Genomic DNA, 121,896 nt, shown 5'->3' with positions numbered 1-121,896 from the left:
TGTAACTTTAACCACCAGTTAATCTTTGATCACTAGAGTGGGAAAGTTCCATAAGTTGCTTTTAAGGAAGCAAGATCCCAACCCATTTAATCGTAAGGAAATTTTTACAAAAAAATGAGAAGATTAATACAAAAAAAATCAGCCAACTTTGCATATAGTAACGTGTTCCATACTGTGTCAGCTCAGGACAACTGCAACTGTATTTCCCCTCAGTGGTTTAGCAAGGGCACCCACTTTTGGCTTCCAGCTACCCAGTTGTTGCCTCTCTTGGGTGGAGTCACATGTCCTCCTTTTCTGACAAGAGTATTTCCAGGCTGCACAGTTTACTGCCTTTACAGTGTATTTCCTAGCACAGACAGATTGCCAAAGACCACCTGCTTGCATTCTCTTCAGAGACTGATAGAGTGATTGTCAACCGTTGTTTAAGTTACCATGCAGCACTTCTTATACAAGCCTACTTTATTCTTAAGGTAAAAGAGCATTACAGAGAAAACATAAAAACAAAACAATAAAAACCTACACACATGCTAATAAGCTCACCAGAATTAACCCCAACCTTAAAATGCATTCTGGCAGCCTCCATCCTTCCAACCCTACCCTCAGGATTGGGGCCCTCCATGGAGCAGGGTTTCTGCTGGATCAAGTAGAAGGCAATGAGCCAGTTTAAAGCTGGGCTTTTTATCCAAAAATCTTTTGTCTACTGATCCTTGGTGAATCAGTTTGAACTAGCATATGGATATCTTTCCAAGTGGGTGGCTTCTCTGGTGATGTTACAATCTGAGTGAATTTGCCTACTCAGCTCTTACTGTTCTCCTATTTACCCTTCTTACAGAAATATATACAATTCCACAACACATACACAAATTTGCATTTTTAATACAATGAGCTTTAAAGATGGTAAAATTAATTCAGTAAGGTTTAACTTAGTTCAATACATTTCATTTAGGTTTGTCAAGGTTCCTTCCCCACTCTGAACTCTAGGGTAGAGATGTGGGGACCTGCATGAAAACCCCCTAAGCTTATTTTTACCAGCCTAGGTTAAAACTTCCCCAAGGTACAAACTATGTTCCTTTTTCCCTTGGACTTTATTGTTGCCACCACCAAGCGTCTAACAGATATATAACAGGAAAAGAGCCCACTTGGAAACGTCTTTCCCCCCAAAATCCTCCCCAAACCCTACACCCCCTTTCCTGGGGAAGGCTTGATAAAAATCCTCACCAATTTGCATAGGTGAACAGACCCAAAACCTTGGATCTTAAGAACAATGAAAAGCAATCAGGTTCTTAAAAGAAGAATTTTAATAGAAGAAAAAGTAAAAGAATCGCCTCTGTAAAACCAGGATGGTAAATACCTTACAGGGTAATCAGATTCAAAACATAGAGAATCCCTCTAGGCAAAACCTTAAGTTACAAAAAGACAAAAACAGGAATACACATTCCATTCAGCACAACTTATTTTATCAGCCATTTAAACAAAACAGAATCTAACGCATATCTAGCTAGATTACTTACTAAGTTCTAAGACTCCATTCCTGTTCTGTTCCCGGCAAAAGCATCCCACAGACAGAGAGAACCTTTGTTTCCGCCCCCTCCAGCTCTGAAAGTATCTTGTCTCCTCATTGGTCATTTTGGACAGGTGCCAGCAAGGTTATCCTAGCTTCTTAACCCTTTACAGGTGAAAGGGTTTTTCCTCTGGCCAGGAGGGATTTTAAAGGTGTTTACCCTTCCCTTTATATTTATGACAAGGCTACTGCAGGAAATTATTTTAGAAATATGTGTGACAGACTGACAAAGTAATTGTTATGGTTTAGGGCAAGCTGTACCTTTGACCTCTCTCAGTCTCTCTATGGACACTCCTTTGAAGTGACAGGTCGCTCAGGTACTACTCTGGACTTCTACAATTGACCCCCAACTTTTAGTCTGTGTCAGCAGGTTACAGTACCCCCATTTACAAACCAGGCCCTCAGCAGGTGCCCTGCCAGAGAATTTCCTGTAGAAGCCTGAGACCAGTTTAAAAATGCAAGTGACAGAACAGCTTGTTCAAAACAAAGTTGAATTTATCTAAAGGAACATTAGAGAAGAGTTAAAACAAACAAAAGGCTTATTGTGTATTATTTTACCTAAACCTCATCCCTTTCTTGCAAGTGTAGATAGGCTCCCATTGTCCCAGCACACTTCACCAGTCCCAATACGGGGGAGCCAACACTCCTGTAGCCACTGACTCTCAGTCGTGTTTCCCTCTCCCCGTGTTTACTGTCTTAACCATTTCAAAGTCCTTTCTCCTGCGACACCAGAACATGGTAAATCTGCTTTTATTCATCTCTCCAGGAGGATCAGAGGTAGACTTTCAGTAGTGGATTCCCTGTATTGTCCATTTTATCACTGGCAAATGAATTGCCTGTTTCCATGGGTACATGTGGAGAGCTTCAGCTGGAACTAACCCTTAGTGTTTCACAGATCAAGCCAATTCACAATACTCAGATATGCACACAATATTAATAAAAATACAGATCTCCCAATTTTTTCATAGTAGAGAGAAAAAAGTGTTGAGGTAATATCTTTTATTGGACAATCTGTCATTTTTCATTGACCAATTTTTCACAGTAGCATTTGCAGTTGTATGTTCCAAATGGTGTGTCTTCTAACGCACCCCCATGACAAGGATTACCATGGGGGCTGGATAAAGCAGTACATGAAAGAAACATCAGAAGGATGTGGTAGTTATATAGAATGCTGTTTCTCAGATATAGCAAAGCAAACAATCCTCACTGGAGGACTACATGAAATTTTAAATTCACAGTTATCAGAGCTCAAAAGTTTCTGCACACTGTTTGCAACACTTTACTCAGATAGCTCAAACGAATAATTCTGATTAAATGGTCTTAAAATCAGTTGCTTCCTCTCAGACTCAATTAAGCATGAGAAAAATTAGTCTAGTAAGCTACTAAAAAGAGATTAAAGTTGAAACCTCAATCATAACTATATCTTGATTAGTTTCTACTTCTGCACAGTTTATTTTCTGTATTAGGTGATATCTGCAAAAAATAATATAAAAGCAATATCTGTATCTCAGTGTCTGTTTATTGTCTGAACTATATTTTCTGAATCAGGATAGTTACTTTTTCTTTACATTATAATACAGTACTGTTAGGAGAAGAAATATGGAATGAGAACGCAATGAAGTCTTAAGTTTATGTTGTCATGAAAGACATGCCTAGCTCCTTTGAAGGGTTTTACAGGAAAATGATCAATGACAGTTTATGACAAAATTAAAATATTGAGAGCTTAACAGCTCACTTGCTACTCAGCTTTAGAGCAGAAGCCTAGCCTCTAAGCATTATGTCTACACAGTAAATGGAAGTGGGATATGCTACCTTTAGTCTAGCTAGCACAAATAACAATTAGAGTGAAGATGTGGTGGCATAGATTTCAGCATGGGCTAACAACCTAAGTATGTACCCAGGGTCCCCAGTGGGCATGTACTTGGACAGATGGCAGCCTGAGCTTCAGCTCAGGCTAACTCTTCACTACTACTGTTACCCATGCTAGGTAGCTTGAAGCTAGCATGGGTATGCTTGCCGGTGCTACAATCACACCTTCACTTGCAGTATAGGCATATAGTATCTTTTGTTCTCATTGAATTGTTATATTAGAATTACATATTAGGTTAAGACTCATAAATAATTTGTTACTAACACTTAACTATGCAAATTGGAAAACTGACATCTACAAAAAGGCTAAAACATATTTAAACAGCAAAGCCTAATTTAATAATCTCCACATACCAAACAAACAGGTTACCTCAGCCAGTCCTCAGACATAAAAGACTGGCATACAAACATCCTTATTATAAATCTTTGTTTCTAACCTAAGAAAAATAGCAAATACCTCTCCTTGGCACTCACTCTGATATTCATTTGGCAACATTGTTCACTGTTATGAATCAAATATGGTAATTGGCTCTTGTTAAGAGTCAGTACCACCACTACTTATTCCAATATTCCTGCCTCTACAAAGAGAAGATTTATTAGAACAAGTTTGCTTAACACACTAAACCTTTTTTGAGAGTAAAATCTTACTAGTGCAACCATCTGATGCCTTAGGATGCCAATTTTCCATTAGATCTGTAATTCCTAGTATTGAGCACTCTAGAAATAATTACAGTACTTTAGCAGGTTATAGTTTGTAGTCTAGAAACCAGTTAATTTAAGACACCCATCAAGTTTTTGTCTTTGCTCTCTGTTCCAAGCACTCAAGCCTTTCCCCTGCCACAGATTTCCCCCCTTTACAGCTGCAAGAGGAACATGGCATAAATACAGTAATTAATGTACAGAAACAAACAAGTTCAGAATGTGGCCATCTGTCTGGATTTTGACAATTCTTAGCTAATTTTTAAATTAGCTTTTAATTAACTTTCTTTCGTAAGATATCCTAGTTAACAAAAGCAAAGAACAAGATGTGTATCAGGTAATTTGTATGCATTTTAGTCCCATACTCACATCTTTAATTTAAAAATTAATCTTACATGTATTTGCTTTTCAAGACTTGCATTTTCTAAATTATAAACATTCAGTATTTTAATATCACAAATGTTTTAGTCACTGGATGAAGCTTATCACTTTCTCACAATGTTAAACATTTTCTATCAAACACTGCATCAAGGAAACAAATTCCATTTTAAAAATTTCAATTAAAAGAAAAGTACTATGGCAAAGTTCCAGTACATTTGGATCTTGAAATAAATTTAATTATTAAAAATTTATGTGTTTCAGTTTTTCCTGGCCCTGTTATCCAGTTTACAGATAGACATATCTGGTCCCATTTACAATCCTCATTTGCAAGATTATTTTTTCAAGAGTGTGTTTGTACAAGCAAAATTTTATTTGCTCCATATCCTTTATATGTAAAGTAGACATTTCAGCATTTTAACTTAATGAAGTAAAATGCTCTACTTGAAAGGTGAAAGGCACATATCCAGTACTATTACACTGAACTGAAAAAACAAGATTTGTAATTCCCAGTCATCTGCTATATCAAAACAATGCTAAAAAAAAAATTGCTTCAACTGTAGCTTCCTCCTCCCCCAATCTATTACTTTGAAAGAGTACTGCCAAAAGTATTTAATGGGTAACTACTTTTAAACTACAGATGTGTTACTAGTTTACTAAATGAAGTTTCATGTCTTGTATGAGAATACAAATTCTATTAATTCTTTAAACATGCTCAGAATCCTAAATATTTTACTTTCATCCAATTAATAACTTTTATTGTTGTAAAATTAGGAGAGAGTGATCTAAACTGCCATCTTCTGTAATGTAGTCTGTATAACTTTAACAGTAAAAAGAAAGGTATGTTTGTAGCCATGTGCTGATTACACTTTAAAAAAAGGACTGTCCACGTATCTAAAACATCGGTGGTCTTAATTCTACAGCAGAATATAAGGTGCTTTAAACAATACATAGAAATCAACAGTCTTTGTGCTATCATATTCTGCATTAAGATTACTCCCAAGAAGCAATTTTCAGTTAAAGAAATTCTATTATAAAATGTTCATGGGACCAGACTTCTACATTGTCCAATTATACAATATGTAAAAATCAGTTACTGGGTGCTCTGTTTTCAGTTACTCTTTTTTCAGCTGTGAACATCTATGCAGTTACTGTGAATAATCTATGTGTTGTTTTTTTAATTAAAAAAACTACTTTCATAATAGAAAAAACTTTCAAACATGTCAATAAAATATGCCTTTATTTACTTTTTTCCTAGATAACGCTTTTTTGAGAGAGACTTTTCTATTCCCATTGCTGTCCATCTTTTCTTATTTATTCCTGCAGTTTTAAGTCACAACGGTGAATTTGGGACAATCACAAACAATGGCAATGAAACACATGACATTGGGCTTGCAGGAGGAGCCCTTTTTAAAAACAAATCTTTAGCAACAGCACACGAAAAAGCAGGCAAAACAGTGTGGGCAGGAAAAAAATTGGTAACAGGAAAAAATAGCAATGCATTAAATACAGAAGTATTAAAATCCTAAAGGATAGATTTGAACAGTTCTATTGGAATTATATTGGTCTCTTTACAGCTGATATGCAAACTAATCAGACCAGAATGTCATATGTGAAGTGATAAAATAATAGACAATATGAAGTACATAGAATCCCTCATACATTAACCAATGTTGCCAAAATTTTCATGGTTCAAATTAATGCAGATATGTCTTAGATGGGCATTTGGTTGAACTGAAACTACTATTATTAATGCTTTGCCAATATTGATAATTGCTGGGTATGACATTCAGTGTTGATGTCCATCCATTCAGGATTGGTGTAATAGGCTGGCTTTCCAAAGCATGCCAATATACAATTCCAGATACGGAAAGCTCACACAAGACCACATTGAGTAAATTAATAATGAAGACCATTAAGCAGCATATTTTTGGAGAAAGCGCTCAAATGCATCATAAATGGCTTGCCTAAAAGAGAGAATATGGAGAGAAAGAATTATAGGCTACTAGTATAATTTGGGAACGGGTAGATGCAGGCTGCTTATTTTTTTTCCTCTGTAAAAATAGGGCCTTAGAAGTGCTTGGTACACCTGAAGAGGGCCAGAGCTCTTAATTTTCCTGATCCATCACCATTATGCCAGTCCAACCCGAAGATCTAATCTGCACCAGCTGCCAAAAGTCCCAAGGACCCCCTACAACAACTGGGAATGAGCCTGGCATAGGGAGCCAAGCCAGACCCCCCATGGCAGGAGAATGTGGTGTGGTAGTTTCTAGGACATCTAAAGGATCCCCCCAATACACACAACAAGATTTTCCAAGAACTGGATTTAGGGCTTCTTTGCACCAGTACAAAGCACAGGTTCAGAGCCCTCAATCTTTTTATTTTTGGAAGGTTAACATTTACTTGTTAGGGGGCTAAATGACTCAAGGGGGATTAATAATGGCATAATGCACATTTCAAGGATACTGGTTCAAATGCTGCAAAGGTCAGTAAGCGTCAGAATCCTCACCAAGAGCTGTTCAGTTATCTATGTGAAATAAGCAAGTGGTCTAAAACCAAAATGCACAGGGTTCCACATTAGTAAAATTATTAACAAATGGCAATCTGATTAGCCAAGGATTAAATATGTAAATAGGCTTAACTCAAAAGTTTATGTCAGGCAAAAATAACAAGAGTTCCTAAAGCTTCCCAAATGTGAGGAATTTCACTTGGTCAGCTAGAAATACAAGATATTTGTGTAAAATCTGAATTCCTCAAAAGCAAAGGAGTTGGTAAACAAATATTAATGGGGCCCTACATTGCAATTGCTTCAAGTATGGGAACTGGAACATCTCAAAGAGAAATCAGGGAAGTGGTCCACAAGTCTGAGACAAACACTATGAGAGAGACATGGTGGGTGAGATAATCTCTTTTATTGGACCAACTTCTGTTGGTGAACGAGAAGCTTTTGAGCTTTTCTTAATGTCTGTGTAAGCTTGTCTCTTTCACCAACAGAAGTTGATCCAATGTCTTTCTACTATCCTGGGACCAACATGGCTACAACACTGTTAACAAACAAGATGACTTATTTAACACACTCAGTAAAGGAATAAATCACACATTGAACAAAAGGAAGCCAGAGAAAGGAGGAAACATTTTTCACAAGAGGGCTATCCACAAATATCCAATCAACCTTCCCAAAACTTAGAAAGATTTAATTGACAATGTAAGCACTGCAAAAAGGAGAGGGGGGCAGCAACATTGAAGGCTCTAATATTGAGGGAAATACCTTTAAATTCATATACAGAATGCCAGTCATTCTAAACAATTATATATGTACTGCAAGTCTAATGCTCTCCAGTGTCACATTTCAGAAATTATTTAGACTGATGGGAACAATGCTCCAGACCATCTGATCTCATGTGATTAAACCAAAGATGATATTAGGAGAGAATTGTGTCCACATGCCATGCTTTAAAAAGAAATAAACAGTGTTCTTCAGCTCTAATTTCGTTCTAGGAATTCTTCCCCCCCCCGCTTCCCCCAATCACTTCCCCAGCTCTCTTTGGACTCCAATCCAGCAAAACATTTATGTGAGCTGTCGATGCTTAAAGTTAAGCACATGCTTTGTTGAATCAGGGCCTTTTGTACTCAACTCTCTCTCAAGAAATTCTGATCACACAAAAGATCTCTCTCCTGTATTTTCTATTTATTGCGACATCTTTCAAAAACTGACAATTTTACACAGATATTGATCGTGAACCTTGGTATGTTGATCTTTTCCTTTTTTGTTTGAACTTTTTGTTCAAACGGGCTATCCAGTCCTCATTAATCCCTGCATCTCCAGGGAATTATTAGTATGTCAGGAGCGTTATATTATTGTAACTTATTAAGATTTAAGAATTGTAGTTATATAAATAACATTTCAGAAGGTTGAGATGCAATGTCAAGTCTGGAGTTACAGCAACATATTACTGGTCTGACAGGTAACCTAGTATTTTAAATTTGGACTTCACCTACTTTTCATTCTAACAGACAACACTTGCAAAAATAAATGTAGGGCAATTGTTGCCTACTGAACATACATTCACTGGCTACGAAATAAATTATAGTGTTCAATGAATGAGTGAACTTGTATTACTCATCATTCAGTCGTTTTTTGTTTTTTAAAAAGAAGAATGACATGCCAATGTAGAAAACTAATTCCCTCAAAAATGTGGTATTAGGGAAAGATCACCCATATTTTTGCTTCCCTGTTTATACTTAACTTCTCACCTGAAGAGTCCTTGTTTGAAGAGGTAGGCACTGATATGACCTCCACCCAGATACCTGATTTCACATCCTGGCCAGATATCTTGAAGGCTGCGCACTCCAGTTCGTGGAACATACGCATCCTCCTTGGCTTGAACAACTATGATTAGACTTGGGTCAACTGGAACTGAGCAGAAAAAAGAAAAAGCTGATTTTTTCCAGTAAACGCTCACTTTTGCTGGTTAAACTGTTTTCTACTCCCAAATCAGCATTCCTCAGTAACTTATGAGGCTACTGTAATGTGGCTAGTAGGAAAATCCCTCATGAGTTTGGGGGCATCTCTTGTTTTCATTGGCAAGTCTCCGTAATGATCAGGATGCACTTTGAGCTCTCTGCATGGAAAATGATGAAAAACTCTTGAAATGGAAGCTTAGGTCTCCAGTCCACTCCTTGGACATAGTGTATTAAGATCAATGGAGCAGATATTCCATAGTGTAGTTGCAAAATAAAAGATATATTACATAACTAGATTTTGATCCTTGGCACTAGATCTCTGCTGGGGGAGTCAGTGAACAAAATTTTATTTCTCGTCTACCTTCTGTGTTTGTTAAAAGATGGTAAAAAAGTTAGAAGATTTTTTTGAACTCTCATAAACCTCTCTTTTTGGGGTACTGCAAGCCAAGAATTCATTATCCAAGTAATATCAAATTTTGCAAAACAGCTTAATGTCAGACAGACATAGCCTACCAATATGAGCTCAATATCACATTGCGCGGGGGGGGGAGAGGAAGAGGGGGTCTTTGCTTTGAGATGAGAGGTGAGGGCAAAAATCAATTTTATAATGTAATTCAGCAGCAATTTCAATTATGGATAACTTCCATAGGCCCAGTGCTAATCAGGGGTGCGGGAATAATTTGTATAGTGGGGGTGCTAAGAGCTATTGAACCAAACTGTAAGCCCTGTATACAATAGAAACCACTTAAAGACAGGGGGTGCAACAGCACCCCCATAACCCCTAGTTCCAGCACCTATGGTTCTCATTATGGAGTAATCTGATGACAAACTGAGGGAATAAGGCAATATTCAGCACAGCCACCTCTTGACCTCTAAAGACAACCTGTGGTTTGTAACAGTGGTAAACAGTGATATGCTACAAATATTTGAAAATGGGCGCCTAGAAAAATCCAGACATCCCTTTAAATATGTAATAAATCACATATCATGGGTGTGCATGATTACATAGGGAAATAGAGGATTAGGAAATATGTTTTCCCCCTTTAAAAAGAGCCCCAGAAATACCTGAAGCAGACGAGCTCACGTTATGGGCACTTGCTAGATGTAATCACACTTTGTGTAATATACTAACATACTTAAAAGAAAAACAAACCAAATAAACACAAGTTGAAACCGGACTTAGAGATTTGGTGGCGCTCCTGAAGCATCCCTCTATGCATATCTCTAGACTGACATAGCTAAGCAAGTGTTTTGAACCACCAGGGTATTTGTCAAAAAAGAGGTTCCTCTGAAACTAGATGATCCGTGGCAGATATAAGTCTGATATACATATTTTTAAAAGACAACGGAGTTATATGTCCATTCTGTAAAGACAGCCATGACACACTTTCTAATTCAATATACAAGCTTTCTGAGAAAACAGTATGAATACAAAATTATTGCACAGATAATAGAAGTTTATTCTAGACAAATATCCCAATCTCCACATTAAAATAAATAAGTACCTGAGAAATTAGCTACATGGGTACATTCATCCATAACTCCTTTCATGAACCTTAGTGATTCTCTCTGTAAAGCGTCCCTTTTCCTTTCTTCACTTATCAGGTGCTTCTGTAGGCTGGTGAAGTTCTTATTGCTGCTGGTTGAAAATGTTTGATTTATACACTGCATTGTAGGAGCATCTTGCAGTAAGTGTTTTTCTGATGAGGCACTTAGAGTACTTTTACTAGTGCTAAGGCAGTGAATGGCTTCTGTAGACAGAATTTTGCTTGTGGTATCCAGATTCAACATTCTGGAAGTCAGAGCTAGGTTGTTCAGACTGTCCACACTGTTGGGGGAATTTTTAACAAAGTCTTGTCCCATCTTGAAAGAGTCTGTCTAAACAGAAATACAGGCCTTTTATTAAGGGTTTTTCACATTCTTCGGTCAACCTGATTAAAAAAGGGTGAGTGAATTCAGTGCTCATGACAGAGAGAGCAAAAGCTCTGGCATGAGCCAGATACAGTGCTAGGTGCACAGGCAAAGTCCAAACTTTGGCATACAGCTTGGTCAATGATCTACATCCTGACCCATATCACCACCTTATATCCTAGTTTTGGGCCTGTCCTAAGCAGACCATCATTGAGCAATAAGTACTCAAATATGGTGGTGGCTCCTCTGATGCAGATGTCTGTCCATTAGGAAATGGAACTAAAACACAGAGTACCATGTCAGATGCAAATTACTTTTGGTTATTACTGAACTGATCTAGAATCAAACAAGTAATTAAAAAAGGGAGTACCCTTATTCTGTTAAGAATCCTATGAACCATTCAATCCCATCACAAGTTGTGTTAACTGTCTTTTGACGAGTAAAGCAAGCATATATTAGGAAACATTATACATGAGGAAACTACCTGAAAATTTCTTTGTAACTTCTCTAATTTTTTCCAATTTTGTTTCTTCTATTAAGCTTTCCCTCATATTTATGAGCATATTACAATGTTGCAGATATTACTAGAGCAGAGCTATATCTGCACATCTGATTTATAATTCTGTATTATGCTTCCATGTTTATGTTATTTCTGTATAAAAACACTGTACTTCAGTTTCTGGGAAAAGAGCTCAAGTGGTCCGCTTTTCAGAAATGCTATTCTACAAAATAGCATTGAATTTGCTAGGAAGAAGAGACTGAAAAATTAATACTAATAGTTATTTATTCAAAGACTAGAAGAAAGTCAGATACCAGTAGACAACTTATTGACCATAACTGTTGAGGTTGGGGAGAAAGCAGACATCCAAATTTCCTTTGGGAAAAGGCTATAGTCAGAGCTTGAAAAATCCATTTGCCCGTGGATACTAGGAAGATATCCCCAAATCTGAGTTTAGTGTACATTGATAGTTTGTCAGCAAACAGCCAGCTGACAGTTCCTCTGCTGCTGTCAATACCTTAGCACTGCTGTGGTGTTGCCAGAAGAACAAGCAGAGGTCAAAGCAAGGCACCAAAGCAGTTGTGCCTCAGTTCTGAGGCAGGTACCAAAGCACTAAGAAAAGCAAACAAAGTGCAGAGCAAAGGTCTAAAACTAAGTGTCCTCACTATACCAGATATGGTTAGAAGACAAAGGGCACCCAACAATTTTTTGTTGGGATCTAGTGAAGAGCTGAAGTGATTGCCATTGAACAGTCTCCTACGCACAGCTCCGTTGTTGACAATGGGTCAGGAAAGAAATAAAACATACACAGGGCAGCATTTTGGTAAAGGGCAATGAGACAACCTAAAACTTCCTGGGTTATATTTTTACCCCACTGCCATTGTCATCAGGGTAGAAACCCTGCAAAACCAAAGGAGTTCTACCAATCCTACTCTAATCAGAACCAGAACGGAGAAACCTGCACAAATGGTATCTTTAGAGAATAAGGTTAGATTACTAAAACACTACAAAATTGCAATTGCAGCGCATTAAAAAGCAGTCCATAACAGTGTTCATATAGGAATAATTTTACCACACTACACCTTCACAAAAGATATTTTCTTCTTAGGGTAAAGAAGAATTATTTCCTAATAAATCATATACTCACACCTGGTTATGTCTTCTTTCATTGCTGAAGTATGTATAAAATTTTCAACAAAAGAATAAGCAAGGAAACTGATTCAACAGTAAGTCACTTCTTTATTTGGCACTTCAATACACTATTCCAAACTATATGGCTAATTTTCTGGGATTTGGGAATTTGGTTTTCAGTGCTTTGATTCCCCACCCCTACAAAAACCAACATTTCAAAGAACATTCTGAAAGTTCTTAATTTTTTAAACCTTCCGGCACTCAAGAATTTTTTTTTTGTTAGACATGGAGATACGATAAATTAATAGATGTACTTTATGTACCTTTATTTTGAGAACTAAAGTAAACTGGTGGTCTGTAATAGCTGGTCATGAACAGTAATCTGAAGAGAGTTCAACACTTATAAAAATGCATTATATGACAATAGGAGGTATTAATCTTTGCTTATTTAAAGGTTATTTCTGCATCAAATATTTGTTAAATTAAATAAAAAAATGTAAGAAACCATTAATGTTAATGAATGTCTGCTGAAAGTATCTAGACATGACATTATGTATTCGATCAGATTTTGTATGTAAACTATATTTTACATAAAGCTAATAGGGAAAACAAACTGTACTTACTCCACAATATTCAAGCATTTGAATGATTTCTTCTTCATAAACAGTTTGTGTATAGTACTGTTTCTCTAGCTCTCTCCAGTTCACTGCTTTGCTTAACACACCCTGAAATTACAGTGCAAATAAGAATTCCCAGAATTAAAAAAAAAAAAAAAAATCCAAAGAATGTATTCTGAAGTGATCATCGAAGTCCAAGGCAGTACAACTAAGGAAAGATGCAGAAAATAGCTAAATCTGTATAAGTTAAAGTTAAGATTCCCAAACTTTATTCTGGCCAGTGTTGACTTAGAAGCTGTAACAAATTCCACAGGACACATCAGACAAGAATATCCATAACCATATTTCTTGTCTGAAAACTACATTTTTCATTACAAAAACATACCTCCCCCCCAAGCTCCATCCCTCACCTGTACATTAATCAGACCACTCTACAATAAGCAGGTGTGTAAAAAAGAATTAAAGTCCTTGCCATAGAGCGCTTATAATCAAAAGAGACATGGGTGTAATACAGAACTCTGAGTGGTGTAGGGCTACTATACCAGGAAGAATCATATTTACCTAACAGTAACGGTGATTCTTTGAGATGTGTTGTCCATATTCATTCATATTGTTACATACATCTATACATTCAATTGTTGGTGCACATGTGCCCCAGGCATTTAAGTTCAGATTATTTTGGCCAGCAGAATCTGTTGGGACTGTGACTACACCCTCAATATCCTCGTCCTTCCGAGCTAAGGGTGTAAATGGCAGGGTGTCCCCACCATCTCTCAATTCCTTCACCACTACAGAAACCAGGTATTACAGAATTCCATAATAGTGGAGGAGGGAAGGATGTGTAACCCTCAAAGGTGAGTCTCTTATAGCACAACTTAATGCATGTGGAAATAAAATGAGAAAGCCCCTGCACGGATAGTAGTTTATAAAGAGAGGTCAGACTAATAACCTAGGCTTAGACCTATCAAGTTGGAAGCAAAGTACCCTAAGTATGTCTAAGATTTGAAGTTTAGCTTCCCCTTTGTTGGAATGTGACTTTGGAAAAAAGACAGGCAGAGGTATTACTTTGATAAGATGGAAGTCAGATACTATGCTCGTCAAGAACTTGGGGTGAGACCCCTTGCTTATTCATATAAACATTGCTGTGGTATTGTTCATCATGATCTGAATAAACTCTTAAGAATTTGGAGGAATACTGTGCACACTCGATAAATGGCGCTTAGCAGTAAGGGTACATCTGCACAGTAGCTGGGAGGTGAGATTCCCAACTCGAGTAGACATGCATGCACTAGCTCTGCTTGAGCTAGCGCCTAAAAATAGTAGTGTGACTGCAATAGCACAGGCAATGGCTTCAGCTAGCCACCTGAGTATGTATCCAGGAGGTTGGCTTGGATTGTAGTTGGGTGGTTATTTTTAGGAGCAGAGCTAGTGCAGATGTCTACCCAAGCTGGGAATTACATATCTCAGCTGCTGTGTAGATGTACCCACAAGCCTAATGTTTGAAGATTGTCTAAGTAGGCTTTTCACCCAATAAGCATCTGTCAAAGTTTCTAATGGCAATGGTGGAGAGAAGGACACTCCCTTACAAACTTGTACAAGGTTCTTCCACCAAATTCATGACAAGACTTCTGGGAGGACCTGTACCCTCACATATAGGTGATATCTGTTGGGTTGATATACAGACTTTAGCCACTCTTCACCAAATGTGAAGTCAGGCATGCTGAGTTATGTCTAAGCAGGTTGCCGTGTGTCCTAGAAGTCTGAGGTAAATTTCACAGATATCAGAGAATGAACTTGTAGATGGTTAACAAGATCTCCTATGGCTTGCAATTTTTCTGGGGCAGATGGGCCATTGCTTTAGTGGAATCCAGAACTGCCCCTATAAATTCTATTCTTCAAATAGGAACTAGCACTGATTTCTCTTCAATTACCTTGAGCCCTAGAGAGGTGAAAAGTTGTAGAATATGCAGCAGAGCTGACTGAAAAAACAAATTTTATTTCTGTGAAAATTTGAGTTTTCAGAAATATTTTTCATCCCAAAAATGAATGAAAACCAAAAGTGCAAATTATGAAAAATGGAAATCCTGCAATACTGTGTTTCAGAAGCAATAAAGTGTGGTACTTCCCAAAGTGTGCTCCCCTTGATCCCCAGTTGCCAACCTGGTAGGCTGCCACAGAGCCAAAGACCCTGGAAGACCTGACAGCCGCTGACTGAAACTAAAATGATGGTCAGTTTCACAGCTGCACAACACTGAATAGCAGCCATGAATCTGACAAGACTCTTATTAGCTTGACAACAAAAAAGTCTAGTAAATTTTACGACTGCTATTCAGTGATGGGCAGATCAATCTGACAAAAAAATGTCAATTCTAATCCCAGTCCAGTTTCCAAAGTTCCCAATTTCCTGGCAGCCAGCACTGCTGGGAATCCTGGGAGCCCAGGGCCCTTCTCAGCCATCTTAGAGGGATGAAAGGGAGCCAGGAAGCCCTGGAAGTGCTGGCCCTGTCTGTAGTCCGTGAGAAGGTCATTAAAATTGAAACTTTTGCTGGAATGGTTCAATTGACAAGTCTGCACATTCCAAAGAAAAACGTTTCATCAGAATTTTCCAGACCACTTCTTGTCTGCTTTGTGAAATTGGTCACCTATTGTAGAGCATTCACATGAATGAGCCAATCATCTAAGTATGGGTAACTCTGGACTCCTTGTCTTCTCAGGTAAACTGCCACTACTTCTACACATTTTATAAATACCCATGGTATTGTCAACAGATCAAATGGCAGGATTCTGCATTGCTAGTGGGAATAGTCCATCTGGAACCTTCAGTATTTCCTGTAGGCAGGATGGACTGCCTTATGAAAATAAGTGTCTGAGTTCAAGAGTTGAATGCCAATCCTTTGAATCTATGGTTGGAATTGCTGAGGCCAGAGTTACCAACCTGATCTTCAACCTGCACGTAAAGGTGTTCAGCTGCCTCAGAATTCCAGAATAGAGGGCCCGCTTGGTCCCTTTTTCTTAGAAATTATAAAATAATGGGAATAAACGCCCCTTGCATATATTCTTGAGGCACATCTTCCACTGCTCCAAGATTCAGAAGTGACTGAACTTCTTAAAGTAGCATACTCATAAGCAGGGTACCGGAGAAAATGCTAGGGAAATTGGATAGAGAGGGTTTGGGATTGGATGGAGTGTCTAATCTCTACAGTTTGTAGGGCCCAGAGGTCTGTGATAATGGTGTATCAGGCCCCACAAAAATAAAATTAACATTTCCCAAAAGGAGGATGGATGTGTGCGCGCGCGGGGGGGACGAGGGGAATGGAAGAGGGAAAGAAAGAGATCCACTATAGGTTACACTTTTCTCCTGACGGAGAAGTCATATTTGCTGCCTTGATGAAGACAGAGCCTGGTAAGAAAAATGTAGTAGAGGTAGAAGAGTCTCTCCTTCGGGACTGCTGGCATTTTGGGGGAAGTTCAGACTGTCTATAATGTGCATAATAGGATTGACTTTGTCAGGATTAATGCCTAAATTGCTTTCTTTTTCATGCAAGAGCACTAGAGATCTCAGCATCGCTCATGAGTCCTTTTGAGAATGAAAAGGCTCATTAGTATTTGCACTGAAGAGTTTGCACCTTTCAAACGGTACAGCCTCTACTGTTACACGCATCCCCTTTAGGGATTCTAGACAACTGAAGCCAAGAGGATCTTATCAGGGCAATCAAAGTAGCCATGGAACTGGATGTCATGTATGCAGCATCGACCAGCCACTTGAAGAGATGTGTGCTACAAGTTGTTCCTCTACAACCACAGATTTCCAGGCCTCTGTTCTTCTGTGGAATTTTGTCAGCAAATTTGAAAATGGATTCCCAATTCAAGTCATCATATTTTGCCAATAAGGCCTGATAACTGGAGATTCTCATATGTTGACTTGATGAATAATTTTTACGACCAAAAAAATAAAAATTTCTAGCATTCTTTGTCTCAGGGTGTAGATTTCTGTTGACCACAGTGTCTGATTCTCTCATCAGGCACCACTACACCAACAATCCATGTACAGAGTGCATATAAAATTGTTCAAAGCCTGATGAAAGCACCTAGTAGCAGCAATCTGCTCTTTGTCAGAGCTAGGGAAGTTGGGGGTCTACCAAAGTAACCTGTTGGACTCCAATGGTCTCTTCATTTATGGGCACTGCAGGAGTTCCAGGCATGAAGGTGTGTAAGCTGTCCAAGAACTTGTGCGACTTCTCCAGACAACTTCCAGTGGATCTGCCATCCTGTGCAACAAGCACTGGAAAGTTTTGAAATCATAGGGGTCTCAGGTAGATATTGCAGATACCACAGCTTCATCAGGAAATATTAAGAAGAGAGGTTCTCGGATGGATTGATCATCCATTTGCAAATTTTCATCAGAACCCTGATCATCTTGTTCAGTCAGCACAGCTAGAGATGATTAATGCTCCCTTGTGTTTTGTAGTGGAAGAAGATCTAGTTCTGGGCTGAGATGAAGAAACTAGTTTTCTGGCCAGTTGTAATCCCTATTATGCCCAATTAGTTCAGGGGGTGCTGATGCGTATATGAAGCAGAGGTCCATGAGGCAGTATCCTGCTGAGAGCTCCTATGCCTGGGCTAATAAAAGCGAGCCTTAGATATTCTTTCTTAGGCATATGGATCAGAATACTTAGACACCAGGAAATTTACTGGTGACTCCTTCCTGCCATTATCTGAGCTAGTGGAGAAGTGCTTCTCTTGGAAGGGTGCAGCAGTCTCAGCTGGAGTGCCAGGAGCACATTCATACTGCATCCTAATGAGTACTGTTGATGTACTCAGTACTGAAGTACGGGTGGCAGCCAGTACAGAGGAGATACTAGAGATGCAAGTCTAGTACCAAAGAAACCACAAGGTCCATTGACATAAGGATTCGTTACCAAGTAAGTGAACACTGTAGGCAAGCAAATGGAAGGCATTGGTACCAAAGATACGTGTACCATGGTGCACCACAGCCAAGGCATCGGTACCAGGTTATTTCTGACTAACTGAAGAAGCCAGTACTGGGGCATGGTGACCAATGTCCAAGTGGATGTCAGAGGATGCCTTTTCATGCCTAGAACTGCCCTTCCCAAAGGCAACCAGTGTGATTTCTGACTTCGAGGTAGGACCCAGTGAAAGAGAGACCCAGATCTCTTCTCCTGAAAACCCTTGCTGCTCCTGTCTCCCCAGAACCTCTGAGGTTTTACCAGCTGAGGAGGATTAGTGAAAAGTGCTAGTTTTACATATGCAAGCACAGGAGCCACCAAGTGCACTTTTTGAGGAGCACTGCTCAGGATTTTCAGTCCCAGCCACTCCACCATCTGAAAAGGTGCCCTGGCCTCTCCAGAAGAAAGTTTCAGGTGAGACTACCTTGCCCTTTGAGAACAATTAATAAATGGTATATCTGTCTGGTACATTGCTCTCACCTAGACACAATAAGCATCGTCTTTGTCCTTCATTAACGGGCATTACTGCCCAGCAGGAAGTGCAGTTTTTAAAGCCTGGAGATTTGTATTCAGTCCTAATGACTAGACCCAGTAGAGGGAAGTGTCAAGCGACAAAGAAGAGTTTCCTCTTCTGAAAAGAAACACTAACAAAATAACTAAACCTAATCCTAATGACTAACTGCTAAGTACTTATCTATTTACAAATCAATGGACAGACCACATGAAGAAAAAATCTGGACAGTGTAAGTTCTGATTCATAGCCACAGACAGCAAGAAGAAACTGAGGAACAGTTCAGGATGCAACACTCTTTATATCCTCAGGTGGAAGATATAAGGATTTTCAGGGCACAGGCATGGCCCCAAAGGACACTGATGCACAAAGAATCCAAACTTGAGTGCAGGGGATACAGACGCACCAGTGGAATATATATGGACAAGCACTCCAGGAAGACTGTTCCATGTGTGGTTTTCAGGAGGAGCAGGTACTTGGCAAATATTAATTAAAATATGAGTCTAGGGGCAATGGGCAGCGTACAAGAAAGTATAAATCAAAAGTTAATTACAGGAACAAAGGGAATAGTAAGGAGAGATGTTTAGACAGAGTTTAACGAGTGAGAAAGATAATAAGATCAGAAAGTAAAGTTTATGGAGTGCTGTGAAAGTGAGGAACTTTTAAATTTATGTGGAAGAAGGGAAGCTGTTGTAATTCAAGAAGGAGTGGTGAAGACATGTTCTCAATGGTGGTCACAGTTTGAGAACCTGTTTTAAGACACCAAGTAAGAATTTCCCTTACCAGTCAGGAACCTAGAGTTACCAGGAAGAGGAATAATTAAAAAACCACAACCCTTTCCCAGTGAAATTTCAGGGTTCTCATCAAAAGCAGCAAGTTTGTTAAGTCATATTCTACTGTGTTGCATATTACTAGGATATAAAAATATTGGGCATAAACATATTAGTTTTAAATATACTATAGAATTTGAAATATTTTCTGTAAATTTACTATTTTAAAAACTCTAAATAGTTTATAACCATTATTTCTTGCATGAGACAAAAGGCAGCTTCTAGAACTATCCAGAAGCATCATTATGGGGGAGATTTTTGAAGGCTCAGAGGACAGTTGGGCATCCAACTCCCATTTGTGCCTTTGAAAAAATCTCTCCCTTATGTTAATTTGCCCAACTCAAACCTTTCAGATTTCACATCTGTTCATATTCTATAATATTAACAAAACTAAAAATAATTTAGTTACCGTAGTAAAGACACCAGAAGCTGTGGACCAGGAAAGACAAGGAACCAATGGCAATGGTTTAGGCCAGTTTGTCACTGCTAATGAAGCCATCTGTTAAATAAAAAAATTAAAAAAACCAAAACTTAAATATCAGATGATCTACTGCATATTTTAATAAGACATTTCAATAACATTTCTCTTTAGTCATTTTTAGAATTCTCATCTTTAAAGAATTTCTTCACACAGCAACAGCTTGTCTCGTGTAGTATCAATGCTAAGCATCTCTGCAGTTATACACTTCTCCTCCACAAAATCCAGAAAGACTGATAAAGTCTATTCTCTCCAATAGTCTCTTTGATACGTGTTAGCTTTGAAATTGGTTCACAGCCAAAGTAACAGTATTTCTGCTTTAGGTAAAGGAGTTTTCTTTTAATAGAACACTCATCCTGATGCAAAATGAATCAGGATTCTTCCATGAGAACTTCATTTATCATCTCAACATGTCCCTCTCCTCAAGGCCTCTCAACAACCTTATAAACATATTTCAAAACAAACAAACAAACAACTCGAAGGTGACTCACAAATAGGACTATCAAAAATTCTGCAGCTTTTGAAATAGTGTTAGGGAATTTGCATGCCACAAACAGCAAGGGCAAGAAGAGAATTAAGCATGTAAATGGACTTCTATTTTCATCTCCCTTAGAGTCCAGATAATTCCCTCTCACCTCAGAATTATCAGAGTGCACAATGAGGTAAGTTCCATTCATCACTAAATGCTGGAGCATAGATACAGCATACAGGAGGATCAGAAAAATGCTTCCCCCACACCAATTGCATGGTTTTGCAAAGCTGTAGTTTAATATAATACTCTTGGGCATACTGCAGAACCATGAAGATAGCAAGAAAAAGTACTTATACACCCCACATATTTTTAATACAGAGAACTATTAAGTGCATCTTCATTAATAAAAGAAGCAACATAGCGAAGAGGTCAGGGCCACAGTCTGGGAGTCCGGAGAGTATGGATTCCATCCCTGTCCTCAGTTTCCCCAAACTTTAAAATAGAGATAACAACGCTTACTTTCCTTTTTAAAGCGCTTTCTAAGGATGAAGAACACTACATACGAACTTATTGCATCGTGATGGTGTCTGGGAGCCTTCAACATGAACTAGGACCCCACTGTACCAGGTGCTATACAGACACAGAATAAAAATAGGGTCCCTACCCTACAGAGTTTACAATCTCAGAGAGACAAGGTAGGTGAGGTAATATCTCTTACTGGACCAACTTCTATTGGTTAGAGAGACAAGCTTACAGAGCTCTTCTTCAGGTCTGGGAAAACTTTGGACTGGACTACACTATACAATTAGATCAATGTAAGCTGCCTTGCATCAACCTTGCTAGGGAAGTGTTTTCATGTAAATTTGGCTCCCACTGATGTAAGTGCCTCTCTATGCTGATTTAATAACACCACCTCCCCGAGTGGCACACAGTCACGGTCAATGTGATTAGGTCGACGCAATGTCAGTGTAGACACTCCATTGCTTACATAGACTGTTACTGGCCTCCAGGAGCCATCCCACGATGCCCCACATTGACAATACAATCAATACAAACTCTCCTGGTAAGGAAGTGCACTGTCAACACAAGGAAACAAGTGTACACACACACAAGTTATTTAATAATTGTGGTGGCTTTATGCTGACCTAAGTTAGATCAACATAATTTTGTAGTGTAGACATGGTCTTACTCAGTGTCACAGATAAATACAAGATGGAACAGATTGTTTAGCATAAGTAAAAAGAAAAGGAGCACTTGTGGCACCTTAGAGACTAACAAATTTATTTGAGCATAAGCTTTCGTGAGCTACAGCTCACTTCACTGGATGCTCACGAAAGCTTATGCTCAAATAAATTGGTACTCCTTTTCTTTTTGCGAATACAGGCTAACACGGCTGCTACTCTGAAATTTAGCATAAGTAGTTAACACACATTTCAAGGGACCATTCAAGGTGAAGTGGTCCATTAAATGTCCCTCCAGTCATAGGGAGGAAATGGGGGAGGGAGAAAGCAGCTGGGGAATTGTTAGTGGGTTATAGATTGTTGCAATAAGATATAAATCCAGTAACTGTATTCAGTCCATGATTTTTAGTGTCTAGCAGAATTACAAATTTAAGTTCCCAGGCTTGTCTTTTGAAAGGTTTGTACAGGTTTCCTTTGAGGATAAGGACTGTTCACCCACTGGGCCTGAGCCCTACGGTATGTCAACATTTAAATAGCTAAATTAACAGATTAAACTGCATGACAATAAAAGTTATTGAGAATTACACTACTAGATTAACCTGCAACAACCTGAACATTCATCTGTAAGGGAGTTTTATGGTATATATACACAGTGAGAATACATCTGCATATTCTCAATATGTGCATGTCATGCCTAAATATCAAGTTATGTTGCTAGTTATTCTAAACTTGTTCATTTTAAAATAATCGGCATATGAACACTGTAAACTGATAGGTTTCCCTAATTATTAACGTACATATATCATGCCAAGAAATAAAAAATAAAATAAAATAAATTGCTAACAGTAAATATAAAGGCTTACATGTCCTCCCATGGATATTCCAGTCATCCCTAGAGGTCCATAGCCCTCTCTCTCTAGCCAGTGCAAAAGAGCTGCTGATTCTAAAACAAGAGCTCCTCCCATCACAAACAGGTCAGAGACATTTTTTAAACTTGATCTTCTTTCCTCACCAGAAAAGAAAAAGAAATAGTTTATTTTCCAATATCAGATGTGCAGTGTCTTCATTTAATCAGTCTACTTTTACTCTTAAACAGAGCCTGGTCATACTCCCCATGAAGCCAATGGCTGAATTTCTATTGAAATCAATAGGAGAAGGAATGAGTCCAGAGTCTTCAGTAGCTTTTTACATTCAAGGCCCGCATGACTTGTGTTTGTTTCTTTTTTTTATAATTGTTTGTGATCTAGGCCTAAATGAAGACTAGAAGTAAGCACCGTCTAAATTACTAGTGTAGAATTACGGAACACTGTATCGTCAAATAACTGAGGTATTGCAAGCATTGGAAACTCATGAGCAGTAATCTTCTGTGCTATGAAGTAACAACGGTCCTTTTTCTTTTAAATCAAACAAAGCTAAGTGATACAGTGCTAGGTATACAAGATGTCACTGGCACAGACAACCCATTTTCCTTATTTACCTGTTGTACATCACTGAAAATTGCACACAACATGTGAAGAGCAATCAGTAAGTCAGCTTTGGAACAATCATCAGTGCCACTGTAAGACTGAAATTATAAAGTGGGAAGTTTGTCACTGCCGTGAGAAATCTGTGTAGTGTCTCCTACAATGCATTAAACACATTTAAAGAAAACAAAAAAGAAAAATGGAAAGCTATTCAATTTGAACTCTCACAGTGACCAGAAGTCTAATAGGTATTTGCATATTGGGCCTCAACGGTGCAATTACTCCATGTGCTGAACACTTTTAAGTGAATGGAGTATGGCTTACAGAACAACTACAGCACTGTGCTTGGACAAAGCAGTTTATTGTAAATATTATCGTGTTTTCAATATCATGTCTCTAAGTTACAGAAGGCTATAGCCCTCTTGTGCCAAAATATCATTATACTTGGGATACATTTTGAGACAGAAGGACAGACTATTAGAACTGTTCTGTAAGCTAGGGGAGAAGCAAGGATACCAATGGCTGTTGTGGACCAATATTTTTAGGATATTTTAAACACTCCTATTGCTTAGTACTTTGTTATTAAAGGTACTTCAGTTCTCTACTATGACTGTCATGCTAATTCAATGATTTACAAGTACATTCCTTAGAACGCTACTACTGCTTTGAAGCCTTCTACTGAAATGTGCACATTTTCAGTTTGGGACAACAGAGCATTTGCCCATTATCTGCAAAATGGAAGTATTATTCTATCAAGTTGGACAGCTGAGACTAGTGCACAGAATTTGCATAGTGGAGGGAAGATTTTTATACTTTTTTGTTTTTCTGAGGTGAATAGTATCCCAATAGCAGAAAACCCACTAACTATATTTCAGCATTGTACCTATTTGGTGTGTCTTACTGTGATTTTAAAAATGCCAAATGTTATCAAAACAATGATATCTTTTTAAAAAAAAACAAAACGTAGGTGTCAAAAAGAGCACTTTCCCCAAAAAATCTTTAATTAAAAAAATCCCAATACAGATAATGAATTAGGTTTACTAAATTATTCAGACCAATAAACTAATTATAATGCAACAACAACTACTTTGGAAGGTACTCAAGGCTATTTTTTTTTTAAAACTGCTTTAACTTTCACTTCTCTCAAAGGTAAATCCTTAATTAGCTTTTATACTTAGAAGAAAATTAAATGTTTAACTCATGGAAGATGCTGATGAAGCACTACTGAAAGCAACAAGCTCTAAGAATTGTAGTTTACAAACAAATTAGTTTCCTCTTCTTTTTGGAGGTAGCTAAGCAAGCAGAATAAAACTAGTCTTTTTAAACCAGTCAGCCCCATTTCATCTTTTGTAACTACTGGTCTGCAAGGAACATTTGGCAAACTAACACCTTTATTTTGCCTCAGATACAGGATCTATTGCCCTATTTATATTCTAGCACTTGCAAATACAAAGGCCAACATTTTCTTTTGTTTTGTTTTTTAAATTAGTCCCTAAGATTAGGCTTCTAAGTCCATATTTAGGCAACTGAATAAGTGACTTGATTTTCAAAGATGCTGGGTACTCTGCAACTCCCACTAGCATGAGCTTCAGGGTAACCAGCATCTCTGAAAATCAAGTCACTTATTCAGTTGCCTAACTTTAGACACTTAAATGGGGCCCAAAAACTATTTCTTCTAAGATACTCAATATTGCACAGAATTTGCACAAGTGCAATGTATAAACTGGTAAAATGCACTGTTTCTTGATTGCACCCCTGCTGATGTGGTTTTTAAAAAAAGTCCATCTACTTTGGGTGGAAAGTGCGAACCTATGCATTTAAGCATCAAAATCCACATAAAGCAGTCAAGCAAAGTGTCTACAACTTCACATAAACAAGGTATAGCTGAGCCAAGTTTGCCGCTATTTATAACAAGTTATCAAGGTTTCTATGTTTTAAGTTTCTGGTCTTCTTAAAAAACCCACTGTCTTGAGGGCAGAAAATAGCTGTGAGAAGTCATCTTAATACTTACATTTGGTCCTTAGGTTTTCTGCAGCCATGTAAAGACTCAAGTTAAAGAAAATAAACAAATGTAAATACATTCATTTTGTAGGCATCACTAGATAACTTTTTAACTCTTACATTTTAAAATTGAGACTAAAATTAAAAAACCACTTATGTCAGCTGTACAGTGAGGAATTAAATTCTGTAAATTAAGTTATTACCAAATTACATTGTTTTATTGGTACAAAATAAAACAAAAGTGTAGATTGTGATGAAGTCATTCATAATTTAGGACAGTGCTCTAATGAAGTAAGTAGTAAAGGAAAAAAACAAGTGTGATAGTTTGAGTCTTCTGAGTGAAACCTGGTGTAGGCATTTGGGGGCAGTTACCGAACATTGGAAAAGAGGATGGATACAGGATGGTAGCTTTTGTCAACAGATAGAAGAAAAATACCTAAAATGTTAGTGATAAGGCAGGTGAACACTATCAAACAGATTTGTGGTACCAACAGTTTGTATTCAACAAGTGAAGGCATGAGAAGCAAACACTTTTTTTTGGGGGGGGGGGTGTCGGGAGAGAGATCATTTTGTCAAAAAAAGACACCCCCTCCACCCCCCCCAAAAAGACATATTTGGCTAGTTCTCCTAGTTGGCCATGGCTAGGAGAAGTTTGTCAACTACGTTAATGATTGGGTTACAAAGAAATCAGTATCAAACTAGTACCCCAGTAACCAAGGAGAGTGGTTTGGAAGTTTTTTTGTTTGTTTGTTTGTTTTTTTAAGTCCAGAAGAGCAACACCTGATGAAATAGCCAGTCTAACACATCATCTGCGTTGTATTCCATGGTTATGCACTTAGAGACACCACTATGGTTGATGTAGTAAGATTACAGTAAGGAGTCACATCTCTATGACCAACATCCATATCCTGACTTTCATAGAATCATAGAATATCAGGGCTGGAAGGGACCTCAGGATGTCATCTAGTCCAACCCCCTGCTCAAAGCAGGACCAATCCCCAACTAAATCATCCCAGCCAGGCCTTTGTCAAGCCTGACCTTAAAAACTTCTAAGGAAGGAGATTCCACCAGCTCCCTAGGTAACGCATTCCAGTGTTTCAACACCCTCCTAGTGAAAAAGGTTTTCCTAATATCCAACCTAAACCTCCCCCACTGCAACTTGAGACCATTACTCCTTGTTCTGTCATCAGCTACCACTGAGAACAGTCTAGACCCATCCTCTTTGGAACCCCCTTTCAGGTAGTTGAAAGCAGCTATCAAAGCAGCTTTCAACTGACCTATGACAGTGGCTCTCAACCTTTCCAGACTACTGTGTCCCTTTCAGGAGTCCGATTTGTCTTGCGTACCCCAAGGTTCACCTCACTTAAAAGCTACTTGCTTACAAAATCAGATGTAAAATTACAAAAAAGAGTCACAACACACTATTATTGAAAAATTGCATACTTTCTCATTTTTACCATACAATTATAAAATAAATCAATTGGAATATAAATATTGTACTTGCATTTCAATGTATAGAGCAGTATAAACAAGTCATTGTCTGTATGAAATTTTAGTTTGTACTGATTTCACTTGTGCTTTTTATGTAGCCTGTTGTAAAACTAGGCTAATATCTAGATGAGTTGATGTACCCCTGGAAGACCTCTGTGTACCTCTGGTTGAAAACCACTCATCTATGTAATCTGTACCATTTTGATAAAATAATGTTATTCTGTCTTCCTCCCCTTGGTTAGCACTTTGAGACATGTTAAACCACTTTGTTTTCAACAAAAGGATATAGTAAGGGTTTTCTAACAATAGAGAAGCCATGCAAGCCTCTTTGATCATTGGACGGGCCATTAGTGTGCGTCTTCTCCAGTAGTACTGAAAAGGAAATGTTAAAACAAGAATACAGTTAAAAGATTACTGTTAAACTTTAAAATATTAATGAGAAATTAAACTTTTATACACTTACATGATCTCCAGTGCCTGCTAGATGAATGCACACAGGTTTGTATTTGCTGTTCCATCTCTTGGGTATTATGAACTGAAACCTATCAAAAGCACTATTTAATATAGAAGATAACATAGCAGGATACTCACACTCATGAAAGTTAAACCACCAAACTGCACCCTGAAAAAATAGTTTGGTTACATGCTCAGGCAAACTGCCGTTAGTCTAGCAATATAATTTTTTCATGAATGAAATTAAGAGCACATCCAAAAGTTTTCACCTTCAGAAAGTCACAAACACCAAGAAGAAAGGGAGTTATAAGCTCAAAGGTCACGCTCCAAATGAGATTACCACTTCATTATTGTATTCTAAACTTTACTGAATAGAGAAGTGAAACCTGAGATTAGGCAAGTGTGGCTAGATCCCCTAAGCCACACACACTTTTCTCCTTAAATGGGCGGGAACTAAAATTGAAAATTAAAAAGGAACAATACAGTTTTTTAAAAAAAAAAAAAAAATACAGCCAACAAGTGTTTCTATATATAAAAAACGCTTTTCTACACCCTCTTCCCCTCCTCCCCCCCCCAAAATCACTCAGTTTCTTCGGTTACTCCTTCCTTTACCCCCGCCAAGCTTTTCTCAGGCCAGCTGTAACCTACACAAATAAACCACTTCTGTTGAGCTATTGGTATTTCACCACAGGGGGGTGTCCTGGTGCAATAAAAATTGCTTCTTTATGGAAAAACGTTCACACACAACTAGTTAAACTAACCATATTTGAAAAGCACACAAAGTCCACTACAGTGCTGCCTTTCACACATGAAGACATTAAAACTCAAAATAACTTTTATTAATGGATTTAATTTGATGTTATGAGCTTGAAAGAAAATCAACTTGTCTTTATCTTACCTAGTGTATTTTGGATTTTTAATAGCACCTGTAACTTATCTAACCACTGCATGAGAGTATGTGGAAACTATTAGTAAATTGCATTTTCAGCTGTGGTATCAGTCAGGCCAGGAATTTGAAGAGTAACTCCCTTTATACTCAACAACAGGGAGTAAAAGAAGACACTATGGATGCCTATTGAGCATTTTTTAAATAATGTCTTCAGAGAAGGTAAGCTGTAACAAAGATGTATTGACTGGTCACAGCTGTTGATGTCATGACTTCAAGGCCTCCTAGATTGAGGTAAATTTTTATGCCCAAAGCAAAGCTTGAAAAACTTAAGACTTCTGCTAGCAAGAAGTCTAGCTCTGCTAGCTAGAAGCCAATACAAAATGATATTCCCTACCCTAACTCCAAAGCAAGGCTCAGTGAACCTTGAGAGATGGTGAGATTATTAGTATACCACCACCACCCAACTGCTTGAGTGTGTATGCATAACAAGACTTCCTCAAGGGAACTACTACTTTGTTTGGTTTCTCAAATAGAAAACACAAACGAAATTCAATGTATGAGCTACACTGAAGTTAACAGATTGTGTGCATACATACATGGTTAAATTCTGATAATAAAAGTGGAATAAGTTAATAAATATAGAGTGTTTCTTAGGAAAATAATCCATTTTTTCCTTCAGTTAAAGAAATGAGAAACTATTTTCTTGGATAAACTGCTAGTCTTTACAAAAATTCATATTTGCAAGGGAATTGCATTTCTCAATCTTGGACATGTGATGTGAGTTGTATATTTCACAAACAAAACAAGTATTTTAAAAATAAGGAAGAGATCAGTTTCAAAACATTACTTGATGTTGTGGCAGACTGACAAAGGCCAGTAAATCCAAGTCAAGGCTGTTTGTTAGTACTTTTGTTTATATATGAACCATTTCCCCCCCTTTACAAAGGAGCTAAGAACAGATCATAGTCATATTAGAATTCTCTGGCTTTCCTGCATCATAACTAGTTATCAATATGTAGTTATAGATGTTCCAGTAATTAAAACTTTACTAAGTGAACATGTAAAACTTTTCTAATGGGATTACATTTCCATATTCAGAATTAAACCACATCATAGCACGTCTTGTTTTGCTAGCACCACCCCAATTTAGAATAAGCTCATCTAGAAAATAAACCATTCATCCAAAGATGGAACCATCAAATGAACTACATGCGTTTTCATTCTAACTTAAAACATCTAAATATTTTTCAACACAGATCACAGTCTGAACCATTTTTAAACAAAACTGAGTATTCTGATTGTAGCTGTAATAAAGAATGTAGTATAAGTAATTTTTATAATATAGATTTCTTTGATTTCACCTACAGAGCTAGTTTCAGAACCAAATTGTTACTTCCTTTCCCTTACCTTGCTATGATGGATTCAGTTGGCAGGATATTGGGAATGTAGTGAATCAAAGGGGAAATGAAGTGCCCATTGAGTATTTTACAGTCGGACTGCTCCTCAACCTATGGAAAGAACTGAAAGTTAAAAGTGTGTATGATCAGCATACTTTATATGGACTGAAGGCTGAACATTAATGTATGGGTTCCTAGGCTGGAATCAAATTTTAGCACAAAAATCCACAAGCAGTTTTGAAAGTATAATTTCAATCATCATAATACATGAGCATTAAAAAAAGTCTACCACGAGCCATTTCCACCTCACTTAAATAAAAATCAGCTGTTATAACAAAATTCAGTTTTTAATGCACTAAAAGCCTAAATAGGGGTTGAGTTGTTGTTGTTGTTGTTTTGTTTGGACACACCTGTTTTTCTCCCATGCCACCCCAAAGGATGGGAAAAACTTCACAATAAAATCTGTACAGCTATTGCTCTATCCTAATAAATCCCTTCTTACAACTCACCTCTGCAATGATGTAAAAACCTGTCTGCTGATGATGGACAGACAGGTGACTAACTGTAACAACTTCTCACCTTCCCATTCCTTTCTTCCTTACTAACTCCAACAGTCCTGACAGTCTCCTCGTATTACCTCTACTCTCAATGAAAAATACCAAAATATCTGGTTTACCGAACTATGCCAGTCATCATTTTCATTTGCTTGTATGTTACTCCTCTCTCCCAGCCCTTTGTTTATACCTTTTGGATTTTATAATCTCAGGGACAGAATTGTCCCTTATATGTGTCTGTGTCACGCCCAGCACAATGGGTCCTTAAATCCTCACTGGAGCATTTGGGCGCTACTATAAGTGCTTCTTTAATAATACTGACTGCAGATATGCAATTTCTCATGACATTAATTACTACGTATCTAGTTACATGAAAAGTATGCTTTCTTCTTTTTCCCAGTGGAATCCTATAATCTCCAACCACCTCTACACCCTCCCCTATATATTTACTCCTTTCTTTAATATTTCAGTGGTCTTTTCACCGACGGACAGCTTGGTGCATCCCTCTGGAATCTTTCAATGCCACTTCTCAGTCAGACAGAGGAACTACTAGCGCAAACTACATACTCCCCCCACAAATGCTTACCACGTTTCTTCTGCCACTCTGATATCCCAAGATCATGCCCTGAATTCTGATCTCAAATCAGTAACACATGCTGTACTGACATTAGGCTGAGCCAAATCATCAATAAAACCTACAATTCACATTGCACCAAACTTAACTTCTTTCCTCTCCAGTACAGAGAGCTTACTAAAGACTTAATTTCACTTCACTCATATATAATATGTGGGAACATAATTTTAGGTACAGTTACATTTTTTGCTATTGAATACCTTGTCAATGAACACTGGATAATCTCTTGGAACCAGCTTCTGGCATTTTTCCCGGTTTCCAATAATCTTTCTGAATTCAAATATTCTGTTAAAAAGCAAGATACAGAACAGAGTCAAGCCTTTTTTAACTGAGTATTTCTTTACATCAAAATCGGAAGTCATGCTTTTATCTGAATTTGTACATCTTTCCTGTATGAAAGAGGCTAAACTAAAGGAGAGACAAAGGCCAGGAAGTTATTTAATTTGAAATCAACCTCTCATTTCTGAGTATACCAGCCTAGTGAGAGCTGTATCAGTTTGGCTTTTGCAGAAAAGGAATAGCTAGAATTGTTTTACTACATTGCTTGGTTTTGCCAATTTTTTAAAAACATTATTTTATACCTTTTTTTATGAAGATTTAACTTCCAAATTCAGCCTAGGTCAGATTAAGGCATAAACATTACAGGGCCAGGCCTAGAATACTAGCTCCTGGAGTCATGTGATTACACCAGACTCTCATTCATTTTAAGAAAAATTAAGTTTAGTCCTCATTGTTGCAAAGAAATACTTGAAAGTGTGGCCCGAGTAATTGATACAGCGACACCTACCTGAATCTGCAGATCACTTGAAACAATAGATCTGAGCAGAGTTAACTGCCACATCCATCTCAATAGGGTGTTAACTGCAAGCCCTATGGCTCTAGAGGACCCTGTCCAATACTGCCTCAGAAGAAAAGTGAAATGGTGGGTCCGCCCACCACAGCAAATTAGCCCAGGACCCAGGGTGTAACACTGGATGTGTCTGCTCAGCAACTAGACACCGGCAGCTGGCCAGTGTTAGCTGACACGGGTTCACAGGCTGCAAGGCCGTTTCATTGCCATGTAGACTTCCAGGCTCAGGCTAGAGCCTGGGATCTAGGACTCCGCAGGGTGGGAGAGTCCCAGAGGTTGGGCTCCAGCCCAAGCCTGGAAGTCTACACAGCAATGAAACAGCCCTGTAACCTGAGCCTGAGTCAGCTGGCACGGGCCAGCCACACGGTTTTCTATGCTGCGTAGACATACCCACTGAGGCCTCACTCCTGCCTCTTCAGAGTGAGGGAGAGGGGACTGCTGCTGCCAAGGAAGACAGGGGACAAACGTATAGGGGCCTATGCTGCTGCCTTTGTCTTGCTTGGAGAGGAGGCAGGCCATCTTCTTGCTGCTACTTGGTAGGGTACAGGGCCATAGCACAAGGCAAGGGTGTGGGGACAGAGCCTTAATTCAATCCCAAATATGGGGAAAATGGCACTTATGTGATCCCCTATAGGGAAGCCAACTACAGAACACAGTTAAAGTGACACCTGCAGCATGGAATAAAGCTTAGTAAAGTAAGTTAACATTAGCTAAGCCAACTACATAGGAACTAGATCTTGCACTGGCAGGGGGAAAGTGGGCTAACATTTTTTCCAGCAATAGCTTATGACCTTTGCTAGGACATAATATAGGAATAAGAGCTGGCAATAAATCAACTGGCATGCAAAGTACCAGTGTCTCTAAAAGAGAACACTGGCGAGTGGCTCTCTCTCAACCTCTTTGTATTTTCTGTAGTTTTTCCCGTATCTTTGCTCAGGAAGAAAATTCCAGTAGATGTCAGGGTCAGAACTACAGTCATAATTATAGGTACATTTGCACCTGCGATATATATCAAACGACACTTACTTTCCTAGTTTTACATAAGTTATTATACACATGGAATAAGCTGACTTCCCCCCAGTATATCCTGCAATCTAACCAATTTCTGCTCCACAACATAGTATTTTTATCTAGTTGGTATGTTTGGGTTTTTGGCTTTTTAAATCCCTATTATACAGAAATGTGAATTATAACAAATGCTACAGTTAGTTATAAAATGGTTTCCATTTTAACTCATTATTTCAGATACATGTAACAGTTTTCTGGAAAATATTCACGTGCCTTTGCCTGACTCTACTGATTTTCTGGGAGCATTAGTGGTTGAGAGATAATTCCCCCAAATGTTACAATATCTCTGGTGCAGCTCATCCAGATTACCCTTTGGAATTTTATTTTGAACATATTTAGAAAATACCATTCTGTTTTTCTATAGTCACAAAGAAAATAAATTAATCTTAATCAAATGCTTCCCCTTCCCATTCATCCAAATTAAAATGAGTCTGATCCTCAAAAGGATGACTTTTTCTAATAATAGAATGTTACATGTAACAAACAGCTCTGAAGTTTTCCCCTATTCTATTTTCAATGGACATAGACAGGGTTGAATGGAAGTTATGAAGTCAGTTGGTATTGGGCCAAAATTCTCAAGTGACTTGCCATACAACAGATCAACAGCCAAAATTAGCATTAACCATGAAACCCTGTCCCAGGGACTTCGTAGGATGAGAAAGGGGATTCCTCCCACTAGTTTAGTTTAGCAGCACAAATTATGAGCACTTTATACAACAAGGAACTAAAGGAGCATGGCTGAGGTTGGAAAATTCCCAGGATACCTTTAAATTACGTGCGGATGAGATTGTTTGTTAGATACCAATACTAATTAGTGCAGAATATGCCACACCAAATTCAGTCATTTAGTCCTATGGAGTTTTACCAGGGTTAATCTGGCCCATAATCTGTGAAAAAAGTGAGTCACTATAACTCCACCTCAATGCTCACAAAAAGGTCAAAAATGGACAATATTCATTTTATAGTCCTCAGAAAGTATAGTTCTAAAGTTTCAACCTCTGTTATAAAAATACCGTAAATTAACAACATTGGGGGAAAAATATCTGCAAAGTGGAATTTACTTTAAACCATTTATGCTATCTGTTCTTTGTGCTTCTGTGAACCTGAACAGACTAGTAAAGTTTCTGGTTTTCATATATTAGTATAATGCTACAAGATTTAGATAGCAAACATTGCATAAGAATGTTTAAGTCCAAACAAAATACTGTTTTCTCCAAATATATTTTTAATTAAAGATCACATCTGTTTTAAAGGTTTGGGGTTTTTTTTTAACCTTAAAAGAAGTAACTATTTACTTACTCTACAGTAACTTAATTCTTCGAGATGTATTCTCCACATGTACTCCACTTCTGGCAAGAATGGGCCCAAATACATTAAATAAGAATCTTTTTGACATCAGTGTCTTCTTAGGCTGCGCCTTGTGGAGGCAGAGGGCATAAAGGATGGGCCCTATAAAAGGGCTGCTGGGCCAGAGGGCTGCCAATCTCTCTCCAGCCTTGGAGAGGGAAAGACTGGCTGCCTGCAAGCAGAAAGGGGTACCTTGGACAGAGCAGTGGTGGGAAGAGCAGGAGGAGCTGAGGAGCTCCAGCCTGGCGAACTCCCCGGCTGAGGCTTTGCTTCCAAGGCCTGAGGAGGTACTGGGGCTGTGGGGAAGCAGCCAGGGAAGGAAGAGGCAGCCGGTCCAACCTCCTTGCTGATGATGAGTGGCCACTTCAGACTGCAGTTTGCCCGAGGGACGGGGCTAGATGAAGACTGGCAATGGTGGGTCACTGAGGCGAGGTGGGAATAGGGGATTGAAGTTCCCCAGGAAAGGGAGGACCCCTCCGTCTGGGAGCACTACTGTGGGGCAGTACCCCAGAGAAGGGGCACCACGGGTCATGGGGCCTACACTGACACCAGTAGTAAGACAAGTAGCAACAGCAGGAGAGACACAGCCCAACAGAAGGCGCTCTGGAGATGGAAAAGCTAATTCCTGAGGTAACCAGCAGGAGGTGCCGTGGCAGTGAGTGCACACCATGCTACAGTGCAACTGATTGTTCCTTTCTGTGTGGAATACTTTGCATTTGTCCTTATTGAATTTCATCCTGTTTACTTCAGATCACTTCTCCAATTTGTCCAGATTATTTTGAATTTTAAACCTAAGCTCCAACACACTTGCAACCCCTCCCATCTTGGTATCATCCACAAACTTTACAAGTGCACTCTCTATGCCATAACTGATCCCTGTGGGACCCCACTCAATATCCCCTTACAGCTTGACTGTGAGCCACAGACAACTACTCTCTGGGAATGGTTTTCCAATCCGTTAAAGAAATTGGAAGTACGCACCCACCTTATAGTAGCTCCATCTAGGGTGTATTTCCCTAGTTTGTTTATGAGAAGGTCATCCGAGACAGTATCAAAAGCCTTACCAAAGTCGAGATATACCTCATCTACTGTTTCCCCCGTATCCACAAGGCTTGCTACCCTCTCAAGAGACATCAGCCAGCCAGCATCCAGGCTGTGAGAGAGAGGGATGCTGGATCCAGGTGCAGGACTTGTCTCCCTGATTGTGCATTCATGTCTGGGTGTGTTAGGAGCATGATCAGGGACCATGATGACAGGTGCATGCAGTCCGAGTACCAAAACTGTACAGGCCACGCTGAGGCTTTCATCATTATAGCGGCATCCTGTATGATCTTCCTGAGAACTCTCAGCATCTGGGGAATTGGCAAGGGTAGTAAGCAAGCACACAAGAGCCCTGGTGGCCATGGGCTCAGTAGGGTGTCCAGGGAGCCAGCACAGGTTCCTCCTCTGGAGCAGAATCTGCAGCACTCCTTGACCTGTTCACATCCAATCAGAACCAATTTTGGGAATCACCACCTGTGAAAGATGTCTTGCTGAATGCCATCTTGGACAACTATTGAATAGTTGCTTAGAGTATTGTCCACCCGGTGAGATGGTCCACCACGAGGTTTCATAGCCTGGGAAGGTGGAGGGCTAGTGGTAAAATGGTGGCTGATGCACCACTACCAAAGGTGGACTGTCTCTTGGCACAGGGGCAACAGACCAACACCTTCTTGCTTGTTGCTATAGGACATGTCTGTAAGCACCTGTACTATGGCATCTCAAAACACCAAGAGAAAGACTTATGTATGCTAGCCAAATGGTTCTCAACTCCAGGGTATTTATATGACAGCTCACTTCCTGAGGGGGGCCAGAGGCACTGGGTCCGGAGGTGTGAGACATTGCCCTCTGGTGTTATCTGGACTGGTGATCTGCTAGGTCACTCCAATCTTTGACTCTGGGAGCCAGTCTTACCCTGCTCTGCTGTGAGAGCCCCCACTCCTGGACTATTCACGCATAGCCTCCGGCATGTAATCTGCTCCCAGCTACTAGCAACCGAATGACACTAGCCAATATATCTAGTCCCAGACACAACCCTAGGAACCTCCGTCTTGCAGTGTCCAGTTATGCCTGCTGGACGCTGCAAGCTTATACAAGTTTGTCAATTTAACAAAAATTGATATGTACCAGGCTTGTTATCCCAAGGGGAGTCTCTGACATACTTCAAACCAAACACACTACTTCAGGTAGAATAAACAAACAGATTTATTAGCTATAAAGACAGATTTTAGGTGATTACAAGTAAAAGCATAACAAGTCAGATTTGGTCAAATGAAATAAAAGCAAAACGCATTCTAAGCTGATTTTAACACTTTCAATGTCCTTACAAACTTAGGGCTTGGCCACACTTGCGAGTTAAAGTGCATTAAAGGAGCCCCGGGCGCACTAGCTCACTACCCATCCACACTGGCAAGGCACGTAGAGTGCTCTGACTCCGCAGCTAGAGCACTCATAGTACTCCATCTCGGTGAGTGGAATAACGTTTTGTGCACCCCTGCTGGAGCGCCACGATGCCAGTGTTGGACGCCCTGATCTGTTAGTGTGCTCTGATCGGCCTTCAGAAGTGTCCTATAATGCCTGTTCTAGCCACTCTTGTCATCACTTTGAACTCTACTGCCCTGCCCTCAGGTGACCGACTGTCAGACCCACCCTTTAAATTCTCTGGGAATTTTGAAAATCCCCTTCCTGTTTGCTCAGCCAGGCGTGGAGTGCTCTCAGCAAATCTTTTCAGGTGATCATGCCTCCACGCGCCAAGCGATCCCCAGTATGGAGCAATGGCGAGGTGCTGGACCTCCTCAGTGTTTCGGGGGAGGAAGCTGTCCAATCCCAGCTGCGCTCCAGCCGTAGGAATTACAATATCTTTGGGCAGACATAAAGAAAAGGGGCCATGACTGGGACACACTGCAGTGCAGGGTTAAAGTGAAGGAGCTGCGGAATACCTACCGCAAAGCCCACAAGGCAAACAGCCGCTCTGGTGCTGCCCCTATGACCTGCCGTTTCTACGAAGAGCTGGACGTGATACTTGGAGCCGACCCCACCTCCACTCCGGGTACCACCATGGACACTTCAGAGACCAGTTCAGCAAGGCAGGAGGAAGAGCAGCAAAGCAGGAGTGAGGGTGTTGAGGCGGAGAAAGACACCCCAGAATCCCTAGATGCATGCAGCCAGGAGCTGTTCTCAAGCCAGGAGGAAAATAGCCAGTTGCGGCGGCCAGTGCTTGGGGAAGGACATACACCAGAGGAGGTTCCCGGTAAGTGACTTTTATTTTGGGAAGGAAGTTATTTGGTGCGGGCTCTTGGGGTGAGGAGGGTTAGGGCTGCATGCATGCCTAGATGTGGAATAGGGAGTTGATGTGCTTTATCACATTGCGGTAATCAGCCTCAGTGATCTCTTCAAAGGTCTCATCCAGAACGTGGGCAATCCGCTTGGGCAGGTTTCTTGGGAGAGCCACTGTTGTCCTTGCCCCTGTAAGGCTAACATGTCTGCGCCACTGTGCTGTGAGGGGCGGGGGGACCATGGCTGCACACAGGCAAGCTGCATATGGGCCAGGGCGGAAGCCGCATTGTAGTAGAAGACCCTCCCCTTGCTTCCCAGGTCACCCTCAGCAGCGAGATATCTTCCAGGAAGAACTCCTGGAAAATGTGGGGACAGTGTTCAGTATAGGGGCCCCCTGCTGCTGTTGGCTCTCCCCAAGGCACAGAAACCCAGAGGGCAGCACAGTTGTGAAACAATCAGTCACGCTTGACCCTGTGCTTACTCACCATTCTGGGGCTCCCGTGGGTTATGTGCACTCACTTTGGGATGAGCAAATTATGCTATTGTGTAGACTGTGCTTGCCCTTCATTGCGCTGTCTGGTGTGAACAATGCTGCCTCTGTTAAGTGTTGCATTTTGCCTTCACAGATGCAACCTTGAGATCTCAGCCATCCGTGTTATCACCGGCCGAAAGACTCCAAAGAATCAGAAAGAGGCAACGTAGAAGCAAGGAAGACATGTTGCATGAAGTAGTGCAGCATTCAAGTAATGAAAATCAAAAAGTGCAGGAGTGGCGAGACAGTGAAAGGAGGAGCGCCGGCACAAAAGCACAGTGCTCCAGCAGCAAAGCACGGATCGGCTGATAAGCATAATGGAGTGCCAATCAGACTCTATCCAGGTGCTTGTAGCCATGCACTCAAAACTCTTTCCCTTGTGATCCCATGTCACCTCCAGCCCTCTTTCCCCAAAATCTGGGTTCTTACCGCCACCACCGAGCCCTGAAAACTACGACCCTTACCCATTGCACTCAACCCCCATCACCATGCAGTATAGCCATCCTGAAGTGCAGCACTCATTACACAGCACTCCAGACAGGAAGACTGAGTATGATAACAGGACATACGCAAATCTCTGATTGTACCGTTCCCCTCTCCATCCCACACCCTTGCCCTTTCTGTTTCCCAAGCAGTTGTGTTTCTTTTCAAAAAATGAATTTTCTTTTCAATAAATGCATTTTTTGGCTTTGAAAACATTCTTTATTACTGCATAAAGTAAAAGATACCTTAGCCCAGGAAAGAAACAGGCACTGCAAGTCAGTGTAGAAAACACAGATTCCTACTAACATTGGAACCACTGCACTTCACTCCCATGCAGGGCACCAGACATTACTGGTGGCTTTCAGCCTCAAATTGCTCCCTCAAGGCATCCCTAATCCTTGCAGCCCCGCGCTGGGCCCCTCTAATAGCCCTGCTCTCTGGCTGTTCAAATTCAGCCTCCAGGTGTTGAACCTCCGAGTTCCATGCCTGAGTGAATCGTTCACCCTTCCCTTCACAAATGTTATAGAGGGTACACCACGCAGATAGAACCGCGGGGAATGCTGTCATTGGCCAGGTCCAGCTTCCCATACAGAGGGTGCCAGCGGCCCTTTAAACAGCCAAAAGCACACTCCACAGCCATTCTGCACCGGCTCAGCCTGTTGTTGAACTGCTCCTTGCTGCTGTCAAGACTCCCTGTGTAGGGTTTCATGAGCCACATAGCATTAAAGGGTAAGCGGGGTCTCCAAGGATCACAAAGGGCATTTTGACTTCCCCTACTGTGATCTTCTGGTCTGGGAAAAAAGTCCCAGCTTCCTGAACAGGCCAGTGTTCCAAAAGATGCATGAGTCATACACCTTTCCGGGCCAGCCTGCGTTAATGTCAATGAAACGCCCACGGTGATCCACAAGCGCCTGGAGAACCATAGAGAAATACCCCTTCTGATTAATGTACTCGGAGGCTGTGAAGGTTCCCTCCCCACTCTGAACTCTAGGGTACAGATGTGGGGACCCGCATGAAAGACCCCCTAAGCTTATTTCTACCAGCTTAAGTTAAAAACTTCCCCAAGGCACAAACCCTTTCTTGTCCTTGGATGGGTACTGTTGCCACCACCAAGTGAGTTAGACAAAGATTCAGGAAAAGGACCACTTGGCGTTCCTGTTCCCTAAAATAGCCCCCCCGAGTCCCTTCACCCCCTTTCCTGGGGAGGCTTGAGAATAATATACTAACCAAATAAGTAAACCAGATTCTTAAAAAACAGAACTTTATTATAGAGAAAGAAAAAGTAAAAGTAAAAGAAGCACCTCTGTAAAATCAGGATGGAAGATAACTTTACAGGGTAATCCAATTCAAAACACAGAGGATTCCCCTCTAGGCAAACCTTAACAGGGATAAACCTCCCTCTAAGCACAGGGAAAATTCACAAGCTAAAAACAAAAGATAATTTAACGCTCCTTGCCTTATTTACTTACTCTTTTTGCAATATTGAGACTCATTTTAGGATGATTTTAGGAGAAGGAATTTTCTGACCTGATGCTTCTCTGCTTCCCCAGAGAACACACAAAAAAGAGCACAAACAAAGCCTTCCCTCTCCCCAGATTTGGAAGTATCTTCTTTCCCCACTGGTCCTTTTGGTCAGGTGCGAACCAGGTTATTTGAGCTTCTTAATCCCTTACAGGTAAGGAGGAATTCTAGGCTACCCTTAGCTGTATGTTATGACAGAGGCTAGGTGGGCTGGTGCCAGAATTGGAGTGTGTGTGTCATCTGTCACCACTCCGCAGTTAGGGAAACCCGTTTGTGCAAAGCCATCCACAATTTCACACATGTTACCCAGAGTCACGGTTCTTCTGAGCAGGATGCGATTAATGGCCATGCAAACTTGCATCAAAACGGTTCCAATGATCAACTTTCCCACTCCAAACTGGTTAGCGACTGATCGGTAGCTCTCTGGAGTTGCCAGCTTCCAGATCGCAATAGCCATCCGCTTCTTCACCGTCAGGGCAGCTCTCAATCTCGTGTCCTTGCGCCGCAGGATGGGGGCGAGCTCCTCACACAGTCCCATGAAAGTGACTTTTCTCATCCGAAAGTTCTGCAGCCACTGCGCGTCATCCCAGACTTGCATGACGATGTGATCCCACCACGCAGTGGTTGTTTCCCGAGCCCAAAAGCGGCATTCCACAGTGGTGAGCATGTCTGTGAATGCCACAAGCAAACTCGTGTCATATGCGTTACTCGAGTCGATATCATCATCGGAGCCCTCACTGTCACTTTGGATCATAAGGAATAACTCGACTGCCAAACTTGACACGCTAGCGAGACTCGTCAGCATACTCCTCAGCAGTTCGGGCTCCATTCCCGCAGACTAAAAGGGAAGACAGAGCGCGCAATACAAAAAACATTGAAAGATGGCGCCAAATGTGGATGGAAACACAGAAATTGCTGGGATGCGCACCGATGCATCACAGGGTATGGGACAGGACCCAGAATGCCCCCCACCCCCTTCCCACAAGCCACAGTGCCAGAATGGGAAGAGGTGCTCTGTGGGATAGCTGCCCATAATGCACCACTCCCAATGCCGCTGCAAGTGCTGCAAATATGGCCACACCAGTGTGCTTGCAGCTTTCAGTGGGGACAGACTGCAGCGCTTTCCCTACTGCGCTCTCCGAAGGCGGGTTTAACTCAAAGCGCTCTACATCTGCAAGTGTAGCCATGCCCTTAGATGCTTCTCACCACAGGCTGGCTGGTTACTTTTCAGTCAGGCTCTCCCCTTTGATCAGCGATTCAGTCACTTGGTGGTGGTGGTGTCTGTAGATGTAGGTAGGAGAGAGAGAGCATGGCAAAATGTGTCTCCCTTTTATCATGTCCTTCCTTTCCTCTTGGCTTTGCGCCCCCCCCCCCAGTCAAGTGAGCATTACCTAATCGCAGTCCCAAACTGACCAAAGGAAAGGGATGACTCCCTCAAGGGTCTAATAGATTCTTTTGTTGCTGCCTAAACCAGTGTCCATTGTTCCTGTGAGGCTGGCTGGGTTTGTTCCATCCATGCCCTGATAAGGCGTGAACTGCCTCTCTGTTCCTGGGGAGTTTTTGCATGGGCTTGCTTTAAGCCATGAGGATACATTTTCAGCCTCACCTTTAAGCTTACTATAAAATTACTGTAACAATTACTATAATTGTTACATGCTCAGTGCATTATGAGCCTTCCGAAGACACTCAACATGACAAACTTTGCATTGGATACCACCCAATCATTTTATAAAGATGAACATGGAGGTGTAGTGCAGTGATTCTCAAAGCCGGTCCGCCGCTTGTTCAGGGAAAGCCCCTGGTGTGCCGGACCGGTTTGTTTACCTGCTGTGTCCACAGGTTCAGCCGATCGCGGCTCCCACTCGCCGCGGTTCACTGCTCCAGGCCAACGTGCTGGCTGCCCTTCCCGCAGCCCCCTTTGGCCTGGAGCGGCCAAACCTGCGGACACGGCAGGTAAACAAACCGGTCCAGAGCGCCAGGGGCTTTCCCTGAACAAACGGCGAACCGGCTTTGAGAACCACTGGTGTAGGGTGTTCCCCCGAGGTACAGAGCATCACAAGGTGGTCCAGCTGAGTTCCCCAATGTACATTTGTCTGTCACCAATGTCATGCTGGGGATCGGTGAGGAGATGGGCAATCTGTTGTAGACATGTAGATGTCCTTCGACCAATCTAACAAGGAAAGGATCCTGGGGGATTGTGACCAACATGTCTTAGGTACCTGCTGAATAAATACATTGATCTCAACCACCCTTGCATAGAGTACAGGTGGCAAATGTGTCATGTGGGAGCAGGAGGCCATGTGACCCATGAGTCTTAGGTATGTTCTGATTAATGTTAAGGGTGTGAATGAAGCTGTTGACAAGGCTTAGAATGGTGAGAAACCTGTTCTCTGGCAGACAGGAGCCCATACTACCTCTATGACTTTTATGCTTTAACAAGATGTAAGGGTGACTTCATTCCATTGACTGAGGTCTGATGCAGCAAAGAGATTCAGAACTACTCAAATAGAGTCGTTCAGGTGTTGAGGTGACCAGCTCAAATCAGCCAGTCACTGAGGTAAGAATAGACTAAAATGTCTTTCCTTCTCAGATGAGAAACCATGACTTCCATGCACTTGGGAAGACCCTCAAGGTCAAAGAGAGAGAGAGAGGCCATAGAGAAGCACTCTGCATTAGTAGTAAGACTTTCCCACAAGTAAGCTGAAATATTTCTTTGTGGCCAAGTGAATTGCAATATGAAAGTGTGTGTCTTGTAAGTAGAGTTGCAAACCGATCTTGAGGATCCTAGGTGGAGATTATGGACTCAGCATCACCATCCTGAACTTGAACCCATAGCTGAATTTGAGTCAGAGTTTCAGGACGGGGTGCAATTCCCCTTTCTGCTTATGATCAAAGTAACCCACCCTGCCCTGGAATTCCAAGGGCATTCTTTTACTGCTCTGAACTGCTCAGGAAGGAAGTGGACTCCCTCCTACAATATCTCATGAGAGGGGTCCCACAAGGGATTGGGGATGAGGTGGGGAAGGTTTGCAGGGGACTGAAACTGGATAGAGAATCCTTGTCCAAAGGACTCCAGAACACTTTGGTCCCAGGTAATTTGGTTCCATACCTCCCAAAACAAACAGCTCTCAAAAGGAGAGAAAGAGCTGGATCTGCTGGCTCTGCAAGGCTCAACTGCACATTCAAACCTCCTATTGCAAGGTAGATGGAAGGTGTGCGTCAGAGGAGGAAGGGGCAGAAGATATCTTCATCTGGAACTTCTGCCTCTTCTTCAGTGGCTCAAACAGTCTCTGCTGTCTGTAATAGTACTCAGATGGTTGTGTCTGCATGTTGAAGGACACCAAAGACAATCTTTTGCTATCTGGGTGTATGCATCTTCGCTCCACGAAGGAGATGGTACAAGCCTCGGCCCTGTCTGAGGCAAACAGCCTCATCCGTATTACTAAAAAAAAGTCAGAATCCTCAAAAGGGAAGCACTCTATGGTTGCTTGAGCCTCCTTCTGTATTCTCAAGGACTGCATTAAGAGGCCCAATGAATTGCTATTATGCTAGCCACTGTAGGTGAGGTGTTGTGAACAACCTGTATTGAGGTCCATGCAACCAGCTGTTCCTCCTGCACCTGGGATTTAAATTCCTTGTTGTGTTCCTGTTGGAGTTTGTTGGTGAATTGGGATGCATGATCCCAGTTCAGAAAGCTGCATTTGGCCAGGAGTGCTTGGTAGTTAATAATGAATGCTTATAGGATGGCTGAAGAATACAAATTCCAATCAAAGAGGTCCACCAACATTTTAGTATCTTTAACCCTGGGAGTTGCTTTCTGTGGACCCTGTCGTTTGGACTTCTCTTGGACAGTGACTATGATCAAAGAGTCGAGTGTTAGATGGCTAAAGAACTATTCAAAGCCTTTGGAGGTGATCTGATAATGCCTGTCCATTTTCTTAGATATAGGCATCACAGAGGAAGGAGTCCAAAGGTCTCTAACTGGTTCCATTAAGGCAAGCCATGGGTATTGACTCCATGGGCGTTCCAGGGCTGGAGCACCCATGGCGAAAAAAAATTAGTGGGTGTTTAGCATCCACCAGCAGCCAGATTCTCCCTCCCACCCCCGCAGTGCCTACCGTCCACCAGCAGCCCCGCCAATCAACTCCTCCTGCTCCCTCCCAGCACCTTCCACCCACTACGATCAGCTGTTCCGTGGGGGTGGAGCAGGGACAGGTAGAGGCAGGGCAGGGGTGGGAGCTTGGGAGAAGGGGTCGGGTCGGGGCAGGGCCTGTGGTGGAACAGGGGGTTGAGCACCCCCAGGGTCTGGAGGAAGCTGGTGCCTGTGCATTAAGCTGTTATTTACTGGCACTACCAATCTACTGGGGACCAGAACATGTGCAGAACATGGAGAAGTTTGTATGACTTCTCTTGCCCTATCTTGACTGGGATTTCCAAGATGTCAGCTATCCTCCTGAGAAGTTCTTGGAAGATCCAGCAGTCATCAGGCTGGTTTGAAACTATAACGGTTCACTGAAGAGGACAAAAATCACTGTCCGGACATGTTGGGCTTCTGTCTCGTGAAAGTCCTCTTGCTCACTCTCTCCATCAGGTGCATGATCTGCCAGGTGAGTGAGACCTACAAGGGAAGGGTGACCTTGCTCTAGTTGCCTGAGATGCAACAGGAGTCTTGTGAGTAGGATGCATCCCATATAGGGCTCAGGAAGACCATGCCTGCATGAGGTTCTGGAAGGAGGTGCAGGCCATGATGAGTCCCGTGCAAAGTACTGCTTGTGATTGTCGCTGTAGTCCCTCATGTGGATTTCTGAATGCTCTTTCAGGCAGAGTAGGCTCATAAGGGTCCAGGGACCAAAGCAGTTGGGTGAAGCAGATCTCTTGAGTAGGACCATGAGGCTTCTGAGCTGGTGGCACTGGGTTTCTTAGTAGAAGAGAGCAATGGAAACTCAGGCTATTCCAGAACTGTCAACTCTCCTATCCTGTGAACTGTGCAGGTACTGCAAAGAGAGGCTCCAGAGGTGAAGATTCAGAAGGAAGGGTTGCCGGTACCATCATCAAGTTGGTGTGAAAGACGTCAGTGCCAAGGTTTTAGTTACCAAAGGCACAGTCTTGGTCAGAATGTGCTTTCAGTGCTGGTCCAGAGAGATCTGAAGAGTGCTCTTGAGGCTGGCTTCAGTGTCAGCTGCTTGGATCGTTGGTAACAGATACTGGGAACATCAATGGTTATTGAAAAGTGCACCAAGGCCAGTGGAACCCGATCTGAGCCTTGACTTCCCTCCTAGCGTGATCTGTTTGGAACTGGAGAGGACGATCTATGTCTCCCATCACCATGCAAACAGTGTTCCTTCAGGCCTCTCTCTTTAGAGGACTGGGCTGCAGTGAAGGATGTTCTCGCTGACTCTGGAGTGGAGGAATGGCACAAACACAGAGGCAGAGATGGCAGGCATTCCTTCCTGCAGTCACAGGAGGTAAGAATGAAGTGGAAAGCAACTGAGTCTGCCCCTGCCCTTTATACATTTGTCTACAGAGTGCTGGAGGGTGCACAGGTCACAGGTGCAGCCCCAGCAGACATTGCTACTCAAAGGGTCTCATGTGCATGAGGTTCAGGTGCACCTGAAGTGGAACATATGTGGACAATACACTTAAAGAATCCTACATTTTGGAATTAATTTAACCAGTGATAATCCTTAAAATACCTTGGAATAGTTTAAACCATTATTACTAGTATTAGCATTAAATCAGTGCCAACTAAGACTGAGGCCTCATTGTGCGAGGCACTGTACAAATATAAAACAGACTCTACCCCTGAGAGATTACAAACTAAATAGTACATCTCGCTGAAAAATTTATGACAACGTTTTTCCCCTGTAAAAAAAATGCTGTTTCACTGAAAATGAAATTTTCTGAGAGAATGCGGTGATTTTGAAAAATTTCATTTTTAAAAAAATTGAAAAGTATTTTGATAAGGTCAAAATGCTGTTTTGATTTTTTTAATATTATATTCTAAAAAATTAAAGATGTCAAAATAAAAATTAAATGTTTTTATTTACTCAAAACAAAATGTTTTCAAAAATTTTGTTTTGCAGTAAATTTTGAAATTTAGTTTTTGTTTGAATTTGGACAACTCTAAACAGACAAACCAGACAAATGGTTGGGAAAAGAGGCTAAGCTATCTAATTCCCATTTAAGGATGTGTTGTAAGGTTACTACTATATCTCTCTGGTAGTCTCAACGTACATTTACAGATCTCCACCAACTGCTCCAGACAAAACTTTCCCAACAACAGTTTCTTGCTCAATGTATTCCTTTGCTTGTAGTGTTTATGTTTGCACAAAGTCAATTTCTCAGAAATTTAGATCTGTAATTTCCATTTTAGCCTAATATGATATATTATTCATTTTATACACTCAATTATTCAATATTTAAATTTTAAGAAACCCACAGTACGTTGCTCGTATAAAAGCAAAAGCTTTTTAAAATCAATCCACTCAAAGATTCATCAAGGGGAATTAACATCGTATTAAACTATTTTACATTAAATTTTTGTGAATATATCATGCTAACATATAAACCTTAAACAAGCATGAAATCAAAACCTGCAGACCAAAAGCTCTTTCTTGTTCTTAATCAACTCTAAAAGGAGATTTTTCTCTCTATATAACTCATTAAAAATGGATGTGCAAAATGTAGCCATAGTTTTTCCAAGAGAAACCAAATGGAGAAAGCAAGGCATATACCTATCCTACATTGTATGTTTTAAAGTTTATATTTGGCAAACTAACTTCTTTATAAACCTTTAAGTAAGAGAGACACCTAGTTACTTCTTTTTTAATTTTAGAGGAGATGCCTCCTTCCAAGGTATTTTACAAGCTTTGTCCTCGGACAACACAACCCATCTAGCTAGCTTTATATAAATTCAAGATCTTTTAAAATACGTTCTCCTGCACCACCGTGTTTAAGTTTCCATTAATTGGATTCTTTGTTTTTAAACAGACTTTTTAACAGCAACATGTATTTTTTTCTTACCATAAAATAGTTTAGTGTATAAATGCACTAATTTAAAAATTAAAATATTTAGTTTCTGAAGTCTAATTAATCCTATAATGTTTTGTTTTACTTTTTTTTTTTAGAAAATTGAAAATAAAACATTGTATTTTTAGTAAAAAACATTTATCTGTTCATAGTCTTTAAACTAAATTTACTTAGATTAACAGTATGAAATATTCTGTGATTTTTTTTTTTCTGTGAGGAAAAATAATTACCTTTTCAGATCTTCTGGTCTTCCCCATCCTTGGATGAAAAGTTTAGTGAGGAGAAGCCGTCTGTACAAAATATCCAGTTTACTCACACCCATTAGTAGCAAGCTAACATCTAAAAGGAGAAAATGAGGCCTTAAGTAGGTGGTTTTGGAAGAATATCATTTATTTTTTCTTCTCAGCCAAGAAGCAGACACAGCAAAGAAGCTCAACAAGGCATCACAGCCCCTCTGAAGGAAAGTCAAACCCAAGGGAGCAAAGCCCAGAGTCCAACTGATCATATTTTGAACACCTGCATAATCTGTAGTGCTTAATTTTGAGGGCTCAGGTAGACACAACTTAGAAAAAAACCTTTCTACCCCCATTCAGTCCCTGAATTCCACTCTCATCTTCCAGAGAAAAACTGCAGAAGTAAAACTATCATTTTGATGTAACAAACTGTGATGCAGCCTATTCTGTAAAATTGGATTTGAAACATAGATATGGTCCTTCAATTTTAGATGCTAGAAGAAATTCAGATTCATGTTCCATCAGCTATATTTCAACCTCTTTCATCTGTTCTAGTCTCAATTTATGAATAGACATGAAACATTTTAATTATAATTTCAAATACCGTTAAGTTTCTGACCAAAAACAAACCTGTAAGGAAATGTAATCAGTTACTTCCATATTCAAAGGAAAACTAATTATCCAAAGTTACCAGAGTGATAAGTGCTTATCTTATCCACAAACACGTGTTATGTTTTTATATCAGTACACAATAGTATCATGAAAATAATCTGGAAAGAATGCATCTTAATTGTAATTAGATTATTTTGTTCTACAAAGGGGTAAACTTTGAGGGACACAAAGCAGGTTACTCAGTGGTGTTAGAAATTCCCAGATCACAATAATGCTGCCAAGTTTTAGGAATGGAATCCTTGTAGATTGAGAGAGCTTGAAAAAATGTGGGGAGTTTGATTTACTTGCAGATGTAAGAGAAACATATATGCTCTGTGAAATAACATTTATTTATCATGCTGAGAGTAGGCCATTTTACATGAACTAATCTGAGTGGAAAAAATGCTTTTCAGATCTGGGAAGACCTCATTATCATTAATCCAGTTTTTCATGGAAAGCTCTTTTATAGAACAGACATACTACTTTTTGTCACCTTTGCACTATGCGCATCCTATTACTTAAAATACTAATCCCATGATTAGCGGAGCTTTGTTACCACTTCTCCCTACATTTCTCAGTGCATACAAATTCTAGAAAATTTGTAATGCACTTTAAATTGCAATTCGCTTTGAAGTCAAGACACAGACATATTACTGAGGTACTGAAGTGAGAGGCTGCTATTCAGCAGGCAATTATATGGTCCCAATATGTATCATTAAATTTGCTTGGCTTTAACTTTGTGATCAGTACTATAACTCAGAAAGGAAAGTCCATTTCCTTCAACAATATATAAAAAGAAAGCTTTCATTCAGATTACAACAGATCCCTACAAAAATGCATGAGACTGATGCTAAGGATATGGATACTTGCTAGAAATGTGGGGTACAGGAACACTGCTGCAGGAGTGCCCTGTCCTTACTGAGTTTTGGAAGAATATACTGGCTGAAATTAATTTTATTCTTAATTCCCCATTTAACTATTCTGTTTACAACTTGTTTGTTCTTGCAAGCCTGAAGTGATTGTACCTCACAGATTCATCAGAGTGATTCCTCCCACAGGCCTCTGAGATGGCTAAGAAAATAATATTGCAAAATTAGCATTCTTCAGAGAAGTGCTGCAATGAATTGAGAGTTAGCAGCTCTGAGACAGTAACTGAGGCTTTAGCTACACTAGAAAGGGTTTGCTGATAGAGCTATACCAGCAAATCCTCCTAATGGAGACACAGCTTATACCAGCAACATTTCTTTTGTTGGTATAGTTTATACCGGTTCCCCAAACAAAAGTTATAATGGTAAAAGGACTTATTTGAAGGTACAACTGCCTCTACATAAGGACTTTTGCCACCCTTGGTTAAGGGGTATGACTGGAAAATCATACTATCAAAATCCTTGACAGCATTCCTTTCAGTGAAGGATGCTTCTTACTTATGTCGAAGTTTGATCAGTAAATAGTATTTACTGACAAAAATTTTAGTTAAAAACCTACACTTACTAAAATAATGCGAAGCCACTTCTGTGCACTTGATACACCAGGCAAAAAAGTTAAGCTATTGGTTGTGTGCATCACAGAGCATATGATCTTCCAATTGAAGTTTCAGGATTTTTCTACACCTAAGAAAACAGATGATTTTGTATCAACTAAAAAATTAAATGTATAACAAAACACCATTTGTTGTATGAAACATGTACTGATAAATGGGATAATCAGCATATTTCCAAATCTCTATCCACTGCATGATCTAAGGAACCTTGCTTACAACCTACTGACAATGGAAGTTAATTTATGCAATTGTAGTTTTTATTCATCTAGTTTTGTATCTGAAGTGCTGTTAACTTGAGCCCATACCACACTCCAATTGCAAGCTTTTTTAAATATAAAAAAATGATCAATATTCACACCCTAATAATGCAGTACTTCACATGTCTATAAGGCCAACTACTGAAGGATCTCAGTCATTTGTAAACAAAATAAAAACTAATATGTAGAATAAATGTCTATTTTTGTAAGCAGAAGCTTCAAACTTCAAAAACAGACTTCAACGAGAAACTACAGAACTGGAATTAATTTGCAAACTTGACACCATCAAATTAGGCCTGAATAAAGACTGGGAGTGGCTGGGTCACTACAAAAAGTAATTTTCCCTCTGATACTCATACTTTCTTGTCATAACATAACCCCTCCCTGACTCCCCAAAATACTGCTACTCCAAAGAAGCAGTAATGGTCCTAAATTCTGACATAAAATTTAAGGGACAGAAATAAGTGCTTTATAACCACTGAAAAGCCAGGACATTTTGCTTTCTAGTAGTATGAAGTCTTAATTCCTAGCCCTGCCAGTCTCAAGCAGCGAACTTTAAAGTCACGTTATTCTGATCCCCATCTTGCTTCGTTTATCCCACTCTCTTTCCTTCAATGCCTTCTAATCTTTTAAAATTAGATTAATGAACAGCTTCAGTCATATAAAATAATCTGAGACATGACATCAGTCACGTTAGCATTGAAACATGTATGTGAGGACCATCAGAACATGATTTTAAAGATAGGTATCTTGCAACATGCCAAGATCAGAAACACTTGGGTAAACCAGTAAAACTGCTTTCAGAACCTTTCTTTTTCAGAAAGGAGAGCTATAACTCTGCTGCAACTACAGCAATAATCCATATAAAATGAAGGGAAAAGGCACCATTGCCAAGGTTAGAGCCACCCCAAAAACAAACATCCCTTGCAAAACAAATTTTGCTTCCTTACTTACCAAGAAACCTTGAAAATTGCTGCTTGGTTCTAGCTACTGTTCTTGGCTGCTGCTCAGTGCTGATCTATAATGACTCTCTTACTAGTAAATATTTTATTGATCTCAACTGTCTTTCCTCCTTTGCTAATGTGTTTTTTTACCCTGTTTATTACATTTTATTCACCTGATTTCTTAACTACGCTAAGCATTACTGCCTGTTAATTCTGCTAGTCTTCCAGTCAAATTATTAAAAAAAAATCTGATAGCTACACAAGCTGTTACTCCGTTTCTATTAAGGGGCCACATAGCAATATGGATTTCAAACATCAAGTTGGAAAAAAAAAGAAGTTTCCAAAAATGGAGTCATATCCCTCTAGTTTCGTATCACCAATTAGAAGCTCACTCAACAGAAGGGCTTTTGGTTCAGTTTATCTATTAGCAATCAGTAAATGAGATGTACTTTGAACAGATCTGAGGTTGGCCAGGATAACAGATATTAGATCAGAAGTACAAGTGATTTTAAGAAAATAAACTGATATTACATCAACCCCAAAACACACTGCTGGACAACTGGAGCATGTTAAAAGGATGCTAGGACACAGGATGAGACAATTCCTTGTATTCAATTAACTGCATTGATTCACATTAGGACTGCCCAGCAGCTCAGGACCATTTGAAATAAAGAGGACTGAAACTAGGAGTAACAGTCCCTCTCCGCAGCCACCCCATTGGAAAGGGTTCAGAAAAGGGCTACAAGAATGATTCAGAGTCTGGAAAACATGACTTACACTGAAATACTTAAGCAGCTCTCTTTATCTCAATATACTCTATACTCAATATATGCATGCCCCAATCCCATGCCCTGACCCCCCCCAACCCAGAACCCCTTCTTGCTCCCCAAACCCCTCATCCCCGGCCCCACCCCAGAGCCTGCACCGCCAGCCCAGATTCCCTTCTGCACCCCAACCCTCTGCCCCAGCCCAGAGCCCCCTCCCACACCCTGACCCCCTCATTCCCGGCCCCACCCCGCAGCCCTCACACCCACACTCCAGCCTTCTGCCCCAGCCCTGAGTCCCTCTCATGCCCCAAACCCCTCATCCCCAGCTCCACTGGATCGCGGGCATCAACAATTTTCTTCAACTGGGTCCCCAGAAAAAAAAGTTTGAAAACCACTGATGCAGGGTATATACCAAGGTACATACCCACAGGCTTCAGATAGGTCTTTACTAGCCTAAGCCAGCGGTTCTCAACCAGGGGTACGGACACCCCTGGGGGTATGCAGAGGTCTTTGAGGGGGTACATCAACTTATCTAGATATTTGCCTAGTTTTACAACAGGTTACGTAAAATGCACTAGTGCAGCAATTCTCAAACTGTGGGTCAGGACGCCAAAGTGGTTCATAACCCCGTTTTAATGGGGTCCCTGGGCTGGCATTAGACTTGCTGGGGCTTGGGGCTGAAGCCAAAGTCCGAGCCCCACCACCCAGGATGGAAGCTGAAGCCAGAGGGATTCAGCCCTGGGAGGTGGGGCTCAGGTTTCCACTTTGGCGGGGCTTAGGTTACAGTCCCCCTGCCCAGGGCTGAAGCCCTCAAGCTTTGTCCCCTTCCCTGCAGAGTGGTGGGGCTGAGGTTTCAGTCCCCCTTCCCAGGGTCATGCACTAATTTTTGTTGTCAGAAGGGGGTCGGGGTACAATGAAGTTTGAGAAACCCTACACTAGTGAAATCAGTACAAACTAAAATTCCATACAATCACTTGTTTATACTGCTCTATATACTATACACTGAAATGTAAGTACAATATTTATATTCCAATTGATTTATTTTATCATTATATGGTAAAAATGAGAAAGTAAGCAATTTTTCAATAACAGGATGCTGTGACACTTTTATATTTTATGTCTGATTTTGTAAGCAGATAGCTTTTAAGTGAGGTGAAACTTGGGGTAACCAAGACAAATCAGACTCCTGAGAGAGTTACAGTAGTCTGGAAAGGCTGAGAGCCACTGGTCTAAGCAATGTCTCACTGTCTACACTGCTATTTATACCTATGCTTGGGGGACCAGGCGTATATGTACGCTACACATCGCCATAAGAAATGGGCTGTTTAGAAGTCCACTTTATGATCATAGTGGCCCCCCTCTGGCCTTAAAACCTATCAATTTAGTACCAGGATACTAACTATAAAATTGAATAAGAGGGGAGAAATGACCAATGGTCTACTGTGGTTAGTTACTGCCAGTTTTATTTTTAAAACTACCATTTACACTATGACATAAGATTGGTGATACTTAGGGGAGAGGAACACAAAATTCTAGTAAAATTTACAGTAACTAAGTGTCCTAATATTCTGAATTTCATTCAATCAAAAGTTGTAAACTGTTCTAGGGATGGTGAAATGTAGGCCAGGGTTTTTGTTTGTTTGTTTATTTTTTAAAGACACTACTAAACTATGAGAATTTTAGGTCCAACAAGCCCAGTATCCTGTCCTCTGACAGTGGCCAATGGTAGGTGCCCCAAAGGGAATGAACAGACAGGTTATCATCAAGTGATCCATGCCCTGTCATCCAATCCCAGGCTCTGGCAAACAGAGGCTAGGGACGCCACTGATGGACCTATCTTCCAAGACTTTATCTAGCTTTCTTTTGAACCCCATTATAGTATTGGCCTTCAAAACACCCTCTGACAAGGAGTTTCAGAGGTTGACAGTGCGTTGAGTGAAAAAATACTTTCGTGTGTTTGTTTTAAACCTGCTACCTATTAATTTCATTTGGTGGCCCCTTGTTCTCGTATTATGGGGAGGAGTAAATAACACTTCCTTATTTACTTTCTCTACACCACTCATGATTTTATAGACCTCTATCATATCCCCCCAATCGCCTCTTTTCCAAGCTATTACCTTCCACTGTAGGTTGGAGAAGAATGAAGCCAAAACTGTGATAAGACTGGATTAGTTTCGCAGAGGTTTTCTGGAGCGGGGCAGGTGAGCGAGCGGTGACAAAATCGATTTAAACGGACACATAGGGACGTGCCTTCAAACAGCAATCACGACCGCGTCGGGGTGGGGGCATGGCCACAGCCAGGTGCTGGAACTAGGGATACACAGTTTCCGCCTTCAGAACCCCGCTATAAGATTGTTTCAGCACCACTGGGCACCTGCTGCTACGCAGACCCGCAGGGAAGCGCACACGCTGGGCACCAGCGGGCCAGGGCAAGGCAAGCGCTCTCCCGCGAAGGGAGCAGGAAGGGCGGCGGGCCGGGCACCCACAGGGAGAGGACGGCGGGGCGAGCCCGGCTTCCCGCACCCCTGAGACTGGAGGCGCCGAGTTACTGACCGCAGGCGGACAGGGCCCTTCTCCTTCGAGTGGCGTCCCCAGCAGCAAACAAGAGCGACGCCGTCCCCACCCACGCCCCGCATGGAGGCGCGTCGGGCAGCAAGTCCCCGCCTGCGGCCGGAGACTCCCACCGCCCGACACTTTCCCGGGGTCACTCACTGAGCCGGGCAGGCGGCTTCCCGCGCTCCCTGCGGCCGCACATGGGGGAAGGGCCAGCCGGTCTCGATGGTGTGGGGCGGGGAAGGGCTGAAGGTCGCTACCGGGGCGGTGCCACCCCACAGCCGGCCCCTTCCGGAGCGCAGCCGAGTCGCGGACCAGGGAGGAAACTAGCTGCGAGCATCAAAGGTCACACGTGACTAGCACCCCCCCTTCCTCGAGCATCCTACCACCCCACGTGACTGCAGCCCGCCGGCCGGCGCTAACGGAAAGGAAGCGCGTGAGGGCGGCTCGGGATAGCCGGCTCCTGAGCGACGCCGCCGGTGTCGGCGGGAGGAACAACAACAGCTGGCGTCACGGGCGGGGAGGGGCGGTAGCGAGGGCACTACCGGGGAGAGGGGCAGGAGGCTCCTCCTCCCCGCCTACCTGGTGCCGGCGGCAGGGGTGGAGCTTGTGTTGGGCACCAGACATGGCCGCGGTCCCCGGTGCTGCCGAGGGGCAGGAGCCTCTGCTCAGCTCAGGAGGGGGTGACGAGAGCAGGTAGGCCGCGCGCACCGGTCTTTACCGGCTCCCGGGCCCGTCTGACCCTGCGGCCGCTGGCAGGTGGGGACCCCCGACCCGCCCGCACGGTGATACTGTCCTGCCGGGCATTGCCGCCGGCGCCCCAGCCAGGGGCTGGGCCAGGGGCTGTGGAGCGCTGCGCCCTGGGCTCTGGTTCAGCCCGATTGTGCCCAGCTCGCCTGGGTCGCTTCGTGGTAGCGAAAAACCAGGCTCCAGCAGCCGCCCTGGGGCAGAGGCGCGGTGTGCGTGAGAGGGAGAGGTTTCCCCAGCGGGCAGCTCGGGGAGCTAGGCTGACCAGACAGCAGGTGTGAAAAATCGGGACGGGGTGGGGGGTGTAATAGGAGCCTATATAAGAAAAAGCCCCAAATATCAGGACTGTCCTTATAAAATTGGACCATCTGGTCACCCTAAGGGTAACTCACTTAGTGGGCTCTGCTAGGCTCCTCCCTGACTGTGTCAAATAGCCCGGTTGTGGTATCCCCCCAAGTGCCACCACTACTGGGATATCGCTCATAGTAAACTGAGTCTGTTCCGCTGGCTCATTTCTCCCAGGGAAGGCGAAGTGTAAATCGCTGTCCCTGCGCAGCACTTTGTATCACAGTATCCGTGATAGTGGTTGCTTAGTGGTAACTCAGCATACCTGAAGCAGTACTATTCATGTTTACTGATAAGTCCTTAGAAGAGAACTATTAATTGCTTCCGGAGACAAGTGCTTATTTAAGCTTCAGCCTTTTGCTGTGATGGTGGGGACATACGTGTGCCAGGTAACACCCAGATACTGTTCAGGGCTAGATTAACTTTTTGTGGGCCTGGCGCCAAACATATTTGTGGGCGCCCATGTGGTTGTGATAGGCCTCTTCCAAGGGTGGTCCCAGCGTGACAGCACCATTAATGCCATAGTAAATGTGGTATTTCCGGGACAGGGATGAAAACATTTATTCAAAAACAAAATAAGATATTTGAAGACACATTGAGAACTCCATTCAGTCCGTAAAGAACAAATTGGGCTAACATAAATGTACCCAGAATACCATTGAATTTGGTTTGTGTGGGAGGGGGTTGTTTGTTAGTTTTGTCTTTTTTCTTTAAACACTCGGGGCCTGTTTGGGGCCTTGAACGCAAGTGCTTAATTAGCACACTTACGAGCCATATTAAGCCTGAATGTAGCAGTCAGTGGTGTTGCACCTGCATCTCCCTGCCATCTCCCTCTCCACCCACAGTTATGTTTCGTAAATACATTTTTTGAAAGCTGCATTTTCTGCTTTGGTACAATAATGTTTACAAAACTTTGGGGCGGAGTGTGGGGAGGAAAATTGTTGGTGCCCATCTTTTGCAGAGAGAAAGGGCCACGGAGAGAAAACACGCACTTTACCACAAAGGGTATCACAATCCAGCCTCAAGCTCCTACCCCAATCTTCACATCTGGGCTCTCCCCCCCCCCCCCCCCGCCCCGTCCCATCCCTCCTACTGTCCCCTGCCCATGCAACTAACCCCCTAAAAAAGGTTCTCCTCAATCTCCCTGCTACTGCCCAACCCCCCCCCAACACTTTCACCCCAGGGCTGTCACCCACCTCTCTCCCCCCCTGCCCCCACCTTAACACCCTGCTTCTCCTACACCCCCACACGGAGTCGCAGCCAGCTCCCCCATCACACCCTGACTTGCCCCAAAACTGGGCTGCACCCCCACCCACCACCCCGGAGTGCAGGGGGGAAGTTTCTGGGCATTCCCACTGGCAGGGGGCATGGCAGCCAACACTGACCATCCCCACTGTCACCGCCCACCCTGCTCCCAGGGACCACAGACAAGCAACTCTCACCATGAAGTGCAGGGTCGAGACAGTGCCCAGGAGCCCCTGGGCATCATGTTTGCTGGGCAGCTGCCCCTAGTTCCCCACTGCCCCAGGAGAGTGGGTGAGACACAGGGGTGGGGGGAACCAGGAGCTCCAAGGGGGAGAGGAATACAGCGGGATTAGCACTGGGAACCCTCTGCCTGCACCAGACGATTTCCTTGCTTGGGGTTTCCTTTTGGCTCTGACCACTTTAGCTGGGGTGGCTGGTGGCATGGCGCGAGGCATTCTGGGACTAATAGTGCAGCTGGCAGCGCAGGTCCCAGGGCCCTAGTGGAACACAGCGGCATGCAAAGTACAACTCCCAGCACACCCTGCAACACCCCTCCCTTTTGCACCTGCTCACTGCGCTCCCTAGGCTGCTGAGTGTTTCAGCTGGCGCTGGGAAGTTGCTAACTCTTCACATTGTTTTATTCATCCAAAGGTAGGTACCATGCAGAGCAAAGAGTAAAAACAATAGAGGCCTGTGTGCTTACTTCCCCTATCTAAACCTTAATGTTTCCTTGCGAACTTTGGAGTGGTCCATTCAGCCCAGTTACCTCAATCTCTAGGTTGGGAGAAGCAGATGACTTTGGTGCATTCTTTGTCTACTTTTGTGTGTTCTTGTTAGTGTCTCATGCCTGGGCAGCTGCTGAGAATCGCTTCAATCAGGTTTTAGTATCCGCTTTTAGTCTAAATTCAGGCCCGGGAAAAGTAAATCTTGCTAGTGTCAATGAAGCCAGGAATGGGTATTGCTAATTAAAAGCTTCCACTATTGTTCCCGTTAAGGGTTTTCTCTCTATCACCGTTTTGTTTCCTCTTTGATTTCTCCTCACCAGCCTTCTTTGATTTAACTCTATACAGTCAGGCAGGATATCAAACAAGGAAACTGAAATATTTAGAAAAAATAATACACGTAACTCCCTCATTCTCTGTAGTTCTCTCATTGAGGTATTTTATACAGCATTTTGTATATCAGTATCTGGCATGTGTCTTTCCCCACCCTCACAGCAAAAGGCTGAAGCTTAAATAAGCACTTGTCTCTGGAAGTGATTAATAGTTATCTTCTAAGGACTTATCTGTACACATGAATGGTACTGCTTCAGGTATGCTGGAAAAAAGTGGGATACAGTTATACTGGTGTAAGGAACCTTTATCACAATTGCATCCACATTAGGTTTTATTGGTAAAAAAACAAACACCCACCTCCCCCTCTCCCCCAACAACAACAAAAAAAGAAAACCGCGCCAAGTGAAAGCTATACTAATACAAAAACTGTGTTGACCAGGTGAAAGTACCTATAACAGAGATGGTCCCTCCCGAATAGAATTAATCAGAAGAATCTTGTGAAGAAATTGCAATTGTTATTGCCTCTGAAAAATAAACAGATCCTCAAGAGATACTTGTTAGGGGGCTTATTCCTTCACCCACTTACTTCCCTGGTCCTTCTCGCATGAACAGAGAGCAACAATACCCGAAGTCCAAAGGTGCAAACAATTCGATGTTTATTGGGGTGAACTTCCAGCGAGCATGATTTCAGTTTCCTTCCTTAGTGTCCCCCTTCCCAGCTCTGAAACCACAGAGCCTTACACCTGTGTCCCTGTTCCCATTCCTGCCCTTAGCCAAACATGATTCCAATTTCCCCACCCCCATTCCCTGCTCCCATTTCCCCCCCACACTCACTTCCTGATTGACTGCAGACTATATAGTAAAACTTGAGTTCTGCTTAGCTATACCTTAACCAATCATTTTTCTGAAATTTAACTAACCAAGCCTAACATATTGTAACATGATTATGTAACCAATTATATCCCACCACCTTAATTAGTTTACACTCAGCAAAATTAATTATACAACAGACAGGAACAATCACAGAACCAGAGAGAGATTATACAGACAAACAATAGCAAAGTGGGAACTATAATGACAAAACAATACGGAAGTGAGGATTTCACATCCCAGCTATTGATAAGTGAGTTCTTGCCAGACAGGATGCTATCAAACTAAGTTTCCTTTTACATTTTCTAGGCACTTCCCTTTCTCTGGAGGTGATAGGCATTATCAGGACAGGATTGTATTCCTAACAGCCCAATAGCACCTGATTTCAATGTGACTAGTTTGGAATGTGAGGATGTGACCGTTCGCTTCCCAGCTTATGGCTGCCTCTGCTACCTTGCCAAAGGCGTTAGCCTAAGAACAGGGCCTCAGACTGTCACAGTAAGAGAAGGACCTTACACCGGCAGACAGTGATTTTGATTCTCTCTTTTATACCTCTATAACTAGCCAACTGATAAGAATACACCTAAATTCTTAGCGCATAGGCCTTTCCAGACAGGCCTGAATATCTGTATCCTAACAATACTATCAGCATACATCGTATAAAAATAAATCCTTGCTCATGTAACTGTAACAATACTTTAACATTCCAAGATAAAATATCTAAAAAATTAACTTTTCACCAGTTATGTTGTTCGTTTACATTTTGCACTTCACAAAGCTTGGAAATAACGAAAATAGGCTTGTCAGGTTCACTTTTGATTGTAGTAATTTTCAGTTGTTTATTTTTTTCTTAAATTCATAACACTGAAAGGGAATGTTTTGCTGTCATGATTTAGGCCTTCGTTCTATAATCTGTTGCACATAAACCGTTATGCCTACGTGGAGACAAAGGAGTTTGCCTACATGAATGGCTTGCAGGATTCAGGGTCTAGGCATAAGCAAACAAAAATCGGTCTCACTGATGCCAGTTTAGCATGTTGTATGAACGTTGAATTTACTTGTAAAAGAAAAATGCAGCATGGGCAAAAGTGCATAGATTTGTCGTTTTGCCATTTTAGGGCCCTGTTGAGCATGTGAGTGAAAGGCATATCACATTCTGATTTTTCTCTTCAGTGCTACCACAGTTTAATAGGGAAGCGGGAGCCAAAAAGCAAATATGTGCTATGATAGGTGAAGTGCCTTTCACTTCAGCAAGACGTACCACAAAATGCTGCAACTCAGAGAGGAAAATATTGGAAGACATATTTATTAGGTATATAATATTGCTGAGTTATATGTGACTTTATTGTAACAATCATTAATAGAACATGAGAAAATAGGGTAAACATTATTTTTAGAAAAGGTAAGCCATTTAGCGCACGCTGCTGTCTCATCAAAAGATGAGCTTTATGTCAGAAACAAATCAATCTCATTTACAATGTGTGTTTTAATGTTCTTCATTGCATAGTTAGGAACAGTGTAAGCTACAAAATATATATTCTATTTGTAAAATTAGAGGTAACCTATGAAAAATGCTTTTGATGTCCTTTAGGCTGAAAAATTCTTCACTAAGAGCTAAACAACAAAATAAGATTTCTTCTTCTTTTGTTATTGTTGTTCAAGATATGGGGATGTTGTTGAAACCCAACAGCATTATAGGAGTAGGTGGAGATCCATTCGTATTATGTATCTTACAATGTTTCTCAGCAGTGTAGGTAAGTAATTTTGATATTCATCCAGCAGAATTTCAACACTATTTGTACAATGGATATGTTGTTTTGGTTTGAGAATTCTACGAAGTTTGTATATTAAAACTATTCCTGCTCCCTTATTAGAGTTATTTTTCTTTTATACATCATAAAAATGCAGTGACTACTTGTGAATAGAGAAAATAAGGTTAATGAATTGAAAGGAAGGAATTAGCGTTAGTATTAATGAATGAGGATTTCTCTGCGATGCTGGAATACAAATATTGGATTTTAAAATACATATACTTGCAGATGTTTTTCCTCCTGGGGCATTACAGTATTTTTTGTTTCCCCAATATATCAAAATTATCTTTAACTGCAGAACAGTTTCCTCTTTGACCCCAGAGCCAAACTCATTAAAGTGTGAGTTCAATTGATTTCTGGTATCTGCATATCTTTGACTTTTGTGTTTGGTTTAATGTGATGAAGGATTGAAGAAAGTATTAAATCTAAATGTAAAATTAATTTTAGATACCAAGAAAATCTGTTTCTTTGAGAACTCTACTCCTTGATATGGATTGAGGAAAACACCTTTACATAGACTTCAGTGGGACCATGATCACACTCTAGGTGTTCAGTGCATTTAACTTTTGTACACATCTGCGTAGTGTGGTGCCCTTATTTTATATAAGAGTTCTTCTAACTGAAAAGCAATTACTGTTCTTTAATCCAGCATGGCAACCATGGTACTTTTGGTTGCCATGTGGAGCTTCAGTTTGAGAATACAGTATTTTTAAAAAGCAGAAGAATCAGCCCCATAATATCCGTTTTCAAGTACTTGATTAATGATTACATGTAGCAATGTAAAGTAACTCCAATTCTGTTTTCTTGTTTTTATTTTTTTAATACATCACAGGTTTTTCAATTGTAATTATGTCAGTATGGCCATATCTGCAAAAGGTTTGTAAATTTTAATGATGATGATTGATGATGATTTTATTTTCTGCTCTATTAGAACGTAAAATCACTGTTAGAACTTTATTGTGGTATATAGGGACTTTACAGTTTAAAGCCCAATCCTTCAACAAGCTCTATACAGAAATAGATCTAATTGATGGACCAGGGACTTAGTTATCTAAACTCCCCTAATAGTTTAAATATTGCATTTTCAGTACCGTATACTCGTTCATAAGCCGAATATTTTTGGTAAAAAAGTGATGCATCAAAGAGCAGGGGTTGGCTTATAAACGTGTCTACACCAAAATTTGATGATTTTAAACTCTATGAAATCATTGAACTGAATATCTAATACATTGTCGTTTTGTTTTTGTGGAGTGTCTGCAGGCATGGAGCCCCTCAGTTCCCTGTGGCCGCGGTTCGCTGTTCCCAGCCAACGCCACTTCCCGCAGCTCCCATTGGCTGGGAACGGGGAACTGCGGCCAGAGGGAGCTGAGGGGCTCCATGCCTGCAGACGCTCCACGTAAACAAAACGTCCCCACCCACCAGCGGCTTATCCTGACGGGCTGGGAGCCAAAGTTTGCCAACCCCTGAAATATAGGGTCAGCTTATGAAAGGGTCATATAGTTTCTACTATTTTTACCTATCCATCTTGGGGGGGGTCGGCTTATAAACGAACGAGTATGTACGGTAATTAGTTTTCTGTGTCACACTTTAATGTAGGAATAATGTACTGATATTTTTTAATGATTGATCCTTACTTCCACAGTAGTAATTTGCACTACCATGTAGCATGTTGATTTTTTTGTACTTTTAATTAACTTTGTGGTACTGTATTTATTTAGAAAAGACTGCCAAAGCAATACATAGATGTAAACGTGAATATCTTGCAGTTTTAAACAGTATTAGAATAAAATCAGGCCATTTGGGGATAGGTATCATTTTTTGTTAACTTTATTGAAGTAGGTTCCATTCAGATCCCATTGTGTTAGGCACTATACAGACAGAGAGACATGAGCTCTGCTTATAGAGTGTACAGTAGAAAACATTACACTTTGTAAGGAATTCTCACAATGAAACCAAAACACTTGTATTAAGTCAATAAGTGGAAGCATATGACTAGACTGAAAATTTCCTCTCCTAGCCTCTGACAATTTTTAACTCTCCACATAAATTCTGTCCTTTAATTTACCAATTAATAATGGTTCATGTTATCAATCCTTAAACACTAGTTTCTCAAGCTTAGTTCACTTCAAGTTATATTGTAAATTGGTAGAAAACTGTAGATATTTTAGATAATTTGTTTTCCCCAAAAGGACTTTTAGCGAAGCTGTAAATATACTACATGAATCCTATTTATCTGTATGTTGGACAAGTTGTCCAGACTTAAAAAAATAACATTTCTACAGAACTTTGAAGATTAAAAATCACTATGTGTCAAGGACTATGATACTACAGTCTTTTTGCTTTGATGAGGGAGAGCCTCATCCTCGCTCCAGTCTCTTTACATCATGTAAAAGGGCTGGAGTGGTGTAAAGGAACCCTTAAAAGCCTGGTTTTGGCCATCGTAGAAGTCCCCTGGTGCAGGAACTGTGGGACGATTGCCTTCCAAAGACCCCCTCATAATCTCCAGCATAGAAAGCGTGCTGTGGGTGGGAGGATCATGACTGCAGCATGGGGAGACTGCTGAGACAGGCCCTCAGTGACAGTTATGCAGGGGGTCTCTCTAGCCTCCAGAGCATTTCAGGTTCAGGAAGGTGCAAAGATGGCCTAATGTTGCCTTAGTGCCCCCTGACCCTCGGCTGTAAGCTCCGCACTTTAGAGATACAGTGTATAGCACAGAATCTTACATGTTGTAGGGTACTGATTCCAAAATTGTTTTTGTTGATAATGATGAATAGCACACTGTAATTTTTAAAATCACTTTACTTGTTTCCTCAGGTTGATCTGACAGCAGATGCAAGTTTCTTGGGATGGATTATTGCTTCATACAGTCTTGGACAAATGATAGCCTCACCTCTGTTTGGTTTATGGTCCAATTACAGGCCAAGAAGAGAACCACTTGTTGTTTCAATTGCCATTTCTGTGGCTGCTAACTGCCTTTATGCCTATGTCCATTTACCTACCTCACACAACAAATACTATATGCTGGTTGCTCGTGCCCTTGTGGGGTTTGGAGCAGGTAATTGCAACAGAATTTAAACCACTGAAGTTTTAATTAATTTATTTTGTGTCTTACCTAAGAGAGGACAAGCTTTATGGTTATGTTAAGCAAAATAATTTATTAGGCAAATAATATCTTCACAAATGATTAACACAAGTAGTTCGCTAACCCTGTGTGCGGACCTACAAAATTATATACTTTCTTGTGTGCATATAATAGGGAAACATTGAGTACCATTAGTAAACTGCTTGTTTGGTATATGGGGAGGGGAGTTGAACTAACTGTGACTGGAGATTTAAATGTATCATTTTGATCTTTTTTTTTTTTAGGAAATGTAGCAGTAGTTCGATCATACATTGCTGGTGCCACTTCTCTTACAGAAAGAACTAGTGCCATGGCCAACACCAGTGCTTGTCAAGCAACGGGATTCATACTAGGACCAGGTACAACGTCTCTTATTTCCTCATCCCTCCAAAACAATTCATGCTCCTTTTGTTATTTAGGAAAAAATCAGACATTAAGTTTGGGGCTGGGAATCTCCTCAGCAGCAGTGTGCACAAAAATGAGCACGTTTTGTCATAATATTAAACTGAATATATTTGCGTACTGCTGTGGTTTAGCCATAAGTAGCTACGTAGATATTACATCCAAAAAAATCTAATTGTTTATGAGTACAGTTCTGTTCTCTGTAATTTTGGTGGCAATTTACCAGGTGTAACTGGATTAACAAAGTAGGTTTGGACTGTAACTTCCATTGCTAATTAGTTGATAGTGTTCAGAAAATCACCAAAAAAAAAAAGGATCTCCAGAATGCTTCAGCAGCTGCTTGTCCATAAAGACTTTGCAAACTAGCTGTACCTTATTTATGGTAATGAGAGTTTGGCATTGAGTCCCTGTGCAAGCCTGACCTCATTCCATAGGTAGCTAAAGACTCCACCATGCCCAATTACCACAAGAAATTATGGCTGCTGAGCACGTTTAGTACATCTCCTTATATCTCAGGGAGTGAGAGTTGTCTGTGGGTGGCTAGCTGTCAGTCAACCCTGGAAGTAGCATTAAAGAGTCTGCACAACCAAAGAGGCAGTGTCCCTGAATGACTCGCATAAAGGGTGCATTCTTCCTTCCCATTCTCCATTTTGAGAGACACTCAGCCAAGTTCCTGATGATCATAGGCTAGGCAGGGGAGGAGCTCTTACATATATACACACACTCTTGCTCCCACTCATCACCTGTTTAGTGTTTTAAATTTTTTTTTTCTGTTTCCCTTCTGTTGGGCCTAGAGAAGGGATACCCCCATCCCACGCTAGGACATTCCTATAGAAGGAAGGGTAGATGGAGTTAGCACATCCAGTTTAACTATAGAGAATCACAAGTAGATGGTAGGTGTGGAGCTAGATAATTTTCCTTTCTTGGCCTTGTGCAGCTGACTTGTTCTTAGTGTCACACTGCTGTTTATTGAGTATATTCATATGGCTTTCTGAGGATTGTATGTTCTACAAGCTGCATGTATTTCCAGATAGTTAGGATCCCACTGGTATCCATCAGATGACTGTGCACTGGATTCCCCAAAGATAATGCATTAATAATTTTAGTGTTTGAATTTCCTGAGGTAGTTTTTTTATCTTAAGTTTTTCAGACTTGCTTCTCTCTGATTGGAGAAAAAGGAGTGATGTGGGAAATCATTGATCTCCAGGTGAACATGTACACAGCACCAGTTCTACTGGGAGCTCTCCTAGGCGTTATTAATATTATTCTAATCTTTGCCATATTCAGGTAATTAAATAGAAACGAAAACATTTTCTTATTTGAATATTGTGGATAGTTTTTTTTTATGGATACTTCCACTACTGTTGAAAATAATTTTTGGCTACTTTTCAAAATCCACTGAAATTATAAGAGTAAAGGATAGCATTTTCAAAAGAACATAGCGATAATATGACCACTATCTTAAAGAACTAGAATAATAATCTTTACATCTTGAGCACTTTCAAGACTTTATATTTTTAATGTATTATTCAAAGTGGCTAACTTCTGTGACTCATGCATCCTCACTTTTTAGTAAACAAAGCTTAGTGATGTATGGTTGAGATGCAAACCGTTATGGATGCAAGTGTCAGTAATTCAGCCTTGATATACGTAGTACTGTATATAGAATTTGAAACACATACAGGGCTATGCCCAGCTCAAATTAACCTCCATAGCTGCTGACCTGCAAAGATTTTGCTGTCTTTGTGTCTGTCTCCTTGATTATAAACTCTTTGGGGCAGGGACTGTCTTTATTTTTATGTATTGCATGGTGCTCTTCACCCTCTGATAATGAACGAATAATTGAGACATGAGTATTTGTCATGTTTCCAGCAAAACTTACCCCCTTTCCAGAGATAGAGATGGAGTTGAAGTCCATCCAGTCTCATTGCCCTGTATAGCAATTTGGCTCATGAAGCTTCTGTAGTAGGTGGAGTTCTTCACTAGGGCCCCAATTCAGGAAAATCCTTAGTCCCATGCTATAACTGCTTTTTCGACTCTTTGCCTAGCTTTTACTCGGGGAATAAATATAAAAGGGCCATGTGACCTAAAGCATATCTTTGTGTGTATCATTTCTGGAAAAAAACCAAGCAAGGGACATGAAGAGATGCCATGCGACCCAAAGATTACTTACCCCATCATTGTGCAGATACAGCTGGTGGAGAGAGAGGCCTCTTGTAGTTTTCCATTCAGGTGGTCTGTACTACCTGAATATTTGAGATTAGGGTGCATTCAGCAGAATAGCAACTCTAGTGGAATCAGAAGGTTCGCTGCTCCCCCCTTCTTCCAGGTATGTATGGATAGTTGGTCCTCACCACATGTTGTGCTGGAGAGTTATTCCAGGCTTAGTGCTATAAGACTTTTCAATAGCTTGGGTAGCCACAGAAGAGGGAGAGGATTGGACTCGGCATATGGAGTTATCGATATGTGGGGTGCAGGAAAATCATTTACATTCCTATGCGTCTGTACCTCCCTGCTGCAGAGCTCACTTTATTTTGTATGTTGCCATTTTGGTGCATATGTGCTAATTTGAATAGGTTATCCCGTTGCACAGCCAATATATGTCAATTTGTAGGGCTATTCCCACCATAGAAAGCCACACAGAATTTTAGCTGAACAGAACCAATATCTGAAATCACTGTATTCTGCACTTCTGAGAAAGGATCCTATGTTCTACAGTACCAAGGCACAGCAATGTGGACTCAAAGATGTTGGGCCAGTCTCAGGCCCTGATTCATGAAAGCAGTTAAGCACACACTTAAGAATTTTCACGAATAGGGATGCTTTCCTGAATTGGGGCCTTAAATCCAAATTTTGCTAGTTTTTTTTTGTTTTGTTTTTTTGGGTTTGGTGGCTTTATACTTTCAGAAACTGTTTTTAAATACATCTTGAATAGATGGGACAAAAAACGGAGTGCCATATTAACTTCACAGAGGATCATCTATAAATGGGCTTAGGTGGTATCCAGACTTGTATTGATTACAGTGAAATCTAAGGTGTGCACATAGTGTTTAAAAGTGTGAAGACTGGTTAAGATACAAGATGGTACCAATTATTTATTTATTAGAAATGTAACTGTGGCTTGGTACAAAAGAAATGAATTGGGTAAACTTTGCTAATGAGAACAGTTTTCAATCTTTAGAGAACATCAAGTGGATGACATGGGAAGACCATGCAAAAGTATCAATTTTGAAGCAGAAGGTAATATTTTTCTTTGAAAACTGACACATTCTATGATACTTTAATTTACTGTCATATTGTATATAAAACTGTTTTTTTTTATTAGTCAGCCTTCATTTAGAAATATTACAAAGGGTGGTGGATTGAACAACTCTGATTGAAATCTGGCCCAAGTTGGTACTGAAACAGTTATTACCATCGAGATGTTGTTTTGGTGATAGTATATGTGGGGTGAGCTAATGATCAGTACAATTCCTTCTAAATTGTCACGTTCTGACAATCTCAACGGAAACCAAGGATTAAATTGACATGGAGAACGAACTACTTGCTCCAACTGATCATATGATTCTCTTATCAGCTATACCTAGCCACCATTTGTATACATAATTTTGTGTGATATTATGCAGTTTTACTGTGTATGAGCTATAATTTAGAGTCCTATTAAAATCAATGTTACACAAGTCTCGGTTTAAATTAGAGGTGTGTTTATATAGATATAGATTATATATATAAAAAAGTTAAATTAGTAACCAATTCACATACAATTTTTGCTGCACAAGGTGCAGCTCCTACCTACCATACAGCATTTGTGTACCCTGTTATGCAAAGTTCAATTTTTTAAAATGATGTGCACATCCCATTCATTTGGATAGGTTTATATATCTTATGAAAAATGACAGCTAATCATAAACCCCTTTTTAAAAGGAAACATTATGTTGGTAATCTAACTATTTCAGTGCCATATATTATAGTTTTCCATATTAAGTTATAAAAATAGATCATTGCAAACAATCTGAAAAATCCAGTTTTTATCAAATTCAAACAAAAATCTTTGAAATTTACCATTTCTTCCACATTGAAAATTTATTGTGGAGGATGTTGCTGGGGCCCTTTGTTGCTTGAGAATTCATCGGTGGGATATAGAGCTATGGAGAAGCTGATTAAGAAACAGATTCTCTATTTAGTGTGATTTTTCAGTATTTTCCAGGATTACTTAATATTTGCCCCTTACAAATAAGGAGAAATCAACAGTAATTTACATATTTTCTAGGAAATGGTGAATACTCTTTCCACTATCATTCAAATCATGCTTGCTCTTAGCCAGAGCCAATTTTTTTAAATGTAAGTCAAGGGGAATTGGAATGTAAACACTTCTTTTTTTTTAAAATAAATAAATAAATAAATAAATAAAAAAATAATTTACTCCCAAAATATATCTATACCCAAACCCAGAAAGATTCATGTCATGGGGCATGGCTCCTCTCCCGCCTTCTTCCTGCAGAAACTGCACAGCCTTCCATGGTTGTGTCATCACAGTGTCCTTTTATTTTGAGTTCCCTCCATCCTTTTCACAACAATCCCCGTGCAACAGTGTATTTACAATGTTAACCTAGCTTTTGACCCTCTCACCAGGGCTTAAGGGGAATGGAGGTCTCCCACCTCTTATGTGTCTAGGCCCAGCTAGCCCTATTCCTCCCTCTCCTCTCTTGGCATTTCCTTCCTGTCTCTTTATCAGCCTTGGGCTGATGGGGTAATTGGCTCCTTAGACCATCCAACCAGCCAGCCTGATTGACTAATTCCCCCATCAGCTTCCTCAAGAGGAACTAAGTAATAACTGAATGATCAGAGTGCAGGTTCTCCTGTTTGCACACTGCACTCTGTCACAATGCACAATATGCATAATATTATTAATACCTCTAGCCTCAGAGTAATATTAGAGCTCATTAATTGAATTGTAAAACTTCTTAATTTTGCAATTTAGTTCATTCTTATGTTTCTTTACAGAAAGTGATTATGTGGATCAGGATGCCCAAGGAAACATTGACCAGGTTGCTGTTGTAGCAACCAACATTCTTTTTTTTGTCATCTTGTTTGTTTTTGCTGTCTTTGAAACGTAAGTCTACCAGTTGTCTTCTGTTACTCATTAATTAATGTTTGTAAAATTCTTGGAAACCATAAAGTGCTCATAGGCTTTTCTGTTGCACTCATTACTATAACTTAATATTTTGCAAATATTAATAAGCATTATCCCACCTTATCAAAAACAAGCCATAATTAAAACTGAGTTGTACGATATTTTCCATTTAGTGTGGCATATTAATTTAACACATAGTATCACTGTGTAGTATTTTTATATAAGGAACAGTTATATTTAAACTTTTGAATGAAATGTAAACCCAAATTGCTGAACATTTGTGGCTATTGAAAATTTCATTGTATTCCTCACACGAGTTGAGATGTAAACCCTAATGTCCACATTAGATTTCAATAGAAGTAATTTAATTCTATCTACCAAATCTCTAAAAGGGAAATAATATTTTCAGTTGGGTACATTGTCTTTTATCTCCTGTCCTAAAAACTGTGTAGCCCTGTGGTGCATTTGTAAATGGCTAGTGCATTCCACGTCAGACTTGTTTCAATAGTGGTTGAAATGATTCTTATATATAGCTGCAGTTTGCAAAGTACTTTGGTATCCTTAAGGATTAAAGTATCTAGCTATGTTAAATAAGAGATGTGACTGCAGACTAAATTTGAAAAAGGATAAGTCAGTACTTAACAATAATAATAGGGGATTTCATAGATGAGTGGGTGAAAATAAGAAAATGTAATATACATCTGTTTGAGATGACTCTTCTACCTTAAAATGGGTAGACTGACATAATTTTGAAGGGATAAACTTGTGTGCAGAATTTTGAGCTATAATATCACACATCTGAAGTTTCTATTCCCTACTGAGTACCTCTTATAAAAATGTATTTGATATTTACAAAACCTCTCCATTCAAACTTCAGTTTGACAAAGTGTAGCAATTTTTCCTGAATACAATGGTAAATTACGCCTGAGTGATTTTTTTTGATTTTTGTGGCTGCATGCAATAGAACTCTGATGAATCTTAAGTTTGCTTTTTTCACTTGAACTGACAAAGGCTGGAAGTTCTATATGGAAACAGAATTGCAAAGCATAATTTTGAAGGCAATAGTGTCCAGCCTTTCTTGCTAGAACGAAGATCACTACAATTGAAGATCATTTGGTGGAGTAGAGTAAAGGGACGGGAAGGAGAAGAAATGAATGGGAGGGATTTTAGTAAGTGAACATCTATTTTACCGCAGTGGCAAAGGGGCTGGTGACTACAACATAATGGCCAAATTTTGTTTGCTTTGCGAAAGGAAACAAATGCACATATCCCATTAACAGTAACTACAGCTGTATAGCTAAACCTTGAACACCATAAATAAGTGACTATTCAGCCTTACATATTTATCTTTTACATGCAAAGGACCAGATTTTTCCTCTCCATTGTATTAGTTGTACACCACCGTGAATCCATTGAAATAATTCATATTACATCACTGTAGAACTGGTATAATGGAATGGAAAGTCAGGCCCTGAGGATTTGTTATAAGTGATGCATCACAAAATGATGTTATAAACAGCATACATGTTCTTGTCTGTTTGTCAGGAGGGAAGCCTTCTGTATGACCATATCTGATACTATAGAGAATAAATATATGGATGATGCTGTTCTGGGATAACCTTTGTACAGGTTTTATTAATATGTCTCTCTTTTTTTTTTTTTTTGCTGCCTAGCATAGCTACTCCATTGACAATGGATATGTATTCCTGGACCAGGAAAGAAGCAGTTTTTTATAATGGAATAATCCTTGGTGCAATTGGCATTGAATCAGTCATTGTCTTTATGGTGGTTAAAGTAGTTTCTAAGAAGTAAGTCATTCATTAGGTTTTTGCTCTTGTTTATCTTAAACATTTTCCTGTCTGTTTACATTATCTTCACAAAAGTCTGGGGAACTTTAGATCAGGTCTTCATTATCTGAATCAAATTCTGCTCATCTTATTTTAGCAAATGATAGAAATGTAGGGCTACAAGGGGACCTCAAGAGATCACCTAGTCTATCCCCCTGCCCTGAGTTTTTTAGGATTAAGTATACCTAGACCATCCCTGATAAGTGTTTGTCTAACTTGTTCTTAAACGCCTCAAAGAACTGGGATTCCACAACCTCCCTAAATAACTTGTTCCAGTGCTTAACTATCTTTATAGTTAAAACGTTTTTCCTGATATCTAATCTAAATCTCCCTTGCTGCAAACTGAGCCGGCTACTTTGTCCTGCCCCGGTGGATATCAAGAGCAATTGATCACCTTTTTAGAACAACCTTTTACATATTTGAAAACTGTTGTCTCCCTTTAGTCTTCTCTTCTCTAGACTAAAGTAAATATGCCAAATTCTTTCAACCAAATAGTTCCACTTAAATCATTGGGACTAGTCCCATGAATAAGTTGTACAGGATTTGTATTTGTGTATAGTAGATTATTTTAGGTATTGCTTTAAAAAGAAATATTTGGTCATAAATATGTATTATTTAGTTATAGTTTTCATTATTCAACAGGACTGGTGAACGTGCTATACTCTATGGAGGCCTACTGATTATCTTGGTTGGATTCTTTATCTTGTTACCTTGGGGAAAACAATTACCAAATATCCAGTGGGAAGGTATAATTATAAATAACGCTCAACTGTAGTCTAAGCATTTCATTAACATCTTTTTAAAATGGGATCCCTTGCTTAATTTCACAGATATAAAGAATAATTCCATTCCCAGAATCATCTTCAATGAAATGTTTACACCTTTCTGGAAGCTCCAAACAACACAACTACCATCTAATCACACAGTAGAGCCAACAGGATGCTCTGTTGTGCAGCCCTGGTGCCTGTACACTCCATTGATCCACCTGGCCCAGTATATCACCTCTGATATACTGATAGGATTGGGCTATCCAGCCTGTAATGTCATGTCCTATACGTTATACTCAAAAATTCTAGGACCAAAGCCTCAGGTAAGCATGAAAACTAGGGAATTTGTTCAGATTTTGCTATTACTGTAACATGTATACTTGATGGCATAGTTTGTTCCATTGGTCTTTAGGATCAAAACTGCTTTGTTGGTTATGAGATGAATCCTCTTGTTTGTTAGACATTTGAAGATAATGAATGTGTATGACTTTTTCTACTTTTGAATGCTATTTATCAACACACAACATACCCATTTAAAACATCTGCTAAAATTAACTTTTTTAAAGAAAATTGTTAGATTTATAGACCAGAATGATCAGTTAATCTAACTTGCATATCCCAGGACACAGAACTTCACCCAATAATTCCTGCCCCAGACCCTTGTATTGTGGTTGTACTATGATGCTATTTTAAAAAATGTGCTTGTCTTGTTTGTACAGCATCTAGCACAGTGGGATCCAAGTCCATGAGTAGGGATCCTAAGATTATAGTAGTATTAAGTGATGGACAATCCAACAGCTCCCTAGTTAAGCTGTTCCTGTGATTAATTAATTATCTTCACTGTTAAAAATTTGCACTGTATTTATCTAGTTTCAGCTTCCAGACATTAGATCTTGTTATGCCTTTGTCTGCTAGATTAAAGAGCCTTTCATGGTCAGAAATCTTCTCCCCATGTAGGTATTTATAGACTGTGAACAAGTCACCTCTTAACCTTCTCTTTGTTTAGCTAAATAAATTTCTTAAATCTTTTACTGTAAGCCAGGGTTTCCTGTCCTCTAATAATTCTTATGACTCTCCTCTGAGCCCTCTTCAATTTTTCAACATCCTTTTTTGAAATGTGGATACCAGAACTGGACCCATTATTCTAGTAATGGTATTGCAAATGCTGTATGCAGAGGTAATACTAGCTCCCTGCTCTTTCTTTACATTTGCCTTGCTCATGCATCCAAGAATCTTGTAAGCTAACTTTAGCCACAGCATCAGACTGTGAGCCCATGTTTAGCAGATATCCACCATGGCCCCTAAGCTCTTTACGGAATTACTGGTTTCCACAACATAGTGCCCCATCCTGTAAATAGGACCTTCCTTTTTGTGTTCCTAAATGTATGTTCAAAAAGAAAAAGAGTACTTGTGGCACCGTAGAGACTAACAAATTTATTTGAGCATAAGCTTTCGTGAGCTACAGCTCACTTCATCGGATGCTGTAGCTCACGACAGCTTATGCTCAAATAAATTTGTTGGTCTCTACGGTGCCGCAAGTACTCCTTTTCTTTTTGCGAATACAGACTAACACGGCTGCTACTCTGAAACCTAAACATATGTTATTTACTTCAATATATTAAACATATTTTACTAATGGAACTAAAGGTTCATTTGCTCTTAAGGACATACAAAATAGCATTAAAGAGAGCTAGATATAGAATATTGGGTTTTTTTCTGTCTCCACACACCTCTAATTAACACCTGGGGTCTAACTTCCAAAGGTACAGGTATGTGAAGTCAAACTTATTAGGTTTCCTTCATGCAGTTGGGCCACTTCAAAACACTAGCAAAGATGCAAAAGTAGCACTTGGCTTTCTACACTTGAAAGATTAAATATCTTCATCTGAAAATTGTGAAGTCACCAGGATGTTGCCAGCTGCCAAATGGTATTCAACAGTTTTGTCTAGGAATGGGAGGAAGGATAGGAGATAGAATGATAGTTGTGTTTTTAATAAGACAGTTGAGTTTTTAATAAGATTGGCAGGTTTGATGTTTTTAATTCTTCTTCAAGTGATTGCACATATCCATTCCACTTCAGGTGTCTGTGCCCTGTGCACCAGAGTCAGATTTTTCCCAAAGTGGTACCTGTTGGGGCAACATATGTACCCTGAGCAGTCCAATGCTGCTGCATGGTGGCTGAAAGGGCAGAGTCATCCCAGACCCCCCTCAGTTCCTTCTTACTGCCCAGTTTGGTAGTCAGAGTTGTCTTGAATTCAAGGCATCGAATTTTCTTAAAAATCTGATTTTTTTTTTTTTTTTTTTTTAATTGCAGTATGGCAGTACATTGCAGTAATAACTATTTGGATATTTTCCTTAACACTTCCTACAGCTATGGCTACTTTTCACTTCTGCAGCCATAGCTGTAGGAAGAATTGGTTAAATTTGCTGCTTTTGCCAACAACAAAGGCATTCTGCAACAATAGAGAAGTCTCCAGTGATCTTAACTGTTTTTAATGTTTAATACAAATCCCTTCATGAAAAAGAAAAATTACACCATAAGGAGAGAATATCAATCTATCGATTCCAAGACTTTCCTGTAATTTTTATGATTATTTAAAGTGTGCCATTGTTATATCTAAATTAGATGTTAATCATCAGTGCTGGGGAACGTCATTCACACCAGTGAAGCAATATAAAGAATAAATATGAATGTGAACATATGTCCATGCTATCAAAAGGGATAGATTTAGATAGCTGCAATTTATTCATTTCTCTCCTTTAGCTTCATTTCTGTCATGCTGCCTATAAAACACTAGTAGCTTACAGTGGCTAATCAGGTGGTAATCTGAGATCACTGCTTAATATAGATAACTTGCTTCCTTTATCTCCATCTGTTGCATCTTGTTATAAAATAGATCTTTCAACAGGAACTTGTCTTTTTACTGTATATCTCTCTAGGCATCTGATTAGGACTGCTTATCTCTTATTGCTTTAAAAAAAAGCAATAGACCAACAGTTCAGAAAAATGAGCAGTGTCTTGATAACTTACGTATATTTTCTATTGTAATTAGAGTAACCGATGAAAATTAAATTTTTTGTTTGTTTGTTTCTTAACCACAGTTCTTTGATCCTTTTCAGGGTGTCTACATGGGCTGGTTAACTGCCTCTGGAAGTGGAGCACGTATACTGGGCCCAGTATTTGTGAGCCAAATATATACTCACTTGGGACCTCGCTGGGCATTCAGCTTAATCTGTGGAATAATTGTATTCTCCCTCTTACTCCTGGAAGCAGTGTACAAGAGACTTACTGCATTTTCAGTCAGATATGGAATGATGCAAGGGTAGATTTTTTAAGATATGTAAAATGAAAATCAGAAATATGTAATTGTCTTGTTTTTAAACAAGGGTGCCTTACTACAGGCCATAGAGCTGTACTTGTAACTGAGCAGTGCAGCCTGTGAAGCATGCATAGCCTAATGCTGTATTCACTGCTACATCTTGATTAATGCAGTTATTCTGAGATTGCATTCTTCCTTGATAGCAAAAGTGGGAAAGCTATGTTTGATCGTAGTGCATGCTGGAGTTTGTCGTTTCCAAAAGCGTCAGACCTTTGTGTTAAATGAAATGGTAACCGTAGGCCCCAGTTGTAGAAGTATAGTGGCCGTATTGTAAGCACACCCTTTTTAGAAAGAAAAAAAATGCTGCCTTGATTCTGTGAATCAGGATTACTAAAGCTTCTTGTAACTACAAAGTTGACTGAGCCATGTGCACTTTGAATCAAAACACCTACCTCTTTTAATCAAATAAGTGAATGTTTTCTGACATGTAGCTTGTTTCAACAGATTAACCAACAGCTAATAGGAAAAATAAACATTTTGTTCTAACAAGACACCTGTAATTTATTGTGAAATAGATACAGGTGGCAACTATTCAAAATATTCAAACAACTTTGAGTGATTTAAGCTGAAATATAAACACCGAGGCTGGAATTTTCACAGGAACATCTTTGAGTTTGGTGTCCAACTCCCATTGAATTTTAATGGGTTTGGGGTATCTAACTCTTATTTTCCTGTGAAAATCCCAGTCTAAAATGAGTTATTTGCAGATCATAATTTAATGCATAAAAGTTCAAGAATGCAGTTGTGTAATTATATAAATCAAATAGTAAAGTTATGAAAAGACATCAAATCAGATTCACTAATGGATAGGAATTGTGTTCTAAACTGTATTTCAAACAAGAGAAGTATCCCTCCTTAGCTGAAATTAGAGCCATGGCTGTTCTTGAGTACATCTAATTGTACCCTGATTTTAGCATTAAATTTGTAATTGAGTATCTATAAGCCAAGGTTAGAACACAGACTACTGAAGTAAAGTTACTTTAAATGCTGACCGAAGGGAGGTCAACATTTCCATTCCCCCTGCAGAATCAAGAGCATTTAAAATAGGAAAGGAGCTTGCTGTCAAAGATACTTTTATACTGCAGAATAGGATACTTTAAGCATTCCAGCACAAACTAGCTAATAAAATAAGAACCAATTAATGTTAAGAATTCTCTTGAGGGAAGAGCTGTGAAATTGTGATTGTGGCCCTCTAAACACAGAGGATCTCAATGACCCACCTTTCTGATTAAAGCCAAGAGTAAGTTCTAGCTTTCAAAGAGGAATATGATTAATACTATTATAGTAAAATATTGTCACTTAAATTGTTGTGGTTAATAAAATTACCTCATACACTATACATGCTATGTAGTTCTTTAAGGCCATGGGGCACATACCCTGAAGTGTAAGCTTTTGCTAGTTCTGTGGCAAGTGTCCAAGGAGCTTGTAGTGTTGTATTTTAAAGTATCTTAACTAGATTAACTTAACTTTTAAATATAAAACATGAGTTAGAGATAGATAGATAGCTGTATAGCACACTCCTACTCAAAAGATGGCATTGTTCAGTGTATATATTTATGAATTGAGTGCTTCCTTGAGTCACAAGAAAATGAGCTCTAGAGCAGTGGTTCTCAACCTTTCCAAACTACTGTACCCCTTTCAGAAGTCTGATTTGTCTGAGTACCTCCAAATTTCATCTCACTTAAACTACTTACTTATAAAGGCAGACAAAAAAATAGAAGTGTTGCAGCACACTTACTGAAAAATTGCTTACTTTCTCATTTTTACCATATAATTATAAAACCAATTGGAATATAAATATTGTACTTACATTTTGTTATATAGTATATAGAGCAGTATAAACGAGTCATTGTCTGTATGAAATTTTAATCTGTACTGACTTCACGTGTGCCTTTTATGTAGCCTGTTGTAAAACCAGGCAAGTTTCTAGATGAGTTGATGTACCTCCAGGTGTACGCATAACCTTGGTTGAGAACCACTTCTTTAGAGCACTTTGGCTCTAAGACTGTCAGTCTTAATGGACCTCTCCTATTATGTTCTATGCATTCTCACCTAGCAGACTTACTTATCTATCCTGTATTACCTATTTGTGCATATAGTTAGATTTTTTTTTTCTAGCTAAAAATGCAACATCCAGTTTCAATTGCATAACCCCTATCAGGATGTTGTTCCCCTGTTATCACAGGTAGATCATACATATGTCCAAAGCTGGATACAGCTACCATAAGTGTATAGTATATGATCTATTTATTTTAATAAGGGCATTGAGGAAATAGGATAAGCATTCTTCACTTTTGGTAAATTTTCTACTGGAATGGCAGACCTGTCTACATGTTGTTATAAATGCTGTCTAAAGCAGAGGTGAGCAAACTATGGCCTACAGGCCACATACAGCCGGTGGGACCCTCCTGCCTGGCCCCTGAGCCCCTGGCCTGGGAGGCTCTCCCCTGTCCCCTTCCCTCCTGTTCCCCCTCCCCTGCAGCCTCAGCTCACTGCAATGCTCTGGGCAGCACAGCTGCAGAGCCCAGCCTGACCAGTTGCTCTGTGCCACACAGTAGAGGGGCAGGGCGGTGGTGAGTTTGGATGGGGCAGTTAAGGGTAGGGGAGTCAGGGAGAAGGAGTGGTTAGATGGGGCAGGAGTCCTGGGGGGGCAATCAGGAAGGAGGGGGCTTGGATGGGGCAGTGGGGGACAGTCAGGGGTTCTGGAGCAGTTGGGCTAGAGAGAAGGGTCCAGGGGGGAGCAGGCCATTCCCCCCCCCCCCCAGCTGGCCCTCCATACAATTTTCAAAACCTGATGCAGCCCTCAGGCCAAAAAGTTTGCCTGCCCCTGGTCTAAAGTGAAAGCTGCTGTGGCCTTAAGCATTGTAAGGGAGATGATCTTATGCTACAGAGAACTCAAAGCAAGATTGTTTGTTTGGTTTAGCTGACCTATCAGAAAGGTATGTTAGCCATTTGTGATCTTGAATAGTAACAGAGCAGCTGTAATAGAACATCTCAAAGGGTGCTTTGACCTGCAAAACAGAGACTTTAGAAGCAGCACAGAGGTTAAGTAATGTCATCTTTCCATTTTCAATCAATAACAGAATGCTTAACAGGACTGAACCACAGAATAAAGTGAGTAAAAAAAAAAAATCTGAGCACAAATGAGACTTAACGTAACCTTAATGGCTGGGAGTTGTAGACCCCAGTACATACAAACGCTTCCTGTATTCCCAATAAACTTACCAATAAAGAGAGTTGAACAATGCAATGATAAGATGAAGAGGGACATTGCATTATCTGCAGTTAATTTAAAAAAGGAGTACTTGTGGCACCTTAGAGACTAACCAATTTATTTGAGCATAAGCTTTTGTGAGCTACAGCTCACTTCATCGGATGCATTCTGTGGAAAGTGTAGAAGATCTTTTTATATACACACAAAGCATGAAAAAATACCTCCCCCCACCCCACTCTCCTGCTGGTAATAGCTTATCTAAAGTGATCACTCTCCTTACAATGTGTATGATAATCAAGGTGGGCCATTTCCAGCACAAATCCAGGTTCTCACCCCACACACACACACACACACTCTCCTGCTGGTAATAGCTTATCCAAAGTGACCACTCTCCTTACATTGTGTATGATAATCAAGGTGGGCCATTTCCAGCACAAATCCAGCGTTTAACAAGAATGTCGGGGGGGGGGAGGAAAAAAAAGGGGAAATAGGCTACCTTGCATAATGACAACCATTTCCCCTTGTTTTTTCCTACCCCCCCCCCCCCCCGACATTTTTGTTAAACCCTGGATTTGTGCTGGAAATGGCCCACCTTGATTATCATACACAATGTAAGGAGAGTGGTCACTTTGGATAAGCTATTACCAGCAGGAGAGTGGGGTGGGGGGAGGTATTTTTGCATGCTTTGTGTGTGTGTGTGTGTGTGTATATATAAAGATCTTCTACACTTTCCACAGAATGCATCCGATGAAGTGAGCTGTAGCTCACGAAAGCTTATGCTCAAATTGGTTAGTCTCTAAGGTGCCACAAGTACTCCTTTTCTTTTTGCAAATACAGACTAACACAGCTGTTACTCTGAAACCAGTTAATTTAAAGACACTTTTGACTTGATCTAAAACAGATGCTACTTCTAGTCATGAGAATTTTTCAGGACAAAAACATAAGTTGCAATGTTACAGGGAGGTAGGTTGAATGTTGGAAAATGCATTTCCTAATATGCAGAAATGGTAGACTTAAGTGTTTTACAATATTTAATAGAAAGGTAGTATGCTTAGCAATTTAAATCATAAGTCTTGGTTTTGTTTCACAATACCATAAATTTGAAAGATTTGTACATTGAAAGAGTGAGTAACTTAAAACTTTACAGTGAAAGGAATTTCTTTAAAGCATGAATTTTTTGATTAAAAATAAAGCTTATGAATAGATGTAAATATGTTTAAAACCCCTTCTCTAGAGCACAAAGGCCCCTGCATATATCTTTTAATCAAAAGGCTAACTGGTTTCTGTTTTGCTATTCACCAAAGTCAACCATATTCATTTATTTAAAAGATAGTTTCAAGTTTTGAAATGCAGCATAGATACATAAAACTAAGGTAGCCAGACATCCTTCACTGAGGAATATCAGTTCAGTACTTGGCTTCCCAGGTCAGCAAAAAACTCTTCAAAGCCATTTAAATGAAATTAAAAACCAAAGACCAATTATCTGACTGTTTACATATGTAGATTGTGAGAAAGGTGGAAGAGTACCTACATATCTTTCTGACAACTTCTCCATATTGTCAATCAACAAATAAGTAGTAGTTGCCGTGGGGTGGATGTGCAAAAAGGGTGGGATTTTCAAAAAAACAGGTGGGTGGAATGAGTATACAAAATGGGAATTGTACTTGTAAACTACATAAGCACTTGAAGATACTGTAATTTCATCACAACAGACATCTTACAGAATAACCCACAAAATTGGAGTATTTCACAAACAAGTTTTCAAGTAATGCATGTGCATACTGGCTCTCTTAAATGAAAGTTGAAAAATGTTTGCTTTTATTAATATTGGGACAAATTTCAGATTGCAACTCTTTTAGGACCCCCCACCCTCCTGGTCCAAGTCCGTCCAAGTCCTTCCAAGACTGGCCAACCACACTTTCACTGTTTAGATATGAAAGTTTGAGGCTTCTAACACCCCCTCCCCACCCACCCACACAAAAAAACACACACTTTCAGGTGAACATATGACTGACTGGGGGTATATACAAGCCTAGCAATACAACACAGTCAAGGCAGATGCAGTCCTGCCAGCTTTCTCCATTTTGTTCTGCTCCACAACTGCTTGTTGTTTGAGGTCAGATTTAAAAGACTGCTAGTTCCAGGGTATGAACTAACCATGAGCAAGCTCAGTTTTGATGGAGAGGAGGTTAATATATTAGGCCAATGGCACCTTCCACCAGTTGAATAAATAGTGTAACTAATTCAGTTAATTACAAATTCCACAACCAACAATAATCCTTCCTTATCCTGACACTGATCTGACATATCAATAAATCTATACTTTTCCACAGTGGCAATAGCTAATTTAAGTTTAAGACATTCTAACAGCTTTATTATTATAATTTGAGATATTACCTGCTTTAGAAAGACTTCACTTTTAGACATTCTGCATTTTCTAGTTACAATGCAGAAAGTTTGACAAGTAGGTTCTTCCTGCTCTAGAACATGTAATATTTGAGTATTTATACTTTTTCCAGTTTTAAGGATCTTTGACCCCTGTTAAAAATAGGGTGTTGCTGTATTTTTTGCTTATCTGTACTAATTCATTTTGCCTAAGAAGCTAGCTAGAATTAAAATGACACTCCAGAAGTATGTTCAGATTTAAAATAAATTAAACAGAGAAACTTAAGCTCTTTGGTTGACTCCACTTACATAGCTGATTCTTAGACCACGCTTCCCAGTACATGATAAAAATTCTTGAAATTTTGTCTTAATTATGAAAAAACTACATGTAGCTATACTTTGAACTACAACAGCATTTACAATGTAAAAAGTAACTGGCATAGTACTTAACAGAATTTCTGATTTTTTTCCCCACATAGTAAGTCTGAGAAGAATTCAGGATAGTACTAGGCCAAATGCAGAGGTGATCTATACCCAAATAAAGTAGGTAGACATAATGATCATAAGTAGGTGCAACCTGAATTTTTTTCAGCTTCTCAGCATGCAAGTTAGAAGTAGGGTGGCCTTATAAGCCTGGCATTTGGACAACAATTTGCTGCACTTTTTCCAGTCCTTATACACCCTTGGATTCAATCAGAGGTGATGTGCCCAGGGACATTATGTTGGATCATATTGAAGATTAAATGTATTAAAATCACAAATGAGTTTGATTCCCCATAGTTTAAATTACTAATTAAGAGGTCTCTTGGTTTTTGGTCTCATTCTTACTGTTTCTCTCCCTCTCTGTGTGAAACTTGCAAGCTGCTAATTGTGTTAGTACATCCTAAGACAGAGTCTGTTCTCAAAGCAATACTTTGTAACAACAACTACTCACACACAGACTCCCCGCCCTTTTGTTGTATTTATCTCACTTTAACGATTGTGATTAAAATAGAGAGAGAGGATGTATGTGGATGGATGCTTGGTGTGGATAATAAATGAATGATCAGGGAGGTGCCAGCCTAAGAATCCAGTGTCCATCGGCGGAAGAAGGTGTCAAGTGGAAACAACCAGAGGACCCCCGGAGGGCAGACTGGAATCCACTCAACAGCCTCAAGAATGGGAGAACCGAAGAATACGGAGCTGTCAGGAATGTGCCATCTGCTGATTGATTCAGCAACAGCATGATGAAGCAATTCCCATAGACTGGCATAGGAATAAATTCCTATAAAAATGGACTCTAGAAACTGAGAACTTTGAGGTCTGATTCTGCAAACCAACTTCCAGGAGCATCAGATGAGCATCTGACAAGGCCCTGCTCCCTCCTCCTGTCCAGGCCACCTGGCCAGTCGCTTGGCACGAGCAATTCTAAGGCTGGTAACTATGATAACCTTGCAGAACCTTTGTGTGTGTATGAATGAATGTGTTAATAAATATGAAATTGAATGGAATGTTATAGCTATAACTGCTTACGATTATTCTTTCTGTATTCACAATAAATGTGGCATTTTACCTTATTCCCTTTAATAAGATCCTAATGGTTTTTATTTTATTGGTATAAAACATTCAGTATCAGAATGGTACCGCTAAAGTTGTACCTTTTCTCTCTCTCACACACACCCCCCATCATCTGAGAATGCCCTAGGCAATGGTTTTGTTAAATGAACCAAGTCATCTGGACAATTACCACTGCATTTATTATTTTTTGTTTTATAAAATGCTTTTGCAGGGAAATTTCATTAGAAACTGTTGCTATAAAAATATAAAACAAGTATAAAACAATATATATTTTTACATATATTACTTGTAAGCCACATAAAATACAAACTTATTTACAGGTACAAATATTTCAACAGCACAAATGCTTTTTCTTTGATGGCCAGCATTGACTGAGCAATGGGGAGGAGAAAAAAAAAAAAACACACATACACACACACACACAGAGAAAACAAACACTATGTACAATTCTAATTGATTGTTCAGGAATTCTTTACCTGAAAAATCAGTTAGTCTCAGAGATTGCCCAGAATCTGTTTCGTAGAACAACTGTGTGTCCTCTATCGGAGGAAAGTATTACATGACTGGCTAGCTGTAATAGCAACACTTTCCTTCCTGCTGTTTAGCAGACATCACGGAGTAGAATTCTGAACTGTAAAAGTTTCTGGTAAACTGAGTAAACCAGTCACTTTACTTGAATGCCAGCAAGTTATTTATTAAACCTTCAAGCCCAAAGAGTTGCTTTATGTTAGTCAGTGGGGGCCAGATGGATTGGTAAACATCACAAGAATTGAAGACAGACAATGCAGCTTCTCTTTGATGTATTCTGGTAATTTCTCATTTTCTCCATACCTAGCAGGTGGAGGAAGTTACACAAGTAAGTAGTAGAAGCAATTTCTATGACCAGAACATCCATATGATTCAGCAGTTTAAAATACTAAAAAGAGTAAAGATATTTTCAAACTTAGGTGCCTCAAGTTAGGAATCTGTGGATCCTTAACTTGATTTCAGGAGTTGTGGGTGCCCAGCCTCTCTGAAGTCAAGTCACCCACTGATGTTTCTAAAAATGTATTTGGGTGCCTTGAGCACCAACAGTGAATTTTTTATCTAATTTTTTTTTTATTTGCAGAATTGCAGAGATTATATAATAACTTGATAAACTACATGAGAAAAGTTGAGCAGCTAACTGCAAATATAGTATCCAGACGGATACCTTACTGTACACTCCATTGTGTGAAATTCCTCATTTTATTCATTGAACAGCAATAAAACTTATTTGCCATAGTTGCCTGAGACTCAAAATAGAACAGCTACTGTGTTAAATCATCATCTACAGTTTGGGCTGAGATCATCAGGTATATACACTTGATGTAGCTTAGTTATTTATTAAGGCATTCCCTGAACTTGTAAATTGTGGACATGTTTTCAGAAAAATGGACATAGTTCTTTTCATTAAAGCTTCCTCTAGTCACTGAGCAAGCAATATAAATAAAAATCTCATACTGAAGAGATATGGACAGAACCCATTCCCATCTTAGTAAAATTTATCATGGGTCAGTCCTGGCTATGTGCTATTCATACACTTATTTGATCACCAAAACACAGAAGTTATACACAGTTGGGGTTTTGTTTTGGATTTTTTTTTTTATGCTACAAACACTAGTAAAGTTTTTATCTACACACTATGAACATAGTACTACACATACAGACTATTTGGGTAGTTTCCATATGATGAAATTATAGTAAAGAGATTGTTTTGATTAGCATGTTAAGGAAATTAAAACCAACATTTGTAGGAGTTAAAAAATAGTAACTGTGAAAGGTCAACATTAGATACCCACTGCAAAATTTATCTTGTATTTCTATTTACTTTGTATGTAATATATGTGCTTATAGAATTAAGACTCACCTAGTTGTCTGGCCATTTGGAGATGTGTAAGTGATAGAAGAAACACCTGCTTGTGCTACCAACTGGGATCCATCATTGAACTGAACCCACACTGCTCCACTAGTCAACTGACAAGAGATGTGTCCAAAGTTATTACAGCTTGAAAATTAAAGTTGCATACCATAACTATCTATTTTAAGAAGTTTATGGTAAAGTTTTCAAAAGTGCCAGTCACCTAGGAGCCCAAGCCTCATTGTCTTTCAAAGGGATTTTTAGGCAGATTTGAAAAATAGGACTTTGGCACTTTTGGAAATTTTACTAGTACGATTTGGCTAAGAATTGTGCAATAACATTTGTAGAAAAACTAATACGAGGTTGGTTTGTATGGCTATTGGTTCTACAATATGTGGTATAATTAGATAAATTACTACACAAATTTACAGACTCATTTAGGACCAGAAGCAGGTCAAAAATTCAGGTCTGGATTATGTAAAAACAATTTTGCTCTTTTGTAAACTTCAATTTTTTTCCCCCTTATCTGGCACAAAGACCATGAAGAAACCACATATCCAACAATGAATAGAAAATTCATTCCTAATTCCTCCTCCAAAATAGTACCCAACTAATGACAAGTACAAAAGTGACCAATAGCTCTTTAGTTTAACACATAGTGTCATCCCTTTGTTTAAAAAGGTTAGTATTAATTCACTACCACCTCTGTTGGAGAGGTCATTCTGTATATACCACAATAGAAGAGAGCATCTTTCTGTTATGTTAATTCTTTCTTCATGTAGATTATATATATCTCCACTAGTTCTGGTCTTACCCATTGTCTCAAATAGATAGTTAATCTGAACTTCAATAAGTAGTATTGGCTAGCTGAACTACTCCACTCAGGTCTTCTCTCAAGGCTAGTTCCCAGTGTCTTCATTCATATTGAGCCTCCCCTCCAACATCTTGTTGCCCTATCCTGTACTTTCCAACCTATCTGCCTTCAAAAAATGACCAAAACTGTAGTTTAATGAAACTTACTGTGTACTCCCTGCTTGCAAGTGAAGCCTAAATACATTTTCAAAATTAATCATCTCTTCTAGTTAAAAAAAAAAATACTTAATTCAAGTCCAAGAAAAAGTGGACTTGTCTACTTTATTAGCAATTCACTACTCACCTGAGAAGCCCAACCAACATTTTTCACAAAAACAGATTTTAAAAGCTGGGCTGAATTTGGACTACATTCCTTTTGCTGATTGGACGAGCAAGTTGTTTCAGGAATGGTAGTTGTGAATGCAGAGCCTTCATATGATATCTAAAAATAGAACACCAAGAATTGCACAACACCATTGTTCTTACTAATGATGAGACCATGATCACTTACAGTTTTAGCAGTAAATAGAGGTTTATGCTCCTTTATTCCTGGTTAAAATATTTAGTCTCCTATGTACATCAGCTGACCACTTGAATTACTCTACAGCATGCATGGATCACAAACCAGCAATTGATACTTTTCACTATATTTTTCATCCTCTGAACTAAAGGACTGGTAACAAGACCTCTTTTCGACCACTTAAGTGTCTCGAGAGAGCAGATTCCCCCTTCTACTTTAAGCCTATTTCCCTTTAACCAGAGTCTCCTACTGTCACAACTGCGGTGATTCTCTACTTCATAAACAGGCTTCAAACCATGTTAGTTACAAGAATAGTTCTCACTAAGATGATCATTTGACCAATAACTAAGAGAAACAAACAGAAGAGAGGAATACAGCGGATTGTTCTTATTCTTTAGTCTCTCAGTGTGTAACATTTTTGTCTAGCAGACATTTAAAGGAGGCAACATACAAGATGCACCTGCTTCTTCTCAATTCAGTTATTGAAACTCGTTGGGCCTTTTGACATGCTAGACATGTTTTTTATAGAGAACACTAATACCAAACAAAGCTTCACATAAAATGCATTGCTTTTAAAAAACATTGATGTCCCAGAACCATAGTTTGAATGCTTGTTAATATCCTATGAGGCATATCCAGCACATCCAAACCAGAAGGTGCCTCAGATAGCTCTTCCATAGTGCTTTGCAATAATTGAAATACTTCTATGTTTAGAAAAATAAATTCTTAAGTAAGGTTATCAAACTGTGCCCTTCTGCTGTTAGGTACTGCATGACATGTCTCTTTCAGATTCCTATAAAACCCAGACAGAACAAATGAGCTGAAGATCAAGAGCTTAAAGTTGCAATTTCTTTGCTTGTCAATTTGTGTTATAAAACATTTTAATCTAACTGTATTTGTAATCAAATCTGGTAGGTACAAAAGTTAAATCCATAAAAATGTACCTTTGTATTTGAATGTAATGTTTGAGTATTTAAATTCTAACTAGACAGCAATTTCAAGTCTACGTACTTGTTTACTTACAGAAGGATTTATGTTGGGAACATGACAAGGAGTAGAGTTCACAGCTATATTTCTATCCACTGAGGTAGCATCTCTCACTGTGCAGTTTACATCCACTGAAATAGAGGGAGGTGCCAAAGCCTTTGGAGATTCAGTGTTGCCTGGCTTCCTGGAAATTAAGAAGAGCACAAGAATAAAGGTGTTTGTGAATCTTCTTACTGGGGATAATTGCATGAAGTGCAGCAGACTTAGTCAGGAAACCTGGCTTCTCTTAATTGCAATTGACTGTGTGGCTTCAGACAAGTTACTTAACCTTTGTTGCTCTACTATCCGATCTGTAAAATTGGGCTGTGTTTATGAAGCACTTTATAACACCATTCAGCTAAGAATTTCAGGTTTCATATGTGTTTGCTATCTTTTGATCTAGATTTCTTTAACTCATCTGCATGCAGTCTAATTGTATTTTATGCCAATGAAGGAGAGTCTATTAATCCAGAGATTTAAATGTTTACATACCTAGTTTTGCTACAATTTAAAATGAACTTTTACCTTCCAACAATTATTGGAAAAAAGGGAACACTTCCACTTCTCTTTTCTTCTTCCAAAACAGCAGCTTCCAATGCAAGACAAATACGGTGTCCCTGATTTTGGGGAAGAGAAAAAAAAGTTAGTTTATATTCAGAACATGAAAGTGCTATATAAATATCTGTAACATGGATTATTTAATGTGACAGATGTGCCTGGTGTTTGCAACAACCTTGCTAAAGCTTACTGGTAAAGAGGAAATTGGTTTTGACAAGGCTGCAGCATTTCTGCTGTTAGCAGTATAGAGAGAAGCTGCTAGACACGCACTGCTGTGCCTTTAGGGGGAGCTCAACTCATTCTCCTTTAGCTCAAAAAAGCTCACTCCCCATGCACCTGATCCAAAGCCCACTGAAGTCAGTTAGAATTCTATTATCTTCAATGGACTTTGGATCACACTCTATAGGGGCACTGAAAATGTGCCCCTAAAGGGCAAGATCCAAAGTCCATACCATCCCCCCTTTCCCTTCTCAAAGGCCAAGGTAGGAGACAGAAGCAGGATCCCAGTGTAGGAAGCTCACAGTAAAAATGAGGGTAGGGAGTGGAAATGCACACAGTGGGTGGGTGGTCTTGGTTTCTTATTCCCTGAGCCCACAGAGAGGTGGTGTGATTATTCCTGTGACTGCTTATTGGGATTCATGGGGCCTGAAAGCTTGATTGGTAAATGGGTATGCCACTAAGGGCAGATTAGCGGCATTTTTTTGCTTCACATATCTGCAAGGTTGCTTTGCAGAAAAAGCAACAGAGGCTCTTTTCACAATTATCTTTAATTTATATTGAAAGTTAACTAATCAAATATAGGGATAGCATTACTTTATAAATTCTGACTGCATTTTAAAAAGTCATAACATTAAAGAGAAAAGTAGGCACCAAAAGGATAGAAAATAGTGCTGGAGCCAACCTCAGTGAAAAAGGCTGCAAGTTTAGAGGCAGGCACTTTGCACTCAGAGGTGCCTATACAATAAATATTTACCTCATTTGCATGATCCATATATATTTGTATTTCCTTCTTCAGGCCACTTTCACTTTCTTCTTTCAAAGTGTAGGATTTCCCAGATTTTTCTATCACTCGAGTAATACCTGCTGTCTTGTGTATTTTTGCCCCTATAAAAACAAAGTCTGATCTATTTTTTCTCTAAAATATCAAAAGTTACTAAGTACAGCAAATTACTACTGCTACATTCTTCAGAAATTGTCAAGAAATAATATATGTAAGACTTGTTGCAAAGAGAAACATATCAATTCCTTTAACTCACTCCAAGATGAGCTCTAAACTAGTAGAAATCAAAAAGCGACTTAAATAGGTCAACTATAATGTTAACATATATTAATGTATTAGTGTATATTCAGTATCCGATATAGCTCCTGTGCAAATTTGAAAACATGCATTTAACAGAAAACAAAACAATAACCAAGAATACATGAGATCCGGGCCAGGATATCATAGCACACCTACTTCACCTTTAAATTACTTCTTAAACATTTATGTTAGACAGTGGTTCTCAACCAACATGTACCCCTGGGGGTACATAGAGTTCTTCCAGGGGGTACATCAATTCATCTAGGTATCTGCCTAATTTCACAACAGGCTACATGAAAAGCACTAGCAAAGTCAGTACAAACTAAAATTTCATACAATCACTTTTTTACACTTCTGTATATACTATAGCAGTATCTCTCTACCTGGGGTTATGATTTATTTTATAATTATATGGTAATAATGAGAAAGTGAGCAATTTTTCAGGAATAATATGCTGTGACACTTTTGTGTGTTTGTCTGATTTTGTAAGCAACTGTTTTTTAAATGAGGTGAAACTTGGGGAACGCAAGACAAATCAGCCTACTGAAAGGGGTACAGTAGTCTGGCAAGGTTGAGAATCACTGTTAAGATATTCCAACTCAAGACATTAAGATAGTGAAATCAAGTATTGGAGGATAGTGCTCTTGTGTTACAACTGTTGTAACAAAGATGAAGAATGTATTCATTATTTGTCTTAATTAAATGAAAGGGGCCACTTAAATACAACAAAACAAGAGCTTGTTCTGCGGAACAGGCACTTCTCAGCAGTGCTACTGAAAAATGGACTTACCTGAATACTAATCTATTTGTGTTCTTACACAATCTTAAAAAAAAAAAAAAAAAAAAAAAAAAAAAAAAACCTACTACTACTATTGCTTTGGAAGGGCTAAGATTGACTTCACTGTATTTTAATGCAGCTATGCCTATTTACACCAGAAAAGAATTTGGCCTGAAATCTTTACTTTATTTGTAAGTCATTTAGAGACATGGTTGGATCCCCTGCTCTTGTGGTTTCTACTAAAAACGCCACAATTTTTCCTAGATAATGACAGGGAAAAATCAAAGAGCAAGCACGCTATTCACCCATCTAAAATGAGAAAAACCACAGGTAGGGAGGAAGATGATCCACAAAGCCACAAGAGAGCGACAGTAGTTTAATACCACTCTTGTGGTGTATGCTTAAAACACTGGATAATTGAATCTGCAAGGAGATAGTGTGTATTGTAACTTAACAGTATTTAAATGGCCTGTGTGCGCTAGGATGAAGAACAATTGACAAAATATTAAAATATATACAGTACTTTAAAAAATTCTAATACTCTTTCCTTTTTAAACTTGGAAGCATTCACCATTTGGTCTTAGGCAAAAAATTTTAAATAAAACTTGAAGTTACACATGGTTTCTGTTTGATCACCAGGATTTCAGTACAATTTTGCTAATAAGGTTTAATCGTTGCAGTAAAAAGCTAAAAATATTGTCCATATGAATACATACCGTCATAAAAACAAACTTCAACATCTGCAATAGGTGAATTCTCCATCAACATGCACTTAGCATATCTTGTATAGAAGGTAACTTTTGGTGTTTTGGATCTTACCAACTGTACAAATTTGGCTGCATACTGGTACTTTTTCCAGTACTTTTCTAAAAGAAGAAGATTTAAAAACTCTTAATTGATTAATTCAGAAGGAAAAATATATATGTATGTACAAATTATAATGAATTCTTTTTAATTTGTGAGATCTGTCACTAACTGAAAATGGGGGGAAGTCAGCTTTCAAGAACTTATCTGGTAGAATTTTACAGAGCTATTTAAAGTGTTTTACCCCTAACTTTTTTTTTTTTTTTAAAGTTAGGCCAGTACAGGACATTCATATCCATGTAGAATGTATTGTTTCTATAGATTCATACATTAATATCTTTAAAGCATATGTTAGTGATTTCTTTAAATTAGGAAGCAATGGACTTGTTTATGAATATTTTCAAGGTAGCTTTGGTAGTCAGTGAATGATCTTTAAAGTAAAAAGTAGGGTGCTGTACTAACCATTCAGTGAAATATATTACTCATTTGTTATATAACAATCTCATTACATTTCAAAGGAGAAAAAAGTAGTCCCTTTCAATTAGAGCTCTAGTTTTTGTCTTGCTCCTAAATGAATAGGCATTTTCTCCATTGTATTCAACATGAAGTATTTAAAAGCTAGTACTCATTCTAACCATGCACAAAGTTTATTAAAAATTACACTTTTAATCTACTTTTTTTTTTCTTTTAAAACAAAAGAAATTTCACACTACCTGGCAAGTTGTCAAAGCCATACATAACGACATCTTCAGGAGGAGAGGGAGGTCCATCATCAAGAAGGAAGCCTCTTCCTTCATTTGGATGATAAACTGTGATCTAACAAAAAGCCCCCCAAAATCTTATAGTTATATTGCTATACAATATAATCACAATATTCCTTATCTGAAAGCTATGGATGGAACTACTGTATTCCTCTGTCCAAGCTATTTTAATTTACTTTGGCAGGTTTCAACTAAAAGTTTAGCCAGTTTTAGTTCTAAAACTAAAATCAGAGGTCTCTTTTCTTTAAAAGACAAACAAATCCATCTGCTACTTGCATTTTAAAGGCTGCACTACCGAAGAAGAAAATATCTGCAGTTTCGCACCCATCCTTGATGCAAAATATTCAACTGCTTTCTAAACAAACCGATACTCAAATTAAGGTTAATATAGCTAAAGGCTATTATTTTTATTTGTGATATACTGTACAGTTTAGTACTACAGTCACTTGATATTTATAATAAATGGAAATGCTCAATTTAAGTTAAATTACTACTCACCACACTTCCATCACAAGATATTCTGAGAACTTCTTTCACAAGCTCTTGGGAATGGAGTTCTTTTAGAAACTCCATACACACTTCTCCTGTATCTAAAATACTCACCTAAAATATATATAAAAATAAAAGCCATATTAAAATGTAATTTCTTGCCCAAATGACACAATACATTTTTTCCCCACAAATGTATCAGAAAAGTATGTGTTTCCTCCCTCTCCATGTTTATGGCAAACTCATAATAAAAATGAACAATGGTATTACAAAGATCAAGCAGCTGATTTTGTGCTCCCTGAAGTAACTTGTACAGGTAATGCTATTCCTTAGGACAATTCCAATGCTTGTTCAGCATGAACAAAGGGTTATATAGCCAAGTGTGTGGCTTCCTGAAGCGACCAATCAGAAATTAGGAGGTAGATCAGCCCTAATACCTTTTCAAATACTAGGGTAAGGGAGGAGAAAGAACAGATGGAGGATGAAGGGGAAAAAAGCAGTAAGAGAAACAAAGGAAAAAAAGAGACAAGAATGAGAAAAACAAGAAATTGAGATAAGCAGGGACTGAAAGAACTTTATTTTTAGAGATGGAGGAAAAAAAGAAAGCAAGGAGGAAAAGAGGTCAAGGGTGTTTGTGAGAGAAAGAGCAAGACTATCCTCTTCAATTCCAATTAAGATACATAGCTTAAAAGGAAATGTTCATGTTTTATATTGCTACCTCGTGCACACAATAGTTTAATTTGGTCACATTAACATTCAAAACAAGACCTGTAAAGTTAAAGTGTGCATTTTTCAAATACTTAGAAAAGCATGCCTATTTTTAATAATATCTAGTTTGTGTCAGGCTGTAGTTTTCTTTTACTTGTAAGCTCAGAATGAGACAACACTAACATTTGTGCCAAAAATCAGTAATGGCATTAGATTATATGAAGACTGAGATTTACCATACCATACTAATCTTTGATTATTTCTTTTAATATACATCTTAAAGCATGTGAGCACACCTGTTTTACTGAGCAACTGCATAAAAGAAAAGAATCTCCGTTTTCACTATACTTAATCCATAAATATATATTTTTATAATTTCAAAAAATGAAACACACCACTGCATTTTTTGTTTTTTGTCTGATTGATTTTAGCCTGTGAGCATTCAGAGGAGACACAATACTTCGCAGTGTAGGTTTCTGATGTCCTAATAGTTCTTTGCCCCTGGCTTTTCCTTGTTCTGAAGTTGGATAGAGACCAAATGCAGATGCTGGTTGAGCTTTCTCAGATTTACATTGAAGTCCAGAGGTATATTTCTTTGTACTGATCTGATTTATAGAACGTGCAATGTCAATGGGGGCACTGGGATTTTTTTTATCTTTTAAGCCATTCCAGGCATTTCTTGATGTTTCTTGCTGCACACCTAGATGGTATCGGAAACCTCCATTTGCGTTATCAGTACTGATGTGATCCAGAGGCTCTCTCAGCTGAGCTGAAAAATAGCATAAGTGTGTTCAGGTTAGAGGTTTAAGAAATTCGTTACTTTGGAAGATTTTTCTGAGTTCTTAAGGGGCAAGGGGAGGTGGGATAGAAAGCAAGGAACTATTTCATGGTCTTTAAAAAAAATTCAAAGTAACTAAAATTTAAACATAAAATTAAGTAACTGAAGAAGAAAGGCTGGTTTAGCCCTCAATACTGAGTACCATTTCTAGGCTGTGACATCAGGGTGTCCATTTTATTTTGGAATAAACTAAAATGACTCAAATTTGAAAGATATGTATTGAACTCCAATACAATTTAAAATAAATTCCACTATGCAACTAATGTGTTAATGACTGCCTTTTAAATATAGTGAGTGCAGAGTACCTTAACTGAAACACCATTTCTGTTTCCAAATTATACCACTACTAGTACACTTCTAAATATTTATTTAATTTAAAACAGGAATCAAACTTGATCTCCCTCGGTGGAAAGAAATATTGTTAATTTACCACTCAGGTAATATATGTAGTACTATTAAAAGGACTACCGAGTTTTACGGAAGTTACAATATAGCAAACTCTTGATAGAATAAAAACCACTTCTCAAATGCACTTTTTAAGAAGTGTTTTCTATTTTAGCTATAAACTAGACAAATAGAATATTTGAATATGCTACTGCCATAAATAAAAAAATAATATTTACAATATTCTGCTTTTTATGTGTAACGTGTCAGCAAAAGGGTAGATTAGAAATTTAGATTACACTACTGGGTGTGAATAGTTATGCTAGATATTCCCACCTTTAACGAAGGGAACAGATTGCTTTTATATTTGATTTGGCCATAACTGCTACTTCAGATCTGATATTTAATCAAATATATTTGATTAAATGAGGCAGATATTTAATCAGCCTCATCTCTACTTCACCTAAACACTGAGTGCATTCTTTCTGCCATGGCATAGATGCATTACAAAAAGAATAAAAGAGTTGAGGAGAGAGAGAGAGCGCGCGCGAGTGCAAGAGAGCAGAGATAGCTAGGTTATGAGGAATAGGGTAATTCCAACTATACATCATATGGTTACAATTCCCCCAGGGGAAAGAGAGTCTGGCAATATCAAACAAAGAAAAATGAGTGGTTGTGTGTTATTTAAACCTCTTAGTTAAATTACATCTTTATTATGTACAGTTTGCATATATGATGTAATATAATGCATGGCAAAGAACTCCTCCTTCCCTTCTGTGTCTTTTGTATTTCTCTCCTCCCTCCCTTCTGCAGCGCTAATTATCATCTGTCTTTCATACTCTACACTCATACAGAAAATGTTTTTATGTTATTCAAAGAATGACATCGCAGTATCTTCAAAATAGTGAAGTTAAGATAAAAATATTCAAAAGCACCAGAGTCCAATTTTCAAAAGTGACAGGCATTCAGGAACTTAAATCCCATTGGAAAAAGTCAGTGGGACTTAAGTGCTTTTGAAAATTTTACCCTTCACACTTCAAATCATCATTTAAATAGGCACAGAGTTGTTCTGCTTCTGGTCAGCACTGAACAATGAGGAAGGTCTATAAAATTCTGTATTATAATCTTCCTGATGGTACTAGTTGTTTTTATTAGTAAAATAAATGAAAAAAAAATCAGAAAGTTAATGATGGTAGCCAAAGGAGAGGATGACCTCATTTCAGAGTGCTATACAATTGGACTATCAAGCTTCATTTATGCTATTGTAGGCAGTTATTCTTGTACCATTTACTATCCTTTTAGTTCATAATGGGTTTATCTGGATAGAAAAACATTTAAATATTGAAGGCGGCACAAAGGAACACATCACAATAATCTGTTATTTTAAGTATCCTCCCATGTTTCCTCCAGGAAGCCAGACTGCACCTCCCACACCTCCCCATGGAAGTGAATACTATTTAATGTCCAATTTCTTTTGTAATACTAGCAGTACATCCCATTGTACTGGATTATTTCACAACACATAATTAGATGTGTCCTTGTCTCACAAATAAGAAAATATTAATTTGACAAGTAAGTAATTACATGCCTGGGGCAAGTAACAGCATTTCTTTAGTTTCTATAGGTCATGCAAACTTGACAATTAAAAAGACAACATTCTGTAAATTCATACCATTTGTCTGTATGCTTCCAAGCCACTGCTGCATTGTTTCAGTCTGGGACTTCTGTTCTAATAAACCAATACTGGGCTTCATTGGACAGAGATAATTTGAGCTAAATACACAGAAATATTTGTAAGTGTTTCCATAACAATAAACATGAATATTTATTGGCTATTGAGCCTAAAGCTAAATAAATTTGTACAAAGGGGCTCTTTTACTGAGTAGTATAGCTTTTGTGAAATAAAAGTGACATCTATAAACAAGATTATACTGTATGTTTGTATAACAAGAGTAATACTATTCCAGATGCAGAGACAATAACAGAACATTTTTGTGGGGGCTAAGAGAATCATGTGGAACTTTGGAGATTCCAGATAACATGGGACAGGTGCATCAGGAAAATATAGCAAAAAAGCCAATATTATTTCCATTAATATAGTCTCAAATAAATATATTGGTTTATAGTTATACTAGAAGTTAATTGAAGTTTGACAAATTCAAGCCAGCCAGGGCTCTCATCAGTTAGGACCTGGAACTTGCACATGCAGAGGACAATGGCTACTGGTCAAGCATTGCATTTGGTGCTTTCTTCCCCCACCCCTCTGCAGCCCCCAGTTACACTGGCAGAAGCCACATCCTCCACCTACTTGGCATCTAAACCCGGCTTAAAGAGACTTTCAGCAGTCAAGACTTGCTCCTTCCCTCATGGTGGGACCTTTCAGCTTTCACCAGGGACATATAGGAGCACAGCTCATTTTTGAAACACTAATAGAAAATGCATTTGTGCTGACTGAAATTTAAATATATGTTTTTCTACTATAGCTTATTCCATGACATTATGCATTTAACAAGATAGATAGTTCTTCTAGATTTTATCTTAAAGCTGCCAATTCTAAATCAGACTGATTCTTACTGTGTTTGGTCTTTCACAGGTGGAGATGTGTGCTTTTCAAAAGAACCAGAACTACAGGAAGTCTTATCCTTAAATATAGGGGGAATATCACCATAGCTGTTTACAGGTGAAAATCTTTCTGTATTTTCCATCACTCCTACTCTGGTCGTTGAAAGCAGTTCTATGGAATGGCATCTCTCCACAGTGTTTGATATTCCTTGAGTCTGACTGCGAGATGCTCCCGACCTATCAGAAGAATGGGCCCTCCGAAGATAACGTGAATGTGGCCTCTCTTCAGTAAGTTGCATTGTTCTTCCCCTACCACTTATGCCAGTTTCTTTTCCCTGAATTCCCCAGCGATTATAAGAACTGCTTCCATCCACAGATGAAATGTCACTGGAATTCTTATTTTTAGGAAATACAGTCATTTTATTTGGGAGTGGCTGACCAACCAAGACCCTCTTCTTTTCCTTCAAGCAACCACTTATACTGACACTGGAGGAGCCAGTAAAGGCTGTAGAGATTGTGGCATTTCCACTGTCCATTGAATCCTCCACAGTTCCTGAATCTTTACTTCGTGTTGAGTTATATCTGGACATAAAAGGATGATCCAGCACAGATGAAAGACTTAAACGATCTGCTGGGTTTTTGCGAAGTAACCGGTGTAAAAGGTCTTGAGCCTCCCCTGATAAAAAAGCTGGCATTTCATAATCTGCTAATACTACTTTATTCAATGTGTTCTTAACTGTGTCAGTGTCAAAAGGGGGTTTCCCAATAAGAAGAGTATAGAACATACACCCCAAAGACCACACATCAGATTCAAGTCCATGTGCACTCCGTGTGGCTATTTCTGGAGAAATGTAATTTGGAGTTCCACACATTGTATAATGCTTTTCATGAGGCATTTTCAATTGCGTTGCTAGTCCAAAATCAGCAATCTTGACGTTCATATTACTGGTGAGTAGAAGGTTAGAAAGGGTGAGGTCCCGATGTAATATTCCATGAGAATGAAGATACAACATCCCTGTGATAATCTGATGCATAAAATGTCGTGCTGTTAGAACACAAAAATATAAGATCTGGTTTTAGTAGAATATTTGAAACAGTAAGCATCAAAATATGACTTTTTAAGTATCTTCTTATCTGCCCCAATCAGATCCATTTATTAGGATCAAATTACTACTAAAAATGTGTAATGTAACTGTCATTATATGAAAGATTAGAGGAGAGATTTGCTGTTACCATACTGCTTAGCTGCCTCACCAAGACTATTTGTTTCTAAGGCAAATCCATGAAACACAGTAATGGGGCTTGTAATCTAGTAATCAAATTTGTTTCTTTGGCACTGTGCAAAACCATACTGAATCAAGAACTTGAGTACAAAATGAAAATATTTAAAACTGGCCCTAGATGCTTTGACAACTTGTTAATATGGGGCAGTGATTTTATTTTTGAACACCCAAGAACAGTGGCTTTTAACCTGCGGTCTGAGGACCCCCTGGGGGGTCCGCAGACTACATCTAATGGGTCCCCTAAAGGTTGTTGTTACCATAGAATGGTTGTTTTCAACCTGTGGTCCACAGACTATGTCTAAGATTTCCAAATGAGTCAAACAACTCCATTTGAAAAATTTTATGGGCCCACAAATGAAAAAAGGTTGAAAAAAAAAAAAAAATCACTGCCCTAGAAGTTAGTGTATAAAGCAGATTCCTAGAACCAATCTGTTTTGTGTGATGTATAGGTTATATATACACAAGAGACCAGATATTTGGACACCATGTATCAGACCACTAATAAGATGGCACAGAAGTTAACAATAATGAAAACACAAATAATCTTGAGCAGTCCCTTCTCCCACTAAACTAATTTAAAAGTTACAATTAGAAACTGTTTTCCCTACCACAACAGGTAAAGCAATCACGCAACAGAGAAGAGCAAGAGGGTGAATGCCTTAAGGATTCACACAGACTGAAACAGTGTCCTGTACCATTGCTTCAGGATTATGGCTATGGCAGGAAGCACGGTTTGCTGAGGCAAATGACCATTAACCCCACAAAACATAACATTTTTTTCTCACTTCCTTTCAATTACCAATCCTTATTACAGCCCAGGGAATTCACCCTTCCTAATTGTGTATGTGATGCACTCTTGGCAAAGTACATGAAGCACGTAGAAAAAAAAAGTTACAAGTTATTCTAAAATACAGTAGAGTCACCTTTACAAGGCAGCCTTCTGCCCTGAAACCACTCAGAAGTATTCCCAAGTGTACTGTGTACAAGTCTGCTTCATCATTAGATCCTCTAAATTCAGTCAATAAGATCTTATTCAACAAATCCTTATGACTTAGTGAGAAAAATAAGTTTGTACCACCCTCAATGCCTGTTGGCATTTTAAATTTGGTAGTCATCCCTAGGGATGTACTGTATTCTTCAATGCTTCTGCCTCCCACCTGGAGTGCAATTAAAGACATATTGATTGGAAAGCAACACCAACTACCATTCTTCAAATTGCAGAAGCTAGCCTACTGGCCAACTCCCTTATTCTCCCGCCACCAATATATTCAGTCTCTTTTCCCACTCCTCCTTTAGGAGTCTGCAGAGGGCAAAGACCTTAAGAAAACTTTGGGGAGAGAGGAATGAATTGTACTGGTAAAAGTCACCATTCCACACAAAAGACTAGTTTATGTCCAGCAGACAGTATTTTTTAAGTAACTTTTTCCAAATTGGTTAAACCATGCCGCTTTGCAGCTTCCTGTTCTATCACTTGATTCTGGCTCCTGAGTGTTATGGGGATGATATCTATAAGGGATGATGCAAAGCTTTAACAGGTGAAAGACAATGAATTGCACTGACAAGTATTTCAGTGATTTAAAAAAAAAATCCCCAAATGTACAGTAACATCTGTCCTGAACCACTATTCAAGAGACCAACAAAAATCGGTTATTTGACGTGTATATCTACTTGACAAGGAACTCTGGCAGTAACAACATGGGGATTGGTGCTTCTTGTAGCAATGATTTCCATATGAAATGTGCACAATTTACAAATATATGGGGGGTGCTTTTTTTGAACTGCCAGCTCTGCTAACTCAATGTGGATTCTTTCCTCCCAATGTATCAATCATCATCCTTACCAAAGAGCTCCACAAACAAGATTAGGCCCTCAGTACCATATGGACAGCCACATTATTTTCATATCCATCTCCATTTTGAAAATTGGTAAATAGTTCCAATGATGCTGCACAAAACAAACCAGACTCCAGCTCTTTTTTGAGCTGTGTTGGATCTGCAGTATCAAGAATAAAACCCCCCAGCAAAAGCAGAAAATAATGTGGCTGTTCCAATTCCTATTAGAGCTGTTGATTAATCACAGTTAACTCACGTGATTAACTCAAAAAAAATCAATCGTGATTAATCACACTGTTAAATAGAATACCAATTGAAATGTATTAAATATTTTGGATTTTGTCCTACATTTTCAAATATATCGATTTCTATTACAACACAGAAGACAACATGTACAGTGCGCATTTTATATTATTTTTACTTACAAATATTTGCACTGTAAAAATGATGAAATAGTATTTTTCAATTCACCTCATACAAATACTGTAGTGCAATCTCTTTATCGTGAAAGTGTAACTTACAAATAGATTTTTTTTGTTACATAACTGCACTCAAAAACAAAACAACGTAAAACTTTACAGCCTACAAGTCCACTCAGTCCTACTTCTTGTTCAGCCAATTGCTAAGACAAACAAGTTTGTTTACATTTATGGGAGATACTGCTGCCTGCTTCTTATTTACAGTGTCACCTGGAAGTGAGAACAGGCACCCACATGGCACTTTCGTAGCCGGCGTTGCAAGGTATTTACGTGCCAGATATGCTAAATATTCGTATGTTCCTTCATGCTTCAGCCACGATTCCAGAGGGCATACTTCCATGCTGATGATGCTCGTTAAAAAAATAATGCATTAATTAAATTTGTAACTGAACTCCCTGGGGGAGAATTGTATGTCTCCTGTCTGTTTTACCCACATTCTGCCACATATTTCATGTTATAGCAGTCTCAGATGATGACCCAGCATGTTATTTTTAAGAACACTTTCACAGCAGATTTGACAAAAGGCAAAGAAGGTACCAATGTGAGATTTTTAATAGCTACAGCCTTCGACCCAAGGTTTAATAATCTGAAGTGCCATCCAAAATCTGAGAGGGACGAGGTGTGTCGCATGCTTTCAGAAGTCTTAAAAGAGCAACACTCAGATGTAGAAACTACAGAACCCGAACCATCAAAAAAGAAAATCAACCTTCTGCTGGTGGCGTCTGACTCAGATGATGAAAATGAACATGCGTCCGTCTGCTCTGCTTTGGATCATTATCAAGCAGAATCCATCATCAGGGTGGTTGAAGCATGAAGGGACATATGACTCTTTAGTGCATCTGGCATGTAAATATCTTGCGACGCCGGCTACAACCATGCCATGCAATTTCAGGTGACATTGTAAACAAGGAGCAGCAGCATTATCTCCTGCAAATTGCAACCAAACTTGTTTGTCTAAGCGATTGGCTGACACAGGACTGAGTGGACTTGTGGGCTGTAAGGTTTTACATTGCATTCAAAAATTAAAACAGTTATTTTTTTGTACATAATTCTACATTTGTAAGTTCAACTTTATCACGAAAGAGTTTGCACTACAGTACTTGTATTAGGTGAACTGAAAAATACTATTTATTTTGTTTTTTTACAGTGCGAATATTTGTAATAAAAAATATAAAGTGAGAACTATACACGTATTCTGTGTTGTAACTGAAATCGATATATTTGAAAATGTAGAAAACTTCCAAAAATATTTAAATAAATGGTATTCTATTTTTTTAATCACACAGCAGTCCTAGTTCCTATTGTATGGAGATGTAACTCAGATGTAATACAAGGGGCACAGATCCGTGGAGTAAGAATGTGCCAATTTTACATGGTCATATTTCATACTAGAACTGTAATTTAACAAAGCTTACACCTTAATGTTAAAAGGGAAGATCTATCTAGGCATCACTGAAGACCAATTTTTAATATTTTATTTCTAGTAGCACATGGACTTATAAGAAGGGATGCAAGAAATCGGTTTCCCAGAGAAAAAACATGGAATTTCCATTTTTACAAACAATCTTCAGTTTTTACATTTTGTGAAAAAATAAAAATATATTAACTTAATTTTGCTGAAAGTACCAATGTCACTTATTCAATGCATACAACCTCCCGCTCTTATGATTGATTTTTGAATGTGCTTTAAATTTAATTGGGACCGGGGCCAGAATTGATAATCAAAAATTGGGATAATCAGGAGAATTGGCAAAGAGCTTTCTATCCCTTATTTTAAGATGCAGTGGGGAGAGCTCGGGCAGTCAGCCCCACGCAGTGGGGCCTGACCACCGGAGCCACAGCCACTGTCAGCCCGAGGCGGCTGGTGGTTTGGTTAATATGGAGATCTGGATAATGGAAGCTTGGATTAACAGGGTTCTACTGTATATCAATAAAACATTGTGTTTTACTGATAACTATATATATTGTGGCTCAGAAAACTAAAGTTCAGCATTTCATTTTAATCACAGAAAAACATGGATTTTTTTTTTTTAAATCAAAGAATCGTGGGGGGTTTTTAATCACAAAAAACTTGGATCCCTGCTTATAAATCACAACTATTGTTATTCTTTTATGCTATTATTCCTGTCCCAAACAGGACTAACAAGAAAACAAAGAAACTATGCATCAAATATATATGCAATTGTCGCAAAGTCTTTCAAGTACTACTAGATTTAGAGCTACATAGAATTGCTCCAAGGGAAAGCAATGACAGTGAAACATTTTTAAAAGGGACTTTTATCTATCAAAATTAAATGCCTGTTTAATGATAAACAAATAGTGACTAAAATGTCACTATATGAAAGAATCCAACCCACTTTCTTCCTCAGAGAAAGGCTTCATTCTGTTCTTTAGATATCTGCTCATTTCTCCATTGTGACATATCTCTAGTATCAGGTACACATAGTTGCTATCTTCAAAATAATTATAAAGCTAGAACATAAAAACAGAATAAAAACAGTTAGAATACTTTTACAATGAAGACTGCAGAATTTTAAGGTAGTGTACAAAGTGTAAGGTTATTCTTACCTCAAGTATAGAAGGATGTTTTAATTGACAATGTATCTTCACCTCATTTTGAACTCTCTGTACCATTCCAGCTTTGTGCATGGCCTTTTTGTCTATCTGAAAAGGGCCCAGACAATATATATTTTTCCAAACATCAGTGTTTTAGTACTTACGTACAAGTTAAAGTACTTTCAAGACACATTTTAAGATAAATTCCACAACTGAATGAATGTTGTGAATGTTACCATCAGACTCTACTTTTGTGGACTATACATTGCATTTCACAAGTTCTTTTGTAACCCTACAGATACCCATGTTCCTTCTACATTTAACTTTTTTTTTAAATCAGTATATCTGCACTTTGAGTTTACATCACAATATTGTGCACTTAATACCTTGTTCTTAGTAGTAAACACAGATAGATTTGGAATAATATTTGATTGTTAAACAAGCAGTTATGCATGCAAATCTAGAACTACTGAAAAAAGGAGACAGTAATAAAACAGATAAGAAATATTTAGGTATATTTAATGTGGTAAAATGTAATATTTATATACAATATTTAGACAATTTAAATGCAACCTGAAAATATAATCTTGTGAAGACAAACCTATACATCCTGTATTAATTCTAGCAAAAGTTCTGCCAAATTGTTAATATGAATAAGTAAAGTTTATGAAATACATACAAGCCAGCCTTCCAAGACAATCAAGATTAACCAGCCCAGGCACAAAATCTTTTTACCCATGATTACCACAAAGAGGATAATAATGAAAAATCTAATGATTTTTCTTTTTTAGCAGAGAAGTAAAGTAAGTTTCTTGTCCATGGGTCAGTGGAATTTTTCAAGCCTACTGTAAACTCAGGTCCTAATCCTGCACGCTACTCTGTGTGAGCTGAACCCCCTGCACTCAGTTGGAACCTCACTGATATCAGGCTCAGGCTCTTAGAATATAAATTCTAAGGCAGGACCTCTGGGCCACATCCTCAGATTATAAATTATCCTCCTTTAAATTATTTTAGCTCAGTTGAAATCCATGATAATTTACACAGGCTGAGGATCAACCCCATCTTTTGTGTGTTTCTACTGCACTTATCGTGATGAGGCCCCAATCAGATTGGGATGTCTGGGCATCACCCCAATATACTTAAAATATATCAACTTTGCAATATGCAATTCAATCACTAGCTCTTAGCCACAAAATCTAATGCAGGGCATTAGAGATGCAACCACAAGCAAAGTTGGGCAAGGGAAGAGAAGATACCAGCAGTGAGAGGCAATATTCTCTCAGCAGTATGCATAGCTATAGTAGGACAGGAACGCGCTGAGGTGACTCGTCCACCAGTGGTTGCACCTGCGCAAGCCACATTGGCACACGCACATTCTCCAGCCATGTATGGGGCGGTAGTAACACTTACCATTTTGATGGCCACTTCCAGGCCAGTTTGTAGGGATATCGCTCTATAGACCCCAGCGAAGGAGCCCTTCCCCAGAAGGTTCCCCACCTTGAAATCCTGAGAGAGAGAGAGAGAGCGCGCCTCACAGTTAGTCTTCCATCACAGTGCAGGGTGCCCCTCTTCCAGGGATGCTGGAACAATTTTTATAGTAGGGGCGCTGAAAGCCACTCAATCAAACTATAAACCAGATATATGATGGAAACCACTTCAAGCCGGCGGGTGCTGCAGCGCACACACCCCCGCATCCCTAGTTCCAGCACCTATGCCCTCTTCCTGGCCCGCGGGGGAAGGGCGCCAGGAGCGTACCTGGATGGAGCTCTCCCCGGCCTGGCTGCGAGACATGCCTGCAGCGGCAACGCGACTGGGCGTGGGGACCAGAAGGAGACTCAGCCGCCACTCCGGCATCTTCCCCGGAGCTTGCACTCTTACCACAGTGGCCAGAGGGGAGCAGCAACCGCGGCGCCGGAGCCGGGCAGCCTTCCCGCCGGCTCTCCCGCGCCTGGGGGAGCAAAAGGGGGAACAACGGCCGCCAGATCCCGCTGCCATAGCAGCGGCGGCAGACTCACTTCCCCTCCTCCCGCCTGACAGTCCTAAGCGGCCGCAAAGGGATGCTCCCCGCCGTGGGCGGTCACAGCCCCCACACAGAAGACTCGCTTCCCTTTGGGGGTGCTCCGCCCCACAAGCGGGCACTAGGGCCCTGAGCACCAGTGACTACTAGGATCCCGTGGGACAACTGAAGCGAGATGGCAACAGATGTGCACGGCAGGGAGAAAGCGAAAGGGGCCCACACACACTCTGAGGGCCGTGGCCAAGCTGTTTACAAGGGAACTTAGCTGGCCAAACAGTGACACACAGAAACCTTCCCTGTCCCTGCAGTACGTAGGGAGACCAACCTGGAGCTCTGCAACCACCCTCAAGCAAGAACCACCTCTTGTCAGCTAGGGACGCTCAGCGATGGCACACAGACAACACCCTGTCCCCTAAAGGGCTGAGCCCAACTGCAACAGCTGGCGCATCCCAACCACCTTTTCACTTCCTAGGGTGCTAATCTAGGCCCTGACAATGTCCTTTCATCACTACAGTTGATCTGGCTACAACACAGTTAAAGAGACAACCTTGCTAACTCGTCCCCTGGCTCAGTGTTACTCTCAGGGCAAACAAGCCTTAGGATAAAATATGTATGTCTTCCGTATACTTCCTGTCACTTGTATGTGACCAATGAGGTAGTATTAGTGTTGATTGGGATGCATGGTATTATGGAGGACCCATAGCTAGCAAGAGAAGACTGTCACCAGAATATGACCCACCCGTTCAGTGTGAGATTTTCTATGGGAAAGTATGTTATAGTCTCTGGCCCTAATTTGCAAAGTACCTATACATCGACCTCGAACTTCCAACACCATGACTCTCCAGTCCACACAAAACTCTGATTGACCACAACCAGAATCACAGACATGTTCTGTCTGCTGAGTCACGACATGAGAAGCGGCTTCCAGTACAGACTGGTAGCAGAGTAACTTCAAAATACTCCAAAATCTTGGTCTTTGCCTTCTCTTTGATTTACCAAAGGATACACCATTGAGTGGCCAGAGACTGACTGCAACGATAGGTGCTTCTGAAACTCATGCAATTAACGGTGAAGTAACAAGTGTCTGCTGCACTGCAGCCAGCTGGCCACGGGGCTTGCGGTCACTGGGAGACAGAAGCTGCAGGATTCATGCGGGGTCTGGACAGGAGAGCACCCAGGCGGTAGAAACCATCTGCCTGGTAGTTTGGTCTGAGATCAGGTTGCAACAGAAATACTAAGCTGGGGGAGAGAGCAGGGGTTGCCTAGGAGCAGACAGTGCTATTGAATTCGCACTTGCCACCTGCCAGTGTTCAGGCTGCCAGGAGATGATGGGCATGACCGGGGCAGAGGACACCCTATCCGTGTCCTCCTCCCCAGTCGCGCTTACTGCGCCGGGGCGCCTCCTGGGAGGCCTTAGGCCCTGAGCCAGCACAACACAACCAAGGGAAGAATTCACGCCCGGCGCGGGGGAGGCACTACGCCAGCAGGTAGCAGGAGGGGGCGGGGCGGCTGCTCGGAACTTCACGTCCCGGAGAAATTGGTCGGGTCCTGCCCCTCTCCGCTCAGGAGAATGGTGGGGTCTCAGCCCCACCCCCACGCGGGGGATGATCGGGTCCGCACCTCTATCTTCTCGCCGATGCAGGTCGCCATGGTGCCGGCCGGTCGCTCCTCCCGCGTCCTCTCTATGATTTCCTCTCCGAAGCGCGGCTCCGGCGCCCCATTATGGCCGCGTCCTCCGGCCGCCGTGCCCCAGGCCGCTCCTTCCCCGCTCCAGGGCCTGGCGGGAACCTCTCTCCCTCCACCCCACCATTTTGAAAAATCGCGCCGTTAACCCTCCGAGAGGGAGGCCACGGCTGACGTAATCACGCTGGCTCGGAAGCACCAGTAGCTCCATGTTGGGAATAATAGAGGTGGCGCATGCGCAGTTGGCTGATTACTCGTGCCCAAATAAACACATGTATGATTGCTGCGCATGTGCGATATGGAACGCAGACCCATCCCAGGGCGGTCTGGCCCCATCTGCAGGCTGCTGCTGGAAATGCAGCGAAGAACGTTGAATTGGATGGAGCCACGCTCCTGAGTTGTGAGGGCTCTTCCATGCAGTATTATTAGAACCTAGTTAACTTGACCAGGTAAGTTTAGATCCTGAGTCATTCAGATCTGAATCTGAACTCTCCTAAAGTTGGGAGGTGGGACGAGGAATTCATATCGTTCATTCCAGTGTGGACCTTTCCCTAATAACAAAGCACCGTTTATTATTAAAAAAAAGAAAAGGAGTACTTGTGGCGCCTTAGCAACTTACAAATTTATTTGAGCATGAGCTTTCGTGAGCTACAGCTCACTTCATCCGATGCATTCAGTGGAAAATACAGTGGGGAGATTTATATGCATAGAGAACATGAAACAATGGGTGTTACCATACACACTGGAACCAGAGTGATCACTTAAGGTGACCTGTGGCCAGCAGGAGAGCCGGGGGCAGAACCTTTTGTAGTGTTAATCAAGGTGGGCCATTTCCAGCAGTTGACAAGAACATCTGAGGAACAGTGGGGGGTGGGGATAAACATGGGGAAATAGTTTTATTTTGTGTAATGACCCATCCACTCCCAGTCTCTATTCAAGCCTAAGTTAATTGTATCCAGTTTGCAAATTAATTCCAATTCAGCAGTCTCTTGTTGGAGTCTGTTTTTGAAGTTTTTTTGTTGAAGTATTGCCACTTTTATGTCTGTAATCAAGTGACCAGAGAGATTGAAGTGTTCTCCAACTGGTTTTTGAATGTTATAATTCTTGACGTCTGATTTGTGTCCATTTATTCTTTTACATAGAGACTGTCCAGTTTGACCAATGTACATGGCAGAGGGGCATTGCTGGCACATGATGGCATATATCACATTCGTAGATGTGCAGGTGAACGAGCCTCTCATTAGTAATTACTGCTGCAGGGCTGGTCCCCGACTGTGGAATGAACTTCTCAGAGGAACTAAGAACTATCCCAAACCCAGTAGTGCCTCTCTCACAGATTTATCCTGAGTCATGGGCTTTTGGATCCTGCAGGAACAGCTCTCCCAATGACTGAAAAGGTAATATATATTCCCACAGTTTTCAGGGCTGCCCAGCATGTAGCAACAGGAGCAACCTGTGAATGTTGAAGGAGCAGGAGCTGACGCAGCCACTGCCTCAGCAGCCGTCCCTAGTCTCCCTGCTCCTGAAAGAGTACCAGCCAGGTCCCAACTCTTGGTCAGGTTTTGAGAAGTGCAGGCCCCAGGACTAGGGGGGCTTAGGAAATACAATCTGGAAGAAACTGTGGTTTGGGGAAGTGTTCCCAGGCCCAGAGCCCTGTAGGGGAGGGAGTGGCAAGAGTCAGGGAGTGTTGCTTCATGCCAAAGCTAAACTAATCCCATATTGTTTTCACTGTGATATTATCACTTATATGCGTGGTTGATATCAGTTGTTGAATAGAAACACTCATAAATCAGTTTTGAAATATTATAGTTACTTTCAACACTTACTTTTTGTAATATTTAATTGAAGGAGATTAGACTCTGCTCCCTAAAGCTGCTGTTACTGGGTAGGTGCACCTTAGTTAACATTGATTAGTTATTTCATACTTTGTGAATATGTCATATGTTCTTTGCTCATATGTAATGACAGAACATATTTCACTTTTCCTGTTGCGTACAATACCTACTTTTCTCTAAAATCCCCTCTCCTGACATATTCCTTTTTACCCTGTTCAGCAACATCCAGAAAACAGAGTTAATGTAAAGTTTGTTAATATGTATATGTGTACCTCATCAATCCTAAAAAGTGTTATACATTCTATGTGCAAGTGAATCATGATGCATTAATTAGGTCCGTGGTTCTCATACTATTTATTATCCAGCCCTTCTTTTATCAAAGGAAATAAACTAGGAAGGGACAGAGTCACAACAGCAATAGGAAATAGATGGGAGTCCCCTATTATAGGGGTGAAGAGAGGACAAGAGGAGGCTCCAACTGAGCAGCCTGGGGAAGGCGTGCATTTCAACCTGAAATCATCACACATACATTGGCAGAGGAATAGAGGGGCGTTAAAAAGTCAAAGTTAAAAAGACAAACTAAAAACATGATTATATGGTTTTCTAAAATCTCATGATGCCTCATGTTTTGTTCTCTTGAGGTGGTCTGACTCATGATTTTTTATCTCTTCTTGTTGGCAATACTGCAAACCTCACCACCTTCCTCTTCAAGTGTATGGCACAAATCTTTGATCTTGCCTTCTCTAATATAAACACAAAGTAGCATGTACATAATTATTAAAAGAAAAACCCTACCTTAACACTGTGCTGCACAGACAGTTTCCACTGGAGTAAGGATTGAGACAGAGAATGAACCACAGATGAGAGTTATTAGTTATGTTGCTTAATGCACTACTGGAAAGTACCCAGTTACTATGGTGATCAGGGCTGTCTGTCGAACAGAAATTAGGACAATGAATTGGTTGTTCAGAGAAAATGGACAGTCAATTGTCTGTGTGCTAGTTTATGATGAGTAGATATGGAAAAGCCTCCCAATCATATGTTTCAAAAAGGAGTGAATAAATCACCACATAAAATGCACATTATAAGAAAATGGTCCTTCAAGGACCCTCTATATTCTTACATCTAGAAATATGATGTTTCATAGAATCATAGAATATCAGGGTTGGAAGGGACCCCAGAAGGTCATCTAGTCCAACCCCCTGCTCGAAGCAGGACCAATTCCCAGTTAAATCATCCCAGCCAGGGCTTTGTCAAGCCTGACCTTAAAAACCTCTAAGGAAGGAGATTCTACCACCTCCCTAGGTAACGCATTCCAGTGTTTCACCACCCTCTTAGTGAAAAAGTTTTTCCTAATATCCAATCTAAACCTCCCCCATTGCAACTTGAGACCATTACTCCTCGTTCTGTCATCTGCTACCATTGAGAACAGTCTAGAGCCATCCTCTTTGGAACCCCCTTTCAGGTAGTTGAAAGCAGCTATCAAATCCCCCCTCATTCTTCTCTTCTGCAGACTAAACAATCCCAGCTCCCTCAGCCTCTCTTCATAAGTCATGTGCTCTAGACCCCTAATCATTTTTGTTGCCCTTCGCTGGACTCTCTCCAATTTATCCACATCCTTCTTGTAGTGTGGGGCCCAAAACTGGACACAGTACTCCAGATGAGGCCTCACCAGTGTCGAATAGAGGGGAACGATCACATCCCTCGATCTGCTCGCTATGCCCCTACTTATACATCCCAAAATGCCATTGGCCTTCTTGGCAACAAGGGCACACTGTTGACTCATATCCAGCTTCTCGTCCACTGTCACCCCTAGGTCCTTTTCCGCAGAACTGCTGCCTAGCCATTCGGTCCCTAGTCTGTAGCGGTGCATTGGATTCTTCCATCCTAAGTGCAGGACCCTGCACTTATCCTTATTGAACCTCATCAGATTTCTTTTGGCCCAATCCTCCAATTTGTCTAGGTCCTTCTGTATCCTATCCCTCCCCTCCAGCGTATCTACCACTCCTCCCAGTTTAGTATCATCTGCAAATTTGCTGAGAGTGCAATCCACACCATCCTCCAGATCATTTATGAAGATATTGAACAAAACCGGCCCCAGGACCGACCCCTGGGGCACTCCACTTGACACCGGCTGCCAACTAGACATGGAGCCATTGATCACTACCCGTTGAGCCCGACAATCTAGCCAGCTTTCTACCCACCTTATAGTGCATTCATCTAGCCCATACTTCCTTAACTTGCTGACAAGAATACTGTGGGAGACCGTGTCAAAAGCTTTGCTAAAGTCAAGAAACAATACATCCACTGCTTTCCCTTCATCCACAGAACCAGTAATCTCATCATAAAAGGCGATTAGATTAGTCAGGCATGACCTTCCCTTGGTGAATCCATGCTGACTGTTCCTGATCACTTTCCTCTCATGTAAGTGCATGTTTCTGTTGTGGTGATCACAGTATGGTGATTTGTGACATTTGTTGTCCGATTGTATTACTTTTATAAAATATGGGCATGAGTTTGGTGATGTTTTATAATTATTAGGAAAGTGACAGGCTTACATTATTGGTTAGCACCAAACATAATATAGAAGGTTAGTTCTCTCTCTGCAGACATACCTAATTTAATGTTAATGAAAGTTACTTGTGTGCCCTGAGCAGTGCTTAAAGTAGATTAAAGCAGAAGGGGGAGCTCTCATCACATCTTCCAAGAATGAGGGAGAGCCATGTGGGAGTACTGCTTACCCAACCAGAGAAAGGAGGGGATTGGAAGGTTCCTTCTGTTCTGCTTTTAGCAGAAGAGGTGAACTGCACTTCCTTCCACTCCCCTTACGTCAGCTCTGAGGAGAGAATATATTGCTACTATAATATTATTGCATGGTGAAATCAGTAGCAACTTTCTTGGTTTTTGGAACCACCCCAGCATTCTCACAGTTGTATTGATTACGGTTCTACATCATTATTAAAATATCATTTCACTTAAAGCAGTAGATTTTTGATAGTTCCTTGAATGATCCTTTAAGATAGTCTTACTATATTCACATTTCTATAACTCCTTCCCTTCAAAGATTTCAGCATTGCACACACATTATTTAATCACAGTTCTCATGAAAGCCACGTATATATCATTATCCCTATTTTACACCTGGAGAAACTGAGGCACATAAAAGTTAAGTTACTCTCCCTAGGTCACACGTCCATCTGTGCCAAAGAGGCTGATGCATTTTTACTGGATTGTAGTTTGGTTTGGTGACAGATTTCAAGCTGTCATGTAAGTTCAACAGGACGCCTTTAGGATCCTGAGAGGTGGCGTTACACGGTCCTACATTGCCAGCAACAAAAGGTGGGAGAATATAAGCCACGGAAGAGTGGTGAGAAATGGTATGAGGGCTCTTCTGAAAAGGGTGTAGCACAAAAGGGAGAGTATGTCTGTGACCTTATCTAATTAAAATATGACCATATGGATAGTTGTTGCAACCACTATTCTATATTTGCAGCAAATCTTGTACAAAGGTTGTCAAGTGAGGTGTCTATGAAAAGGTTATGTTTTGCTGGTTATGATTATGCTATCTGTATGCATATATACTTGGATTTCAAATGTTTTCTCCTGGGATAACGCCCACAAGGTAATGTCCAGCACATCTTGGAGGAACTATTCAAATTAAGTGGCTCATAAAGAAACACTTGGTTGACAATGGACTGGGGAGACACCCATCTACACTGAGTGGACTGTGATGTAAATGTGCTGTCTGGAGTGTAGGTAATGGCTTTCTGCAATGACTGAAGGAAATTGGGCATGAACATGTGACTTACCTATGTGACTCCAAACTCCATCTTGTTGCTGTAATTTTCCACAGTAAGAACAATGGGATGCCCTCCACATGGCAAAAGCTATAAAAGGCCCTGGAAACACCTCCACTTGGGCTTCAATCCTGCTTCTTACCTCTGGAGGAACTTTCCTACAAACTCAAGCTCTGAACAACTGAGGACTGAATGATCCATCCAAGCTGTGGATGTATTCCAGAGACTTGACTTAAGACAGCAATTTATTCCATCACTGCTACAAGCCTGAACCGAGGACTTTGCCATTACTGTATATAACTGACTCCTTTAACCAATTTTAACTCTCACCTTTCTTTCTTTCTTTTCTTTCTCACCTTTTTCTTTCTTTCTTTCTTTCTTTCTTTTCTCTTTCTTTAGATTTTAGATACTAAAGGATTGGTATCAGCGTGATTTTTGGGTAAGATCTAAGTTATATATTGACCTGGGTGTGTGGCTGGTCCTTTGGGATCAGAAGAACCTATTATTTGATGAGACTGATTGTAAAGAACCACTCATCTCTGAATCCTTTCCACTTTGCAGATACATTATCTGAGTCTCAATGCTTTTAGATCTATCTATATAGTGTAGTCTTGAGAAATAAACACTGGATTGAGAGTCAGGAAGTTCTGCTTTATGAGGCCCTGGTCATGCAACACACAACACAGATGTAACTTTAAGCATGAGAGTAGCCACATCTCATTAAAAACCGTCATATTGGATTACTTATGCACTTAACTGCTTTGGTGGATTGGGTCCTTCTAATTTGCTTTGTGGCCTGGGGCAAATCAATTTAATTTTGCCTCAGTTTCCTCATCTGTAAAATGAGCATAATACTTATCTGCCTATCTGACAGGGGTGTTGTGAGGATTCTTGTTCATGTTTATACTGTGTTTCTGATACCGGTAAATTGCTATGTAAGTGCTATTATCATAAGTTTGAGACAAACTCGTTCACAATGCCATGCCATGCGGCACATTGCGATGACCCGTGTTGAGGTTGTATTAAAACATTGTGATGCAGTATAAAAATGTCACGACAACATTGCACAAACCCAAGATTGATTTCATGACTTGTGAATGATGATTCCAAGAAATTCAAGATGGCTGACAATTCTTATCCTACCCCAAATAATATTTTCCAAATATAATCTTCTCTAAAAAGATTTAAACAGTTTGAGATTGTAGCACCAATGACCAGTGTTGTGCTAGAAAAATGCCATGGGACTATGGGAGCTACAGACAGATGTTGGAAATAAGTGCAACTCCATGATAGCAGAATGCCATCTTGATCGATGAAAGTCCCTATATAAGGTTCTTTGTTTTTCTTTTAGGCCCCTCAGTATGAAAGTCAACTGTGGGCACAAAGGTCACCAAAAAGACTCCCTTTACAAAGCTTCAAATGGTAAAATACAGATCATCATTCCTACTCTAGACACTGGGAATATGCATATCTGTTTATCCTTTAATCTCTTCCTCAGTACTAACAAGGATCCAACCCTACATCTTATTTTGGATGACTTTTCTTATTATGAGACTTAAGTTCAGCTTTGACATCAATATACATTTGGGAAGAATTCCCCCCGCCCCCCCCAAAATTGGGAAGTTTGTCCAAAATGTGTTTTTCTTTTTTTTTTTAACGCACAAAAATTACTCCATTAAATTCAGAATGTGGTTGAAAGCTTAGGTTGGCACCATGACAGAGACTGTTTTATAACCTGTTCTGTCCAGAAACACACAAATGAAGTCTTTAGATCCCTTTTGGTCTCCAAGATGTCATTCCAGCAGGAAGTCATATGTTAAAGCAAGTGAAACTGCCAGAATTCTTCATTCACCCTCTGTAATAGTGGGAAAAGTAAGCACAGCTAGTTATATCACAAATCTTGACAAACATGTTTAGATAGAAGAGGGAAAAAAATATATACATATTAAGCTATTTTATTGTTATGACTATCTACTCTTTCTAGAGGAGATACAGGTACATGAAGATTTGGTGTAATATCAAATTTTGTTATAACATTTTTCTTTTTGGTATGACTATTTGTGTATTATTGCAGTCAAAACTCCTAAAAATATTTAGCAGATATGTCTAATAGTTTCCTATTATATCTGTTAAAGTACATAGGTAACTATGTATAATCTTACACACTATACTTGCATAACTAGGGTGACCAGATAGCAACTGTGAAAAAAACAGGACACAGGGTGGGTAATAGGCGCCTATATAAGAAAGAGTCCAAAAAACAGGACTGTCCCTTTAAAAATGGGACATCTGGTCACCCTATGCATAACAAAAAAAAAAAAAAGCCACCCAGAGTGAAAAAAATATAGTGTGGAGGAAAAGAAGAAGAGTGAGAAATCATACCAGATGTAAGCCAAATGTTTATGGAACTGTTGCCCAGTACACTTATATATTCAGGATCTGGCTAGTTAAGAAACTGTAGTTTGCCAGTGATACTGTAATGGGTACGCAATCTAATCATGATATGAAAATATAGCCACATGTTGGCATCTATGCTCCAGATAACTTACCAGACTTGATGACTTGTATTCTGATGGATCATGTAAAGGCAATTTTTTCCCCCCAAACCCTGATGTTTCCATCAGGGAACTGATCAATAGTTCCATATTGGGATCTATTAATCCAGATTATTATGGGAGAGAATGAATATTTTGGCCATAAAAAGTTAGCTATTAGAAAATACTTGTATTCAGAGTAGGACATTTTGTATAGCTATGACACGAGAGTCAAAGCAAAATATGCAGGATACAAGTAAAAACATGAAGAGTTATATCCAAACCTTTCTTTCCTGTCCCCCTTCAGGGACCCTTCTCATGAGAGCCTACTTCATCAGCAGTATCATTTGTTATGCCTAGGGGCCATTGAACCAGTCCTGGTGCAACTTGGGAGCAAGGGGTTTTACTCTCATTATTTCCTGATCCCCAAGGCAAAGGGAGGTTGGAGGCCCATTCTAGATCTAAGGGCATTAAGCAAATGCGGGAAGGCGCAGACATTCAAAATGGTCACACTAGCACCCATTATTCCAGCTTTAGAGCAAGGACATTTATTTCCAGTTCTCAACCTACAAGATGTCTACTTCCATATCTCGATACAACAATCGTACAGGAGATTTCCTACGGTTTACCTTTGGGGCAGGACCATTACAAGTACAGCCTGCTCTACCCAAGGTTCTCTCCATTGTAGTGGTGCACTAACCCCGGTACAGCAACTGGAGTTTATCAGCACCAACCTTGATGCAGTACAAGCGAGAGCATTCCTCCCACTATGCACTCACCACCCTGGGACAGATGCTTCCCTAATAGGCTGAGGAGCTCATCTGCACAACCACAAGGTTCAGGGTAAATGGCCTTCCACAGAAGTGACCTTCCATATCACTTTTTGGAGCTAAGGGCTGTCAAGAACGCCTCTGCACACTTTCTGCCTTTCAAGAACACCCACACAAAAGTCATGATGGACTTAATATGACCTGTATGTTTTACATAAATCACCAAGGGGGTGCCAGATCTCCCTTCCTCTGCAAGGAAGCACTCAAACTTTGGAATTGGTGCATCCATCACAATGTGCTCATCTCAGCTATCTACCAGGGATACAGAATGTGACAGCCAACAGTCTCAGTTGGAATTTTTGTCATGACCATGAGTGGGTACTGAACTCAGAGGTGCTTCAAGATATATTCGCCCTTTGGGCAACCCTGACTATGGATCTCTTTTGACTACTTACTGGAACAAGATATGTCCTCATTATTGCCCCTGGGCCAGCCTGGGGAAACATTCACTGGGAGATGCCCTCATCCTCCCATGGGACATGGCTCTCTTGTATGCCTTTTCCCAGTTTCCTCTTCTATCCAAGATTCTGTTGAAAATTCAGTGAGCCACAAAGAGAGTTATTCTGATTGCCCCTTCTGGCCATGACAAGTCTGGCTTCCTTAGCTGACACAGATGGCAATATGCCCTCCTGTTCCTCTTCGGCCCATTCCTCACCTGCTTTCTCAATACAATGGGCTGATCCTTCACCTCAACCTGCGGATCCTCCACCTCCAGGCTTGGCTCCTTCTTAGTTCCAAGACTTAGAGGCAGAATGCTCTGACGAGCTGAAAGACGTGTTGCTACACAGCCAAAAGTTGACCACTGATCTACAAAATGGAAACTATTCCAAGTTTTGTTGTCATTCTAAACACAGAGACCCAACCACATCTTCCCTCACTCTGATTTTGCACTACATTTTAGACCTCAAGAGGTCAAAACTCTCACTCAGCTCCCTTAGGGTACATCTCGTGGTGAAAACTGCTTTCCACTGCTAGGTAGACAGGTACTTGGTGTTTGCTCACCTGCTGACATGTAGATTTCTTAAGGGCATAGGGAATCTCTTCCTGCATGTGACACCAACCGCTCCAGCCTGGGACCTTAACCTAGTTCTCAGGGCTTTGACTAGATGTCCCTTTGAGTCTATGGCAACTTTCTCTCTCTCACATCTATCTACGAAGACAGCATTTCTAATTTCCATCACCTCAGCTAGGCGCATAGGAGAAATAGCGGCCCTGATGGCCAACCCACCATTCATGGCCTTTTTTAAAGACAAAGTAACTCTAAAGCCGTATCCCAAGTTTCTCCCTTCTTTCTCTGCACTTTCCATATGAATCAACAGATCCATCTCCCTGTTTTTCCTCAAAAACCATATTGTGACAACAGGGAGACGATTCTGCATATGCTAGATGTTACAAGGACACTAGCATTCTACTTGGACAGGACTAAGGACTTTAGGAAATCCCCTAAACTCTTCCTTTCATCCACAGAAAGATCCAAAAGCTCTGTGATATTGGCTCAAAGACTGTCCAAATGGGTCTCTGGTTGCATTAATCGCTGTTATCAAGGGCGCAACCTGCTTCCATCCAGAGTCCATAAGCATTCCATGAGATCAATTTCTACCTTGGTCACATTCCTTAAAGATATCCCTATCTCAGTAATCTATAGAGCAACGACGGGCCTCAGAACATTATGCAATCACTGAAGATTTGGCTCCCGACTCCACCTTCGACTCCAGAGTGGAGTCTGTTACTTCAGAGAGTACTCTGCAGTCGCAGCCTCCAGTGGTGGGTACTGCTCGGGAGTCCCCTACAGTGGAGCACCCAGAGGGACGCTACTCGAAGAAGAAGAGGAAGTTACTCACCTTGTGCAGTACCGATGGTTCTTCGAGATGTGTCCCCTATGGGTGCTCCACAACAGCCCTCCTCCCCTCTACTTCAGAGTACTGCTCTGTGGTGGAGAAGGAAGTGAGCAGGGTTCGCCTGCGCAGTGCTAGATAGCCTCCAGGCAGACCATGAGGGAAGGAGAGCACATGCGCAGGCTCAACGGACGCTGCTACCAAAAATCTCCGATTAGAGGCTCAGGGGCACACGTACACCGACAGTGGAGCACCCATAGGGGCACACATCTCAAAGAACAATTGTTACTGCACAAGGTGAGTAACTTCATCTTCCTTATTCTCTTCCTAGGTGATGATATTGCCTTTAAAGTTAACATCACAACCTCATAACTTCAGAGGTGTTTTCAGGGTAACCGACTATAGCCCAGTTTTCAAATTTGGGCATTTATGTTAGACACTCAGATCCTGCATTTGGATGCTCTAAGTGGCAGTTAAACACCTATCTACGGTACCTGTATGGTACTGAGTCCAGCACCTCTAAAGTTCTGCATTTAGGTGCTCTTATTGGAAAAATGGGCTCTTTTATGTCACAAAAAGTGCTAGATTTTAACTTTTTATTGCAGGATCAAAAACAGGAGAAGCAGGGTTTTAACAGAATAAATTCATATCTAACCACAAATCTGTGAAATAGCAGCAGTGGGAATATAGGGAGTGACTGGCTAATAAATTACCTTGTGTATATGCATCCTTTTTCAGTTTATTCCACTGTAAAAGCCTCTGTTTAGGTTAAATATAGCATTGTTTGTAGGTGAAAAAGTAATTTGGCTAGAATAACAAAATAATATCCAGATAATATCTATCAATATATATTTATGATGCTTTAGTGCCTTCTTCTCCATCTGAACAGCTTAGAGTGCTTTAATGATGTAGTTTGCCTCTTAAAGGCAGTGATGCCTGGTGGTCAACCTACCCCGTTATGTGGCATGGTCCTTTTAAGATTTCTAAAGGTCCAGTGTATATATACAAGGGACTTAGGAGATACTGAGAGGAAGAGGTGCCTGGAATAAGTGGTTCTTGGGAGGAAATCCCATCACTGTATTTTTAAGGTCCAGGAGCCTTGCAGAGAAAGCAGGGTAAGGCTCCTCTCTCACCCAACCAATTGGGGATGAGCTGGGAGAAGGGGACCAGCATAAATGCTGCTTCCTCCCCTATAGCAGGGCAGAAATTTAGCAGGAGAAGCTTGGCCTGCTGAACCCTTTGATCCTAAGGACTAATTATGTGGGTGAGGGGAAAAAGCAAGCTGAGGAGGAACTCAGCTCCAAGGAGGAGAGTTGGGGACTGGTGTTTTGAGAGAGCAGGCCAGGACTCTTATATGGACCCAGAGGGAATGACCTGGGGCAACTAACTAAAGTGAGTTACACTTGGTAGAAAGGTTTAATAAAACAAAGGGGTACTAATCTTGAACCAACTTAGTCAGGGTAACTGAAAGAACCTGAGGGGCCCTGAGTGCGATGCACCTGTATGGCCCCAAAAGGCCACAAGGGTATATGTTGGAGGGCAGCACCTCATATCATAAGCCAAATAGAATTAAGTTGTGGAGAACTCCCCCTCAAACAAAGTATAAACTGCAAGACTAGTCTTGAAATGATCCAGGTAATTTAACCAGGAGGAAACCCCCCAAACAATCCAATGTGTGTTTTACTGTTTATGCTGTTTGCTTATTTTTTGTATTTTTATTCAACTGTTAGTTTCACTTTCACTTTCTGGTTCTTCAAACATTTGAAATATTTCAGATACAGCTGCTGCAAAGGAATGTGTGACATCTTGCTTCATTCAAACTTCATCTCTTCTGTAAGAGAGAAACTATATACCCTGTAAGCAGGCAAAGTGTCACCTGGTGAATAAGGTGTAAAAACCCCAAAACAAAACAAAAACCCCAGTTTTTCAGGCTGTCTGGGTTCTGCCTTCAGGCTTTTTGAAGAGCTATAGCTTAGAGTCGACAATCAAAGTAAACTGATTTTACACATTTCCAGAAAGCAAAACCAGAACCCCTCTGTCTGGGCCATTATCTCAGCCGTGTAGCAACTGGATGTGACATGTTCCCTGCTGCAAGTTGTTCCCTCCTGTCTCCCAAGCAGCCATTGAGAGAATGTCTTCCTGTTGGGAAACACAATTGGCTTACACTTTCCATCCCCCCTCCCCACATTATATTGCTGATACCTGGAAGTGCCCTAGCACTTGGTCACATACCTGTATTCTCCAGGTGGGCACTAATTCTCTTTAATTGCTATAGAAAAACATTTGTGGTGTGTATATACTATATGGAGTAACTTTCACTCTGTTTTGAATATGACTTCTCCTACTGTCCCTTTGCATGGAGTTAGGCTAATAGAGCATGTGTAGGATTAAGCCTTAACTCCTATTTAAGTGAATGAAACTTTTGTGTGTTAAAAGGCTGAGTTATATAGCCCTCAGGTAGTAAAGTTGTAGGGCCACGTTAAAAAATAAATGTGTCTAACAGGGCTGTCCCTAGCCATTTTGGTTCCCTACGCAGCCCCACTGCCCCAAATTTCCTGGTGCCCTACGCAGCTGCATACTTTGCATATGGGTAGAGACGGCCCTGGTGTCTAATTTGTGTCAGCATGGCATGGGGAGGGGAGAAAGTAAGCAGGTAGTTGTATGTAGAGAACATGTGTTTGGTCACAAAATAGGTACTTGGATGTACATATACCCATTTGCTCAATAGCATTACATGTTTTGCCCACACAGTCACTAGGTCTGTGTCCTTGTGTGTATATTTTGCTTCTGAAATTTGGACTCCTATCCCTAAAAATGGGGTTCTTATTCTGTAGGATATTAAGAACATAAGAGTGGCCATACTGGGTCAGACCAAAGGTCCATCTAGCCTATTATCCTGTCTTCCCACAGTGGCCAATGAACATAACAGGTAATTATCAAGTGATCCATCTCCTGTCGCCCATTCCCAGCTTCTGGCAAACAGAGGCTAGTGACATCATCCCTGTCCATCCTGGCTAATAGCCACTGGTGGACCTATCCTCCATGAACTGCTCTATTTTTTTTTTAACCCTGTTATAGTCTTGGCCTTCACAACATCCTCTGGCAAAGAGTTCCACAGGTTGACTGTGCGTTGTGTGGAAAAAATATTTCCTTTTGTTTGTTTTAAACCTGCTGCCTATTAATTTCATTTGGTGGCCCCTAGTTCTTGTGTTATGAGAAGGAGTAAATAACACTTCCTTATTTACTTTCTCCACACCAGTCATGATTTTATAGACCTCTTTCATACCCTCCCTTAGTTGTCTCTTTTCCAAGATGAAGAGTCCCAGTCTTATTAATCTCTCCTCATACAGAAGTCATTCCATACCCCGAATCATTTTTGCTGCCCTTTTCTGAACCTTTTCAAATTCCAATATATCTTTTTTGAGATGGGGTGACCACATTTGCTGCAGTGTTCAAGATGTGGGAGTACCATGGATTTTTATTGTGATATTTTCTGTCTTATTATCTATCCCTTTCTTAATGATTCCCAACATTTTGTTTGCTTTTTTGGCTGTCACTGCACATTGAGTGGATGTTTTCAGAGAACTATCCACAATGACTCCAAGATCTTTTTCTTGAGTGGTAACAACTAATTTAGACCCCATCATTTTATATGTATAGTTGGGATCACATTTTCCAATGTGCATTATTTGCATTTATCAACATTGAATTTCATCTGCCATTTTGTTACCCAGTCACCCAGTTTTGAGAGGTCCTTTTGTAGCTCTTTGCAGTCTGCCTGGGACTTAACTATCTTGAGAAGTTTTGTATCATCTGCAGATTTTGCTACCTCACTGTTTACCCCTTTTTCCAGATCATTTATGAATATGTTGAATAGTACCGGTCCCAGTGCAGACCTCTGGGGGACACCACTATTCACCTCTCTCCATTCTGAAAACTGACCATTTATTCCTACTCTTTGTTTCCTATCTTTTAACCAGTTACCAATCCATGAGAGGACCTTCCCTCTTATCCCATGACAACTTACTTTGCTTAAGAACCTTTGGTGGGGGACACTACCAACTAACATCTATAATTAGTCTGTAATTTCAAAGGGTTTCTGAAAATCTAAATACATAAATATCCACTGGATCCCCCTTATCCACACGCTTATTGACCCCCTCAAAGAATTCTGGTAGATTGGTGAGGCATGATTTCCCTTTACAAAACCATGTTGACTCTTCCCCGACAATATTAGTGCTGTCAGTTCCAGAGATTGGTGTCTTTTTAAAACAAAATCACATTTTTTGCTGCACTTGTTAAGTGCTGCATGTTAAGCAGTATGGAACATATATTTTTGTCCTATATTTGCTTATCAAAAGTATTTATTAATGATTTGTAATAAGTTGTGCTTGGAGGCCCTTTTGTGGATTCTGACCTCATTGTGCTGGGTGCTATACAAACACAGAAGAGAAATGTAAGCTCTTTGGGGCAGGAGTTAACATTTTTACCACAGTAGAGCCCATAGACCACAATCACAATTGTGCTAAGTGCTGTAAAATCACATAAAGAGTCAGGCTCTACACAAAGAAATTACAGACTACTTATAGATGTTAGTTGGTAGTGTTCAACAAATTCTGCTTTAGGTCTGCTTTTTAACTCCTTGTGCTGTGTAGGGACATAATGACATTTTCAGAGTATTTTTTTTTAATAAATAACTCAGAAAGCGAGAGATTAATGTAATCAGACTGGACAGGGCTGGAGAATCAGTAGAAGTGGGTTGATACCAGAACCGAAAGGAAGGCTTCAGGTTTCTATGAGTGTGACCAAAATGAAGTTCTTAGTGTTAACTATTCACTCCAACTTTAGAAAGCTTTTTTAAACTTCTAAACTGCAGTCTGGACAAAAATGAAAAATAGACAAGAAATAGTGTTGACAAAAAGAAGATTGGTCATTTGACTGTACAGCAACAGAGGAGTTAAGTGGAAGTTTCAGTCTTGTCATGCATTTTTCATAAACATTCCACTTCATCACACACAGTTAACAAACAAACAGATTTTAATTAGTGACTGTGGACAGAACATCAACAGCTCTGTACGTGGCAGTGCTGTTGTAATACTGGCCAATAATCACAGCCCATGTTAATTCCAAAAACTGCATACAAATGTTTCTTGGCTACAATCAAAACAGTGTTAGGAAGTTATGTGCACTAATCCTGTAGCAATAACAGGATTTGTGTTTAGAACTCCACAAGCAAAGCTTTGAAAAAATAACTCTAAGGGTGTAATGCAGCAGTTAAAATAATCCCCTGCCTCCTATCCTCTGGGAAATATGGGAAACTTTTCAAATATGATTGACACACTTTGGTGAATCCTGACATTAAAATCACCCATCCCCCCAGGGATTTGAGATCATAAATAAATACAAAAGGAAGATCAGATATTGAAATGGACTTCTGGTTCTTTCCTAGTGAGAAAATTTGTCATGAACCCCCCCACAAAAGTGTTTTCTGAGGTAAAGAGAGGTGAGCATTCTCTTTGACTGTTGTATAATGAAAGGAAATGTGATGGCAACTGTACTCTGGCAGGATCTGATCATGTCAGGTGTTGTGCACCACCCCTCAGCTTCTATTTACTTCAGTGCAAGATGAAAACACTCAGTACCTGGCAGAATTGGGCCTTTTTGTTTCCCCTAGCTCAGTGTTTCTCATATTGGGGGTCCTGACCCAAAAAGGGGTTTCAAGACTATTGTGTAGTCATGAGATGGTATGGTATTGCCACCCTTAGTTCTGTGCTGCTGCTGGTGGATGCGCTGCCTTCAGAGCTGGTGACTGGAGAGTGATGGCTGCTGGCCGGGCACCCAGCTCTGAAGGCATCACCACGGCCAGCAGCAGCGCAGAAGTAAGGGTGGCATGGTATGGTATTGCTGTATTCCCCCCTCCAGTAGTGTCCTTTATTTGGAAACTTGAAATATGATCATGCTACTTTATACTTTTTGGAAAGGCTTCAGTGCCTTTGCTTGCAGGAATAATGATTACATGCTTCATTTAGTGCTCCTTTGAGTATGTATAGTAATTTGCTATAATTTTTGTGAATGGCTTTTGGTTGTGTTTTCATATATTCATGCACTGAACAAAAATTGGAAGTGAATGCAGTAGTCTATGTAGGAAAATAGAAAATGTGAATCTGAAAACTTTCAACCAAATCTTTTCTCAAGCATAACTCTGGTTTGACTTCAAAGGAAACCAAGATTTGGCCCCGACCTGGAACAGAAAAATTATTCCCTACATTAAGGATTTGAAGAAGCCAATAGGAGTTGAGGGCCTTTAGTATCTTGCGAGAAGCTCTCTGAATCTCA

General features: G+C 40.1%; 3 protein-coding genes across 4 annotated transcripts; 1 reads left to right on the top strand and 2 right to left on the bottom strand.

The window, feature by feature from the left end:
• Positions 1–1,311: 1,311 nt before the first annotated feature.
• Positions 1,312–53,785, bottom strand: ABHD18 (abhydrolase domain containing 18). Of its 2 annotated transcripts, XM_074950845.1 has the most exons (13): positions 53,700–53,785; positions 46,826–46,934; positions 30,651–30,735; positions 29,273–29,373; positions 26,987–27,065; positions 26,811–26,895; positions 25,043–25,070; positions 22,432–22,570; positions 19,847–19,936; positions 13,136–13,237; positions 10,477–10,849; positions 8,762–8,924; positions 1,313–6,474 (listed from the first exon to the last, which is right to left on the bottom strand). In XM_074950845.1, the coding sequence occupies exons 1-13, from the start codon at positions 53,740–53,742 to the stop codon at positions 6,423–6,425; spliced, it is 1,449 nt and encodes a 482-aa protein (XP_074806946.1). In that variant the 5' UTR covers positions 53,743–53,785; the 3' UTR covers positions 1,313–6,422. The 2 variants fall into 2 exon arrangements, with proteins under 2 accessions (XP_074806947.1, XP_074806946.1); XM_074950846.1 differs by lacking the exons at positions 26,811–26,895; positions 53,700–53,785 and having other exon boundaries at positions 1,312–6,474; positions 25,043–25,077.
• Positions 53,786–53,877: 92 nt separating this feature from the next.
• On the top strand, positions 53,878–76,811 carry MFSD8 (major facilitator superfamily domain containing 8). Its single transcript, XM_074950844.1, has 12 exons — positions 53,878–54,236; positions 59,465–59,556; positions 60,446–60,489; positions 62,428–62,668; positions 62,980–63,093; positions 64,279–64,423; positions 66,318–66,376; positions 68,141–68,249; positions 69,944–70,078; positions 70,760–70,863; positions 70,948–71,207; positions 74,005–76,811. Exons 1-12 carry the CDS (start codon positions 54,166–54,168, stop codon positions 74,209–74,211), a joined length of 1,581 nt encoding a protein of 526 aa, XP_074806945.1. The 5' UTR covers positions 53,878–54,165; the 3' UTR covers positions 74,212–76,811.
• Positions 76,812–81,785: 4,974 nt separating this feature from the next.
• PLK4 (polo like kinase 4) lies at positions 81,786–104,881 on the bottom strand. The gene is made up of 16 exons (XM_074950841.1): positions 104,667–104,881; positions 102,440–102,535; positions 101,042–101,137; positions 100,831–100,945; positions 94,892–95,924; positions 93,990–94,090; positions 91,491–91,864; positions 90,397–90,501; positions 89,851–89,953; positions 89,050–89,199; positions 87,229–87,359; positions 86,223–86,314; positions 85,695–85,842; positions 84,456–84,593; positions 83,309–83,415; positions 81,786–82,251 (listed from the first exon to the last, which is right to left on the bottom strand). Exons 1-16 carry the CDS (start codon positions 104,694–104,696, stop codon positions 82,152–82,154), a joined length of 2,919 nt encoding a protein of 972 aa, XP_074806942.1. The 5' UTR covers positions 104,697–104,881; the 3' UTR covers positions 81,786–82,151.
• Positions 104,882–121,896: the final 17,015 nt, after the last annotated feature.

The sequence above is a fragment of the Natator depressus genome, chromosome 4 (genome assembly GCF_965152275.1).
Source record: "Natator depressus isolate rNatDep1 chromosome 4, rNatDep2.hap1, whole genome shotgun sequence".
Taxonomy (NCBI): domain Eukaryota; kingdom Metazoa; phylum Chordata; order Testudines; family Cheloniidae; genus Natator; species Natator depressus.
This window is presented reverse-complemented; position numbering and strand designations above follow the sequence as displayed.

Coding starts and splice junctions, on each gene's coding strand:
- ABHD18 (XM_074950845.1), bottom strand. CDS start 53,742: ATGTGCGGCCGCAGGGAGCGCGGGAAGCCGCCTGCCCGGCTCA. Junction 22,571..25,042: donor AGAAAACCTAAGGACCAAAT/GTAAGTATTAAG, acceptor TGGTGAGGAAAG/AAGATCAAGTTTAAAAAATG. Junction 19,937..22,431: donor GAATATCCATGGGAGGACAT/GTAAGCCTTTAT, acceptor TTTATTTAACAG/ATGGCTTCATTAGCAGTGAC.
- MFSD8 (XM_074950844.1), top strand. CDS start 54,166: ATGGCCGCGGTCCCCGGTGCTGCCGAGGGGCAGGAGCCTCTGCTCAGC. Junction 54,237..59,464: donor GGAGGGGGTGACGAGAGCAG/GTAGGCCGCGCG, acceptor TTGTTGTTCAAG/ATATGGGGATGTTGTTGAAA. Junction 71,208..74,004: donor TTCTAGGACCAAAGCCTCAG/GTAAGCATGAAA, acceptor GATCCTTTTCAG/GGTGTCTACATGGGCTGGTT.
- PLK4 (XM_074950841.1), bottom strand. CDS start 104,696: ATGGCGACCTGCATCGGCGAGAAGATAGAG. Junction 91,865..93,989: donor TGGAAGCATACAGACAAATG/GTATGAATTTAC, acceptor GCTATTTTTCAG/CTCAGCTGAGAGAGCCTCTG. Junction 82,252..83,308: donor CCAAATGGCCAGACAACTAG/GTGAGTCTTAAT, acceptor TCCACCTGCTAG/GTATGGAGAAAATGAGAAAT.